This window comes from Budorcas taxicolor, chromosome 16 (assembly GCF_023091745.1).
Source record: "Budorcas taxicolor isolate Tak-1 chromosome 16, Takin1.1, whole genome shotgun sequence".
Lineage (NCBI taxonomy): Eukaryota > Metazoa > Chordata > Mammalia > Artiodactyla > Bovidae > Budorcas > Budorcas taxicolor.
In genome coordinates this window covers 45,137,006-45,281,184 of record NC_068925.1, presented here as the reverse complement: position 1 = coordinate 45,281,184, position 144,179 = coordinate 45,137,006, and the positions used below count along the sequence as shown (strand labels likewise).

At 48.7% G+C, this 144,179-nt stretch overlaps 1 protein-coding gene and 1 non-coding gene across 5 annotated transcripts; both read right to left on the bottom strand.

The window, feature by feature from the left end:
* Nucleotides 1-41,708: 41,708 nt before the first annotated feature.
* Nucleotides 41,709-115,379, bottom strand: LOC128061880 (solute carrier family 2, facilitated glucose transporter member 5-like). 4 transcript variants are annotated; one of them, XM_052654275.1, is made up of 16 exons: nt 114,942-115,073; nt 114,188-114,316; nt 105,226-105,257; nt 101,805-101,941; nt 97,521-97,734; nt 60,167-60,265; nt 59,375-59,535; nt 52,504-52,628; nt 48,026-48,178; nt 44,427-44,552; nt 44,123-44,310; nt 43,896-44,006; nt 43,164-43,265; nt 42,794-42,869; nt 42,201-42,328; nt 41,709-42,109 (listed from the first exon to the last, which is right to left on the bottom strand). In XM_052654275.1, the coding sequence occupies exons 1-16, from the start codon at nt 114,949-114,951 to the stop codon at nt 41,906-41,908; spliced, it is 1,995 nt and encodes a 664-aa protein (XP_052510235.1). In that variant the 5' UTR covers nt 114,952-115,073; the 3' UTR covers nt 41,709-41,905. The 4 variants fall into 4 exon arrangements, with proteins under 4 accessions (XP_052510235.1, XP_052510238.1, XP_052510234.1 ...); XM_052654278.1 differs by lacking the exons at nt 105,226-105,257; nt 114,188-114,316 and having other exon boundaries at nt 114,942-115,379; XM_052654274.1 differs by lacking the exons at nt 101,805-101,941; nt 105,226-105,257; nt 114,188-114,316 and having other exon boundaries at nt 114,942-115,379.
* Nucleotides 115,380-123,019: 7,640 nt separating this feature from the next.
* On the bottom strand, nt 123,020-123,182 carry LOC128061907 (U1 spliceosomal RNA). The gene has a single exon (XR_008200760.1). It is a non-coding gene; the product is annotated as a U1 spliceosomal RNA (small nuclear RNA).
* Nucleotides 123,183-144,179: the final 20,997 nt, after the last annotated feature.

The following is a 144,179-nucleotide window of genomic DNA, read 5'->3' as shown; positions in this document are numbered from 1 at the left end:
TGGGGTCAGAGAATCGCTTGTTGGAGTTGGGAAAAACTGCACGCATCACTAGCATGAAAGGGTGTGCTGTCGCTGGGGTGAGAAGGATGGAGGGTGACCTGAAGAGGCGGCAGGTGCAGGTTGGAGGAGACCTGAGACTCTGGACTGTTCCCAGCCGCTGGAGTTCTTCGGGCCGGGCTGCCTGGCCAGACTGTGCCTCGGGTGGTGCTCAGAGCCTCCCTGAGCCAGATGAGGGGGCTGGTGGGAAGATCAGAGAAGGGTGATGAAGGGTCACCAAGAGGAGGCGGGATGGACAGAGAGAGGCACACAGCACCCAATAAAGAGCAGAGGGTCTCTGAAAGGTTTCTCAGCACCAGTTGCTTTTTCCATTTTCTCGCAGGTAAGCACATAGTGTCTGGTTCAAGATGTGGGGACCAAGGCAAGAGAGAGTAGCTAAAAAACTCTCCCAAGTGGTTGCCTGGAAGAAGCAGGACACTGCTAATTTTGTACTGTTGAAGTTTGTGTGTGTTGCACCTTTTTTTGATCACTTTATTTTTTTTGATTAAAATTTTTTATTTTATATTGGAGCATAGCTGATGAACAATGTTGTTAGTTTCAAGTCTACAGTAAAATGACTCAGTTATACATACACATGGATCTTTCTTTTTCAAATTCTTTCCCATTTAGGTTATTACAGAATATTCACCAGAGTCCCTGTGCTATACCGTAGGTCCTTGTTACCTTCCCAAACTCCCAGTCTATCCTTCCCTCCATGTTGCATCTTAATAACAAAATTAATATTAAAAAGATGCAAGCCATTTCTAGGGGCTAGTCTATGTATTTTTCAATTACTTAATTATATTAAGACTATATTTTTAGAGTAGTTTTAGGTTTATAGCAAAATCAAAGGGAAGATACAGATTTTCAATGTGACCCTTGCTGCCACTCTTGCACAACCCTCTCCATCATCAACACCTCCCACCAATGGCTCACTTGTTACTTGGGATGAAGATGCACTAACATGTCAGTATCACCCAGAGTGCACAGTTTACATCAGGGCTCACTCTTGGTGTTGGACATCCTGCGTGTTTAGATAAATCCATCATCATAGGGCCCATGTGGTGGCAAGTCGCTTCAGTCGTGACTGACTCTTTGCAACCCTTATAGGCTGTAGTCTGCCAGGCTCCTCTGTCCATGGGATGCTCCAGGCAAGACTGCTGGAATGGGTCACTGTGCCCTCCTCCTCCAGGGGATCTTCCCAAACCAGGGTCATACAGAGTGGTTTCACTGCCCTCAAAACTCCCTGTGTTCCACCTCTCTTCCTCAGTCCCTGGCAACCACTAATCTTTACTGTATCCGTAGTTCTTGCCCTTGCCAGGATGTCTTATGTTGGAATATACAGGATATAGCCTTTGCAGACTGGCTTCTTTCACTTAGCAATGCATTTAAGTTTCCTATGTCTTTTTATGACTTGATAGCTCTTTTCCATTTAGTGCTGAGTAATGTTCCACTGTCTGGATTGTTGTTTAGTTGCTAAGTCGTGTCTGACACTTTTGTGACCCCATGGACTGTACCCTGCCAGGTTCTTCTGTCCATGAGATTTCCCAGGCAAGAACTCTGGAGTGGGTTGCCATTTCCTGGTAAAGGTAATCTTCCTGACCCAGGGATCGAACCCTCGTCTCCTGCGTTGGCAGTCAGATTCTTTACCACTGAGCCACCAGGAAAGCCCCACTGTCTGGGTGCACCACAGGTTATTTATCCATTCACCTACTGAAGTGTATCTTGATTGCTTCCAAGTGTTGGGCAGTTATGGATAAAGCTGCTACAAACATTCATATGGAGGTTTTTGTGAGGACATAAGCTTTCCCCTTGTTTGGGGAACTAGCAAGGAGCACAGTGGCTGGACTGTATGGTCACAGCATGTTTAGTTTCGTAAGAAACCACACAACTCTCTTCCAGTGTGGCTGCACCATGTTGCATTCCCACGAGCGGTGAATGAGAGCTCCTGCTGCTCCACACACTTGCCAGCGTCTGGGGGTGTCGGTATTCTGGACCTGGGCCGTTCTCCTGGATCTGGGCCGTTCTCCTGGATGTGTAGTAGAGTCTCCTTGTTCTAATTTGTGTTCCCCGATGACACGGGATGTGGGGCATCTTCCCAAGTGCAGATTTGCCACCCATGCATCTTATTAATATGTGGCCAGCATCTGTCAAGGCCTTTGGCCCATTTCTTAATCAGGGTGTTTTCTTCTTCCTGAGTGTTAGACAGCCCAGTGTATATGTTGGGAAGATACAGAAGTGTCTCCCCCTCCTCCCAGGTTCACTGAGAAATAGCTGACACACATCCCTAAGTTGTATCAAAGTGTATAGTGTGATGGTGATTCATCAATATTGGGAAATGATGACAGTAAGCTAACATCCATCATGTCTTTTGCATACATTTTCCTTCAGTCTGTGGCTTGTCCTTTCATCCTCTTGATAGTTAATGTATTTTTAGCCTGACAAAATCCAGGAAATCAAACAAATAAACAAGCAGCACCTTGGGAAGCAAAGTTCCCCAAGATATAGCAGTTAAAAAAAAAAAAAGACTGAAGGCAGGGCTGCATGGGCTGTGAGGGTCTGCCCAGAGTGAAACAGTGGGCTCTGATGGCTGGTTTTGGAAGGCTGAGAGCCCTCGTGCTCCAGCAGTCCCCAGCCACCAGGGAACCTTAGCAGCCACTGCAGTGGGTCACTGAGTGTCATGATAAAATCATGCAGGGAGACAGGGGTGGTGGCTCAGTGTCTGCAGTAGCTCAGGAGAGTTTAGCCTCAAGCTGTGAGCCACTGATCCTCAGATGGGATTGGGCCTGGGAATCTGTGTTCTAAACACCACTACCCCTGTCCCCCAACCACCACTGACATCGCTGTCTCTCTCTATCAGGCAAACTCAGGAGCAGCTGGCTATGCCAACCGAGTGGCCTCCCACTTGACTGCTTTTGCCCACAGATGGGACCCAGATGTTGTTTCCAGGGCCCAACAATGTGGAAGGTGCTGAACATGCCCTCACAGCACAGATCAGTCTGAGCCACCCTGCCCAGCTCCACCCACATCAACGGCAATCAGTTTACCAAACACACAAAAGAAAACTGTTTTATTTAAAATAGCCGCTTTGGCCTTGACCCAGTCAGGGTTTTCATGAGAGGTTTTCAAAAAACCTCTCTCAGTGTCATTATGCCACTACAGGAAGTCTGCAAAAATGTTCTTTCTCTTTCCATGGACGCATGCAGAGCTCTGTCTGCACCCTCAACCGAGACTAGAGTCATAATCTTTATTAACTAACAAACACATACACACACACAGAACAAAAACAGACACGATTCAGAAGCTCGGAAGTACAGAGAGGCAGAAAGTGCTTAGTAAACCTGAGAAAAGAACAAGGTTCAAAAAGTGCCTGAGAAGAGAGGGGCTCGGGGCTGAGCCCATAGCCCCTGTGCAGACTGAGGTCATACAGCACTGCCCAGGGAATGCGGGTGTATAATCTTTAAGTACACTGGCACACAGAGAGAACCCACAGGAGGAACGCACTTCTGTCTTGCTCTGATACGAGGCAGGAACCCCTCCTAGAGTTCGGAAAGGGGCTTTATTCCACTCGTTCTACTGCTCTGAACTCCACCCGCCCAGCTAGACTGACCTGAGTGAGTGAGAAAGAGGAGATGCTGCTGTTTGCCAGCACAGGGACGAGTGCCTCCCCTGCCCACACCTGTTCCCCTCACAGGAACACTTTCACAGAGATGGGGTGGGGAGCAGAGGGAGGGAATGGAAATAGGTGCATCTTTGGGGTGGTTTTCACAAGAGCAGACAGCACAGCAGAGGTGCTCTTCTCTGTGCCCCGACTCCCTCTGCAGGTGTTTCCTGGCTGCGTCTGGTCTGGGAAACCCAGGTCAGGCAGCGGTGTTGCACCATCCGATCCAAGGCCTCTGGGGCCCCCTTGAGAACAAGATGTAGTCTAGCATCATTCTCCCCGGGAGCTCATACTCTAACTCAGCCGTGACTGATTTTCTCCTTTGCAGCAGCAACTTCTGAATTTCTGCTCTATTCTGGAAGCTAATGTGAGGCTCATTACCATCTGGGCACCCAAGATGTGCTGTAACGTTCTTAGGGGAACCCCGACTCCCCGGACATGGCCCATTTCTATAAAGCAGACTGCCCTCCTGCCAAGCAGCCCAGAACTTTCTCTGAATCCTAAAGGGATGTTCACCCCTTGCTGATTTTCATAAAATCTGTTTTAAAAAGGAAACCCAACAAGAGTGTTTTCGACCTAGTTCTGTAGAGGACTCTTCCTTTCAGTCTCTTCCTGTTACAGATTTTGCTTTTGAGAGTAAAAGAGGGATCAACAGTAGGCTGTGGCTTTGATTTTAATCCAGAACCATTTTACGGGTTCAGAACATCACTGCAGTTGCAGAGTGCTTGTGGGACCCATGGGAGGGGCAGCACCTGTTAAGTTCAACTCTTCCTCCTCAAGCCCCGCCCTCCCATCCCAGGGACAGGTACACCACCCTTCTTAGCCAGTGGCTTCTGTGACTTAACAGAGAAACCATTTTCTGACCTATAGAGGAAAGGGTTGGTGGAATAGTCACAGACGATAGAAATACGGATGCTTCTCTTAAATCCTTTTTCTTTCAAATCACCCCAGGATGCATGTGTCATGCCCCCCAGTCAATTCCCCGAACTTTCCCCTTCAGGGGGGAATCAGTATTTGGGTGATTCCCTAACTCTTTGGTTGCTTTTCCTGTAAAAAATTAACCTAGGAAGTGAATAAATCAGCAATCTCCAGGCAAGAATTACTGGAGTGGGTAGCCATTCCATTCTCCAGGGCTCCATCCCTGGGTCTCCTGCATTGCAGGCAGATTCTTTACCATCTGAGCCACCAGGGAAGTCCAATCCTTCCCCAGCGTTAAGTGTCTCTTAGAGGCAGGAGTCTGGATCCTGGCCACACCATCTCCATCAAGGGCAGGGAGCCCATGGACACAGTTCAGGAGGCCCTGAAGACCACCGGCCATCCTGAGCAGCTGTGGGCAGCTGTGCCCATGCTGGTCACTAGGGAGCCCCCTGGTTCAGGTAACTGACCCTTGTGTTGACCAGCAAAGCCATCTAGAAAAGCCAGGCTCTCAGGGGAATCCCGACGCCCTGACAAACCGGAATCTGTTGTGAGTTGTCTCGGTGGGGGCCCCATCTTTGGCACCCCGGCAGTTTATTGAGGATGGGTGCACAGTTGTACATGTATCTCTTGGTGCCTTTCCCACCCGTGTGGGCCCTTCCGACTGTAAACAGTGCCGTGTGGTCAGGGGCCCCAGACTCCTGGGGTCACTTCCAAGGTGACCTGGCAGTGCTCACGAACCACTGGTTTCCCTGAATCTCAGTGCAGCCCTCGTGCTGACACAATCCCCCAGTGCAGAAGGACGCGGCGTGAGGGGGCTGTGCCCGAGGGTTGAGGAGGTAGACGAGCTGAGTTTGCACTACTCCCCACGGGGACAGAATCCCCCAGTGCAGAGGGACGCGGCGTGAGGGGGCTGTGCCTGAGGGTCGAGGAGGTAGACAGCCGAGTTTGCATTGCTCCCCACGGGGGGTCAGGAGCTGCAAAGGCAGGAGGCTGACAGGGCACCTGACGTCCCCGCTGGGGACTCGGAGCCGCCTGCCCCAGGTCGGCCGGCAGCACCACGCCTGGAGCCGGAGGGGAGCAGCTCAGCTGCTGGGAAGTTTGTCTGGGGTCCGCCTGGGCCTCTGAGACTCGCCCGTCTTGGAGGGCGCGGGGGCCTTGGGAGGGCCGGCCGGGCTCTGGGACGCGGGAGGCTGAGGGGCGCAGCCGCGGCAGAGGGAGAGGAGCCGGGTCCTGACGGCGCGCGTGCAGAAGACGAACATGACGCAGTTGGCGCCTCCCTGGAAGGTGTTCCCGATGCCCTGGCGGGGAGAAAGGAAGCGGCGTGAGTGCCAGGGCTGCGCGGGCCTGAGCAACACACGCAGGGAGGAGCAGGGGACCCGGGACCTTGTCCTCCACCCCTGGGGGGTGGTCCGTGGGGACCCTGGCCACCAGGACCTCTGACAGAGCACCGGGCAGGCCTGAACTTGAAGGCGTGCCTCGAGTCTTCTGGGTTGGGAAGGGCTAACGGTCAGTCCACTTTCCTGGGGCTACTCCTAGGCCATGGGACAGCAACTCAATACCCACGGGCTGCCCTGGAGCCACGCTGACCTTCCACCTTCTCTCGTCAAGCCTCCCTGTTGGGCAGGGCACGGAGAAGGACGCAGGGGAGCAGAGCCCCCCCACCTGCCCACGCTGGCTGGAGCGTTGGGGCCTGCCTGCCCCACTGACCCTGTGGCCAGCCAGGCAGGGGAGGGCAGACCTACGTGCAAAACCACCAGCACTGGCATCCGCACCGCCGGGGAGCCACAGAGGGTCAGGACGAAGCGCACGGTGCTCCAGACCCGCAGGCAGATGAAGATGAGCGGGATGAGCACCAGCTTCTTATCCGCCACGGAGGTGCGGTGCTGGAGCTGGTGCGCCTCGGAGACGATGGGCCGGTACTCCGAGAGCTCCGCGTGCTGTGCGGGGAAGACAGAGAGCAGACGTGAGAGGAGCACCTCCTGGGGACAGACTGGCTGGAGTGGGAGGGCGTGAGGCGTACAGTGCCTGATGCTGGCAGCCCAGGTTCCATCTCTGGCCTGTCTTATCCATCCACTGGCCATTCCACCTCCTCATGTGGATGTCTAAAGCATGTCAGAAGCTTCTCGCGTTCAAAACAGATGCCTGACCTCACCCCCAAGCCTACTGCCTGCTTCCCCATCTCAGCCCTGTCCTTCCAGCTGCCCGGGCCATGAGCTTGGGAGTGGTCTTTGGTTCCTGTCTCTGTGCGACAGCTCACATCTGCCCCATAGGCAAGCCCCACAGGTTCTGCCTTCAAAAACGGACCCAGACCTGGAAGTTCTGTCCACCTGCCACCAGCCAGGTCCAAGCACCACCACCACTTCGCTGGACGGTTGCCACTGCCTCTTCACTGGTCTCCCTCCATCACCACCCCAACCCCCTCTCCACTGCAATGTCACTCTCAACACAAATGCAGTATGGTTCCTTGAAAACCAATGTTTGTTACAGCACTATTTACAACACCAGGACACGGAAGCAACCTAGATGCCCATTGAAAGATGAATGGATAAAGAAGACGGGGTACATATACACAGTGGAATATTACTCAGCCGCAAAACACATCTGAGTCAGTTCTAGTGAGGTGGATGAACCTAGAGCCTGATACACGACTGAAGTAAGTCAGAAAGAGAAAAACAAATGTCCTATATTAGCACATATATATGGAATCTAGAAAAATGGTACTGATGAGCCTATTTGCAGGGCAGCAGTGGAGACGAAGATACAGAGAACAGGCTTGTGGACACAGTGAGGGAAGGAGAAAGTGGGACAAACGGAGAAAGTAGCATCAACATATATACACTATCACACATAAGACAGATAAAAGCGCTAGTCACTCAGTCATATCTGACTCTTTGTGACCCCATGGACTGTAGCCCACCAGGCTCCTCTGTCCATGGGATTTCCCAAGGCAAAAATACTGGAGTGGGTAGCCATTCCCTTCTCCAGGGGATCTTCCTGACCCAGGGGTCCAGGTCTCCTGCATGGCAGGCAGATTCTTTACCATCTGAGCCTCCAGGGGAAGCCCCCATAAGATGGATGGCTGGTGAGCAGTTGCTGTATAACTCAGGGAGCCCAGCGTGGTGCTCTGAGATGACCTGGAGGGATGGGCAGGGAGGGGGACGGGAGGGCAGGGAGGGAAGCTATGGAGGGAGGGGATGCATGTACAATTATGTCCAACTCACATTGTTGTATGGCAGAAACCAACACAACATTGTACAAATTGTCAGATCAAGCCAGTCTTCCACTCCAACCTTTGGCGACTCCTCGTTTCGTCCGTTCCTTAAAAAGTCCCCAACTCTAGCTCTCTCTGACTTCATTCCTGCCACGTTCCTCATGTTTATTCTGCTCCAGCCACACAGACCTCCTAATCCTCCAAACATGCCAGGCACACCCCACCCCTGGGTCTCTGCACAAGCTCCATCCCGCATACATGCCCCATCAGTTCAGTTCAGTTCAGTCGCTCAGTCAGGTCCGACTCTTTGTGACCCCATGAACTGCAGCATGCCAGGCCTCCCTGTCCATCACCAACTCCCAGAGTTTACCCAAACTCATGTCCATTGAGTCGGTAATGCCATCTAACCATCTCATCTTCTGTTGTCCCCTTCTCCTCCTGCCTTCAATCTTTCCCAACATCAGGGTCTTTTCAAATGAGTCAGCTCTTTGCATCAAGTGGCCAAACAGCCAAAAAAAAAAAAAAAAAAAAGACATAGGCAAGACCTGCAGCTGGGGGGCGGGGGGTGGGGGGTGGGGGAGACGGGGGTAGTCCTGGGCAGAGCCTGGTGGGGCTCCTGGGAACTTCCATCTGGGAGCCCTGGAATCCTCCTAGGGCAGGAGGAAAGAGGAGGTGAGAAGGGCACCCCCAGCCCAGACAGAAGACCAACTAAAAAGCCCTTCAAAGACAGAGAGGATCTCAGACCTATTGGTACACCTGCCAGCATCTCTGTCAGTGACTCCAAGTTAAGCCACAAGAGGGCGGCAGGGAGGAGTGAGAATCAGGTAGATTTCCAAGTAAAAGGAAAACCCAAAGTGTGTGTTTCAGGAGACAGACAGGAGTACAGGGTGGGGATCAGGTCTCAGACAGCTGCGAGGAGCACTTTACACACTTGGAAGTGGCCGCTGAGCCTGCAGCACACTCGAAAGATGGGGACACTCTCTCCTACAATTTCAGCCTTGAAAACGTAGGGCAAAACAGAAGGACAGGCACCACATCAGCAGGATGAGCTGGAACCCTGTCCCCAGAGCTTCCACCCTGTTACCACTCCAGCCAGGTGCCATATTTTATCTTCCATCAGAACTGCACCTCTGCCTCCTCCTAGGAGTGCAGGAACCATGCTTGAATTCTCATTAGAAACTCCCATTGCCACACAGAACTTTCATGCATAGTAGATGCTCAATAAAAATACACTGAATGAATGCTTGAGCAGATCAATGGATGGGCTACTCAGAACATTTCTGGGATAGCAGTTTGCACATGGCTGGCTTCCCTGGTGGGTCAGCAGTAAAGAATCCATCTGCCAATGCAGATGTGGTTTTGATCCCTGTGTTGGGAAGATCGCCCGGAGAAAGGAATGGCAACCCACTCCAGGATTCTTACCTGGGAAATCCCATGGACAGAAGAGCCTGGCAAGCTACAGTTGCAAAAGAGTCAGACACAACTTAGTGACTAAACAGTCACAACAACGACTTGTACGTGGCCAGGAGAAAGCCTGTACTTTACATCTGCAGAAACGAACTGGTAGTCCAGCACAAGGAACAATTTGGTCAGATTATCAGAGGGAAAGCATTCTTTCTGAGAATTTCTGGCCAGAAGTCTAGTAGACTTCTCATCAGCCCAGACTATTGAATTCCCGAGAGCCCGAAAAACCTACCACTTAGGATATTTTACTCACCAAAAATAAGAAGTGAATTGCTTGTATCACTGATTAGGGAAGTCTGTGATCCTGCCAGGTCAATTCTTACTTGGCTAGTGCACGCAAGCATCTTTCATCCAGGTTCCTTTCACGGTTAAACAACTGCATGGGTCTGTCCAGGAGGGGGCAGTAGAGAGCCATGGCCCAGACCGCAGGCTGAGCTCTTAAGCCTCCTTAATTCCAGACACTCACTGGGAGTCTGGGGAGCCCCTTAACCTTGGTGAGCCTTGTTTCCTCATCCAGAAACGAAGGAATAAAAGCACCCGCCCCGACGGGGCTGTGTAATTATCAAACCAGACAAGCAACAGTGCTTATGAAATTCGGCATGCGTCACGGTGAGTGATGCAGAACAAGCCCTCCCTCACTCTCGCCGGTCACTCGTCCTTCGCCTGAGACGGCCGACTCCGTCGCGGGGACACACTGGCCACACAGAGCTCTGGGCGGGCCCCCCGGGGGCACCTACCGCCCGGCGGATGTGCTTCCGGATGAGGAGGTAGAGCACGGGCAGAGTGACGTAGGCCAGCAGCTCCCACAGCTTCCCGGTCAGCAGCATCCACAGCACCCGGTCCTCCGCCTCCAGGTTGATCCAGCACCAGCCCACCGACACGTCCGAGGCGTCGTAGCCGATCTTCTTCAGAGCCACAGCTGCCACGGTGATGGCCAGCGGAACCCCCCAGCTGAGGAGTAAGGAGCAAACAGGCCGCGGTGAGGTCAGACCCAGCTCCCAGCAAAGCCAACAAGGGTGAAGCGACCAGGATGCTGTGCACACAAGGCCAGTGCTCTCCCAAGCCCGCAGCAGACAGGGTCCCTGGAGAACAGGGGGGCTGGAGTCCTCAAAGCCCCCATCCCAGCTCTGCTCTGCCCAAGCCCAGGAAAGGGGACATAGGAGCTGTCCTGGTCTCCCACCTGGACACACACATCCTCCCAAGCGCTGGGAGGCTGGGTTCTAACTCAGAATTGCCAGGCTTCTCGGAGACTAGGACGCTATAGCACTCTCACTTCCCTGGTGGCTCAGACGGTAAAGCATCTGCCTACAATGTGGGAGACCCGGGTTCAGTCCCTGGGTTGGGAAGATCCTCTGGAGAAGGAAAAGGCAACCCACTCCAGTACTCTTGCCTGGAAAATCCGGTGGATGGAGGAGCCTGGTAGTCTACAGTCCATGGGGTCGCAAAGAGTCAGACACGACTGAGTGACTAAAATCACACACCATAGCACCGGAACAGCCAGCTCCTTCCTGCAGCAGGAGGCCTGGGCACCAACCTGCAAACATCGGCCCACGTGGCCAAATATCACCCAGACACCCCACTGGCAGACAGGGCCCCCGTGACCAGCCTGGGTCCAGGAGTGCATACATACACTGGTGGCTGTCAGGGCCCCGTGACCAGCCTGGGTCTGAGAGTGCATACATACACTGGTGGCTGTCAGGGTCCTGTGCAGCTGCAGCAGGAACTAGAAGAGGGGCTGGGCTCTAGGCAGACACTCTTCTTGGGCCCTGGCAAGGATCCAAGTATGTTAGTCCCTCAGTCCTGTCTGAGTTTTTGCGACCCCATGCTGCTCTGTCCTTGGAATTCTCCAGGTAAGAATACTGGAGTGGGTAGCCATTCCCTTCTCCAGGGGATCTTCCCAACCTGGGGATTGAACCCAAGTCTCCTGCATTGCAAGCAGATTCTTTACCATCTAAGCCACCAAAGAAGCCCAAGGGGACCCTCTAAAGCATGGGGCCGGGGCAGGCAGTGCTGGATGGACTTTTCTCGAGTTTAGCACAGTGGCAACACAGCCCAGGTTAGAGCCGAGCCCCAAGGCCCCTCCCCGGTAGTCCCCACACCAGTCTCCCCCTAAAACCTTTCAAGTTGGTGAGGACACAAACAAGCTAATGTGGAGGTCCGCAGGGTGGTTAGAAGCTTGGACAGCGATGCAACAGGCTGGGTCCAAGTCTCGGGCCTTCCTCGGGCGGCTGCAACACATCAGTGTTTTTCTGCACAAAGTGGGGATGATCACGGTGCCTGGAGCAGAGCATTGAAGTCAGTCATACCAGAATAAACTGATCAGCGTGAGGTGCGCACACGGGACAGGGTGTGTCCATGTTTATGTCAGGCAGGCTCATCCCTAGGTCCTAGAGGATCCAGGCCTGTGGTGCAGGCGCCAGGGAGGTGTGAGTCCTGTGACCCCAGGAGGACACACGGGCCTATGTCCCAGGTCAGCTGCCCAGAGAACAAGCAGTAAGTGACCAGGACAGTGTCATTAGGAAAACACTTAGTGTGGAAAGCGGGGAAGCGGTTCTACCTCAAGGGCTCTGTGTAAGGGATGCTGGCTCTTTCTGAAAGTCATAGAACAATGAGGTGATCCTAGTTGCACTTGGTCTGTGATTTTAGTCACCAAAAGGAGGCTAGAAGAGCAGTGTTTCTATCAAGGTCTTCAAAGGCTGCAGGATGGGGGAGGAGGCAGGGCGGGGATGGTGATGTAAAGGAGAAAGTCAGCTCCCTGGGCCTGGGGAAGGCTTGGTGTCCATCCTCCACTGACCTCTGCAGGAGGGCCCCATAGCCCTGCAGCTCCGGCTGTCCAGAGGCGGAAGTGACATGTTCCCCCTTGAAGGCACAGAGGCACAGGAGGGGCCAAAACCACCCAAATCAAAGGATTATGGGATTATTATGTTCCACTTACAATGGAATGTGCTATTTTTTTTTCAACTTTATTTGTGGCTGCACTGGGTCTTGGTTGCTGGGAGAGGGATTTCTCAGTTGTGATTAGCGGGGGCTACTCTCTAGTTGTGGTGCCCAGGCTTCTCATTGCAGTGGCTTCTCTTGTGGTGGAGAAGGGCTCCAGAGTGCAGACTCCAGAGCACAGACTCAGTAGTGGTGGCGCACGGGCTTAGTTGCTCCGTGGCATGTGGGATCTTCCTGGACCAGGGATCAAACCGTGTCTCCTGCATTGGCAGGAGGATTCTTAACCACTGGACCACCAGGGAAGCCAAATGCTTGTCCTGTGAAGAATTATTGATCTATTAAGTTAATATATATTATTGTCAAACTATTTTGTCTTTATAAAAGTTTCCCATTTTAAAACTCAAGCCATTGTAAATAGTGCTGCAATGAACACTGGTGCATGGCAGAAACCAACACAACATTGTAAAGCAATTATCCTCCAATTTAAAAAAAAACAACCTCACGCCATCCTAGTAAAGGACAACATGTGTCCACTATGAGTTCCAGAAGGCGATGGCCATGTGGGCTCACTGCTCCATCTCAGCATCCACATCAGTGCCTGGCGTGTGGCGGGACAAAACTAGGACCTGCTGAATGAATGAAGTATGAGCCCAGTGGCCAAGACAGCTTTTCCCAATTAAATGTTCACTGCAAGGACATTACTGAAAGGAGGTGAAAGGCTTTTAAAGCAGCAGTCTCCAACCTTTTTGACACCAGGCACTGGTTTCACGGAAGACAATTTTTCCACAGGCTGAGGGGTGGGGGAGGATGGTTTGGGGATGTGGTATTGGAGAAGACTGTTAAGTGTCCCTTGAACAGCACGGAGATTAAACCAGTCAATCCCATCTGGTTTCTCGATTCTCCCACTGACTGAATTTGGAGGAATTCCCTAAATTCTGACTGAATTCTCTAAATTTTTAAAATTTTGATCAGGATTTAGACATCCATATCAAACACTGAAGTTGAAAAGTTATACGTTAAAAAAGTGCGTCCAGGACTTTCCTTGTTGGCTCAGTGGATGGGAATCTGCCTGCCAGTGAGGACATGAGTTCAATCCCTGGTCCAGCAGGATTCCACATGTTGCAGGAACGACTGAAACCATGCACCACAACTACGGAGCCTGAGCTCTAGAGCCTGTGCTCTGAAACAGGAGAGGCCACCACTCACAGTAACAAAGAGCAGCCCCCACTCACCACCACCACCACCACAACAAAAAAAACCACACAAAGTGATGAAGACCCAGCCCAGCCAAAAAGAAAAAAAAAAAAGAATTCATCCATCTATCACTTTAAAAAAAAGTTTATTTGTTAATATTTATTTATTTGGCTGCACTCGATCTTAGTTTCAACATTCGGGATCTTTAGGTGAGGCATGCGAACTCTTAGCTGCGGTATGTGGGATCTAGTTCCCTGTCCAGGGTTTGAACCCGGGCCTCCATCATTTGAGTTTTGATGCTGATGTAGAATCAGTGAGTCTGTTCTTGCTAATTAATACTCACATACCTGCCTGTCCTTCCAGGTCATTCCTCCCCAGGTGAGCATTGGAAGCTAAGTGCTTCTCCACTAAATCAGGGACCAAACTTTCCAAAATCTTCTAGCCACCACTAGGGGCTCAGAAATTCCTCAGTGGTTCCCCTCTCTTGAGGCCTGGGGCAGGGAGTCCCTTCCTCAAAGAAGGAAGTCTTGAATTTAGCACCTGGGGATGTGCACAGCCACAAAAGGAAGTCTCCATGGCCGCCAGAAGTGGTACATGAGGCTCAGCATCTGCAATTTCTTCTTCCTCCTCTGGAACCTCCGCTCTGTTTCTCTTGGCAAAAATTCTGTTTATCTCCACAAATATTCGGCCCTTGGTCTCAGGAATGACCACGTAGATGTAAACAGCAGTGAGGAGGCAGATTTCGGCAGAGATAATGAGGCTGTAGGCACCAGCAACTTCCTGGGCCAAGAGACAAGAAAACAGGCGGGGCTGGAGGAAGAAAGACATTCCAGGGCCAGCGCCAGGTGAGGCCTATGTGAGTCGCACAGGAGTCTCTCGGTGGCCCGTTTTACTTTACTCCCTGGGAGTGAAATAGCTAGAAAATTAGATCCTGCCTCATGTCAGAAAGGACTCGGCCTTGTGACAACGGGGACAGTATGAACAGTATGACCTCTGGATCGGACTGCACACTCTCAGAATCGGGGGTGGGGGTGGGGAGGTGGGGGATGCCCCCTGGCTCTAGCTTGCTTGAACTTGGCAGACCAGAGCCCCTACATCCTTAACCCTTCATGGTCTGAGTGCCTAAGCTCCCTTCAGTAGGTGGGAAACGAGTAGGTTTGACTGAGATGGCGCCACCTTTGTTTTATGGACCTTGGAAAGCTGCCCCCTCTCTTGTCAAATTAACAGATGTTTTTAGTAGAAGGGGGACCCCCTGCCTATTTCCTGGAGTCCCATCTGCCTAGAGGCAGGGGCCAGGTGGAGCAGGGAGTCGGGGCAAGGGGCTGTGCCCCACACCCCCGTGCTCCCCGCAAGATGCTTCTACTCACCTGGACGGATTGGAACACGAAGCCCACAATGAAGGTGGTGAGCCCCTGCAGCCCCCCTCCACTATGAAGGTAGGAGGCTGGCGAGGGCTACAGGAAGAGCTCGGAGGGGGCGGCACCTCAGGGAGCTGGACCAGTGGAGCAGAGGGGTGCGGAGGGCCCTCGAGGGGTGCACAATGTTCTGGATGGCCAAGGGAGGGAGCTCCCGTCTCTCAGCCCCCTGCTTCTATCCGCCCTCCCCTCCCCACTCCCTGCCACCGCCCCCTCAACCCCCGCCCCGCCCAGCTTCTGGGTACACTCACCACTGAGCTCCAAACTGAGCCTCTGAGGGCATCAAGGTCACACCAATGCCATTCTCTCCCGTGTTGGAATCATTTTGAAATTCGCCAACATAGGAGGGGGAATGTGAAAGTCAAAGTCACACAGTCGTGTCCAACTCTTTGCGAACCCATGGACTATACAGTCCATGAAACTCTCCAGGCCAGAACACTGTAGTGGGTTGCCATTCCCTTCTTCAGGGGATCTTCCCAACCCAGAGATTGAACCCAGATCTCCTGCATTGCAGGCAGATTCTTTACCTTCTGAACCACTAGGGAAACTCAAAATCCCACTTGGATATCCTTGAACTCGACTCTGTCTGTCTGGGTCACAGCTGCCTGGCGCAGTGCAGACTAAGCAGGCGTTTTGTGGATCAGTACCTTGATTTTGGTTTATGGACAGCTCTTTCGGAACCAAGATTCTGCAGGGAATATTTTAGTCTTAGGAATCAGAGGGGACTTTCCCCAGGCAGCGAGAACTGTATCTGATTCTCAGGAGGACACACAGAGAGGAGGGGGTTTCTAGAGTCTGCCCACAAGGTAGGTGGAGGTGAAGGCCCAAGGCTGCCAGCTTATGGACCCAGGGCTGAATCAACGAGGAACTGTAACTGGAGGCCACAAAGACACCTGAGCCTTGTGTGGGCAGAGGCGAATATGAACGTGTAGAGTGTTTGGATGTGAACCGAGGGTCCCCCAGTGGCATCTGGCTGGCACGAGCTCCCTCTTTGCAGAGGTTCACCTCCTTGTTGGGCACTGGACCTGAAGCTCGGCACCGTGGGAGTCACAGGAGATGGGGCAGCTCCAGTCTGGTCATGGTACTGGCTGACACTTAGGAAATGTTTGTTGAATGAGTGAATGTGAGCTGGAATGTCCTTTCAAGAAAAAGGTAAACAGAACTGAGAATTCCAGTGAGGGGGGGGCTCGTATAGGAACAGGGGAGAAGGTGGAGAGGATATGATAGTATCGCCAGTCGTGAGCATTCATTCACTCAGCAAATACCAGACACCTCCTCTGTGCTGGGCCCTGGAGGGCTGCGGGGCAGCAGGTCCTCACTGGGCCTGATGCCCCGATGCAGTGCCCAGATGTAGGTGAAGATGCAGATGACACCGAGATAAGACAGCTTTGCGGGGAGAGGAAGGGCTGTCTGTGCCTGAGAGGCCCAGGCCTGGGACCTCTGAGAGCTTGAGGCTAAGAGCCCCATGTTCAGAAGACACTTGCGCACTTGCGGGCCCCACCTTCCTGCCTGCCGCAGGAAGGAGCCACGCGTGGATTTCTGCGCACCTGCGTGGGCCTCCAGGGCTCTGAGAGCAACAGTGTGAGTGATACCTAGCATTCTAGTCAACAGGGACCTCCAGGAGCCATACCTGTTTGAGAGAACAGGAGGAATGCCGACCATTTTTTTCTCTGCCCTTCACAAACATCGGGGCTGCCTAGGTGGCACTCGTAGTAAAGAATCTGCCTGCACATGAAGGAGATGCAAGAGACGTGGGTTCGATGCCTGGGTGGGGAAGATGCCCTGGAGCAGGAAGTAGCACCTGCTCCAGTATTCTTGCCGGGGGAATCCCATGGACAGAAGACCTGCAGGGCTACAGTCAGGTCTACCTCCTTACAGGGTCGCAAAGAGTCAGACGTGACTGAGCGACTAAGCACACAGACATCAACGTGTTCTCGACCCCCTCTGAGTGAGGGTATTATTGTTTCAATCCTGCAGTCGGGAAATCAGAGCACAGAGAGCCTGAAAACAGACCAAGAGGACACTGGGTCCCTCAGGGGGTCAAGCAATGGTTCAAGTCAGACGATCAGCAGGCACGGAGCTGGGACCGGGACTCTGCCCTATCTGACAGAATCCTTCTAGAAGCCATTGGGCCAGGAGAGAGACCCCCATCTCTTCCAACCCCCCACTACTAGGGCAACAGATGGCACTAACTCAGGGTGAATAGACTGCAACCCAACTAACCAAGCAGGTAACTCTTTCACTACAAGTATGAAAAAGGCTGCAAGGGTGGGGTTGGCACAGAGCTGGCAATGGAGGTGGACTGGGAACAGCTCCTTCCATGAAGCTGTCTCTGAGCTGCAACATGGGGGATGAGCTGAGGGAGGGGCAGCTTCCTGGAATGGATGACCTGGGGATGAAGAGCCAGCAGGACTGCTGAGCAGAGGCTCTGATTCAGGCAGAAGAGGGAGAAAGCAGGCGGGCAGGATGTCATCCATTTCAAGACCTGAAGCAAAAGAGGAGTTGGCTGAGACTGGAGGGGCCATCCTGGGTCTGGTGCCATTTGGACAGCTGCTGGATATGTTTTCAGGCCAACAGGACTGGATGATGAGCTGGAGAGAGTGAGAGAAAAGAAGACTCAGGGGACGCCACTGAGGGTTCCAAAAGCAGCTGGCAATTATCTCTGTAGATAATGTCCCATTTTATTTACTTCTTTTCACTTGTCTAAAGTCCCTAAATGTTTTACTAGGAACTTAGACTGGTTTTAAAATGAGAAAAAAAAGTCTTTAAAAAGGATGCTTTGGGACTTTCCTGCTGGTCCAGTGGTGAGGACTCCAAACTTCCAGGGCAGGGGACACAGCTTCAGTCCCTGGCAGGGGAATATCCCACAGGCCGTAAGATGTGCCCCACCCCCCACAAGAGGGAAACACTGATTAAACCGAAGCAGGACTGTAACTAGTATATTCCTTGCCAGCTTCATCATCACCTTCCACCTCACCTGTTCCTCCACAGGCCCTGCTGTTCAGTGAACACAACCAGGCTTCGTCCACCTGAAGGTCTTTGCGCGCACCCAGGAATCAGGGAGGAAATCATGATGGAGAGGACGGCTTGGAAAAGAGGCAAAGCATGTAGCGTTGTCTCTGAATTACGGGAATAATCCCTTGACACATTCTCATCCTCACACGTTCATAGTTTAGGGTGAACGGAGTCAGATTCATGATCTCCAAAGAGAAAGATTTAGCTTTGGGACCAGGGACCAGGCTTGATCGCTCAAGAGCTTTTGCATAGCAGAGCTTTATTAAAGTATAAAAAGGATCCGACACATGCGGTCGCTGGTACAGCCGCTATGGAGAGCAGTGCGGAGACGCCTAAAAAACTGGAAATAGAACTGCCACACGACCCAGCAGTCCCACTGCTGGGCACACACACTGAGGAAACCAGAATTGAAAGAGACACGTGTACCCCAGTGTTCATGGCAGCACTGTTTACAATAGCCAGGACATGGAAGCAACCTAGATGTCCATCAGCAGATGGATAAGAAAGCTGCGGTACATAGACACAATGGAGTATTGCTGCTAAGTCGCTTCAGTCGTGTTCGACTCTGTGCGACCCCATGGACTGTAGCCCACCAGGCTCCTCCATCCATGGGATTTTCCAGGCAAGAGTACTGGAGTGGGGTGCCATTGCCTTCTCCGAATGGAATATGACTCAGCCATTAAAAAGAATACATTTGAATCAGTTCTAATGAGGTGGGTGATACTGGAGACTATTATACAAGTCAGAAAGAAAAACACCAATACAGTATACTAATGCATATATAAGTCAGAAAGAAAAACACCAATACAGTATACTAATGCATATATATGGAATTTGGAAAGATGGTAATGATGACCCTATATGCGAGACAGCAAAAGAGACACAGATGTATAGAACAGAGTTTTGGACTCTGTGGGAGAAGGCGAGTGTGGGATGATTTGAGAGAATAGCATTGAAACATGTATATTATCACATGTGAAACAGATCACCAGTCCAGGTTCGATGCGTGAGACAGGGTGCTCAGGGCTGGTGCACTGGGATGACCCACGGGATGGGATGAGGAGGGAGGGTCAGGATGGGGAACATGTGTACACCCATGGCTGATTCATGTTAATGTATGGCAAAAACCACTACAATATTGTAAGGTAATTAGCCTCCAATTAAATTTTTTTTAAAAAGAGAATAAAATATGGTGGAAAGGCAAAAAAAAAAAAAAAAATAAAGTATGAAAAGGGACAGAGAAAGCTTCTGACGTAGACATCAGAAAGGGGACAGAGAGTGCTCCCACTCACTAGTCTTAGCAAGGGAGTTATGTACTTTTTCAACTGATTATTACAGTAAATCAAAAGAAAGTCTCAAGGTTGTAAAAGTCTTACCAGACCCCCTCCCTCGACACATACTTTAAGATGACCAGATTAGTCAGAAGATTCTTAAGAAGGAGAAACATGTCTTCAGGCAGGATACGTTTTTGTTATATAGTCATTGGTACAGAGCTTAAGGAAAAACATATCCTTGAGCAAGAGGAGTTGTTTAGCTCTGGGCTTAAAGAAAAGAAACATTTTATGTGACTAAAATGAAGGAATGTAGAAAAAAAAGTTTGTCCTTTTCTCCTCCTGAAGATCTCCATACCCCTTTCTCCTCCTGGGGGACCCCAGACTTTTTATCAACCTACCTAAGAATTGACTCTCTCAATATGATTGTGTTTTCAAATACAGTTCCCTAACTTGAGCAGGTTCGACTTACAATTTTTCGACTTTACAATGGTATGAAATGATACACATTCACTAGAAACTGTACTTTGAATTTTGATCTTTTCCCCGGTCTATTGACAAGCAGTACAATCCTCTCTTGTGATATAGGCAGCTCCTGGCAGCCACGTGCTCACCAGGGTCAGTGACAATCACTCTATTTTTCACTTCACAGACAATATTCAACACCTTACATGGGATAATCAACACTCCATTATAAAATAGGCTTTATGTTAAGTGATTTTGCCCAACTGTAGATGAATGTGTTTTCTGACCACATTAAAAGTAGGTTGGGCTAAGCGATGATGTTTAGTAAGTCGGGGTGTTAAATGTATTTTTGATTTACAATATTATCAACTTATGATGGGTTTCTCCAATACTTTGGCCACCTGATGTGAAGAGCCAACTCACTGGAAAAGACCCTGATGCTGGGAAAGATTAAAGGCAGGAGAAGGGGGTGGCAGAGGATGAGATGGTTGGATGGCATCACTGAGTCAATGGACATGAATTTGAGCAAACTCTAGGAGATAGTGAAGGACAGGGGAGCCTGGTGAGCTGCAGTCCATGGGATCCCAAAGAGTCAGATATGACTTAGCAACTGAACAACAAATGATGGGTTTATTGGGATGTAACCCTATTGTAAGTCAAGGAGGAACTGTATATAGTTTTTAAAAACAAAAAACAAACTCACTCCATCTGTGCACAGTTTTCAAGAAGGTTTTTAGGTTTTTATTTATCTATTTTTGTATTTTTGGCAGCGCTGGGTCTTCATTGCTTTGCTTGGGCTTGTCTCTAGTTGTGGTGAGCAGGGGCTACTCTCTGCCGTGGGTGGGTTTCTTCTTGCAATGGCTTCTCTTGTTGTGGGGCATGGGCTCTAGGGTGTAAGCTTCGGTGGTTGTGGCATGTGGGCTCAATAGTTGTGGCTCCCAGGCTCTAGGGCACAGGTTCAATAGTTGTGCTGCACAGGCTTCATTGCTCCACGGCATGTGGGATCTTCCCAGACCAGGCATCAAACCCATGTCTCCTCCATTGGCAGTGGACCTCCACTTACCCCTGGACCACGAGGGAAGCCCTGTGTGTAGTTTTCCTTGTAAAGGCTCAATTACTGTAAAAGCAATGACAGGGAGAAGCAGCCAAGGATCTATAAGATGCCGTTTTCAGAATATTTCATACAACGGCCATCCTGTGTATCTTCAAAACTTTTGTAGAACACGGGTAATAAACATATGCTAAGAAAATGATAAAGTGATATATTGCCTGCTTGGAAGCCCTTCTCCAGGGGATCTTCCTGACCCAGGGATTGAACCGGCATCTCTTACATTTCCCGAGTTGGCAGGTGGGTTCTTTAGATAGTGTCACCTGAGAAGCTCCATTTTATTCTGACTCTGATACTATTCCCAGTTACCCCATAGTGTCTCACTGTTTCTTTTCCCACTTCTTTCTGATCTGGGCTCCAAGATATTTATATATTAGAGACTGACATACATCTTGACACGTGGTAGAATTTCAAATAAGAGCTCTGCCCCGTTTATAACTGGGGTTTATTTGTTTATTATATTTATTGACTGCACTGCTTGCAGGATCTTAGTTCCCTGACCAGGGATCAAACCCAGGCTCTGGTGGTGAGAGTGCCGAGCTCTAATCACTGGACCGCCCGGGAATTTCCCCTCAAATCCTTTTTAAAATTTTAATTTATTTTTTAACCTGGGGGGTTATGTTATTTTTTAATCTTTGGCTGTGTCGAGTCTTAGGTTGTGGTGTGGGCTCTTGGTTGCGCCACGCTGCACATGCCGTGGCCGACCAGCAGGAGGCGCCGCCGCTCTGGTCGCTCGCCAGTGCCTGTTGCAAGGGAAGAGAGGGCGGTGATGGCGCGGGGTAGGGGCGGAGGGCGCCCTGAATTATTGGGCCTGGCCCCCTCATTCCATCCTCAGCCCCTCCTTAAGTGCCCTCTCTCCCCTGCTGCTTGCTCGGTGGGACAGAGGCCTTTATCCCAACATGAACTTGACGTTGGTGGCATAGACTCGGCACCTTCCCTGTCTCTGGCATCCGCAGACCCCGGATCTCAGCTCCGTGCCCCGCACCACCGTAATTACTAAGTTTTCTAGTTTCCGCGTCGGAAGCTTTGGCGTCTGAGGGCCTTGCTGACGCTGGAGGGACTGCCCTCCTACCGTTAGCCAGTTTCTAGAGACAGCAAACAACTCAACCTGTATGTGCCCCTTTCACGTGACACCAACCCGGAGCACCCCCCTCCACTCCATCAGGCTCTCGCCGCCACTCCCAGCCCCAGCCCGTGCCCGCTGCCTGATCACCCAGGGCAGGTACCAGACAACCAGGAACAGCCCAGCACTGATGCCTTGGGAATCTCTGAAGTACTAGCCAGTCCTAAACTTGCTTATCCTACCTTGCCTGTTCCTTCCCACGGAAACCACCATAAAGGCTTTTGCCCAGGTGCCAACCCACTACCTCCTGACCCCCGACCCCAGGTACTTCTCCATGGGGCCCTATGTGCCCCTCTCTCCCTCAGGAGCAGTGAGCAACAAACTGTCTTTTCAGTGGCAACCATCTCACAACCCCCCCAAATAATAAAACCTACATTTTAAACTAGCCCCCTCCTATAATCTGCAGCTTCAGTTCACACCAAAACCACCCAGAACCTGGCCTTCCAGCATAAGGGTCTTATTCACTCCATACACTTCCTTTGGCACTGACATGTACCTCCTGCTCAGCCTATACCTTCTCGAATATTCTGAGCTTGCACCAAGCTCCAGCCTGGCAGCCTGCCTCACTTCCTTCTTGCTCTAATGCTGTTATCATCCTACTCCATGCCCACCAGCAGCAGCCACGTCAGCGCCGTCATCCAGGCATCACCATCTCCATCGTCATCATCATGCCAGGCACTGTACTGTCACTTTGCACGTGTCCCTTCCATCCTCCCCAGAACCCTGCATGCAGGGATTATCACTGCCATTCACCGAGGGCCCAACAAGAGCGAAACAGCAATCCTGGAGGAAAACTGCATAAACGAGTTACAGGTAAGACCAACCTCACCTATGCCTAGTACCCAGTACCTACTCCTAGTACCTAGTACCTAGTACCTACTCCTCAGGGAGAGAGAGGGAGGTGCCCTTTCTTTCTTTCGAATCTCTTTTATTTTGTTAACATACTTACTTTGGCCTTGCCTGAGGCACGTGGGATCCTGGTTCACCTGACAGGGATTGAATCGGCACCCCTTGCACTGGAAGCTGGGAGTCTGAAACACTGGACCACCAGGTAAGTACCATGAGCCCTGTCCTTCTGGCTTGGGTCTCTCCAGATAGGATGATGGGAAAGAGCGTCCTAGTCATGATGTACCCTGGAGGAAGGGGGCTGTGAGGGCAGAGGGTGGACCCTGCCCTAAAGGCAGGAGGAGGAAGGGGTGGACAGACTCCAGGAAGGGTGGAGAACTGGGCCTGCAGGTCTCCCACCTCCTCCAGTAATCCTCCCATTTCCTGCTCTTTTCCTTCACTTGGTCCTCCCCATCATGCTAAATACTCTGAAAGTTGATTGGGGCTTAAAAACTGCCTCTGGGGAAACCATAGATAAGTATCGAATAATTTGCTAAAACACCTCCAAGGTAGCTCAAGAAACAGGAACCAAAATCATAGTGAGATAACATGGAAAAGTTCTAGAGAAAGGGCCATGATGGTCACTTGACCTTGTAAATGAGCACACCTCTGTCAATTCACTTTTTTAATACCGGCGAAAGTAGTTCAGATTTTAAATATACAAGTCTGAAATAGTAGTTTATACCAACAATAAATAACAGCTACATCAGTATGCTAGGTATTATAATCACCATAACCATTGCACAAAGGAAGAAACATGAATTTCAAGGTATTTAAGTGGGCTTGTTGGGCTTCCCCTGTGGCTCAGATGGTAATGAATCTGGCTGCAATGTGGGAGACCAAGGTTCAATCCCTGGATCAGGATGATCCCCTGGAGAAGATAATGGCAACCTACTCCAGTATTCCATGGACAGAGAAGCCTGGCGGGCTACAGTCCATGGGGTCGCAGAGAGTCGGACACAACTGAGCGACTGTCACTTCACTTCAAGTGGCCTGGTCAAGGTCAGACAAGCGCTAAGTATGTGCACATCTGAAAGTCTATCTCCCCCCAGTAACCCCAGGACCAGCAGCTCTCAGTGGACTCCGGGGGGCTCTTGTCTGCCTGGGGGTGACTGGCTCAGAGATGCCCGTTGGGAAGGACACTTTGGGGTTTCTCACCGAGATGCTGGTAATCACTGTGATGGCCACACCAGCACCCACTGTTACACACTGGGAGTGAGCGACCTCGACACCAGTGGATGAACAGAACACGTCCCTGTAGTAGTTGACCTAAAACAAAAGCACGAGGGCTGTAAAGAGGCTCAAAGGCCCAGGCCATTTCCTGACTGAAATACACAGTCCTAAAAGCCCAGGGGGCCCCTTGAGCAGGAAGGAGGCAGCAGGTGGGAGCCCAGAGCTGGGACCTGAGGTCAGGAGACCAGGGTGGAGCCTGGCTCTGCTGGAGCGCAGGTTACAGCCCCTCCCCTCCTGGGCATCGGGTTCTGCGTCTGTGAAATGGAGCTGGACTAGCCGACCCCGAGAGGTTTCCCTCTGTCGCTCTGTTAGTCTATCATCTCAGGCCCCATCCTTGATTCTGGGCCTCGCCAACCCCAAGTTCAGCTTCTCTTCTGGCCCAGCCCCAAGGATGTGGGCAGGGCAGCACTTCCGAAAGCAACACAAGCCGTGGTTCCTGCCTGTGCTGGGCGTCACTCAGTGTCTCCTGCTTTGCGTCCCTGAGTCCCCGAGGGCTGGATGCCACCTCTCTCTGACACCTTCCTTGAGCACCATCTGGGTTACCTATCCAGCCTTGGATGTTTCTGGAAGCTGCCCCTTATCTCTGTTTTGGGAGATCTCCACTCATCCTCCCACACCATTGACAGATGCAGTCATAGCAAAAGAACCACATTCACTGAGAGTGATGCCATCAATGGTCAAGCCTGAGTGAGCCTGGCAGGCTCCTGACCTGAGCTGTGTCCATCAGCTGCCTTCCCTGGGAACTGGAAATTTGTCCAGAGATCTTCAGCTCATCTCAGAGGAGAAAGGACTAGTGGTACCTTCTTCCATGGATGATCCTGAGAATGGGCCTTTAGCCATCACTGGAGGTACCTTCACAGACTCCCAGCACTGCTCGAGAAAGATGATCAGCTTGAAAGCTCTGGCCACTTTGCTGACTCCCATCAGGATGGCAGGGATGATGGTGAAGACACTGTTGATCTGCAGGGTCCCTGTCTGCAAGGACAGCAGAGCCCAGAGGGGAGGGGGCTGGGGTGGCAGAAGCTCTTCCGACACCAACTCCTGTTCTCCAGGGCAGCTATTACACAATAGACGTGTCGAGAATGTGCCGGAGAAGGGCTGACGTCTGGGAAGGACAGAAAGCAAAGACGGTGGGCAGAGGTCCTAGAGAGAGATTGGGGTCAGCAGGAGTTGGGTGAGGAGTGGGAGCATGCTAACAGTTGGAGCTGATTGAAAATTGTAGGGAAGGAAAGAGAATGGGCTGTCTGTACAGGCAGGGAGTTTCCTGTCACTGGTGGTAATCAAGCAGAGATAAGACTAAACAAGGAAGATTGTCAAGAATGTTGAACAGGGGAGCCCCACGACAGGTAGGAGACAGAGTTGGATTAGATGATGTCTATGATTCCTCCCAAGCCTGAAGACTCGGGAGTCTATGAAGGAAAGGAGGGAATGTCTGAAAAATAGAACGAGGCTGGATGTCCCCTGCTGGCCCCCCAGGATCCACCCCAATCTTCCCCACTGTGTTCTGTGCCCTCTGCTGACTTGGGTCAGTGGCTCCCTTGCCCCTCACACCCACATTTGGCTTTGGTTTTGCCAAGGGAGAAAACAGCAGTGGATCAAGAGGGAAGATGGTGCCCCCACTATAGGGGTGGCCTACTGGCTGCACCACCCTTGGCGATGTCTGCACACACTGCCCACCTCTGAGGACCATCAGGACCCTGACACAGGTGCATCAGCCAGGGGGGTGGGGCTCTGATGCCAGGAGTAAGGGAGCAGGGATCTCTAAACAGAGCCCCAGACACCCCTTCTGGGGTGGTGGTGGGGTTAGCCCTAAGAGTTCCACCAAAGTCCCCTGTCAGGCAATACTGATGACTCATCAGATACACAGACTGGTTTTCTCAGGCCCCTTTTCTCCTTTTGGGGCGGCTGTACCCCTGAGACAGCTGCCACTAGAGCTCTAATTCAGAGCAGAGCATCAGATGGCCCAGAGACCTGACCCCAGAGAGACAAAAAGAGCCCACACAAGCCCCTTCCTGATGACAGGAGGCTTAGCTTAGCTTGGGGCTTGTCCACACCCCACTAGGACGAGGCCAGCTCCATCACACCAGCTGGTCTCAGGGTTGTCATCTGCAGAACAAGCGCAATGGTAAAGCCATCTCTGAAGTCCCAAGTTCTGGGACACTGGGTTCAGACGAGGAGGAGGGGACCAAGCTTCTTGAATAATCCGGTCACTCCTGGTATAGCTGAGAACAGCACATTCTGAATTCCAAAAAGTCTGGATCATGGCATAATTGCAATATAGTGAATGTTTCCTGCATTCAAGTATACAACAAATGGCAAATTAGTCAGGTCTTGTTTTGTTTTGTTGCTGTTCTGTTTGTTGTTTTGGCTGTATCACGTGGCATGTGGGATCTTCATTCCCCCACCATGGATTGAACCCATATCCCCTGTAATGGAAGTGAGGAGTCTTAACCACTGGACTGTTAGGGAAGTCCCGAAGTTTAATTGTTAATCAAGTAACTCTAAGAAGAGGTGATATGAGTTCTCTTTCAGTAAATGACTTTCGATTGCTAATATTTTCTCTTTTTTGTTTTTGGCCACGCCTTCCTCGCTTGTGGGATCTTACTTCCCCAACCAGGGATTGAACCCTGGTCACCCGGCAGTGAGAGGAAGGAGTCCAAACCACTGGACTGCGAGGGAATTCCCCAATATTTTCTTTCATGCGTGAATACTGAATTGGTATGGTTCTTTAAAATCTAGTTTCCTTTAGAGGACTTCCAACCCTTCCCTTCAAGATGCCAACATGTCAACTCCAAGTGTAACTGTGAATTCCAAAGAGTGAGACCTGGTCAAATGGAATCCATGGGACCTAACCCTGAGACCTTGGCTCACTTCCGTCCTGGGAACCTTGACCCAGGCATCCCTCCTTATCTGCAGAGTCATGTCTTTGCAGCAACTGGGCTTAGGTGTAAAGATCAGTGAGTCCCTGTAAACCAAGCCAAGTATAAGAACTATGCTTCATCCTCAAACAAGACATGAGTCAGGGGCATGCAGAGTGACCCAATCTGAACCCCTCACCTCAGAGAACATGATTGAGGCTGCACAGGAAGAGCTGTAGCTATTACAACTTGGAGCCATGGGTCACCTGACCTCAAATTAAACCCCATCAACAAGCATTTATTGAACACCTGCTAGAAGCGCTAATGAGGCCCCTCTGCTGAGTACTGTCCAGACTTTGCTCTCAAAGGCTGAACCACCTCCACGAAGTGGACGACAGAGGGGCTGCTGTTCCTGTGCAGCTGACAAGGGGGAGAAATCCCAGGAAATTCAAGGACTTCCTTTAAGGTTATGATATCTATGGCAAAGTGGGGGCTGGACTTCAGGCCTCCTGATTTTTAAGGTCGCACAGCTCCCCACCACAAGCATGATCACCAGAACATCATGGTTTACTGATGTGAATTTTGAATGAGAGCAGCCCCTCCCCCCCAAACTACGACATGTGTCAACCAGCAGTGCTGACCCCACCAAGCCTCCCACAGGAAACATAGACACAGTGCAGGACCCCTGCAGTAGCGTGACTTTCCTGTCCAGGAAGGCTCCATGTTGCTTGAACTAGGTTTCATTATAAAAGGACTTGAAGACCTGGAAGACATTGCCCCATCCACAGCCCAGAATACTGGGCAACTCATGAGAGACCAAGAGGTAATATTCTTAATTGCCTCCAGTCACTGTACTACAGAATGTTTCGGCCAGTATTTTGGGGACACAGTTGATTCTCTGTTGTTTGCTGGAGATTAAAAAACCCTACTGTCCAATGGGGTGAGACGAGGAACCCGACTGCACAAAACGCTGTGAAAAATGCACTATCGCAACTTCCCTGGTGGTCCCGTGGTTTGGACTCCACTCTTCCACTGCAGGGGACCTGGACTCAACCCCTGCTTGGGGAACTAAGATCCTGCAAGCTGTACAGTACGGTCAAAAAAAAAAAAATGCAATGATATGTCTTGGTGTAGAGTTTTTTTTTTTTAAACAAATTTACTGTTAAACTTCACTTCATAGAGCCTTACTGTACAAGAGGCAACATAAGAAATATTGTTACTAATAGTATGACCGTGTGAGCTCTATCTTCATAAGCCTTAGTTTCCTCATCAATTATAGAAATAAAATGTATTTAATAGAGAATTTAGTTCACTGATTCCTAAAATGTCGACGTTCACCCTTGCCATCTTTTGTTTGACCACTTCCAATTTGCCTTGATTCATGGACCTGACATTCCAGGTTCCTATGCAATATTGCTCTTTACAGCATCAGATCTTGCTTCTATCACCAGTCACATCCACAGCTGGGTATAGTTTTTGCTTTGGCTCCATCCCTTCATTCTTTCTAGAGTTATTTCTCCACTGATCTCCAGTAGCATATTGGGCACCTAATGACCTGGGGAGTTCCTCTTTTGGTATCCTATCATTTTGCCTTTTCATACTGTTCATGGGGTTCTCAAGGCAAGAATACTGAAGTGGCTTACCATTCCCTTCTCCAGTGGACCACATTCTGTCAGGCCTCTCTACCATGACCCGCCCGTCTTGTGTTGCCCCGTAGCCATGGCTTGGTTTCATTGAGTTAGACAAGGCTGTGGTCCTACTGTGATTAGATTGACTAGTTTTCTGTGAGTATGGTTTCAGTGTGTCTGCCCTCTGATGCCCTCTTGCAACATCTACCATCTTACTTGGGTTTCTCTTACCTTGGCGTGGGGTATCTCTTCACAGCTGCTCCAGCAAAGCACAGCTGCTGCTCCTTACCTTGGATGAGGGGTATCTCCTTACCGCCACCGTTTCTGACCTTCAACATGGGATAGCTCCTCTAGGCCCTCCTGTGCTGCGCAGCCACCACTCCTCGGGTTGCTCCTCCCGGCCGCCGGCCCTGACCATTACATCTACTACTGCAGGCAGGAATCTCTCAGAAGAAATGGAGTAGCCATCATGGTCAACAAAAGAGTCCAAAATGCAGTACTTGGATGCAATCTCAAAAATGACAGAATGATCTCTGTTCGTCTCCAAGGCAAACCATTCAATATCACAGTTATCCTAGTCTATGCCCCAAGCAGTAACACTGAAGAAACTGAAGTTGAACGGTTTTATGAAGACCTACAAGACCTTTTAGAACTAACCCCCAAAAAAGATGTCCTTTTCGTTATAGGGGACTGGAATGCAAAAGTAGGAAGTCAAGAAACACCTGGAGTAACAGGCAAATTTGGCCTTGGAATGCAGAATAAAGCAGGGCAAAGACTAATAGAGTTTTGCCAAGAAAACGCACTGGTCATAGCAAACACCCTCTTCCAACAACATAAGAGAAGACTCTACACATGGACATCACCAGATGGTCAACACTGAAATTAGATTGATTATATTCTTTGCAGCCAAAGATGGAGAAGCTCTATACAGTCAACAAAAACAAGACCAGGAGCTGACTGTGGCTCAGATCATGAACTCCTTATTACCAAATTCAGACTTAAATTGAAGAAAGTAGGGAAAACCGCTAGACCATTCAGGTATGACCTAAATCAAATCCCTTATGATTATACAGTGGAAGTGAGAAATAGATTTAAGGGCCTAGATCTGATAGAGTGACTGATGAACTATGGAATGAGGTTCATGACATTTTATAGGAGACAGGGATCAAGACCATCCCCATGGAAAAGAAATGCAAAAAAAGCAAAATGGCTGTCTGGGGAGGCCTTACAAATAGCTGTGAAAAGAAGAGAGGCAAAAAGCAAAGGAGAAAAGGAACGATATAAGCATCTGAATGCAGAGTTCCAAAGAATAGCAAGAAGAGATAAGAAAGCCTTCTTCAGTGATCAATGCAAAGAAATAGAGGAAAAGAACAGAATGGGAAAGACTAGAGATCTCTTCAAGAAAATCAGAGATACCAAGGGAACATTTCATGCAAAGATGCACTCGATCAAGGACAGAAATGGTATGGACCTAATACAAGCAGAAGATATTAAGAGGTGGCAAGAATACACAGAAGAACTGTACAAAAAAGATCTTCACGACCCAGATAATCATGATGATGTGATCACTAATCTAGAGCCAGACATCTTGTCAAGTGAAGTCAGGCGGGCCTTAGAAAGCATCACTATGAACAAAGCTAGTGGAGGTGATGGAATTCCAGTTGAGCTATTTCAAATCCTGAAAGATGATGCTTTGAAAGTACTGCACTCAATATGCCAGCAAATTTGGAAAACTCAGCAGTGGCCACAGGACTGGAAAAGGTCAGTTTTCATTCCAATCCCAAAGAAAGGGAATGCCAAAGAATGCCCAAACTATCGCACAATTGCACTCATCTCACATGCTAGGAAAGTAATGCTCAAAATTCTCCAAGCCAGACTTCAGCAATACGTGAACCGTGAACTCCCTGATGTTCAAGTTGGTTTTACAAAAGGCAGAGGAACCAGAGATCAAATGGCCAACATCCGCTGGATCATGGAAAAAGCAAGAGGGTTCCAGAAAAACATCTATTTCTGCTTTATTGACTATGCCAAAGCCTTTGACTGTGTGGATCACAATAAACTGTGGAAAATTCTGAAAGCAATGGGAATACCAGACCACCTAACCTGCCTCTTGAGAAATCTGTATGCAGGTCAGGAAGCAACAGTTAGAACTGGACATGGAACAACAGACTGGTTCCAAATAGGAAAAGGAGTCCGTCAAGGCTGTATATTGTCACCCTGCTTATTTAACTTATATGCAGGGTACATCATGAGAAACGCTGGACTGGAAGAAACACAAGCTGGCATCAAGATTGCTGGGAGAAATAGCAATAACCTCAGATATGCAGATGACACCGCCCTTATGGCAGAAAGTGAAGAGGAGCTAAAAAGCCTCTTGATGCAAGTGAAAGAGGAGAGCGAAAAAGTTGGCTTAAAGCTGAACATTAAGAAAGCTAAGATCATGGCATCTGGTCCCATCACTTCATGGGAAATAGATGGGGAAACAGTGTCAACAGTGTCAGACTTTATTTTTCGGGCTCCAAAATCACTGCAGATGGTGACTGCAGCCACGAAATTAAAAGACGCTTACTCCTTGGAAGAAAAGTTATGACCCACCTAAACAGCATATTCAAAAGCAGAGACATTACTTTGCCAACAAAGGTCTGTCTAGTCAAGGCTATGGTTTTTCCAGTGGTCATGTATGGATGTGAGAGCTGGACTGTGAAGAAAGCTGAGCGCCGAAGAATTGATGCTTTTGAACTGTGGTGTTGGAGAAGCCTCTTGAGAGTCCCTTGGACTGCAAGGAGATCCAACCAGTCCATTCTGAAGGAGATTAGCCCTGGGATTTCTTTGGAAGGAATGATGCTGAAGCTGAAACTGCAGTACTTTGGCCACCTCATGCGAAGCGTTGACTCATTGGAAATTACTCTGATGCTAGGAGGGATTGGGGGCAGGAGGAAAAGGGGACGACCGAAGATGAGATAGCTGGATGGCATCATGGACTTGATGGACGTGAGTCTGAGTGAACTCGGGGAGTTGGTGATGGACAAGGAGGCCTGGCGTGCTTCGATTCATGGGGTTGCAAAGAGGTGGACACGACTGAGTGACTGAACTGAACTGAACTGAATAGAGAATTTGTGAGCAGTCACTCTGATATATATAGTGGTGGTACATTGCTTGACTGAGAAAAAGTGTTCCTTCAATGGTAATAATTATATTAATATAATATATATAATCCATGAGCAACTATTGCAGTAGCTCCTATAAAGCAGAATAAAGTGTAGCTAAAAATGAATAACAGTGAATATTTTTTTTTCCCATACTGAGTGGCTTATGAGATCCTAGTTCCCCAACAAGGGATAGAACTCATGCCCCCTGTAGTGGAAGGACAGGGTCCTAACCACTGGACCACCAAGGAATTCCTGTAATGACAGTGATGTTTAAAGTGCTGCAGGACTCAGATACCCACATGAATGGGGACAGACACTGGTCCCTGTTCTTGCCCTTTCAGGGACACGTTCCCTATTTGTCCTGCATCTCTGGGCCATCTTTACTGCATCCTCATCACAATAAGGGCGTCCCAGGTGGCTCAGTGGTAAAGAATCTGCCTGCCAGTGCAAGACACTCAGGAAATGTGGATTTGATCCCTGGATTGGGAAGCTCCCCTGGAGGAGGAAATGGCAACCCAATCCAGGATTCTGGCCTGGAAAATTCCAAGGACAGGGAAGCCTGGCGGTCTACAGTCCAAAGAGTTGGCCATGACTTAGCAACTGAGCATGTGCACGAGCAAACACACACACACACACACACACACACACACACACACACACACCACAATACATACATGGCTCTTGCCCTATAAAAAGCCAACATAACCCACTCCTCTCTTCACTAAGCTTCATTTTTTGCTCCCTTGTACAGCAAAACACTTTCAAAAAGCTGTCTATCCTTCACCCTGCTCATTCTTCCTGAATCCACTCCAGTCAAGCTTGTCTCCAGGTCTCCCCTTAGCTGCTCTTGTCCAAGTCAGCCATGCCCTCCATGAGGTCAAAGCCAGTGGTCAACTCTCAGTCCTTCTCTTGACTCCTCATCAGGCCCTGTCCCTCTCTCCTGACTCACATGCTTTACCAGGCCATGGAGACACTTTTCTTTGCTTCTTCTCACCACAGTCCCAAGCCCTAAGGGTTTCGTCTTGTACTCCATTCTCTTTGCTATCTGCAAGTGGCCTTCGCAGGAGGAAGAGCAGTGGGACTAAGGTCCAAAGCGCCTAGGCGGGGAATCCATGCCCGTCCCCTCCCACCCCCTTCCTAATGTGTCTATAAAGGATGACATTCCTGTGGTGGGGGGTCGGAGGGCAGAGTAGAGGTGGGACAACTCTAGTCATCCCCTGGTCTTCAGAGGCCAGCCTCCAGGGAGTATCAGAGGAAGACAGCAGCTTCTGGAAAGAAGAGGGTGACTTCTGGAAGGAAGAGGGCAGCTTCCACAGAGCAAGATAGCAGTTTTCTCCTGCCCACCTTGTGTGGCCTGTTGACCACCCAACGTTGTAGCTGTACTGCAAGGCGGAACCAAAGCCTGCACCCAGTGTGTCCAGCACCAGCATGGTTTGCAGCGCTGCCAGAGAGGTTTATGGTCAGGGCCTCTGGGGTTAGTCCTGGGAACTTCTGGAAGGGAAGAGGGGGAAGCTTCAGGAAAAAGGTCCACCGTGCTCTGCCCATGGGGAGCTTACATTCTAGAGGGGGCTCGGGGAGGGGGGGCAAAAACAAACAAAAGACTAAGCTTCACCCCAACCTCCACCTCCCCCCGGCCCTCAAACCACAAACAAATAGGAGACTTCCAAATAACCATAATGCTGTGAAGACATGAAAACAGGGGACAGGGCTGAGGGCAGGGGGACAGCTCTCTGAGGAGGTGCCGTTGAACTGAGACCTGAATGAATGATGTGGGCCTGTGAGCATCTGGGGAAAGGGTATTCAGCAAACAGAGCCCCTGAAGGAGGCACAAGGCTTGTCGGGAAAGCCAAGGCAGTCACATTTCCATGGCTTCCCCAACACCCAGGGCAGCTCCGGGGACCTGGCCCCAGGGCCAAAGTCCCAGCAGGTGGTGGCGGAACTGGGGCGGGGTCTGTGGCTCCCTGAATCCAGGCAGCCCAGGGCTCTGAGCAGCCAGCTGGCACAAGTCACCTCCCCAGATCATCCCCCCATGCCGCTGCGCCTCTGCTTGCCTGTTGCCTCTGAACCCCCACCCCCACCATCAGCTGCCTGACTGCGACAGTCCTCAACCCTGGCAGCCAGCAAACAGAATTCGGGCAACTTCAGAGGCTGGGGGGACAGGATTGGGACACACTTCCCAACAGCTGGACTCACCCTCCACCCCACGTCATCTTGTTTCTGAGTCAGGAAGCTGCATCTCCCCACCGCTCCCCCAGGGCTGATGGCTCCCCAGGAAAGGCACGGCCGGTGCTGTCCTCATCCTCCCTCCACAGTCCCCTCACCTGGTGGCAAAGGGACAGTGAGTGACAGTTTCCTAGACTTGGCACTAACCCCTTCCCTGGGTGGGGTGGGCAGAGGAGTCCCTGCCTCTTTTTTTCTCCATGCTTGTTCAGCAGAAAAACAGGTGCACTCTGCCTCCTTAGCGACACCTGGGTCCTGCTCTGTGCAGACCGCCTGGGGCCTGTGAGGTTTTATTACTCCTTTGGTCTCTGAACTCTGCTGACTTCCCCCAGGAGAACATTTTCCTGGGACTTGTTGATAAGATAAAGGGTCACAGTGTGAATTCTGTCTTTGCCTCCACCAAGCCTCAAATTAGAAACTCTCCCTTGCACCAAGGAGAAGAAAAACACCACCTGCCCTGGGTCCCTTGAAACGAGGCATCTTGGAAACCAAGTCAGGCCTGATTGTCTGGGTCTTTTATGTGTCTCTTGTGTTCTCTCTCCATATGTGCTTCCTCTTAGGAATTTGGACGACTTGTTCCTTTTGGGGAAAGAGGACGCTAAATATCTTTAGATTATTTCTACTTAAACTTATTAGGGCTTCCCAGATGGGGCTTCCCAGGTGGCACTAGTGGTAAAGAACCCGCCTGCCAGTGCAGGAGATGTAAGAGACTCAAGTTCAATCCCTGGGTCAGGAAGATCCCCTGGAGGAGGCCATGGCAACCCACTCTAGTATTCTTGCCTGGAGAATCCCATGGACAGAGGAACCTGGAGGACTATAGTCCCTACGGTCGCAAAGAGTTGGACAGGACAGAAGCGACTTAGCATGCATACTTATCAGTACTAAATAAGTCACTAAAATATTGAACAAAGTTGCTCAATTCAGAAATATCTCTATTAGCAAAATAATTAGGGAATAACTGAATAACATGACAGACTGGAATGTCAGGCTGCCGTTTCAAGGGATAATTATGAAAATTACCTAGGGACATGGAGACATGTTATGAAAGTCATATTAGGTGACTAAAGCAAAATACACTCGTATGCCTGGGTAAAAACATGTTGGCACGTGGACAGTAGCGTGATGGCCATAGGGAGAGGAGAAAAGGGGTCCTTATTTCTCCTAAAGGTCTGCTCATGACAGTTTAGGTATTCTCCCAAGGGTTATTAAATCTAAATGTATTGTCTGCTGTGCCCTTCATCCATTCTCAGGCCTCCCTAGCAGAGTGTTAACTCTTGGGACAGGCCTAGGCCTGGGCCTGGGACACTTCCTGCCAAGACGTGAAGGGCCTGCACAGTCTGTGCTGGGCTTTTCAGCTTAAGCTCAGAGTGTGCTCCTGGGTTCTGCTTCAAGCACATGCGGCAGTGACCCACAGGCAGGCCCCCAGCTTCTGTATTTGAGACCCCACGGGGGAGGAGGTAGGACCCTCCCACACAGCATAGAGTGGGGTCTGTGCAGCCACACCGCCCTCCAGTGGGGTGGACACTTTGCCAGGGGGTACATCTGGCATACCCCCTCTCTCCTTTCTTGCAGTAAGTCGATGCTGTACCATTTGTGTTTAGTGTGAGAGGTTTGTTCTCAGAGACCTTGAATCTTACATTCATCTCCCCCCTGGGGGAGGGCACTTCCCTGTCTTAAAAAAAAATTATTTATTTATATATCTGTCTGTACTGGTCTTCACTGCTGCATGCACGCAGGCTTTCTCTAGTTGTGGTGAGTGGGAGCTGCTCTAGTCGTGGTGGGTGGGCTTCTTATTGCGGTGGCTTCTCTTGTTGCAGCTCGTGGCTCAGTAGTTGTGGCGCTCAGACTTAGTTGCCCCATGGCACATGGAATCTTTCTAGACCAGGGATCGAACCCAAGTCTCCTGCATTGGCAGGTGGATTCTTAACCACTGAGCCACCAGGAGACCCCTTACCTGCCTTTTAACATTGGTGGCACAGCCTGGTCACTCAATGAGCAGTGAAATCTTAACATTTCTATTTCTACAAGGTCTGTCCAAGGCAATCTGGGCTTTTTCTGTCACGGTCCTGAGAGCACTTCCAGCTTCTTTTCATTGCCCAAGGCCAAAGCCATGTCCATGTTTTTAGGTATTTGTTAAAGTTTCCCCCACTTCTCAGTACTGTATCAAGATCTATTGAAGGCAAAAGAAGGGGATGACAGAGGATGAGATGGTTGGGTGGCATCACTGACTCGATGGACATGAGTTTGAGCAAGCTCCGGGAGTTGGTGACGGACAGGGAAGCCTGGCGTGCTGGAGTCCATGGGGTCACAAAGAGTTGGACACGACTGAACTGAACTGATTAATTTCTTGAGGCTCCTGTAACAAATTACCACAAATTTATTGGATTAAAGCCACACAAATGTATTAACTTACAATTCTGGAGGTCATGAGTCTGACAAGGGTCTCAGTGGGCTAAAATCAGGTGTCACCAGAGCTGTGTTCCTCTCTGGAGCCTGTAAGGGAGAATCCATTTCTCTGCCTTTTCCAGCTTCTAGAAACCTTCCTCCATCCTCAAGGCCAACAGCATCAGACTGAGTGTTTCTCATGCTGCTGTCAACTAAAAAAGATGTTCAACTTGAGAGTTGCTTGAAGTTTTATCTGGGGCAAAATGAGGACTGCAGCCCAGGAGATAGCATCTCAAATATCTGAGAGACTGCTCCAAAGCGGCAGTGGGGGAAGGTCAACACATAAGGTTTTGGTGAAGGGGGAGTTCAATGTCATAAAGCACTCATTTTACAAAAAGTTTTTTGTTAGTCGTGAGGGTCTGATGGCACCGTGAAGGGATTTAGTGCTTCTCTATCTATACGTGAGGAGATGCAAGCATCATCACTGAATCTTTTCCTAAAAACATCCAACTATCTAAAGACCTGTCCCACTAGATTCCCTGGAGCACAGAGTGCCTCGCTCCACCCTGAACTCCCTCTGGGGTTGTTGAAGGTCAGCAGCTATGGTAGCGGGGGGTTCCATCTCCATAGAGGGAGATGGCAAAGGCCTTTGTTGTTCACTCGTTGGCGATGCCCTTGGTTAGTGCCAATTTGTAGTTGACACTGCCATCTTTCTGGTTCTTCCTGTCCCTTGTGTTACATTAACTGCACTTGAATAATCCACAACAATCTCCCATCTCGGGGTTAGTTGACCACAGTTCTGTCTCCATTTGTTCCTCAAAATGCTAGTTTTGTTTTGTTTTCTTTGCTTTGCTTTATCACCTGAATTCTGTATTCTTTTGGCAGAAATCACAATGTCTAGTCACAATGCCCCTAGTCTACTAACACTGATTAAACACTGTATGGTTCTCCTTTTCTCTGAGTCAACTGCGACAACAAGGTCAAGCTGATGGCAAAACCAAGCTTCTTCCTCCTATTCCTTCTGCTTGAAACATACCTCTCGCAGGTCTCAAGTCAAATGTCACCTCCCTGGAGAGGTCCTCACTAGGCCCACCCTTTCGAAAGTAAGTGCTACCCCTTGCCCTGCACTCTCCACCACTTTATCCTGAACACTATATAAAATGACCCTAAGTGTTTACTGGTACTTTTTACCATTATACCCATTACATCCACTGCTCATAGTAGGTGCTCAACAAATGTGTTGAATGAATGAATGTCCTAGATGTATGATGCTCCCTCCTCCATGACCCTCCAAACATCTTATGCTCCCTTCCTGTACAAATCTTACCCATTCTTTTTTTTTTAATTGGAGGATAACTGCTTTACAATAGGCTGTTGGTTTCTGCCATATATCAACATGAATCAATCATAGGTATACATATGTCCCCTGCTTCTTGAACCTCCCTCCCACTTCCCACCCTATACCACCGCTCTAGGTTGTCACAGAGCACTGGACTGCGTCATACAGCAAATTTCCATTGGCTACCTAGTTTTACATATGATACTGTATACGTTTCAATGCTACTCTCTCGATTCATCCCTCCCCTTCCCCGTGTCCACAAGTCTGTGCTCTACATCCGTGTTTCTGTTGTTGCCCTGTAGACGGGTTCATCAGTACCATCTTTCTAGAGTCCCTGTGTATGTGCTAAGTTGCTTCAGTCATATCTGGCTTTGTGTGATCCCATATACTGTGTGTAGCATGCCAGGCTTCTCTGTCCATGGGATTCTCCAGGCAAGAACACTGGAGGGGTTTCCATGCCCTCCTCCAGGGGATCTTCCCAACTTAGGGACTGAACCTGCATCTCTTACATCTCCTGCATTGGCAGGCATGTTCTTTACTACTAGCACCACCTGGGGAGCCCTCCAGATTCCATATACATGTGTTCAGTTCAGTTCAGTTCAGTTCAGTCACTCAGTCGTGTCCAACTCTGCAACCCCATGAATCAGAGCATGCCAGGTCTCCCTGTTCATCACCATCTCCTGGAGTTCGCTCAGACTCCTGTCCATCAAGTCCATGATACCATCCAGCCATCTCATCTTCAGTCGTCCCTTTCTCCTCCTGCCCCCAATCCCTCTCAGCATCAGTCTTTTCCAATGAGTCAACTCTTCACATGAGGTGGCCAAAGTACTGCAGTTTCACCTTATCATCATTCCTTCCAAAGAAATCCCAGGGCTGATCTCCTTCAGAATGGACTGGTTGGATCTCCTTGCAGTCCAAGGGACTCTCAAGAGGCTTCTCCAATACCACAGTTCAAAAGCATCAATTCTTCGGTGCTCAGCCTTCTTCATAGTCCAACTCTCACATCCATACATGACCACTGGAAAAACCATAGCCTTGACTAGACAGACCTTAGTCAGCAAAGTAATGTCTCTGCTTTTGAATATGCTATCTAGGTTGGTCATAACTTTTCTTAAAGGAGTAAGCGTCTTTTAATTTCATGGCTGCAGTCACCATCTGCAGTGATTTTGGAGCCCAAAAAAATAAAGTCCTACACTGTTGACACTGTTCCCCCATCTATTTCCCGTGGAGTGATGGGACCAGATGCCATGATCTTCGTGATGGAGGTGGCTATCCATGAGAGAGCCTGTACAAGCACCAGCCTGATGCAAACATCCTGAAGCGAGAGAGGGCTGACCATGGTATGGGGAGTAACGAGAGGTCGGTGGAGTTGGAGCAGAAAGGGAGAGGAAGGAGGTAGCAGGCACATAGATACTGAGCAGGCTGAGAGGACTGGGGGTTTTATTCTGAACATAATGGGACGTCATTGGCTGACTTGAGTCAGACTGTCCTGGACTAATTTGCAATTTAGAGTCATTTTACATTAGAAAATATCAGGAGAAGGGAGGTCTTCCTTCTAGGCATCTTTCCTGCGAGATGAGCTCCCCATCTCAACAGGGCCAAGAATGTTAACTGTCTTCTCCCCAAAGCTGCCACTCAGTTCCCCAAGCCACTCCCTATCAGCGCCAGTTAGAAACCTGGCAGGGACGCCAGACCTGTGGTGGCTCCGGAATCCCACCGAGTCTCGCTGAGTTCTTGCTCTCATCTGCCCCACCCCTACCCCCCTGCACTGCTGGCTTTTCAGAGCCCTCATTATTCTTCTCCAGTAGGCCTCCCTCCCCAAGTCCCACCCAGTCTTGTTACTGCCGTGGACCTCCCTGAAACTCAACAGCCATCTAAAGCCAGACTCATCTTGACGACAAGGTTCAGGGTCAGTGTGGCTCACAGGGACCCACAGAATCTCGTTCAGGCTTTCTGCCTTCACTTTCACAGCAAGCAATCCGGCCTTCCCCTCAACCCCTCTGCATGTCTCTGTGCCCTTCCTCACCTGGCACAACCATCCTCTCCCTTATGGCATCTTCTCCACCTGGAGAAATCCTTTTTGTCTTTCCTAAGTCCCCATCTTCCTTCTGTGCAGCCATAGCATCAGGCCCATACCTTTCTTCTGTTGTATTTGACTAACCCATAGAAATCCACGAATCTGTAAATATTCCTATGTGTAGCCATCTGTGTCTATATTCGGCTAAACCACATCTCCAACTCTAGTCTATTACCATGTGGACCATCCTAAACCCTCTCTCTTGGCTTATCTGTAATTTCCACTGCAACAGTGAGCTAGTTCCCAGCACCTGCCATCCACTTACTTGTTAAATCCATTTACATGTATAGTGATCTCTCACTGTATTTTATCAGTGGGTTTATTTGTCTTCCAGATCAATGCTTATTCCCAAGCACTGAAAAATAACTAAGTGCTTAACACAAGTCAGGCACTGGCTTCCCTAGTGGCTCAGCAGTAAAGAATATGTCTGCAAGGTAGGAGACATGTAGTCAATCCCTGAGTTGGGAAGATTCCCTGGAAAAGGAAAGGGCAACCCACTCCAGTAATAAACCCACTTCCAGTGCCTGGAAAATCCCATGGAAGAGGAACCTGGTGGGCTATGATCCATGAGGTTGCAAAAGAGTTGGACATTATTTAGTGACTAAACTACAACTGATTTAAACACTACAAGCATATTATTTACTTCTCACAACCAACCATATGAGACATTTATGATTAGCTCATCAGAAGAAAGTGTTAGTTGCTCAATCGTGTCCTACTCTTTGAGACCCCATGGATTGTAGCTCACCAGGCTCCTCTGTCCATGGGATTCTCCAGAAAGAATACTGCAATAGGTAACCATTTCCTTCTCCAGTGGATCTTCCAGACCCAGGGATCAAACCCAGGTCTCCTGCATTAGACAGATTCCTTACCGTCTGAGCCACCAGGATTTCGCAGGTGGCACTATTGGTAATGAACCCATCTGCCAATGCAGGAGACACAAGAGACTCCAGTCCAATCCCTGGGTTGGGAAACTCCCTGGAGAAGGAAATGGCAACTCACTCCAGTATTCTTGCCTAGAACATCCCATGGACAGAGGAGACTGGCAGTTTACAGTCCACAGGGTCACAGAGTGTTGGACACAACCGAAGTGACCTAGCATGCAACAGAAGAGAAAAATCGAGGTACAGAAAAACCAAGGTGGTCGCCCAAGCTGCACAAGAACTAAATGGCAGAACCAAGGTTGACTCCAGAGAATAGATCCACAGAATCATGAACTCCAGAGCCTCTCCTGGGTCAGGGGTCCTCCAGGTAGCATGAGCTGAGTTAATAATGGCATAGCTCCTTCGCTTCTGGCAGTCCAGCCTTGCTGCTCCTCAGTGTTGTGAGCCACTATCTACAGTTGTTTTCTCTGCCCCCTCACACTGTAGGTCCCTGCAGCAGAAGGTAAGGCTGGTTCAATCACAGCATTGTGCTTTTTAATTCATTTGGGCCCTCACTACTTTTGTAAGTCATGGAACACACCACCTGGGGAATCCCCATTTCACCCCCAAGAAAGTTGCTCCCAACTCCACCTCTGTCCCACCCTGCCCCTGGTCTCTACCTCCCAACTCCCGGGAGATTTCACATCCTGCCAGAGGCCTTTCAGTAGGTGGTCCCTGCACTTTTCTTTCCCATGCCTTGGTTTTATCCACCATTTTGTATACGCCCTGTTCACACACGCACACCTCTAAGAAAAGCCTCCAGCTCTGCCGTGTGTTTGGGGGCACTCCCTCCTTCTCCCTACTCTCTTCTCATCTCATCTTCAGGACCCCTCAGTGCTCACTATGCACCTGAAGACATGCAGAGTTTTCCTCAATCTTAAATTTTAAAAATCACAACGTTGTAACCACCTCATCTCTCACTTCTCCCCTTCTTTCAGCAAGTATTGTTCGAGGGCCTCTTCCATACCAGGCTCTTCAAGGCAGTGGGGATTCCAGGATAAACAAAACTGGTCAAACCCCTGCCCTCAAGGGGCTGACACTTTAGTGCAACCAAGCTACTTGGAGGAGCAGGGAATGCCCCCACCTTCTACCTGCTCACAGAAACACAGAACATCGTGGTGAAAAGTGATTATATTTGTTTTATTGAGTATACAGAAGCAATGCCATGGTCCTGTAATATCAGGATGGTTGAGGGACAGCTGCCCACCATGTGTCAGGGTTGGTGATAGGTCAATCTAGAAAGAGACAGCCTGGCTTTAAGAACTGCACAGAAGCCCTTTGGACAGTCCCAGCAGTGCCTGCATTCCATGCTGGACTTGTCCTTATTCTGGATTCATAGAGTAGGAGAGAAGGTCTGCACAGATCCTACTGATGGGCTCCTCCTCTCAAGTTACTGCCTTGCAGTCGAGGGTGGAAACTCCTTTAGCTCCTCCTTTTCTGGGTGCACCCCTGGCACTTTGTTCATCTTGATGAAGATCTGATTGATTTCTATGAAGGTCTTGGACTTGGTTTCAGGGATGATCAGGAAGATGTAGACGGTGGTGAGAAAACATATCACAGCAAAAATGACGAAACTGTAAGCTCCAAGGCCCACCTGTGGGAGGAGAGAGGGTCCACATGTTTGGAAAGGTTATCAATTTACTGCTTGAGTATCTTGTGCCTCTGGGGCCCTGGGTCACACTTACTTGGATGAATGGGAAGACCAAGCCCACAGTGAAGTTGGAGAGCCAGTGAACAGTACCCGCCACCATGTAGGCAGCTGGCCGGGAGGACTGCAGGAAGATCTCAGTGACGAGCAGTGCGGGGATGGGACCTGAGGAGGAACAGGGATAGCTGACTTCTCTGTTGGCCAAGCAAGCCCACCACGGGTCCTGGAGCCCTACCCATGTAAGGTTCCAGAGGCCTCCAGCTCAAGGCAGAGCAAGTGTGTCTCCAGGACTCCTGATCTTGCGGAGAAGCAGTGTGAGAAGGCATCTACCAAGACTCGGGCACAATAGGTGACATCCTGTGATGCCCCCAAAAGGGGTCCATGACCATCCATAAAGATCTCTGCCCACTACATGGGCACTGTGTTCCAGCCTACACAGGCTGCTCTACTGTCCTCCCTCTTGTCATGCTCTGCCCAAACCCCTCAGCAGCAAGAATGTAGCACAGAAGCCATTCAGGGCCGAATCTAGCCCTCCCTGGAGCCTCTCTAAGGAGCTCAGACCAGAAGTTTCTAAGCTGGTGGTACAGAAGAGGGGCAGTGAAACCATTGAATCAGCTCTGGGGTACATACTGGGCCCAAGGGCATGCCCTATGACGTAGGAGATGACACAGGCGATGCTGACGTAGGGCATCCAGGATATCACGTCCTGTGGAAAGGAAAGAGCTGAATCATACCCAAAGCAGAGACAACCTGGGTTGGGACCATCAGGACTCTTGTCTCCCAGAGGGCCAGTCGCTCTGCCTGAGTTGGGAAGGAGGCCCCCTGGCACCTTCTTCAACAGGCAGCGCCACATGCATGCCTCTGGAATATCCACTGTAAATGAACAGTGGGTTGCTGGGGCAGGTGGAGGGCTGACCCCAAGCAGCTGACTCATCGTGATGATAAGCATGCACAGAAGGGCCCAGGTGGATGGCTGCACCCCAGGCCCCGCCTTCCTCACCTGCATAGCCAAGGCACCCGTCAGCACGCAGCAGGCAGTGAAACAGACAGAGAAGCCCAGCAGGAGCAGGAATCTCCTTCCCATAAGTTCCACCACGAAAATCTGGAGGGAAAGGGTGAGGAAAAGTGGGAGGCTCAGCAGGCTGTGGCGCCACCCCAAGCCCCGCCACTTCCCTGCCCCGACCGGCCTTTCTGGGCAGCCCCACTTCCATGTTCCACACAACACCTTTCTAAAGGGGCAGCTACACTCCAGTATTCTTGCCTGGAGAATCGCATGGACAGAGGAGCCTGGTGGGCTACAGTCCATGGGGTCGCAAAGAGCCAGACACGACTGAGTGAGTGAGCACGGCACAATGAGAGCTGGGTGGGCTGTGCACCCACCTTCTCCTGTGTGTGTGTGTGTGTGTCCTTGCATGGCCAGTCCAGGGGCCCTGTTTATCACACGGCGGCCCTGGCACAGGTAGTGACCCCCAATGTATAAGACTGGAGAAGAGCCGCCTCTCACAGGGTAGCTTCCAGCGTAGTGGGTGGGGTGTCCATCTTTGGGAGTCATAGGCTGCCCATCAGGAGAGACAGGCTGTCATCTGAGGACAGCCCAGAAGTTAGAGATGAAGGGACCAAGGGGCACATTGCCACCCAGATCTCGGCTCCTTCCTGGGCTGAGACCACCTGCCCCCTCAAGGTGCCCTCCATCCCTGGTGGCAGACGGGGACTTGGCTTCTGGGATACTCACGGCACAGACGGTTATCAGCACGTTGACAGCACCAGTGCCTGCCGTCACATACTGGACATCGTCCTCTTTCACCCCGGCGCTCAGGTAAATCTGGTCTGCGTAGTAGTAGATCTAGAAGGAAACCGAGGTGAGGCCTGCCAGGCCACCACCTGGACCTCTCGGGGTGTCCCCCGCACCCGCCGTTGTCCAGGCCGAGCTCCACCCCCACCCCAACACCTGCTCCCTACCGCATTCACTCCGGAGAGCTGCTGGCCCGCCATCAGGACGATGATGGAGATGACCTGCCACCGCAGGGACCTCATCTTGAACAGCTTCAGCACGGAGATGAAGCCCGCAGCCTTCTCAGCCCTGTCCTCCTCCAGGATCTCCTCTATCTCCGCATCCACATCGTGCCAGCCACGCAGCCTCCTCAGAGCTGGGGGGAGCGAGCAGAGGGCGAGTCATGGGCTGGACCACGGTGCCCACCCCCATCCCTCCTGAAAAGATGCTGGAACCTCAGTCCCTTGTCCTCGACTCAAGGGAAAGCCTCACCGCTTTTGGCAGCTTCTTCATCTTTCTTCTGAATCAGCAGGTACCTGGGGCTCTCAGGGAAGAAGGGCAGGAAGAGGAGCTGCAGCACGGCGGGGATCCCAGTCAATCCGAGGAGGATGGGCCAGCCTGCAAGGAAACCAGTGTGACCAGAGAGCTGATCCCAGCGCCCCAGACCCGGCCTCGCTCCAGCTTGCCTCTGCCTCCAGCCAGGTGGAGCCCTGTTGGCTGCTCTGGCCTTTTATCCTGATTGGTTATCTTTGGGTCTGGAACACAGGGGATGGGGACAAGATCTTGTCTTTTTCATCCCTGTGTCTGCCAACCCCTAGGATGGTACCTAATGAAGAGTGGCCACTCTAAACAGTTAGAGAACGGATAATGATGAATAACTACTGCCCACCTACCCTGGGGTTGCAATGAGTCAGACATGACCTGAGCAAGCGAGCTCAGGTGTGCTCTGTAGTACACCTACCAGCTGAACAAAGTGAAAAATTCAGATGAAACCAAGTGCTGGTGAGAATGTGGGCAGGTGGGAGTCTCCACATGCTGTGTGGACATGTGGCATCTTTAGGAGATGGTCTAGCAGGAGCTAGTGATGCTGGACACCACACAGGCTCTAACCCAGCAGTCGTGCTCAGCAGTGTGCCTGGGCCACCAGGATACCAGAAGGAGAATGGGCCAAGCAGCACTGATTATAGAAGGGAAACCCAGAAGCAAGGCAAACCATCGTCCATAAACGATGGTTCACTCATCAGGTGGAATTTTATACTGTGCTGAAAATGAAGCAAGTCAGGACAGGAGCCTGTCACACCAATGTGGTGTTTGGTGCAGCGTGGTTCCACACCATGTGGTCCCACTGTATTAAATCCAGCGACAGACATTAGCTCTATCTTCTAGAAAAGTGGTGACACTACAGGGAAGAACAGGGGCACAATGATAAGTGTTGGCACAACGGCTCCCTTTGGGGGTGAGAAGGCCGTGATTGAGGGGCACACAGGGGGCCAGTCAGTTCTAGTTCTGGATCCACAAATGAACCATTGTTTATGGACAATGGTTTGCCTTGTTTCTGGGTTTTCCTTCTATAATCAGTGCTGCTTGGCCCATTCTCCTTCCAGTATCCTGGTGGCCCCGGCACACTCCTGAGCACGACTGCTGGGTTAGAGCCTGTGTGGTGTCCAGCATCACTAGCTCCTGCTAGACCACCAATAAAAATGGTTAAATAGGGCATCCCTGGTAGCTCAAGATGGTAAAATGTCTGCCTGCAATGCGGGAGACACGGGTTCGATCCCTGGGTCGGGAAGATCCCCTGGAGAAGTAAATGGCACCGCACTCCAGTATTCTTGCCTGGAGAATCCCATGGACTGAGGAGCCTGGTGGGCTACAGTCCACGGGGTCGCAAAGAGTTGGACATGACTGAGCAACTTCACTTTCAGGGCTTCCCTGATGGCTTAGTGGAGGAGAGTCTGCCTGCCAATGCAGGAGACACGGGTTCCCTCCCCGGATGGGAGGATTCCACATGCGGTGCAGCAACTAAGACCGTGGGTCACAATTGCTGAGCCTGTGCCCTAGAGCCCAGGAGCTGCAACTACTGAAGCCTATAGCCCGTGCTCCGCAATGAGAAGCCAGTACATCGCAACAAGAGAGGAATCTCTGCTCACTGCAACTAGAGAAAAGCCCGGGCTGCAACGAAGACCCAGCACAGCTAAAAATAAATATATAAATAAAACTATTTAAAGTAACTGAACGAATGGTTCAGGCTCCTTCTAGGAGCTGTGAATGCCTGACTCACTCCCTCTTCTCCTAGGATTTGCAGAAAGTGATAACCTTGGACATCTGTGTGCCAGGCACTATTATGATTACTTTTCACCTGTAGCCCACTCCCTGTCACAGGAACCTCAGATGGCAGGTACCAGAGTCAACCCCATTTTACACCTGCAAACACTGAGGCAATGGAGGGTGCAGCTCCCTCACCCCAAGATGAGTTATTTGGGAGAAAAGCTGAGATAGGAACTCAGGCATGTTGAAACCTGAATCACCATCCTCCCAAGCTCCTCCAACCTCTTGGCTCCAAATCCAGGGCCTAGCTGATCTGAGTTCCGCTTCCATCACCCTTGCATAGATTACAGCAAGCATGGAACTGCCTGCCATTCGGGCTGCTGTCTGCCCTCTGGGGCCCCTCCCACCCACTACGTGAAATTCTTCTCACCAGGTCTCAGTGTCCCTGCCACATCCAGACACCCGGTTCTGATCTTGACCTACCCAGGACTTCTTTGCAGCCTTTGTGCTATGGCTGCTCACCTCCTATACCCCTCGCCTCCATAAACTCTGACACTCTTCTCTTCTGGCCTTCCCGCCTTCCTTCCTTCTTCATTGAGCACCTATTATGTGCCATGAATTGTGCTGGAGATTCTAAGATGGGTCAGGCCAAGCCCTGCCCTCCATGCTCTGCCTGGGGGAGGTTGCAATGGCTGAATAGTCACAGTGAAGGATGGAGGGACAAAGTGAGAGGTCACCAGGATATCTGCAGCTCCCTGGTGGCACAAAGAACTTCACACTCCTGGCCTCTCTGCTCACACTGGAATGCTGGTCCTACTTCTCCCAGCCCAGGCCCTCTCTGAGCCCCTCTCCCTGGGAGGACCTATGGCTCTTTCCCCACATACCACAGAGTACTTGAAAGGTGCCAGGGGTTTTCTGGGCCCTGCTGGCTGGTTATGTGCCATCACTGGGAGACAGGAACCTAGCTGCTTCACTCCTGGTCCCAGATCCTTACAAGGGTGATTGTAAGGTGGAAGAGAGGATAGTTAAAACTCCGACCCAGGCCTGCACTGTCTGCATTTGTGCCCTAACAACACCTTGGACATGTGATACAATCTTTCCTGGCCTCAGGGTCTACAGCTGTAAAATGGGTACAGTAACAGTACATGCTCATAGGTTGTTTGGAAGATTAAATGAATTAATATAAAAGGCTTTGTGTCTGGCCCATGACAAGTACTTTATATGTTTTGATTGGTGCTTTATTAGTGGTGATTTCCCTTCAGAGTCTTGAGACCTAGGACAAAGAAAGGGGAAGTCATGCAAACACAGTGACAGTTATGAGTTACTGTGCACCTACTATGTGCCAGGCGCCAGGCTCGTGGGGCAGGGGGTGTGGCTCTGGAGTCCAGGTCTGGGGTGGATGCTGGCCCTGAGACTCACCACCACCTCCACGGGGGCTGGGTCTTGTGACCCTCTTTCCTGGTCTGCAGTGGGATGACCACAAGTCCCTGGGCAGCCGAGTTGCTGGGAGGCCCCAGTGCAGGGGTGCTGGAAGCCTTAGACATAGAGTCTGGCACCCTGGCTGCCTTCATTACCGGGCCCCGGGTCTAGCAGCCACTCAGACAGCAGCTCAGCCTGCTCCCTCGAAGCCCTCTCCTACGTGTCCCAAGGGGGGCCAGAGAACATCGTTCTATGTGTCCCCACCAACCTGTTCAGGCCTGCTCAGCACAACCACCACCTCCGCACTGTGGGCTCAGGGCTCTGCAGTGCTGAGCCCTGCCTCATGGTTTACAGAAAAGACCAGCTCATAGGAGCGGGCTAATGGTCTGGAGGCATCCCGAACTCACCTTCTTCGTTTGCCAGGAGACTCCGAAGACCAAAGATCTGGGCCACAAGGATTCCAATGGTGATAAAAAGCTGGGGCACCACCCCCAGGGCGCCCCTCCAGTTCTTAGGGGCCAGCTCCCCTAAGTACATGGGGACGACATTGGAAGACAGACCTGGGAGAGGGGGTGGAAGTAAAGACACGATCTGGAAACAGTGGTCTGGCAGAGACAAGCTGTGTCTTCAAATACATTTATTTTCCTTGGCAATCACGTCGTCGTCGTGCTCAGTCGCTAAGTCACGTCCGACTCTTTGCAACCCCAAGGACTGTAGCCGGCCAAGCATCTCTGTCCATGGGATTCTGAAGAATACTGGAGTGGGTTGCCATTTCCTCCTCCAGGGGACCTTCCCCACCCAGGGATCAAACCCATGTCTCCTACATTGCAGGTGGATTCTTTACCACTGTGCCACCTGGGAAGCCCTTAGCAATCATAATAGTTGGGCTGAAACTTTCTCAAAACTACAAGAGTAAGCAAACGTCACCTTTTGCAATTCTTAGTCCTTTAGACATTAAGAGAAAATGGCCTGATAGAAGTTCAGTGTTGTTGCTTCCAGACTGGTGTCACCTGGCGACACAGGCCAGCAGGGCCTCAGGAATTCCCTCCCTACTGGTGCAGTTTCGGAGAGGAAAAGCCCAGGTGTGTTCTGGACAATCTCTCCTCTCTTGCTCCTTGTGAGGGAAAACCTGTTAACAGAAGGCCTGCCCGCCAGCTTGACTTTCTTTTTTATACAACAAGCTGATGCACAGACATCGAAGCACAAGCTTTACTTTTTAATAAGGGCTGATAGTGGTAAAGACTTTTCCTGTCAATGCAGGAGATCTAGGTTTGATCCCTGGGTTGGGAAGATCCCCTGGAGAAGGGACTAGCAAACCACTCCATGGGGTCGCAAAGAGTCAGACACAACTGAGCATAATACGCCATTAAGCATTACCAAAAAAAAAACACCTTCAATATTTATTGCGGACCAGTATTTATTGCGGCTTTCTTGGTGGTTCAACGTAAAGAATCCTGAGCCTGGTGGGCTACAGTCCATGGGGTTGCAAAGAGTCGGACCCGAGAGTGACTAATACTCAATACCAACTGTATTCTGGGATTTGTGTAACGTCTGAACTGTTTCTGAATCCTCAGTATTTGAACTTGTCAGTTTTCCTGTCTTACTACAGTCTGACCCCCTTATGAATAGGTGGAATTTAACTTCATAGACTCCAAAGTATTTTCACATGTATTATCTCATTTAATTCTCAGAGAAGCCCAATGAGAGGCTGAGGATCTGGGAAGGTCAGAAGGGTTGTTGTTCAGTCACTAAGTCATGTCTGACTCCTGCAGCACTCCAGGCTTCCTTGTCCTTCACTATCTCCCAGAGTCTACTCAAGCTCATGTCCATTGAGTCGGTGATGCCATCCAACCATCTCATCCTCTGCTGCCCTCTTCTCCTCCTGCCCTCAATCCCTACCAGCACCTGGGTCTTTTCCAGAGTCAGCTCTTCACATCAGGAGGCCAAAGTATTGGAGCTTCAGCTTGAGCATCAGTCCTTCCAATGATTATTCAAGGTTGATTTCCTTTAGGATTGACTGGTTTGATCTCCTTGATGGGTTGTCACTGTTCCAAACACCGCACACAGAGCCAGAGGCAAGCTGATGCTCAGCAAGACGTGGGGTCTGAGAGGGAGGCTCTGACCACAGGGAGACCAAGGGAAAACGTGTGGGGCGACGGGAGGCTGGAGCTGCTGGTGACAGGAGGGTGTCTGACAGCCCTGAGATAGGACACTGATGGACAAGTTTTCAAGCTCTGCATTCTGCCCAAGGACATCTCTGCTCAGTATTTTAAAAAGGACATCATCTTTCATTAATTAATATCAATTCTTTCTGATTTTCAGAGCAAAGAGGGACAGTCTTTAGAGCAGCTCGTAGATCTGTCTTGTGGGTGGGTGGGGAGGGACTCTGCAGGCCCAGTGCCCAAAGGGCTGTGGAGGAAGTGAGGCCCTGGAAGTGCCCACTCATCATTCAGGCCCTAGTGACCGCATCTCGAGGCCAAGTGCTTTGCAACTTTATTAAGAGCAACACTGGAGAGACAAACACTGGAGGCTGTGAAGAGATCGGGTTCCCCAAATGTTGGTAGAGAAGTGACTTTTAAAGTTTAAATTCCATTAGTGAAAGTCTGCAGTGTTTTTATCAAAGACCTTGACTAACAGCAAACCAGCTAACTGAGCATCTGGGGGTCTGAGCTGCACTCACCCTGTACCCCTTGGTCAGAGTGGCCACTTACTTCATTTATAGGGGTGTCAAAGTACCACAGAGTTTGATGACACCCTTTCTGGACTTTTCAGGAAAAACATGAAGAAATGAATGGCAAATGGATTAGGCTTCCACTAGCGTTCTCCAAGTATGACCTAAGGACACAGGGGTTCCTGACACCTGGGGTTCTGTGACATCAAAACTATCTTCAGAACCATCCTAAGATATTATTTGTCCTTTGCATTCTCCTTCTCTGATGAGTTTTTCAGCAATCACACACCTGCTGACATCACACCAAGAGAACACAGAAGTAGGTTTGAGACTGGCTATCTTCTATTTAGCCAGACATTTAAGAGATTTGCAAAAATGTAAAGCAATACCACTAAATTTTTTTGGTCTTAGAATTATTTTCATAAAGACATGTAATGGGCTTATTATTGCTATTTTAAAATGAATTAATTTAAATTCTTAGTCACAATTTCTAATGTGGTAAATATTGATCAAAATAACACATGTGAGCAAAAACTCCTTAGAACCCTCAATAATTTTATGAGTGTAGAGAGATGCTGAGGCCAAAACATTTCAGAACTGCCAACTTGAAGTCACACTCATTTAAAAGCAAAGGTTGGTTGGGAACTCCCCGGTGGTCCAGTGGCTAGGACTCTGGGCTTTCACCACCAAGGGCCAGGGTTCAATCACTGTTTTGGGAAACTAGCTCTCATATGTCATGCAGTGGCAGCCAAAAAAAAAAAAAAAAAAAGCAAAGGTTGAAATATCAAACTGTGATTTGTAGAGCCTAATTTTTTTTTTTTTGGAATCAACTCTGAATTGTTGGCTGTAAATAGTAATGTTAACAGCACCTACCCATTGCCAACGACTTCTAGGAATCGTCTGTGTTTCATAAAGCTGAGCCCGGCTGCAGGAAAAACCCACAGGAGCGGGGCTGGGTGCCTTGCGGCTCCCGCCCAGACGGCAGATAAATGTCCAGGCACTCTCAGGCATAGCCAGAATGAGGGCAGTTTGCCAGGGGACCCATTACCCCTTCTTTGAAGTGACTTCTTCTCTTTTGGGAACCTTGTTTTCCTCTTTATTCTCCCAGGTCTGCAATCCCTTGCCACTTCCTTCAATACTAGGCTCCTCCTCATTTTCTCTATTGTCAGTAAACTCCAGGGAAGGGGTTTCCTAATGTCCAGGCAATTTATCCCTTCATCCCAATCCCCGTGTTTGGAAGGAGAATGAGTCACTTGATGATGCCAGAACCTGGGGTCGGGGGGAAAGGGCAGTGAGTGAGTGCCCAGAGTGCAGCATTTCCAGGGGTACCCACCTGTTGAGAGTCCTTTGGACAGCACGGAGATCAGAAAAGGAAATCAACCCTGAATATTCATTGCAAGGACTGACACTGAAGCTCCAATACTCAAAGTATTGGCCAAGCCACCTGATGTGAAGAGCCAACTCACTGGAAAAGACCATGATGCTGGGAAAGATTGAGGGCAGGAGAAGGTGGGGCATACAGGATGAGATGATTGGATGGTATCACTGACTCAACGGACACGAGTTTGAGCAAGCTCCTGGAGTTGGTGATGGACAGGGAAGCCTGGAGTGCTGCAGTCCATGGGGTCTCAAAAAGTTGCACATGACTTAACAACTGAACAACCACCACCACCCTTGGGTCTCCATCCTGCAATGTATGGCTCTGAGAGTGGGCAGCTCTCTCCCTTTGACGACCCTGGCCCTTCTGCTTACAGAAGACGACAATGTGAAGGGAGGCCACGGCACGGCCAAAACCATGTGTCTTCAGTCTGAGGCATCATGGATGAGGGACTTTCCTATAACCAGGGCAGCCTGGCCTGGGCAGAATGACTCTGAAGCACTTACAGTCATCAACTCTTTTCTGATAGGGGGATTCTACATTAGATTGTTTCTCAAGTTTTTTGACCAGAACCCATAGGGCACAATATAGAAATACATGTTATGTCCAACTTGGTTCTCACATATGTATAAAGAATTGAAACAAAGTTTCAAAAGACAGTCCTTACCTTTCCTGCATGTAACACACATCCCCATAACACAGGGGCTTATGAGTCTATCCACAGCAGAGGTGCAGGAATAGCTTGAACCTACATGCTTTGGAGACCCCAGATAGGTTCAGGTCCCAGAGGTCTGTTCTCCCTCCCCTTGACTATCCCAAGTCACAGAATGGTTTACCTGCACATATTCCCACCAAGACCCTGGCCACAATTATCATCTCAAATGACTTGGCGAGGTCACTGAATCCCATTAAGAGCGCAGGCACGATGGAGAAGATGTTGTTGAACAGCAAGGTTCCTTTTCTGCAGAGGACAAAATACCAATTAGTTTGGTTTTAGGTTTCACTCACTCCTTTGACAAGTGTTTGCTGGGCCTCTACTCCATTACAGCAGTTGCTGTTGTGTTACACACTTTGTTGTTGACCTAAGACAGATACAGGTCAAGTGGATGGCCTGATTCTCAGTGGGAGGAAATGTAAATGACTCCCAGGGGGAGGACATCAGTGGCGCACACAGGGAAAGACTTAAATATTACAATACAGTAAAGGGGGAAAGGGGGAAGTACCGACATATTTCCTCCTCTTGGGCTCTAAAATCATTGCAGATGCCGACTGCAGCTGTGAAATCAGAAGACAATTGCTTCTCGGCAGGAAAGCTATGACAAACCTAGACAATGTGTTGAAAAACAGACGTTACTCTGCTGACAAAGGTCCATATAGCCAAGGCTATGGTCTTCTCAGCAGTCATGTTTGGTTGTGACAGCTGGACCATAAAGAAGGCAGAACACCAAAGAATTGATGCCTTCAAACTGTGGTGTTGGAGAAGATTCCTGAAAGCCCCTTGGACAGCAAGGAGAGCAAACCAGTCAATCTTAAGAGAAATCAACCCCAAATACTTGTTGGAAGGACTGATGCTGAAGCTGAAGTCCGGTATCTTTGTCATCTGATGAGAATAGCTGACTCATTGGAAAAGTCGCTGATGCTGCTAAAGATTGAGGGCAGAAGGAAAAGAGGGCATCAGAGGATGAGATGGCTGGACGGCATCACTGATGCAATGAACATGAACTTGGGCAAACTCTGGGAGATGGTAAGGGACAGGGAGGCCTGGTGTGCTGCAGTCCATGGGGTCACAAAGGGTCAGACACGACCGGGTGACTGAACAACAACAACAAAGGGGTTTGAAACCATAAACTACTGAGCTTTTAGTGTAATCTTGAAATCCAAACTGGATAAGGACTTGAGAGGAAAAGTTTAGGCCAACCTCACTTATCAACATAGATGTGAAAATCCTAAGTGAATTATTAGCTGATCGAATTCAACAGTACAGATGAGAATCTTTCAGGACTTCCTTGTTGGCGCAGTGGATAAGAGCCTGCCTGCTAATGCAGGGGACTTGATCCTTGGTCCAGACACACTCCAATGCTGAGGCGCAGCTAAGCCCATGTGCCACAACTACTGAGCCTGCATGCTGCAGCTACTGAAGCCCAAGTGCCTAGAGCCCATGCTCTGCAACGAGAGAAACCACCACAATGAGAAACTCTCACACCACAGTGAAGAATAGTGCCTGCTCACCGCAACTAGAGAAAGCCTAGGCAAAAACAGCAAATAAAAGGAATATTTTCCCTGGTGGCTCAGCTGGTAAAGAATCTGCCTGCAATGCAGGAGGCCTGGGTTCAATCCCTGGGTTGGGAAGATCCCCTGGAGAAGGGAATGGTTACCCACTCCAGTATTCTGGCCTGGAGAATTCCATGGACTGTATAGTCCATGGACTGTATAGTCCATGGGGTCGCAAAGAGTCAGACACAACAGAGCGACTTTCATTTCCCCTTTTCAAGGTTAAAAACACCATATCTGGGTGGGGAAGATCCCCTGGAGAAGGCAGTGGCACCCCACTCCAGTATTCTTGCCTGGAGAATTCCATGAACAGAAGAGCCTCGTGGGCTACAGTCCATGGGGTCTTATAGAGCTGGACAGGACTGAGTGATTAACACTTTCACTTACATAAAAATGAGGGAACTTATGTGTGCTGATAAAGGGTATCCCCTAAAAGAGTGAGTAAGTGAAAGGTGCTCTCTCGTGTCCGACTCTTTTCGACGCCATGGACTTTACAGTCCATGGAATCTCCAGGCCAGAATATTGGAGTGGGTAGCCTATCTCTTCTCCAGCAGATCTTCCTGACCCAGGAATCAAACCAGGGTCTCCTGCATTACAGGCGGATTCTTTATCAACTGAGCTATGAGGGAAGCCCATCCCTTAAAAAGAAGAAGAAAACAAACACAACTTAGTGAAACTTACAAAGCATTCCCATTTAAGTCAAGATTGGACATGGACTTGGGCCCTGGAGAGCCAACAGCAAAGTGAAAGCTTCTCTTGGGCATCCCCTTGCATCAGGCCTCCGGGAGTCCCCCAGCCACTACTCCCATTACCCCCCGGGAAGGAGCAGTACTGTTACCGGACACACAAAACGATCCACCACATCCCACACAGACAGTACAGCTTCAGACAACAGGATTAGATAGAAGCTACAAAATATGTATTAAGTGAGTTGTGTCATAGGGCATACATGTACACCTATGGCTGATTCTTGTTGAGGTTTGACAGAAAACAACAAGATTCTCTAAAGCAATTATCCTTCAATTAAACATAAATTAATTGAAAAAATAAGGAGTCAAAGCATAATATATAAAGAACAAGAAAGTATATAAAACAAAACTATCCAAAAGAATAGCAAAAAAAAAGACATCTTAAAAACAAACGAATAAAAATTATAGAAATGAAAGGCAAATCTGGGGAATTACATAGAAAGCAAGAGAGAGAGAGAGAGGAGGAGGAGGAAGAGGAGGGAAGTATGACAGATTAAGGTAGGGAGGATTATAATATCGTTGGGCTTCCCTGGTGGCTCAAACAGTAAAGAATTCACCTGCAATGCAGGAGACCTAGGTTTGATCCATGGTTTGGGAAGATACCCTGCAGAAGGGAATGGCTATCCACTCCGGTCTTCTCGCCTGGAGATTTCCACAGACAGAGGAGTCTGGCAGGCTACCGTCCATGGGGTCACAAACAGTTGGACATGACTGAGCAACTAACACTTTCACTTTCATAATAGCATTAGTCACAGTAGCCAGAGAGTGGAAGCAACCCAGACATCCATCAATGAATGAAAGAATAAACTAAATGTGGTATGTTCATACAATAGAGTATTATTCCGCCTTAAAATGAAAGAAATCCCAACATGTGCTACAGTAATATTGTACTCTGAGGGCATCAGGCTAAAGTGAGATGACCCAGTCACACAAGGACAAGTCTTACATGATTCCATTCATATGAGGTCCCTAGAGTAGTCAAATGCACAAAGATAGAAAATCCATTGGTGACTTAGGGGAAGAGAGAAAGGGGAGTTATTGTTTAATGGGTACATGGTGTCCATTTTTGCAAGATGAGAAGTTATAGCGATGGATGGTGGTGATGGTTACGCAACGATGTGAATACACTTAATGCTGATAACCTACACAATTAAAATTTGATTAAAATGTTATACATACATTTTACCACATTTTTTTCGCCTGCAGGATCTTAGTTTCCTGACCAACGATCAAACCCAGACCCCAACAGTGAAAATGCCCACTCCTAACCACTGAACCACTGAGAGTACCCACCATAACTTTTTTAATTTTTTAAAGAAGTCAAAAAGGCAACAACAACAACAAAGACACTGAGGAGTTTCCTGAAGAAATAATATATAGAAAATGGAGGAGAAAAAATATTCACAGAAATGATGGCTGAAAACTTTCCAGAGCAGAAGACATGAAACCTCAGACAAGAAACTACAGTAACTTCTGGGATAAATAAATTAGCCATAGATTGCTCGTGAAAGAGAAGATTCAATAGTGTAAGGATGTCAGTTTTTCTCCAATTAAATGATAAATCCAAAGTAATTCCAAGTAGAATCCTTTTTCAGGGATTTTGATCAACTGATGTTAAAATTAATACAGAAGAGGAAAGGAATATGAATAACATATTTTTGAAAGCAATTGATGTTTTTACATGAAAAAAACAAAACTGGCTTTCCCTCACCACTCACCCGTTAAATACAAAACAAAATTCCAGATCTATATGGGAAAGACAAAGTTGTAAAATTATTTTTTAAATTATAGAAGACTATCTGTATGACATCTGGTGCCTGCATGTGTGCTAAGTTGCTTCAGTGTGTCCAACTCTTTCCAACCCTATGGACAGTAGCCCACCAGGCGCCTCTGTCCATGGAAGTTGCCATGCCCTCCTAGATATCTGGTAGGAAAGACTATTTAAGACACAAAAAGCAAAAATCATGAATGAGTTAAATGTGACCACTTGAACATTTAAAGATTTTGAATTTTCACTATATGGGGACTTCCCTGGTGGTCCAGCGGCTAAGGCTCCAAGCTCGCGATGCAGGGGCCCAGGTTCGATCCCTGGTCAGGGAACTAGATCCCATATGCTGCAACTAAAGATCCTGCATGCCACAATGGAGACCGAAGATCCCCCAAGCTGCAACCAAGACCCAGAACAGGCAAACGAATAAGTTAATTCATTAAACACATAACAAAAGTAAGCTTAAAAAATACTATGTACAATTAAAAATAGAGCAACAGATTGAGAAGATATCTGTGCCTGAAATAACAGAGTCCAGTGTGGGCATTACTTGCACATGCTTAGAGGTGCAATTTCCTCCCAGCTGTGTAATTCTGGGTAAGTTACAGCACCCTTCTTTGTCTGTTTTTTCCAAGTGTGAAAAGAGGAAGGGGCTTTTCTAAGGATTGGTGGATTTAATATCCCCTAAGCCAAAGAACTGATACTCTTGAGAGTATTTGGAGAAGACTCTTTGAGAGTCCCTTGGACTGCAAGGAGATCAAACCAGTCAATTCTAAAGGAAATCAGTCCTGAATATTCATTGGAAGGACTGATGCTGAAGCTGAAGCTCCAATACTTGGACCAACTGATGTGAAGAGCTGACTCATTGGAAAAGACCCTGCTGCTGGGAAGGCAGGAGAAGGGGAAGACAGAGGATGAGATGGTTGGATGGCATCACCGACTCTATGGACATGAGTTTGGGTAAAGTCTTGGAGTTGGTTATGGACAGGGAAGCCTGGCATGCAGCAGCCCATGGGATTGCAGAGTTGGATACGACTGAGCGACTGAACTGAAGTGAATTGAATATCCCCTAAAAGCACTTAGGATAGAGCCTGGCACAAACAAACAAATCAATAAATTGTTAGCTTGCTACTGATGTTTAAGGAACGCTGACAAATCTTTAAGAAAACCACAAACAACTGAACAGTATTTATCACCTCTTCAGTTGGGCTTGTAACTGTCAGCTCCATCTGCACACCAGACCGCTAGTCCTTCACTCAGGAGAAGCACCCTGCAGACCTGTGGCCTGATTGATGTCCTGCCCCCTGGTGGTCCACAGGGAGAACTGTGCATCCAACACCAGACTGAAAAAGACTTCAGATCTTAGATCCCGATTCACAGCTTGTATGTGTCTATTCTCAGATTCTACTATTCATGTGTGTGTTTTTAATATTTATATTCATATATAACTTGACTTATTTGTTTATTTTTGGCTGTGCTGAGTCTTCCTTGCTGCGAGCATTTTTCTCTAGTTGCAGTGAGGGGACTACTCTCTAGTTGTGGCTTCTCATTGCAGAGGCTCCTTTTGTTGGGGAGCACAGGCTCTAGGGCGCGCAGATTCAGTAGTTGTGGCTCCCAAGCTATAGGGCACAGGCTCAATAGTTGTGTCACATGGGCTTAGCTGTTCCTCAGCCTATGGGATCTTCTCAGATCAGGGGTTGAAACAGTGTCTCCTGAGTTGGCAGGCAGATTCTTTACCTCTGAGCCACCAGGGAAGTCCTTCGATTCTTTTTGAAAAAGGCTGGGGAAGGAATCAAGCTGTAAAGTCGGGCCTTGACTCTTGAGCTCACTAGATCTGTGGCTGAGAACGGAGCCCTGAACTCAACCTGCCTCTGTGTGCCCATCCTCAGAGGGAGGAGGCTGGAGGGGAGGAACTCTTAAAAATATTATTCATAACAAGGCTGCTATCTCATGCCTGTGGATTTTTACCCAGGGAGTGGGGGAATCAAATACAGAATCTCTCATGTGTTTAGAGTTAGAGGCAAGATTTAAGCTCTGCTCTTAGCATTCATGACCCTCACAATGAGGGTCACCCTGGGACCACATGGTTTCACCCGGAAGGGCTCGACATTGATCTCAGCCATTGCAGAGTTTTGCAGGAATTTAACTTGGGCTACATTTTGCATATTACTGGACCCCCATGTAAAAGAACAGAGCAGGTTAGCTTATGTTCACTTAGGAGGCAGAGTTTAGGAGCATTAGGCCCCATGTCTTGGCCATGCTGTCCTACCCTTGACTCTTCCAAAGGCCAGAAAGAAGCTGTGGTAAGATTTCAAGACAAGAGAGGGCAAGAGTGGGAGTGAGTCCTGATCTCTGAAGCACACTCTGTTCTGTCCAAGCCCACCCCAGAGCCCAGAGAACTGTCACCCTCACCCACCTCCACCCTTGAGACCTTCATCGCCTAAGTCCCCAGACACTTGGTCAAGGTCTTCTTCTTAACTCCATTAAGAAACAAAAATCATCACAGTTGTCATTACTTAATTTTACAATAATGATTTCTGCTTTAAGCTTGGCTTTAAAAAAATTTTTTTCTTTTTTTGAAACCTTTTCTTTTATATTGGAGTACAGCCGATCAACAATGTTGTGACAGTTTCAGGTGGACAGCAAAGAGACTGAGCCGTACATATCCATGTGTCCATTCTCTCCCAAACTCCCCTCCTATCCAGGCTGCCATGCTACGTGGCAGAGCAAAGCTCACTGTGCCACACAGTGTGCCCAGTTTAAATACCGCAGTGTGTACATATCCATCCCAGACTCCCTAACTATCCCTGGCCTGGATCCTTTCCCCCTGGGAATCATAAGTTTATTAGTCTGTGAGACTTTTTTTTTTAGCCTGGGTTTTAAACTCTGATGGAGTCTGTGAGTCTCACTGCCTCTTACCTGCCTAGGTTATTCACCAAGCGGCCGACCATGAGAGAGCCGAGGAAGCCTCCGAAGGGAAACATGGACACAGTAACCGACCACAGCAAGGTCAAGTAGAACTCGTTCATGTATTCACCGACTCTGTCATAGTAGGTATAGTTGTAGAAGTCTTTCATGAACTGGAGAGCAGAGCAAAGCAGAACACCAGAATCATTCGAGCTGGTTTGCAGAAAGAACAATGGAAGCTGTCGGGCCACCCGATGGGATGAGCTGGGCATGCGGACATCAACACGATGAAGTGGAGGAGAGGGAGTGAGGATTAAAAGCAATTAGCAGGGGGCACCCACGGGCAGGGGGCAGGAGGCTGCGAGGCCTCTGATAGCCAAAGCACTCAGGATGTTTCTAACCCCAGAAAGGAATGACTTCAGCATTCCAATCACAGAATCAATGTCGGATGATTCCTTCCCCATCCAGACCCTGCTGTGGATTACCTGTCTGTAGAAGATCAGAGCCCTCTCAAACCTCCCCCCGCCCACCCCTGAGGCCGGCCCGCCTTGTGTCCAGCCAGGCCTGGCTCTCCACAAGAATCTGAGGCCAGGGGACCTGGTGCAGCCCCACGGCCCCCTGCCTGCAGGTTCCTTGAGTCTGTGCTGCTGTCTCCTGTGTGTGACCCCTCCCTTCAGTCGAGGCCCCACCGTGTGCCCTCAGCATGTGTGCAGCCCTACCCAAGCAGCCACCCAGACACCAGCTGCTCCAAACCCGCCTCTCTGCTCCCTGGGGGGCTGCACCTTGCCCACCACAGCGACCTACCTCAGAAGGAGAGTTAATAGTAGCCACGTTGTACCCATACTGGAAGGACGACCCAAAGGCAGCTATCAGTGTCGCCAGAACAATCACGGGTGTCAGCCTCTGCAGGAGACGAGATCACAGCTTCAGGTCAGGAAGCAGCCCCGGGCTTCCAGGGAACTCAGGACTTACTCAGAGTCTTGTAGAAAGATGGACGTAATGGGACTTGAAGACCCATGGTCTGTCAACCACTCCATGTCTGGAAACCTACCCTCCACTCACCTGGGTAGAGCAGGGTTCCTTAACAGTAGCGCTTAGGCTTGGACAATCCTGTGTTGCCCTGGGCTGTCCTATGTGCACGGTAGGGACAGCCCTCCCCCATCTGTGACAACCTAAATGTCTCCAGACGTAGCTAAATGTCCCCAGAGCAGGTGGGGACTCACCGCTGGTTGAGAGTCACTGGGTCAGAACAAAACTGAAGGGTCACCTGTTCCAGCACTCCATCCAATGTCTGAGTTGCTTCTGTGACATTTCTGCTGTGGAGCTGCCTTGGCCTCCTGCAGCAAATGCACTCAAGTACTGCCTCCAACAGCGCTTGTGTGTTTAGTAGCTCAGGCGTGTATTTGTGTTTAGTCGCTTGGTCGTGTCCGACTCTTTGCCATCCCAAGGACTGCAGCCTGCCAGTCTCCTCTGTCCATGAGATTCTCCAAGCAAGAATACTGAAAGGGGTTGCCATTTCCTCTTCTAGGAGATCCTCCTGACTCCAGGACTGAGCCCACATCTCTTATGTCTCCTGCACTGGCAGGTGGTTTCTTTACCACTACGACACCTGGACTTCCCTGATGGCTCAGGGAGTTAAGAATTCACTTAACTCAGGAGATGCAAGAGATGTGGGTTTGATCCTTGGCTCAGGAAGATTCCCTGGAGGAGGAAATGACAACCCGCTCCAGTATTCTTGTCTGAAAAATCCCAAGGACAGAGGAGCCTGGTGGGTTGTAGTCTAAAGTGTTGCCTCCGACACAAACTCCCTTAAAAGTCAGAGAGAAAAAATGTGACAATTTTTAATTATTTAGGGTCACTGATTCATTTCCTTTAACCTTTAGACTTTGCTATAAGAAGCAGAAGGCACAGTGAAAAAAATTTAAATATAGATTTCGGGGGACTCTTTAAACACACACATTCCGTGATATCCCCTTTAACCCTTGGGAAACTGAACACTCATTAAGTGGAAGGACCTTTGCTATTAGAATCTATGGATCTCGGTTTGAATTTGCTCACTGCTACTTTGTGGCTTAATTTCTTTGATCTTCAATTTCCTCATCTTTAGCATTAGGATAATGACAACCCTTGGAGTTATTGCGAGGATTAATTTTATGGAAGCGTCTAGTCCTGAAGGTGAATCCACTGACTGGGGGTGAGTCTGGGCGTGGCTCTCAGAACCCACTGTTGATGCACTTCATCCTGCGTTCCTACTGAGATCCCTGGCACATGGGACTCAGTACCTCCTGTGCTGAGCTGAGGTCCTCACATCTCCTTGAACAATATCCCTGCTGATCTAAGGAGGACCTCTTGAGAGAGGCAAGTAGGAACAGGACAGGCCGAGAAAAAGTGGTCACCCGGGCCTTGCCTAGTGCCCGGAAGGGGACATGCAAGCTAGTGACACCCCTCCCCCACCCCACAGAGCAAGTGGGGCCCGCAAGGGCCCTGGTTAAGAGCCGAACCCTCCCTCCACCGAATGAATTAACAAACACTGTGTTCACAGGAAGTTTCTGCTGACGATGAGGAGAGCCACCGACAAGGAGCAGTGGGCTCAGGCCCCACCACTCCCTGGGGCCAGTAGAGCCAGTGGGTGATGGAAGTCGGGGAGCAGGCAATGGGGCCCAGGAGGGAAGAAGGGTTCCAGGGCAGTTGCTGCATGGTGTTTTCTAAAGACAGGGGTACACAGGTAGGCACACCCACCACCACCCCCAAAACCCCACTCAGTAGGTAGCATAGGGCCAACTGAGCTCATCTCCCGAAGTGCTCTGGGTAATCATTCACTCATTCATTTGACAGATTGAGCACCCACTGTGAGTCAGGCATGGTTCTGGTCCTATGTACTAGAGAATTAGTAGAGAACAAAGGAAAGATCCCTCCCCTGTAGCTGAAGAAGGGATAGGCTACCCACTCCAGTATTCTTGAGCTTCCCTGGTGGTTCAGCTGGTAAAGAATCCGCCTGCAATGTGGGAGACCTGGGTTCGATCCCTGGGTTGGGAAGATCCCCTGGAGAAGGGAATGGCTACCCACTCCAGTATTCTGGCCTGGAGAATTCCACAGACTGTGTCCATGGGGACACAACTGAGCGAATTTCACTTCACTTCATAGCTGTCCTATTGCTTGACTTGATGGAAGGGAGGGAGGAAGGAAGGACGAAAAAATGTTGATTAAAATGTCTCTTCTTCCAATTGTCTTCTCCGTAAGTGAAAAACTATAAATGCAGTCAGTTTCATTCATTCTGCAGGGGCAACTCCGACATTCTGCTTTGATGAGTCCTAAGATTTAAAGTCCTTAGCAAAGCTCAGCCAGGGAGCTGAGTGATACCTTGAGTTCATACCCTAAATTGGGAGGATCTTGCCAGGCACATGACTAGACAGCTCCCTGCCTGCTTTTACAGGATCCTAGCAAAACTCATCAGAAGGATCTCAGGCTGTCAATTCTCTAAGCCTGCAGCACATGATTCAACTTCTAGTTCCTGGCTTCTTCCTTGAATTCATGCCACAGTCACATTCTAGGGACCCTTGTGAATCAGAGCTCACCTTTTGTGGAAAAAGCAAGGACATTCTGGTAAGTCCTCACTGACTTTGCTGGTCCAAATTCCTTCCTTTGGATGAAACAGAATTATTCTTAAGGCAGGAAAAGAAAAATTTAAGGTAAAACTTTCTTCGTTGCTTGGGTCACTATCTCCTCCCCTTTAGGGTGAATTGTGCATCTGTGTTACACATTAACTAGGTCCCCTTAGAAAACACAGGAATGCCTACTCCTAAATAGATAAATAAGTAATTTTTAAAAAAAGCAATTTCCTCCTGGCCCCAGCAAGATAAAACCTTAGGAGATAACATTCCTTCTTCAATCCTATAAGAGGTTCACAATAGCTTTCTACTTGCCTTGCTAGACTATGTAAACCATCAATATGTGACTCTGATGTATATAACTCTCTGTCTTAGAAATTACATAATTGTGCTTTGACTTCTAACAGGAGGAAAAGTCCCCAGAGCTCTCTGAAAGGCTGTTTCCCAGGTTATAATCCTCAAGCTGGTGTGAATAAAAAGTTCCATGTTTTTCTTAGATTGACTGTTGATTAATTTTTCATGGACAATGCATTAAACAAATATTTATTGACAGCCAACTATAAGCCAGGCACCACCCTACAGAATGCTGAGCAAAATGCCTGCCCCCAAGAAGACTGTGGTCCAATGGGGAGACATTTGTTTTTAAGTACTTAATAGCTAAACTAGAACTGTAGCAAGTTTTATGAAGAAAATCCACGGAAGTGGTTAAAAAGGGAAGTCAGGAAAGTGACTGAGAGAGGGTGGGGCTTTGGGTAGGGGAGTGACTGAGACAGGGGCAAGAGGTGCCAGCTTTGAGGATTATTTTAGGAAGCAAAATCAAAGGATTTGGTACTCTGTGAGAAAAATGAAAATCAAACCCACAACGTGATACTGCTGCTCACCCATTAGGATGATTAAAGCCAACAAAACAGATAATACATGTTGACAAGGATGTTGAGAACATTAGAACCCTCTCACATTGCTGGGGGAATGTAAAATGGTGCAGCCACTTTGGAAAACAGTCCAACAGTTCTTCAAACAGTTAAATGTAGAGTTAAGTATACGATCCAGCAAATCCACTCCTAGGTTTACACCCAAGAGAAGGAAAACATATGTTCCCACAAACTTGATCACAAATGGTCATAGCAGCATTTTTACCATACTCAAAAAGTAGAAACAACCCAAATGTTCATGAACTGATGAACTGATAAGCAAAACGTGGAACAGTCATTCAATGAACTATTAAATGTCCTTGAAAAGGAATGAAGCACTGTTACTGCCTACAAAGTGAACAGACCTATAAAATGGGCTACGTGAAAGAAGCCAGTCACAGATCACCTGGTTCAATTCGTGTGAAATGTCCAGAATAGACAGACCCACGGAGACAGAGATCAATCAGTGATTGCCCAGGGTTGAGGAGAAGAGGAGGAGATGGGGGAAATGCAGCGTGACTGTCAATAAGTATGGAGTTTCTTTTAAAGGTAATGAAAATCTTGTAAAATTGATTGTGGTGGATTTCCCTGGTTGTCCAGTGGTTAAGAATCTGCCTGTCAATGCAGAGGACACGGGTTCGATCCCCGGCCCGGGAAGATTTCACATGCCTCAAGGAGACTGAACCTATGTGCCACAGCTACTGAAGCCTGCATGCCCTAGAGCTCGTGCTCTGCAACAAGAAAAGCCACCGCAATGAGAAGCCCTGGGTACCACAACTAGACTAGTTCCGGCTCACTACACCTAGAGAAAGCCTATGCACAGCAACAGAAACCCAGTGCAGCCAAAAATAAATTTAAAAAATAAGAAATATTAAAAAAATTTTTTACATTGATTATGGTGATAGTTATCCAATTCTGTGAATATATATTGAATTGTGTATAAGTTTAAAGGGATGAAATGGTCTGGGAGTTATATTCCCAATAAAGTTATTACACTATATAAAAGAGGGGTGTAAGAGAAATTCAGAGTTTAAGCTTTCCTTTTTGTCTCTCTTCTTTTTTTTTTTTAACTACTTGTGAGGAGGACAAAAGGAAGAATTTGGTACTGGGTTGGATTAGGGCATGAGAGAGAGAGAGGAAGGGGCCAGACAGGATGTGCAGGTCTCCCACAAGCTTGTTAAAAATGACAAGAGGGGCTTCCTTGGTGGCTCAGAGGTAAAGAATCTGCCTGCCAGTACAGGAGACACAGGTTTGATCCGTGGTCAGAAATATCCCACATGCTACGGAGCAGCTAAGCCCATGCACCACAGCTATTAAGCCTGTGCTCTAGAGCCTGGGAGCTCCAACTACTGAGCCCACGTGCCACAGCTACTGAAGCCCGTGTGCCCTAGAGACTGTGCTCTGCAACGAGAAGCCCCTACAAAGAGAAGCCTGTGCATTGCAGCAAAGAGTAGCCTCACTTGCTGCAACTAGAGAAAAGCTCCACACAGCAATGAAGACCCAGCACAGCCAAAAAAATTAAAAGTGGCTCAACGCCCTCGAGACATGAGACGGGGCTGTTGTCCGAGCCCAGGGAGAGCTGTGATTTGTGCTTTGGAGAAAAGCTAGGGGTCACTTCCCTCATGCCCACAGTAATCTGGCTTCCTGTTTTTCATGACGGTGAGAACATTTTGAGACTCTAGTAGAACAGCCATTCTCAGGGCAAGCCTTCTGAGAGGGTGTGATTCCAGGTCTCTGGGAAGAAGGCCCCACCCAAACCATCCCTCTTAGGAATCTGGCCCCAATTTCTTTTCTACCATCAGAGAGACACTCTTAAAGCCTAAGACTTTTGCTTGTCAGGCATCTCCAGTCAGAACAAAAATATCCCAGGAAAATAAGAGTTCCTATGAATTATTAACACAGTAAGTCACTTTATCACACTATGGAAGGAATCCAAAATTTCACAAACATTCCTTGAGGTCTGAGTGCTGAAGGGAGGAGAGACAGACAAACTGGAGGTGCCGTGTCTCTGTGGGACTTCACAACTGCCTTTCTTGCTGCTGGCTGTGTGGCCTTGGGCCAGCTCCTACACTTCTCTGTTCCTTCATCTGTAAAATGGAGATGATGATACTGCCATCCTCACAGGATGGATGTGGGGAATAAATGAGTTCATACATGTGAAACGCTCAGACCCACAGCTGACTTGTGGTACACACTACAAGCGTTACACATTACATCAGAGGTTTGCTATCAATATTAATTATTAACGATGCAAATCAGAGGGAAGTTACTTGCTCAATGACACTCAACTAGTTGGTGGTGGCGGCATGCCACAAAAACACTCTGCTTTCATCTTCCAAAGCATTCTGGCATTTTATTTTTATAATCCATTTTATTTTGTCTTTCAGCCCAAGAATCTCTTTTTCCCCGTGGGAAGTCTTGAGGCACACCAAATTTGTGTCTTTTCTCTTTACAGGTGAGGAACCCAAAGGCCAGTCAGGTTGTGGTCACATGCACAGCCACCAGGGAGAAAGAGAGCTGGGCCCTTCCCACCAGCCCAGCAGCGCCTGCACCCCCACCCCCGGTGGCAGCCCAGACTCTGTGGCCTCACTCACTGCCCCCCCACTTCTCCTCAGCTCCTAAATGCCCCCTCAGCTTTGCTTTGTGACTTGCAGGTTCTTTTTCACAGCCACCACCGGCATAGTTCTGTTTTGATGTCCCCCAGCACGTATTTACCAAAGGACTAGGTCTGCCCTCAGGAGCCTGGAAGGGGAGCAGCATGCATCCCCCGGGATGGACCTGGAGGAGGCCTCCTTCCTGGGGGGGATCGCAGGAGCAGGTGACTATGATCAGCCCTTATGTTTTTGTATGTAACCGTTTAATCACTTCCTTTCAAAATGCATCGTTCATTTTCAGGGACCACCACGTGGGGCATTTCTGTTATTTTGCAGCCGCACCTGGGGACACAGTTGGGTGGCGCAGTACTCTCTGAAGAGATGGCACAGAAAGGACCAGGGCTTCCCCTGATCCCCTAATCCCCAAGTTCTTGTTATCTCACAGTCTCTTCTCCGTAAAATAGAGGAGATAACATTTGACCTAACATGGTCTTGTTACCATGAGGTCCACAAGACAATCCCTGTGGAGTGACACACTGATTTCTAAAGCAGGAAATCTCATGGGCGAGGGTGAGACTGGCATCTGGTGAGTAGACACCAGAGATGATGCTAAACAACCTACAACACCCAGGTCAGCCACCACAAACCCCCTCCCCGGCCCCACAGCAAAGAACCACCTAGCTCCGAACGTCAGTAGCGCCCTGCTTTAAAGGATGATCAAAACATAATAACATGGGGACTTCCCTGGTGGGACAGTGGGTGGGAAACTGCCTATCAATGCAGAGGACACGGATTTGATCCCTGATCCGGGAAGATCCCCCATGCCGAGGAGCAACTAAGCCTATGTGATGCAACTACTGAGCCCACGCACCACAATTCCTGAAGCCTGTGTGCCTAGAACCCGTGCTTCACAAGAGAAGCCACTTCAAGGAGAAGCCTGTGCACCTCAACAAAGAGTAGCCCCTGCTCACTGCAACTAGAGAGGGCCTGTGTGTAGCAACAAAGACCCAGTACAGCCAAAAATAAATTAAAGAATAATATGTATGGGGGATCTACTCGGTGCCCGGTAATTTACATGCATTATCTCATTTAGTTGTTCCACTAGCCCTCTGTGAGTGGCAAGGCTATCATTCCCATTTTATAGATGAGAAAACAGAGGCACAAAGTAGTTAAATAACTTGCCCAAGTTCCCACAGCTAGAATAGGCTGGAGCAGAAATGAATCTCAGGCATTTCTACCTTCCAAACCCGCTTTAATCTATTAACTCCAGAACACGTGTCCAACCTGCCCATGGCAAGGGTCTCATATCTATGAAAAACAGTAATTTGCACAGATATGTATCTACTCCCATCAATATAAGCAGATGCTGCTGCAATGAATAAAAAGCAAACTTGTTAAAAGTGTCAGTAATTTTATGTTACCTTTCTGTCCCTATGCATTTTCTTCAATCAAAAGATAATCAAAAGTACAGAAAGAGACAATCAAAAATAACAATAGCAATTATACAGCAGCATACTTCAAGAGAAGTCCAGAAAAATCTTTTGTCTCTAAAAAAAAGGAGTCCCGTTATCCAAAAGGTAGGAAATCTCTGCTACCAAGCTGAGTTACATTCAAATCCTGCAACATCCTATCTTCTTTGCATACTGGCTTAGCTGATTTACCTGCTGAAAAGGTTAATGAAAATGTCCAGAAGACAAAATCAAATCAAAAAAATCTCTCAGGGGCCATGGGTAAGGATATTGTTGCTGATTTCAGAAGCCCTTCACCTAAACTTTTAAGGAAGTTGTGCTAAATTAATCCTTTTGAATCCCATCAATTCTGCTCTAACTACTTTGAAAAGCTGTTCCAGAAGAATGCTTCCCAAAGAACCTTTAAACCTAAAAGTCTCTAAATCTCTCCTCTCTCTAGTCCCTGTAAAGTCCAGCTGTTGGATGAACTCTGAGGGGGAGGTCCCCCAGTGCACACGGCTTTGAAGAGCATCCCCCAGCAATGCTGAACAGATCCTGTGATGGGGCTGCTCCTCACTGCCTCCCTGACAGCACACTTACCCCTTCCCTCTTGACTGGATCTTGCGGCTCCATCTTTGCCCTGGAAGTGCAGAGTTCTGCTTGTTTCCTTTCAGCCAAAATACCAAATGCACTGTATGGCGAGAGAAGACATACTGGATGTACTTTGGCCGAGCCAGGTAACAGCCAATAGCATTTTTATGGGCAGTCTAAGGCAGAATAATCCTTTCGGGAACCCAGACGTTTGCCTTGTTTTCACTTCTTGTTTTGAAAGGAGCTGTCTGGGGTCTAGCTCAGCAAGTGGGCACCCCTCAGGGACTGTAGGCACCGTGCCTTCCTGATTGGGACAGTCTGCGGTATTTTCTTACTGCGAAAGTCAGACTCATGATGAGTGACTGGAAGGGTTATTTCTGTCACAAACACATGGGAAGCAACAGGTGCCACTGACCCTACAATACTCCAGGTAACACAGGGGCAAGAGATGGGGTCATTAGTGGCTTCTCAGAAGAGATCCCTGCCAGAAATCCTGCAGCCAAGTCTCTCTGCTGGAGACTCGGCTTTTGCCCAAATTACCATGCAACACTTTTCTCGGAAAGTTTCTTATTTTTCTTTTTAAGGAACTCAGGGTGGCCAAGGGATGCGATTTTCTGTGTAATCGTCACTATTGCAAAAGCAGTAAATATTTCAAATCCCTTTATCTGCAGGGCAGGGAAAGTGAGTCACAGCTGCTCGTCTGGGTCCTCACTCATGGCCAGGCCATTGTTGGCCTCCTGCGCTCAGCATGTGTTCAGCCATCATGGGGGCACACCAGGTTAAGCAAAGCCTCATAAGGTTTTCACCCTTACAGGGCATATTCCCTGTTTTATTTGCTGTGGCACAAACCTCACAGTTAATATAAGCACATGACCTGGTTTACCTTCAAGTAACAGTTAACTGGGGGCCCACTGTGTGTCAGGCACTGTTCTTGGCATCAGTGGCAAGCTGGGGAATTGTGCTCACGTCCCTCTGTGTGGGAGGCTGCAGAGGAAAGTGACCATGTGTGTGTATGTGGTCCCTGCTTCCCCATTAACATCTGCATGGGGTGTACTGGGGGGAAGTGGGGAGGTGGGCATTGACCATTTTCTCTCTCTAACCTCACTTTTTGTGTTTTCCCTTCTGGGTCACAGCCCTAATACAATGATTTCCAACTCAGGTTTGGCAAGACCAGAGGTTTCCAATTATTTCAAAAGAGTTTTGAAAAATTCTCCCAAGAAAATGCACTTTAGTTGGGGGCAGATGGGGAGGGGAGAGTGAAGAAAGGGGACAGGTTGGGGAAAACAAAAGCAGTGTCAGAAGTTTGCCATCATGGGTCATTGCCAGCCCCAGAGGAAATCAAGAGAACCACTTCTTGGCCCAAAGCTTCCACTTGGCCCCCTGCGGGCCTGGCGGGGAGCTGACAACTGAGAGAGGGGACACAGACCTCTCCTCTTCCTGCGGCCCTGACCTCCCACCTGGAGTTGGGGTGGCGGCGGAGACAGCGGTACAGGCCCCGGATGGGGTGGGGTTGGGGGGCCTGTTCTGTAGGCCTCAGGCAGGCACCACCGCGGCGGCGTCACCAACGCCTCAGCGGCGGGAGCTCAGCTCACCAAGGCCTCAACGCCTCTCACCAAGGCCTCAACGCCTCTCACCAAGGCCTCAACGCCTCTCACCAAGGCCTCAACGCCTCTCACCAAGGCCTCAACGCCTCTCACCAACGCCTCAACGCCTCTCACCAACGCCTCAACGCCAACGTCTCAACGCCTCAACGGGCGGCGTCACCAACGCCTCAGCGGCGGGAGCCCAGCTCACCAAGGCCTCAACACCTCCCACCAGTGCCTCAACGCCTCTCACCACGGCCTCAGCGGCGGGAGCCCAGCGCGAGCCGGGAGAACGGAGAACGCGCTGGGTGGGGTGGGGGTGCCGCGGGTGCGCTGGGCGCAGAACGCGGTCCCCTCCTTACCCTTGCCCAGGGATTCCCCCACCCCTGTCTGGAGCCTCTTCAGCCCAGGACCCTCGAGGGCATCTGGGGACCCCGGAGGGCCTGGAACAGGATTGTCCCCGCTCAGGTCGTCTGTGTCTGTCCCCTGGCAGGTCCTTCCCGCCCCCCGCCCCGCCCCGGGCCCAGCAGCCTGGGATCCTCAGGACCCTTTAGGCCCGTGGGAGGAGGGCGGTCCTTTGGGCGTCCACGGATAATGGGGAATCAGAACGCGGACTGGCCCCCTGGTCCGAGGCGGGGACTGTCCCTGCTGTGTGGCCTGAGATGGCCCTCTGCAAGTGTCGGTGGTTTACTGAACTTTCCATGTTTATTACCCTCGAGAGCTGAAAACCGGGATTGGGAGAAGGAGACGGAGGCGTGGGGTGGGGGTTGGGGGGAAGGTGGAGGGGTGGTGTCGGGGAGCTGGGAGGAGGGGAGTGTCCTCTTTACATCACTGGCCCTTGCTCTCCCGCCCTGCTCTCCTCTCCTTATGAACTAGGAAGGGAAACTACGGATTGAAATCCGATTTTGTCTTGGGGTTTAAAATGACAATAATAAACAACACTGACTAACCCAAGGACATTTTGCCTAATAGCACATAGCAGACCAAGGCGTGTCCTGGGAACACGTACTAATGTTTCCAAGAAACTGACCTGTGCTTGAAACTACCTCTGATGAAGAAGCCTTCATTTTTAAAGCAAAAAGGAGATAACTAAAAGAACCTATCGTATAGCACAGGAAGCTTGCAGCACTCTGTAACGACCTATATGGGAAAAGAATCTAAAAAAGATGGATATATGTATATGTATAAGTGATTCACTTTGCTTTTCAGCAGAAACTAAGACAACATTGTAAATCAACCACACTCCAATAAACATTAATTTTAAAAAATAAATAAAGTAAAAGGGAAAAGTGGCCAGACTCAAGCTCTACCAGGACTTTCCGATTTTCTCTTCTCCACCTTCCATACAGTTTGATTCATTACAGGGAAATTATATTAGGATTTTATCCAGAAAAGGACCTCAAAACTAATTTTGGGGTCCTTTTCTCTAGATTAGGTACTCTCTAATCTCTCACAATGGAGAAAGTGTTTGCTAAGAATACTTGTTTGCCAAGAATTCTGACAAGAGAATTTGGGTCCCAGATCTCATTCCCACATCATTATTATTAACACATATTATTATTAAGCATCATTAATATAAAGTGTAAATATATCATGTGGCTAAGAATCTAGCGGGGAAGGCAGAATTTAGTCTGGTAAAACACTTGATGAATTTGTGACTATAAAAGAGCTCTCAAGAAGGGTTGGGGAGCTGGTCAGGGAAGTCTTCCCTAAAAAAGTGAGCTTGAGCTGAAATGGAAAGATGAATAGACCAGTGCTGAAGCTGAAGCACCAACATTTTGGCCACCTGATGTGAAGAGCTGTCATGTTGGAAAAGACCCTGATGCTGGGAAAGATTGAGGGGAGGAAAAGAAGGGGTGACAGAGGATGAGATGGTTGGATGGCATCACTGACTCAATGGATGTGAATTTGAGCAGGCTCTGGGAAGTAATGGAGGACAGGAAAGCCTGGTGTGCTGCAGTCCATGAGGTCCCAAAGAGTCGGACACAACTTAGCAGCTGAACAACAGCAAACCAAAGGGGGATGAGATGGCGATGGGGTGGTGGAGAGATCCTTCCAGATAAGGAACAGTAAATGCCAAGGCCCTGTGGTAGAAGAGAAATGGCAAGGTCAGTATAGCTGAAGAGCATCAGACAGGAAGAGTGAATGAAGAAGGAGGCTGGGGAAGTGGGTAGGGCCAGACTTATAGCCCGGCTGAGAGAGCTTGGGTTTTGTTCTAGGAGAAGACAAAAGGCATGAGAGGATGGAGGGTGATCAGAGCTGTGTTTTTAAAAGCTCACTGTGGCCGCCTAGAAGAGAAGTGATGCGGAGACAAGAGACCAGTGGATTTGGGGAAGAGAAGAGAGATTCATTCTTTGCTGTTGAACAGGCAAAAGATGGGCTTTCCCGGGTGGCACCAGTGATCAAGAATCCACCTGCCAATGCAGGAGACACAAGAGACTCAGTTTCAATCCCTGGGTCAGGTAGATCCCCTGGAGGAGGAAATGGCAACCCACTCTGGTATTCTTGCCTGGAGAATTCCATGGACAGAGAAGTCTGGCAGGCTACAGTCCATAGGTCTGCAAAGAGTCAGACATGACTGAAGTGACTGAGCACAAACACAGGCAGAGATGCCAGTTGCTTGAACTGTAGGGTGGCAGAGATTAGAGAAATACATGCATTTGAGAGAGATTTAGGATGGAAATTGACAAAACTTGATGACTGACACCAAAGGGAATTAAGAGGATCTTTGTATTACTGTTGTTATACAAACAAAAAATAAAAATGGTCTTTCTGAAAATGAAGCTTTTCAGAAATTAAAAAGAAAAAGTTTATATGGGAAAATGTAACCAAGATGTGAGATGTTGAACTAGCATCACGCAGCAGGGTGGCAAATCCCTGGGCTGTTCTTGAAACTGAACAGGACCCTGTGCAGCTCCTGGGCACAAAAGCCTTTCTGTGTACCCCATTTCTTGTTTGTAGGGAACAGACTCCAACCTCCATGACCTTCCCTGCGTCCCAAAGGGTAGAACTGAGCTGTTGCTAATCTGGGAAGGGAGGGAAAGCAGAGACAAGAGAAACAGCCAACAAATAACAATACAGCCTTGGGGTAGGGTCCTGGTTCTGCCTCAAGGGATACACATAATGATATCTTTAAACTCTTTGTAGAACCCAAACTCCACAACAAATGGAAGATGTCAGCATTCTTCATTCCAGAGAAGCTCTCTAGATTAAAGGAACCACAGAAACCCATCAGATTACCAGCGACTAAAGGATAGCTCCTCTAGGCCTTCCTGTCCCTGCGCACCCACCGCTCCCCAGGTTGCTCTTCCCAGCCGCCGGCCCTGGCCTCGGGCGTGGGTGGCTCCTCCCAGCTACCGCCCCTGGCTTCGGGCTCGGAGTGGCTCCTCAGGGTCACCGCCCCTGGCCTCGGGCGCGAGGTAGCTTCTCCCACCGCCCCTGACCTTGGACGCGAGGTGTATCCATCCGGCGGCCCCTGACCTTGGACGCGGGTGGTCTCCTCGTGGCCTCCACTGACCTCGGACGCAGGGTAGCTCCTCCGGGCCGCCACTGACCTTGGACGCGGGGTGTCACCTCCTGGCCACCGTCCCTGACCTCGGACGTGCGGTAGCTCCTCTCGGCCGCCACTGACCTCGGGTGCAGGGTAGCTCCTCTCGGCCGTTCCTGTGCCGTCCCAGTCTGGCACTCTAGGCCGCTGCTCCTGACCTCGGACGTGGGTAGCTCCTCTCGGCCGCACGCCGGCCGGCCCTCGCAGCGACCCCACTGAAGACCAACCCAGACTTGCCTGTGAGTGTCCAGGGGTCTTCAGTGAAGCCGTGGGTCAGCGGTGGCCTGCTGCAGGGTCGGGCACCGAGTGCAGCAGAGTGTGGGGAGGACCTTGTGACGGAGGTCACCGTTATCTTCATCATCTCCACCATAGTTGGGTCTCAGGTTAAACAACAGGGACGGAACACAGCCCCACCCACCAACAGAAAGTTGAATTAAAGATTTACTGAGCACAGCCTCGCCCATCAGAACAAGACCCAGTTTCCCCCACAGTCAAGTCTCTCCTGTCAGGAAGCTTCCATAAGCCTCTTATCCTTATCTGTCAGAGGGCAGAGAGAATGTAAACCACAATAAGAGAAAACTAATCAAACTGATCACATGGACCACAGCCTTGTTTAACTCACTGAAACTATGAGCCATGCCTTGTATGCCCACACAAGACTGATGGGTCATTGGAGAGTTCTGACAAAACTTGGCCCACTGGAGAAGGGAATGGCAAACCAATTTAATATTCTTGCCTTGAGAACCCCATGAACAGTATGAAAAGGCAAAAGATATGCACTGAAAAATGAACTTCCCAGGTCGGTAGGTACCCAACATGTTACTGGAGAAGAGTGGAGAAATAATTCCAGAAAGAATGAAGAAACAGAGCCAAAGCATAAACAACTCCCAGCTGTGTATGTGACTGGTGGTGGAAATGCAGTCCAATGGCATAAAGAACAATATTGCATCAGTTCAGGTCAGTCGCTCAGTCGTGTCCGACTCTTTGCGACCCCATGAATCGCAGCACACCAGGCCTCCTTGTCCATCACCAACTCCCTGAGTTCACTCAAAGTCATGTCCATCGAGTCAGTGATGCCATCCAGCCATCTCATCCTCTGTCGTCCCCTTTTCCTCCTGCCCCCAATCCCTCCCAGCATCAGAGTCTTTTCCAATGAGTCTTCTCCTTTTCGAATGAGGTGGCCAAAGTACTGGAGTTTCAGCTTTAGCATCACTCCTTCCATAGAACACCCAGGGCTGATCTCCTTTAGAACCTTGCATAGGAACCTGGAATGTTATGTTCATGAATCAAGGCAAATTGGAAGTGGGAAAACAGGAGATGGCAAGAGTGAACATCGACATTTTAGGAATCAGTGAACTAAAATGGACTGGAAAGGGCAAATTTGATTCACATGATCATTATATCTGAATTATAATTATTCATTATATCTGAATATACTGTGGGCAAGAATCCCTTAGAAGAAATGGAGTAGTCCACATAGTCAACAAGAGTCTGAAGTCCAATACTTGGGTGCAATCTCAAAAATGACAGAATGATCTCTGTTTTTTCCAAGGCAAACCACTCAATATCACAGTAATCCAAGTCTATGCCCCAACTAGTAACGCTGAAGAAGCTGAAGTTGAACAGTGCTATGCAGACCTACAAGACCTTCTAGAACTAACACCCAAAAAGATGTCCTTTTCATTATAAGGGGACTGGAATGCAAAAGTAGGAAGTCAAGAGACACCTGGAGTAACAGGCAAGTTTGGCCTTGGAATATAGAATGAAGCAGGGCAAAGGCTAACAGAGTTTTCAAAGAGACGCATTGGTCATAGCAAACATTCTCTTCCAACAACACAAGAGACTAATCTGCACATGGACATCACCAGTTGGTTAATACCAAAATCAGATTGAGTATATTCTTTGCAACTGAAGATGGAGAAGCTCTATACAGTCAGCAAAAATAAGACTGGGAGCGGACTGTGGCTCAGATCATGAACACCTTATTGCAAAATTCAGACTTAAATTGAAGAAACTAGGGAAAACTACTAGACCATTCAGGTATGACCTAAATCAAATCCCTCACGATTATACAGTGGAAGTGACAAATATATTCAAAGGATTAGATCTGATAGAGTACCTGAAGAACTATGGACAGAGGTTTGTGACATTGTACAGGAAGCAATGATCAAGACCATCCCCAAGAAAAAGAAATGCAAAAAGGAAAAATGGCTGTCTGTGGAGGAGAAAGAAGAGAAGCTAAAGGCAAAGGAGAAAAGGAGATATACCCATGTGAATGCAGAGTTCCAAAGAATAGCAAGGAGAGATAAGAAAGCCTTCCTCAGAGATCAATGCAAAGAAATAGAGGAAAACAGTAGAATGGGAAAGACTAGAGATCTCTTCAAGAAAATTAGAGATACCAAGGGAACATTTCATGCAAAGATGGGCACAAGAAAGGACAGAAATGGTATGGACCTAACAGCAGCAGAAGATATTAAGAAGAGGTGGCAAGAATACACAGAAGAACTATAGAAAAAATATCTTCATGACCCAGATAACCACGATGGTGTGATCACTGATCTAAAGCCAGACATCCTGAAGTCAAGTGGGCCTTAGGAAGCATCACGACGTACAAAGCTAGTGGAGGTGATGGAATTCCAGTTGAGCTATTTCAAACCCTAAAAGATGATGCTGTGAAAGTGCTGCACTCAATATGCCAGCAAATTTGAAAATTCAGCAGTGGCCACAGGACTGGAAAAGGTCAGTGTTCATTCCAATCCCAAAGAAAGGCAATGCCAAAGAATGTTCAAACTACCATACAATTGCACTCATCTCACACACTAGCAAAGTAATGCTCAAAATTCTCCAAGCCAGCCTTCAACAGTACATGAACTGTGAACTTCCATATGTTCATGCTGGATTTAGAACAGGCAGAGAGCAGAGATCAAATTGCCAACATCCATTGGATCGTAGAAAAAGAAAACATAAGAGATTTCCAGAAAAACATCTACTTCTTCTTCAGTGACTACACCAAAGCCTCTCACTGTGTGGATCACAACAAACTGGAAAATTCTTCAGAGATGGGAATACCAGACCACCTTACCTGCCTCTTGAGAAATCTGTATGCAGGTCAAGAAGCAACAGTTAGAATTGGACATGGTTCCAAACAACAGACTGGTTCCAAATTGGGAAAGAAGTACGTCAAGGCTGTATATTGTCACCCTGATTATTTAACTTATAGGCAGAGTACATCATGCAAAATGGATGTGCTGGCTGGATGAAGGCTGGATGAAGCACAGGCTGGAATCAAGATTGCTGGGAGAAATATCAGTAACTTCACATATGCAGATGACACTACCCTTATGGCAGAAAGTGAAGGGGAACTAAAAAGACTCTTGCTGAAAGTGAAAGAGGAGAGTGAAAAAGCTGGTTTAAAACTCAACATTCAAAAAATGAAAATCATGGTATCTGGTCCCATCACTTCATGGCAAATAGATGAGGAAACAGTGGAAACAGTGAGAGACTTTATTTTGGGGGGCTCCAAAATCCCTGAAGATGGTGACTGCAGGCATGAAACTAAAAGATGCTTACTCCTTGGAAGAAAAGCTATGACCAACCTAGACAGCATATTAAAAAGCAGAGACATTACTTTGCCAGCAAAGGTCCATATAGTCAAAGCTATGGTTTTTCCAGTACTCATGTATGGATGTGAGTTGGACTATAAGGAAAGCTGAGTGCCAAAGAATTGATGCTTTTGAACTGCGGTGTTGGAGAAGACTGTTGAGAGTCCTTGGGACTTCAAGGAGATCAAACCAGTCAATCCTAAAGGAAAGCAGTCCTAAACATTCATTGGAAGAACTGATGCTGAAGCTGAAACTCCAATACTTTGGCCACCTGATATGAAGAACTGACTCATTGGAAAAGACCCTAATGCTGGGAAAGATGGAAGGCAGGAGGAGAAGGGGATGACAGAGGATGAGATGGTTGCATGGCATCACCGATTTGATGGACATGAGTTTGAGCAAGCTCTGAGAGTTGGTGATGGACAGGGAAGCCTGGCATGCTGGAGTCCATGGGGTTGCAGAGTCGGACACCACTGAGTGACTGAACTGAACTGATATATTGGTTTGTTTGCTTTAATTGATTACAGTCAAAATCAGATGTTTGACTTTTTGCCTGAGCTGTGCAGCTTGTGGAATTTTCTTTCTCCAACTAGGGGGTTGGACACAGGTCCCAGATAGTGAAAGCATCGAGTCCTAACCACTGGACCACCATGGATTTTCAATCAGATTTTAAATTGTGATGAAACAGCTCTCTACTAGAAGCAAACCACCTAAGGACCCTCATTTTAAAGGAGCAAGCAAGCACCCTGTGGCCTGCTGGGTACAAACAACAGTAAAGATTTACTCAGGCCGTTGTCTTTTAGACTGCATTTTCTTTTGTTTGTGTTCAGAGGTTAAAATTGCTGGCGGTCTGCCTCAACCCTGTTTTCCTCTTAAGCTCTGTACTTTATTTGTATGCTATGTTATAGAATGGAGGTTTCCTTAGGAACATGTATATCGCATTAGAGTACCTGCACATGTCTCGGAGGACACAAAGCGAGGCTGCTACCAAGGTGTGTGTGCACTGTTTGATTGGGAGGAGGGGCAGGAAGGCAGGAAGCAGCTCTGGGTCATCCCCATTCCACGCCTAGATAAGGAAGGAGTAATTAACAGGTCCCGGCTTGCACCCAGCCCTCCACACAGGCAGCACTCCTGGTGCAGGGGTCTGAGAGGTTGACACAAGACTTCCCAAGCCTGGTGCGCAGTGGGGTCAACTACACCTTGCCCAGGCCTGCTGGGTTCTGGTCATTGGAAACCAGCTCTGCAACGTGGCTGGAAGGAAGAGGGAGAGAACATGCCAGATCCAAGCTTTCTCGCTCCGCAGGTCAGACTCTGCCGTCATTGAATCAGGCCCATGATACATTGAATCAGGCCCAAGATTTTATCAGATGCCCCCAAGGCAGAAAGACTGCCAATCATGCTGACACACCTGGTGAGTAAGCTTCAGAGACATTACAAGGTTACTAAGTTTTCTTTCCAAGAACAGAATTTGACCTCACCTATTAAGGTGCCCATGCACTAAAAGGCATGACCCTCGGGAATCACGGAGAAGATGGGTGAAAGACAGGGGATCACGAGGCTTCTCAGGGACATGAGTGGCTTCTGTTGGTTACACGTTACCCTGGGTAGACAACTCTTTTTTTCCACATCGTGTTAAAAATAAAAACAAAACAGCAAACATATAATAAAATTGACCACTTTTAGGTGTACGGTTCAGTTGCTGCTGTTGCTGCTGCTAAGTTGCTTCAGTTGTGTCGGACTCTGTGTGACCCCATAGACACCAGCGCACAAGGCGACCCCGCCCCTGGGATTCTCCAGGCAAGAACACTGGAGTGGGTAGTGCTAAGTATATTCACTGTTGTACAACCAACTTCCAGCACTTTCTCATCTTGCAAACTAAAGCTCTATATCCAACAAACACTAATATTCCCCAGCTCTGGCAACCTCCATTCTACTTTTTGTTTCTGTGAACCTGACTGCTTTAGCTGTTCCATATAAGTGGAATCTTGGAGGATTTGTCTTTTTGACTGTCTTATTTCACTTAGCATAATGTCTTCAAGGTTCATCTGCGTATGGGCAAGGATGCAGAGAAATTGGAACCGTTGTAGGCTGCCCGTGGGAATGTAAAATGGGGCAACTGCTGTTGGAAAACAGTTTGGTGGTTTCTTAAGAAGTTAAAAATAGAATTACCTTATGACTCAGCAATTCTACTCCTAAATATATTTTAATTCTAAAAGAATTTAAAGAAACCTGGCATTCAAGCAGAGATATGAATATGCATATTCATAATAACGCTATTTACTATAACCAGAAGGTGGAAACAGCCCACACTTCCACCAACGGATGAATGAATAAACAGATTGTGATATATACACACAATGGATTATGCAGCTATAAAAAGAAATGAAGTACTGACACAAGCTACATTAGCCTCGAAAACATTATGCTAGGTGAAAGAAGCCAGGCACAAAAATGTCACATGTTGTAGGATTCTACTTATACTGGAAATTCAGAAAAGGTAAATCCATAGAGACAGAGAGCAGATGGGTGGTTGCCAGGGGCTGGGGGGAGAGAAGAAGGGGGAATGACTGTTTAATAGGTGTGAGTTTTCCTTTGAGGGTGATGAAAATGCTTTGGAACTAGATAGAGTGGTGATTATACAACATTGTGAAGGTACTAAACGCAACTAAATTGTACACTTTAAAAAGGTTAATTTTATGTGAATTTCTCCTTAAAACAAAACAAAACAAGGGAATAGGGCTTCCCTGGTGGTTCAGTGGTAAAGAATCCACTTGCCAGTGCAGGAGACAAGGGTTCTCTCCCTGATCCGAGAAGATCCCACATGCTTCAGGGCAAACGAGCCCACATGCCACAGCTACTGAGCCTGTGCTCTAGAGCCCAGGAGCCACAACTGCTGAAGCCCAGACACCCTGCAGCCCATGCCCCACAACAAGAGAAGCCACCGCAATGAGGATCCTGCATGTCACAACTAGAGAGAAACCCCTGCTCATCACAGCTAGAGAAAAGCGCTCCAGGCGACAATGACCCGGCACAGCCAAAAGTGAGTAAATATACAAAATTTTAAAAAATAAAATGAAAAGCAAGGGAATAAATGCTGAAATTCTCTAGAATGGTATGCCACCGCCCATCTCTGACTCTGTAGTTTTCACCTCATATTAATAGTGTTACAGGATAATTTTCAGGGACTTCCCTGGCAGTACAGTGGTTAAGATTCTGCACTTTCACTGCAGGGGGCAAGGGTTTGATCCCAGGGTGGGGAACAAAGATCCTGCATGCTGTGCAGCCAAAAAAAAAAAAAAAAAAACGGAAACTTTTCAAAAAAGTGAAATTCTGACTTTTTTCCTTCCAGTTTTATTGAGATGTAGTTGACATACAGACAGCACTGCTTACGGTGTACAGCATAACGATTTGACTTACATACATCATGAAACAATTATCACAATAAGTTTAGTGAACATCCATCATCTCATACAGACGCCAAATGAAAGAAAAAAATTTTTTCCTTATGATAAGAATGCTTAGGATTTACTGAATTCCCAATCTTCATGTGTAACATACAGTGTTGTTAATTTTATTTACCTTGCTGTACTTTATACCCCTAGCACTTATTTCTTTTGAAACTGGAAGTTTGTACCTTTTGGTCACTTTCATCCAATTCCTCTTTTCCAGCCTCTGGCAGCCACTCATCTAATCTCTTTCCCCATGAGTTTGTTTTTGAAGTATAATTGAACTACAGAATTGTGTTTGTTCCTGGTGCATAACCCAGTGACTCTCTATTTCTATACTTTTCAAAATGATCTAGTTACAGTATGTCACCCTACAAAGACATTACATAGTTATGGACTCTACTCTCCACATTGCACCTTCCATGCCTGTGATTCATTCATTTTTTACCTCTTACTGTCCCTCACCTGTTCCTCTCTTCCTCTCACCTTTTACCCCCTCGGGCGACTGCCTGTTTGTTCTCTGTATCTATGACTCTGATTCTCTTTTCTTATGTTTCTTCATTTGTTTCATCTTCTAGATTCCACGTGTAAGTGAAAGCATAACAGGATTTGTCTTTCTCTGTCTGACTTGTTTCACTTAGGATTAAGTCAAATTTAATTTCACGGTATTATCGTCTAGTTCTATCGGCAAGATTCCATTCTCTCTTATGGCTAAGAAGTATTCCAGTGTGTGTGCGTGTGTGTGTCTGTGTGTGTTTGTGTGTGTACCACTTCTTCTTTTTGGCCATGCTGTACGGCTTGCAGGATCTTAGTTTCCTGGTCAAGAATTGAACCCAAACCCTTGGCGGTGAAAGTGCGGAGTCTTAGCCACTGCAACACCAGTGAATTCCTACCACTTCTTCATCTATTCCTTAATCAGTGGACACTTGGGGTGCTTCCGTATATTGGCTGTTGTAAATAATGCGGCAGTGAACATGTTGTTGTTGTTGTTTAGCTGCTAAGTTGTGTCTGACTTTTGTGACCCCGTGTACTGTAGCCTGCCAGGCTCCTCTCTGTCCATGGGATTTCCCAAGGCAAGAATACTGGAGTGGGTGGCCATTTCCATCTCCAGGGGATCTTCCTGGACCAGAGATTGAACACCCATCTCTTGTATTGGCAGGCAGATTCCTTACCACCAAGCCATCAGGAAATCCCACAGTGAACACAGGGATTCATATATCTTTTCAAATTAGTGTTTTCATTTTTGTTGGATAAATACCCAGGAGTAGAATTGCTGGATTATACAGTAGTGCTGTTTTTAATTTTTCAAGGCACTTCCATAGTGTTTTCCATAATGTTGCAGTGAAAAGGAAAAAGAGGAATGAGTTTTTTTCTTTCCCATCCCTGAGAACAAAGAAGATAAAGAGAACAGTGAGCAGGCCTGAACATTCCTAGTTTTTTTTACTTTAACTGCTCCAAGCTCTGCATGTCTGTAACTGAGTTTGCTTTTTCTGCCCCCGACTCTGTAGGAGCTACATTTCACAGCTATTATCTCCTCCCTTTGTAGTTCTTTTCTACATACCATAAAGAAGGCTCCAGAGCCACCAAACTGCCAGACTTAATTACTGGGTTACTGACAGCCCAAGACTGCTTTTTAAACAATGGAAGAGGAAGGAGACAAGATCTTAAAACCTTTGTTCCTCATCGCCGACCCCTGACTGTGAGCCCTCATCTTGTATAAGCCCCTAGACTCCTCATGGTGGGGGGCACAGTTCCTGAGGCATGGGCGCACTGGGTTCCCCTCTCTGCCAACTGAGAATGAAAGTCACCTTTTTATTTCCCCCACACTCTGTATTATTTTTATTCAGCTCGATTGGCAGAGAAAGCCAAGATTTCAGCCAGCAACAATTGTTGTACCAATTTACATTCCCACCAACAGAGCAAGGGTTCCCTTCTCCCTGCATCCACATCAACACTTCTTTGTTGTCTTTTTGCTAATAGCTGCTCGGAGAGGTATAAGGTGATATCTCATGGTGGCTTTGACTTGAATTTCCTTGATGATTAGCAACCTTGGGTATCTTTTCATGTGTCTGTTGGTCATCTGTATGTCTTGGAAATACAATGTCTATTCAGAGCCTCTGCCCATTTGAAAATTTGGTATTGGAATTTTTTTTTTTTTTGGACGTTGAACTGTGTGAGTTCCAGCATCAGGCACCTACAACTTGCAGAACTGTAAGCTCAAAGGTAGGACAGGGGTAGAGCCTTGTGCCAACAGGAAGTACACTGTGAGCAACGCACGACTTTACTCTGAAGCACATGCTTTTTCCTACAGTTGTTTGAAATCAACCTTGGTGGGAGCATCACAGACAACAGTGTGAAGTGAAGACATATCCTGCCATATCACTAAACAAGAAATGTCACAGCCATCAGCGATTTCTGGCCTCCAAACGTGAATGAGGGCTCCATGGATGCTGCCACCCCCCACGGTGATTGCTGAGGAGCTGGGGGAATGCAAGAAGCAGCCATCTGCCACATCCTCACTCCTTAAGGTGACCAAGGAAATAGGATTTGGCCCCAGATAGCTGAGGTGCATATGAAAGGAACGAATTCAGTGAGCCCAGAGGCTTGCAGCTTCCCATACCGAGAACGCCAAACTCCTTAACTTAACACCTGATCTTCCATGTTCAGATTGGCTGCTGCCTTTGCTACAAACAGCCTGACTCCCCCTCCTGCGTCCTTGGAGCAGTTTTCTCAGAGCTACTGAGATGCTGTCTCCCAGGCTCAGAGCCCTAAACCTTTTCACCAAATAAAATAACTCTCTACTTTCAGGTTGTGAGTGTAGTTTTTAGTCGACATCAGCAAAGTCTCTAAATCAGTGCCACGCTCGCCTCCAGTTGGTCTGTGACTGGGTAGTTTAGGGCATCCCGCAGAATCTGGTGCCACATGGTGTCCCAGGACCAGATAACACGTATTTACGTTTCCAACTGTTGCAGCGCAAAGGGAAAAAGAGGAATGAGTATTTTTCTTTCCCAATTCTGAGAACAAAGAAGGTCAAGACAATGGTAAGCAGGCCTGAACATTCCTAGTTTTTTCACTTTAACTGCTCCTAACTCTGCATGTCTGTAACGAAGTTTGCTTTTCTGCTCCCTAACTCGGCAGGAGTTACATTTCACACCTATTATCCTTTGATTTTATGCTGAATACATCCTGTATCTGATGTTTACCCTTAAAACACGCTTCCCCTGGTAGTTACACATCAGAAGGAAGGCTGCAGAGCCACCAAACTGCCAGACTCAGTCACTGGGTCACTGGCGCCAGCACAAGACTGTCTTGGAAACAATGCAAGAGAAAGCAATCAAGATCCTAACACCTTTGTTCCTCATCACTGACTCCTGACTGCAAGCCCTCATCTTATATAAACCTCTAGACTCCTCAAGCAGGGGGCACAGTTTTTTGGCATGAACGTACTGTGTTCCCCTCTCCGCTGGCTGAGAATTAAAGCCTTTCTATTTCCTCCAAACTCTGTCTCCATATTTTTTATTTGGCTTCAGGGGCAGAGAAAGCTAAGATTTTGTTCAGCAACACAACTAGGATCTTGAGGAGCATGTTATGGAAGCCAGCAGCCCAGTGGGTGCTGCCTAGCCACTTAAGTCCCCCTGGAAGCCAAACTCTGCAAGCATCTGACCACGCTCTTGAAGACCCTAGAACCAGAGTTCCTCTAGGTCTCCCAGTTCTGTGGACTGGCAGCAGCCATCTCACCTGGGAGCTTGTGAGAAGTTCCCAGACCTGCTCAAATCAGAACCTGCATTTTAACCAGAAGCCCAGGTGGTCCTGGCTCTCAGGAAAGTCAGAAGCACCCCTCCGTGCTTTGCCTGAAAGCGACTCTCCCCAGACACCCAGCCCCGAGTTCTCCCAGCTCTGTGCCCAGCCAGGGCAGGCTTACCCCCAGGGCTGACACAGTATCCCCAGTGCTCTCGTCGTCACTCATGTCTCTCATCTCAGCGATGGTTGGTTCACTTCAGATGGCACCTGCCCTCCGATCTCCACAATGCTTTCAGCCTGCTTTTCCTGCCGGGGTGGTGGGGCTGAAGACAGGGACAAGAGAAAGGCTGGCCGCTGGTATTTAAGGAGCTCTCTCGGGTGCAACAGGTCCAGGCAAATCCAGGGATTTGCTGTGTTCCAGGGAGAAGAAAAGCTGCAGAAGGATTAGAAGGGAAAGTCTGCTCTCATCTCAGTCATAATGGTCATGAGAAATTCCCCAAACACTTGTTAAACAGGGACTGCTCAGCAGGAGTGAGTGTGAGATTGTTGCATCTGGAGCTGGGCCTGGGGCACTGGAAGGAGGGGAGGATCCAGCTGTGGGGGTGGGGCAGGAAGTAGTAGGATCTTCTGTGGCATTTAGGTACTCAGGGAACACAGACAAGCTAACTGATCACAGTGATGGGAGGGAGGGGGCTTGCAGAGCATTCCTTGGGCTCAGTGATTGTACTAAGCACTGGGTCTCGCGTTAATTTCGTGATTCTCTCCTTTTTTGATGAAATTGAGATACAGAGAGGTCATGATTGTTTGCCTAGAGTCACAGGATTAGGAATGGCAGAGTCTTGTTTGACACAGTTTCTCTCCTTTCGGTGCTTCATTGTTCACACCTGTCTCTCTCCTGACCCCTTTCCTTGCACCAAGGCTTGCCTGCCAAGATGTGGCTGGGTGAAGACATGACTGGCCTCATCAGTATTGCTTTACTATGCCCAGGAGACTGGCCCAGAAAGATATAAGTTGCAGGAGTCAACTGGGAAAAAAACAAAACAAAACAAAAACCTCAACATAAGAGCTGTAAGTTGAATTTTACTCAGTCATCATACTGAGGACTATAGCCTGGGAGACAGTCTCTCAGCTAGCTCTGAGAAACTACCAGAGTTTAGAATAGGAGGAGAATGTATATGAAAATTTTTGACTGGGGAATACATGTAGTCAAGCCTTGCTGTTGTTGTTTAGTTGCTAAATCATGCCTGACTCTTTTGCAACCCCTTGAACTGTAGCCTGCCAGGCTCCTCTGTCGATGGGATTCCCCAGGCAAGAATACTTGAGTGGGTGGCTATTTCCTTCTCCAGGGGATCTTCCCAACCCAGGGACTGAACCCGCATCTCCCATACTGGCAGGAAAATTCTTTTACCACTGAGCCACCAGGGAAGCCTACATCTTGGTAAAAGACGACTGCCAATCCCAAGAACCAGATATCTCTGGTTAATGATTTTAGTACTTTGTTCTACATGGGAAGTGCAGAAAATCTGGGGTCATCAAAATTCTTCCCTAGATATGCATCTTAACTGTCTAGAGGCCCATGTACCCAGAACACAGGGTGCTTCATCCTGAATTCCTTTCAGGGTGTGCTGTTGGTCAGGGGCTAATGACGTAGAACTGGAAGAGTGGGCAACATTTTTTCATTTCCACAAGTAACATCTAGTTCCCTCCAAGAACTTTCAATAAATGCTGAACATTCTTTAACAGAAAGCATCATGACAGTTTACACCCAGAACTCTGAGAATTCCTTACCTTCAGAGCTTTGCAGTCACTAGGGACTCTGATGAGAAGGGCAACCTCATTTGGCCCTACTGTAATAAGATCTCAGTAAACACTAGCTATTAAATCCTATCAATGTCCTGACCCCATAACACCAGGAAAACTTTTTCTTCATGGAACCTGGAATCTGTTCTAATAAGTGATTATCAGTTTGAGAGTTTTTTTTTTTTGAGGGGGGGACCCACAGGCTTCATTCAGAAAGTCATTCATCTCTTCCCCCCAAACTTCTAACTTTTCAGATGTGAAAGGTTTAGGCCCAATGTACACGCTGGGCTGATGCCAGGGTCTCACTCTGTGCCTACCCACTGGTTTTGGGGGAACAGACCCAACAGAGTGGTCCATGGAACTTCTAGTCTCTATGGACACCATGGCATCTCGGAGGTCTGCTTAGAAGGCTATGGAGCAGAGGGAGGTGCTCTTCAGGGTGTCTGCTGCTTGAGGGCAAGAATACTTGCCAGAAGTAGGGGGTCAAGTAGGAAGGGAAAAACAGGGCTTTCCAGGGAGAGGGAATAGCATTAGGATATCATGATTTATAATCAGAAATCTGTATTTCATCTTCATCTGTTCCTGGAGATGCTAAGATACTTGGATTTTCCTCAGCATTGAGGGTGTCTTTGTTATGTCAATGAGATGACTTTTGAAAAAGTGCTGTGTAAACAAAGAATGGGGCTGGTTGCCAAGGGAACCAGCCCCCTGATTAGGGGGTTGGAACTTTCAGGCCCACCTCCTCAACCTCCTGGAGGAGGAAGGGGCCGGAGGTTGAATTGACCACCAGTAGTTAATGATTGAATCAATCATGCATGATGCCCCATGAAAAACACAAAAGGACAGGAGAACACAGAGGTTTGGGGAAAGTAGGACTAGAGGCAAGAAAGACCTGAGTCCTTTCCCCATACCTGGCCCTGTGCACACCTGCCCTTGGGCTGCTCTTGAATTGTATCCTTGGTAATAAGCAGTGATCTAGTAAGTAAAATGTTTCTCTGACTTTTGTGAGTTAATCGAGCAAATCGATTAGACCCAAAGAGGGGGTCTTAGAACCTCCCATCTATAGATGTTTGATCAGAAGCATAGCTGACAACCTGGACTTTGAGCTGGTGTTTGCAGTGGGGAGGCAGTCTTTGGGACTGAGCCCTTCACCTGTGGATGTGATGCTCTCCAGGTAGAGCTGAATGGTGGAACACCCAGCTGGGCCTACAGCTGGGGTCAGAGAATCGCTTGTTGGGGTTGGGAAAAACTGCACGCATCACTAGCATGAAAGGGTGTGCTGTCGCTGGGGTGAGAAGGATGGAGGGTGACCTGAAGAGGCGGCAGGTGCAGGTTGGAGGAGGCCTGAGACTCTGAACTGTTCCCAGCCACTGGAGTTCTTCGGGCCGGGCTGCCTGGCCAGACTGTGCCTCGGGTGGTGCTCAGAGCCTCCCTGAGCCAGATGAGGGGGCTGGTGGGAAGATCAGAGAAGGGTGATGAAGGGTCACCAAGAGGAGGCGGGATGGACAGAGAGAGGCACACAGCACCCAATAAGGAGCAGAGGGTCTCTGAAAGGTTTCTCAGCACCAGTTGCTTTTTCCATTTTCTCGCAGGTAAGCACATAGTGTCTGGTTCAAGATGTGGGGACCAAGGCAAGAGAGAGTAGCTCAGAAACTCTCCCAAGTGGTTGCCTGGAAGAAGCAGGACACTGCTAATTTTGTATTGTTGAAGTTTGTGTGTGTTGCATCTTTTTTTGATCACTTTATTTTTTTTAATTAAAATTTTTTTTAATTGGAGCATAATTTTTTTTATATTGGAGCATAGCTGATGAACAATGTTGTTAGTTTCAAGTCTACAGTAAAATGACTCAGTTATACATACACATGGATCTTTCTTTTTCAAATTCTTTCCCATTTAGGTTATTACAGAATATTCACCAGAGTCCCTGTGCTATACCATAGGTCCTTGTTACCTTCCCAAACTCCCAGTCTATCCTTCCCTCCATGTTGCATGTTGTTAATTTAATAACAAAATTAATATTAAAAAGATGCAAGCCATTTCTAGGGGCTAGTCTATGTATTTTTCAATTACTTAATTATATTAAGACTATATTTTTAGAGTAGTTTTAGGTTTATAGCAAAATCAAAGGGAAGATACAGATTTTCAATGTGACCCTTGCTGCCACTCTTGCACAACCCTCTCCATCATCAACACCTCCCACCAATGACTCACTTGTTACTTGGGATGAAGATGCACTAACATGTCATTATCACCCAGAGTGCACAGTTTACATCAGGGCTCACTCTTGGTGTTGGACATTCTGCGTGTTTAGATAAATCCATCATCATAGGGCTCATGTTGTGGCAAGTCGCTTTAGTTGTGTCTGACTCTTTGCAACCCTTATAGGCTGTAGTCCGCCAGGCTCCTCTGTCCATGGGATGCTCCAGGCAAGACTGCTGGAATGGGTCACTGTGCCCTCCTCCTCCAGGGGATCTTCCCAAACCAGGGTCATACAGAGTGGTTTCACTGCCCTCAAAACTCCCTGTGTTCCACCTCTCTTCCTCAGTCCCTGGCAACCACTAATCTTTACTTTATCTGTAGTTCTTGCCCTTGCCAGGATGTCTTATGTTGGAATCATACAGGATATAGCCTTTGCAGACTGGCTTCTTTCACTTAGCAATGCATTTAAGTTTCCTATGTCTTTTTATGACTTGATAGCTCTTTTCCATTTAGTGCTGAGTAATGTTCCACTGTCTGGATTGTTGTTTAGTTGCTAAGTCGTGTCTGACACTTCTGTGACCCCATGGACTGTAGCCTGCCAGGTTCCTCTGTCCATGAGATTTCCCAGGCAAGAACACTGGAGTGGGTTGCCATTTCCTGGTAAAGGTAATCTTCCTGACCCAGGGATCGAACCCTCGTCTCCTGCATTGGCAGTCAGATTCTTTACCACTGAGCCACCAGGTAAGCCCCACTGTCTGGGTGCACCACAGGTTATTTATCCATTCACCTACTGAAGTGTATCTTGATTGCTTCCAAGTGTTGGGCAGTTATGGATAAAGCTGCTACAAACATTCATATGTAGGCTTTTGTGAGGACATACGTTTTCCCCTTGTTTGCAACCCTTATAGGCTGTAGTCCGCCAGGCTACAGTTTAGCAAGGGGCACAGTGGCTGGACTGTATGGTCACAGCATGTTTAGTTTCGTAAGAAACCACACAACTCTCTTCCAGTGTGGCTGCACCATGTTGCATTCCCACGAGCGGTGAATGAGAGCTCCTGCTGCTCCACACACTTGCCAGCGTCTGGGGGTGTCGGTGTTCTGGATCTGGGCCGTTCTCCTGGGTGTGTAGTAGAGTCTCCTTGTTCTAATTTGTGTTCCCTGGTGACACGGGATGTGGGGCATCTTCCCAAGTGCAGATTTGCCACCCATGCATCTTATTAATATGTGGCTGGCATCTGTCAAGGCCTTTGGCCCATTTCTTAATCAGGGTGTTTTCTTCTTCCTGAGTGTTAGACAGCCCAGTGTATATGTTGGGAAGATACAGAAGTGTCTCCCCCTCCTCCCAGGTTCACTGAGAAATAGCTGACACACATCCCTAAGTTGTATCAAAGTGTATAGTGTGATCGTGATTCATCAATATAGGGAAATGATGACAGTAAGCTAACATCCATCATGTCTTTTGCATACATTTTCTTTCAGTCTGTGGCTTGTCCTTTCATCCTCTTGATAGTTAATGTATTTTTAGCCTGACAAAATCCAGGAAATCAAACAAATAAACAAGCAGCACTTTGGGAAGCAAAGTTCCCCAAGATATAGCAGTTAAAAAAAAAAAAGATTGAAGGCAGGGCTGCATGGGCTGTGAGGGTCTGCCCAGAGTGAGACAGTGGGCTCTGATGGCTGGTTTTGGAAGGCTGAGAGCCCTCGTGCTCCAGCAGTCCCCAGCCACCAGGGAACTTTAGCAGCCACTGCAGTGGGTCACTGAGTGTCATGATAAAATCATGCAGGGAGACAGGGGTGGTGGCTCAGTGTCTGCAGTAGCTCAGGAGAGTTTAGCCTCAAGCTGTGAGCCCTTGAAACTTGGATCTGTTGATCCTCAGATGGGATGGAGCCTGGGAATCTGTATTCTAAACACTACTACCCCTATCCCCCAACCACCACTGATATCGCTGTCTCTCTCTATCAGGCAAACTCAGGAGCAGCTGGCTATGCCAACCGAGTGGCCTCCCACTTGACTGCTTTTGCCCACAGATGGGACCCAGACATTATTTCCAGGGCTCAACAATGTGGAAGGTGCTGAACATGCCCTCACAGCACAGATCAGTCTGAGCCACCCTGCCCAGCTCCACCCACATCAACGGCAATCAGTTTACCAAACACACAAAAGAAAACTGTTTTATTTAAAATAGCCGCTTTGGCCTGGACTCAGTCAGGGTTTCCATGACAACTTTGCACATGCCAGAAAGCCTCTCTCAGTGTCATTATGCCACTACAGGAAGTCTGCAAAAATGCTCTTTCTCTTGCCATGGACGCATGCAGAGCTCTGTCTGCACCCTCAACCGAGACTAGAGTCATAATCTTTATTAACTAACAAACACATACACACACACAGAACAAAAACAGACACGATTCAGAAGCTCGGAAGTACAGAGAGGCAGAAAGTGCTTAGTAAACCTGAGAGAAAGACCAAGGTTCAAAAAGTGCCTGAGAAGAGAGGGGCTCGGGGCTGAGCCCATAGCCCCTGTGCAGACTGAGGTCATACAGCGGTGCCCAGGGAATGCGGGTGTATAATCTTTAAGTACACTGGCACACAGAGAGAACCCACAGGAGGAACGCACTTCTGTCTTGCTCTGATACGAGGCAGGAACCCCTCCTAGAGTTCGGAAAGGGGCTTTATTCCACTCGTTCTACTGCTCTGAACTCCACCCGCCCAGCTAGACTGACCTGAGTGAGAAAGAGGAGATGCTGCTGTTTGCCAGCACAGGGACGAGTGCCTCCCCTGCCCACACCTGTTCCCCTCACAGGAACACTTTCACAGAGATGGGGTGGGGAGCAGAGGGAGGGAATGGAAATAGGTGCATCTTTGGGGTGGTTTTCACAAGAGCAGACAGCACAGCAGAGGTGCTCTTCTCTGTGCCCCGACTCCCTCTGCAGGTGTTTCCTGGCTGCGTCTGGTCTGGGAAACCCAGGTCAGGCAGCGGTGTTGCACCATCTGATCCAAGGCCTCTGGGGCCCCCTTGAGAACAAGATGTAGTCTAGCATCATTCTCCCCGGGAGCTCATACTCTAACTCAGCCGTGACTGATTTTCTCCTTTGCAGCAGCAACTTCTGAATTTCTGCTCTATTCTGGAAGCTAATGTGAGGCTCATTACCATCTGGGCACCCAAGATGTGCTGTAACGTTCTTAGGGGAACCCCGACTCCCCGGACATGGCCCATTTCTATAAAGCAGACTGCCCTCCTGCCAAGCAGCCCAGAACTTTCTCTGAATCCTAAAGGGATGTTCACCCCTTGCTGATTTTCATAAAATCTGTTTTAAAAAGGAAACCCAGCAAGAGCATTTTCGACCTAGTTCTGTAGAGGACTCTTCCTTTCAGTCTCTTCCTGTTACCGATTTTGCTTTTGAGAGTAAAAGAGGGATCAACAGTAGGCTGTGGCTTTGATTTTAATCCAGAACCATTTTACGGGTTCAGAACATCACTGCAGTTGCAGAGTGCTTGTGGGACCCATGGGAGGGGCAGCACCTGTTGAGTTAAGTTCGACTCCTCCTCCTCAAGCCCCGCCCTCCCATCCCAGGGACAGGTACACCACCCTTCTTAGCCAGTGGCTTCTGTGACTTAACAGAGAAACCATTTTCTGACCTATAGAGGAAAGGGTTGGTGGAAGAGTCACAGACGATAGAAATACGGATGCTTCTCTTAAATCCTTTTTCTTTCAAATCACCCCAGGATGCATGTGTCATGCCCCCCAGTCAATTCCCCGAACTTTCCCCTTCAGGGGGGAATCAGTATTTGGGTGATTCCCTAACTCTTTGGTTGCTTTTCCTGTAAAAAACTAACCTAGGAAGTGAATAAATCAGCAATCTCCAGGCAAGAATTACTGGAGTGGGTAGCCATTCCATTCTCCAGGGCTCCATCCCTGGGTCTCCTGCATTGCAGGCAGATTCTTTACCATCTGAGCCACCAGGGAAGTCCAATCCTTCCCCAGCGTTAAGTGTCTCTTAGAGGCAGGAGTCTGGATCCTGGCCACACCATCTCCATCAAGGGCAGGGAGCCCATGGACACAGTTCAGGAGGCCCTGAAGACCACCGGCCATCCTGAGCAGCTGTGCCCATGCTGGTCACTAGGGAGCCCCCTGGTTCAAGGTAACTGACCCTTGTGTTGACCAGCAAAGCCATCTAGAAAAGCCAGGCTCTCAGGGGAATCCCGACGCCCTGACAAACCGGAATCTGTTGTGAGTTGTCTCGGTGGGGGCCCCATCTTTGGCACCCCGGCAGTTTATTGAGGATGGGTGCACAGTTGTACATGTATCTCTTGGTGCCTTTCCCACCCGTGTGGGCCCTTCCGACTGTAAACAGTGCCGTGTGGTCAGGGGCCCCAGACTCCTGGGGTCACTTCCAAGGTGACCTGGCAGTGCTCACGAACCACTGGTTTCCCTGAATCTCAGTGCAGCCCTCGTGCTGACACAATCCCCCAGTGCAGAAGGACGCGGCGTGAGGGGGCTGTGCCCGAGGGTTGAGGAGGTAGACGAGCTGAGTTTGCACTACTCCCCACGGGGACAGAATCCCCCAGTGCAGAGGGACGCGGCGTGAGGGGGCTGTGCCTGAGGGTCGAGGAGGTAGACAGCCGAGTTTGCATTGCTCCCCACGGGGGGTCAGGAGCTGCAAAGGCAGGAGGCTGACAGGGCACCTGACGTCCCCGCTGGGGACTCGGAGCCGCCTGCCCCAGGTCGGCCGGCAGCACCACGCCTGGAGCCGGAGGGGAGCAGCTCAGCTGCTGGGAAGTTTGTCTGGGGTCCGCCTGGGCCTCTGAGACTCGCCCGTCTTGGAGGGCGCGGGGGCCTTGGGAGGGCCGGCCGGGCTCTGGGACGCGGGAGGCTGAGGGGCGCAGCCGCGGCAGAGGGAGAGGAGCCGGGTCCTGACGGCGCGCGTGCAGAAGACGAACATGACGCAGTTGGCGCCTCCCTGGAAGGTGTTCCCGATGCCCTGGCGGGGAGAAAGGAAGCGGCGTGAGTGCCAGGGCTGCGCGGGCCTGAGCAACACACGCAGGGAGGAGCAGGGGACCCGGGACCTTGTCCTCCACCCCTGGGGGGTGGTCCGTGGGGACCCTGGCCACCAGGACCTCTGACAGAGCACCGGGCAGGCCTGAACTTGAAGGCGTGCCTCGAGTCTTCTGGGTTGGGAAGGGCTAACGGTCAGTCCACTTTCCTGGGGCTACTCCTAGGCCATGGGACAGCAACTCAATACCCACGGGCTGCCCTGGAGCCACGCTGACCTTCCACCTTCTCTCGTCAAGCCTCCCTGTTGGGCAGGGCACGGAGAAGGACGCAGGGGAGCAGGGCCCCCCAACCCGCCCCCGCTGGCTGGAGCGTTGGGGCCTGCCTGCCCCACTGACCCTGTGGCCAGCCAGGCAGGGGAGGGCAGACCTACGTGCAAAACCACCAGCACTGGCATCCGCACCGCCGGGGAGCCACAGAGGGTCAGGACGAAGCGCACGGTGCTCCAGACCCGCAGGCAGATGAAGATGAGCGGGATGAGCACCAGCTTCTTATCCGCCACGGAGGTGCGGTGCTGGAGCTGGTGCGCCTCGGAGACGATGGGCCGGTACTCCGAGAGCTCCGCGTGCTGTGCGGGGAAGACAGAGAGCAGACGTGAGAGGAGCACCTCCTGGGGACAGACTGGCTGGAGTGGGAGGGCGTGAGGCGTACAGTGCCTGATGCTGGCAGCCCAGGTTCCATCTCTGGCCTGTCTTATCCATCCACTGGCCATTCCACCTCCTCATGTGGATGTCTAAAGCATGTCAGAAGCTTCTCGCGTTCAAAACAGATGCCTGACCTCACCTCCAAGCCTACTGCCTGCTTCCCCATCTCAGCCCTGTCCTTTCAGCTGCCCGGGGCATAAGCTTGGGAGTGGTCTTTGGTTCCTGTCTCTGTGCGACAGCTCACATCTGCCCCATAGGCAAGCCCCACAGGTTCTGCCTTCAAAAACGGACCCAGACCTGGAAATTCTGTCCACGGTCACTGCCACCAGCCAGGTCCAAGCACCACCACCACTTCGCTGGACGGTTGCCACTGCCTCTTCACTGGTCTCCCTCCATCACCACCCCAACCCCCTCTCCACTGCAATGTCACTCTCAACACAAATGCAGTATGGTTCCTTGAAAACCAATGTTCGTTACAGCACTATTTACAACACCAGGACACGGAAGCAACCTAGATGCCCACTGAAAGATGAATGGATAAAGAAGACGGGGTACATATACACAGTGGAATATTACTCAGCCGCAAAACACATCTGAGTCAGTTCTAGTGAGGTGGATGAACCTAGAGCCTGATACACGACTGAAGTAAGTCAGAAAGAGAAAAACAAATGTCCTATATTAGCACATATATATGGAATCTAGAAAAATGGTACTGATGAGCCTATTTGCAGGGCAGCAGTGGAGACGAAGATACAGAGAACAGGCTTGTGGACACAGTGAGGGAAGGAGAAAGTGGGACAAACGGAGAAAGTAGCATCAACATATATACACTATCACACATAAGACAGATAAAAGCGCTAGTCACTCAGTCATATCTGACTCTTTGTGACCCCATGGACTGTAGCCCACCAGGCTCCTCTGTCCATGCGATTTCCCAAGGCAAAAATACTGGAGTGGGTAGCCATTCCCTTCTCCAGGGGATCTTCCTGACCCAGGGGTCCAGGTCTCCTGCATGGCAGGCAGATTCTTTACCATCTGAGCCTCCAGGGGAAGCCCCCATAAGATGGATGGCTGGTGAGCAGTTGCTGTATAACTCAGGGAGCCCAGCGTGGTGCTCTGAGATGACCTGGAGGGATGGGCAGGGAGGGGGACGGGAGGGCAGGGAGGGAAGCTATGGAGGGAGGGGATGCATGTACAATTATGTCCAACTCACATTGTTGTATGGCAGAAACCAACACAACATTGTACAAATTGTCAGATCAAGCCAGTCTTCCACTCCAACCTTTGGCGACTCCTCGTTTCATCTGTTCCTTAAAAAGTCCCCAACTCTAGCTCTCTCTGACTTCATTCCTGCCACGTTCCTCATGTTTATTCTGCTCCAGCCACACAGACCTCCTAATCCTCCAAACATGCCAGGCACACCCCACCCCTGGGTCTCTGCACAAGCTCCATCCCGCATACATGCCCCATCAGTTCAGTTCAGTTCAGTCGCTCAGTCAGGTCCGACTCTTTGTGACCCCATGAACCGCAGCATGCCAGGCCTCCCTGTCCATCACCAACTCCCAGAGTTTACCCAAACTCATGTCCATTGAGTCGGTAATGCCATCTAACCATCTCATCCTCTGTTGTCCCCTTCTCCTCCTGCCTTCAATCTTTCCCAACATCAGGGTCTTTTCAAATGAGTCAGCTCTTTGCATCAAGTGGCCAAACAGCCAAAAAAAAAAAAAGAAAAGACATAGGCAAGAGCTGCAGCTGGGGGTGGGGCGTGGGGGAGACGTGGGTAGTCCTGGGCAGAGCCTGGTGGGGCTCCTGGGAACTTCCATCTGGGAGCCCTGGAATCCTCCTAGGCCAGGAGGAAAGAGGAGGTGAGAAGGGCACCCCCAGCCCAGACAGAAGACCAACTAAAAAGCCCTTCAAAGACAGAGAGGATCTCAGACCCATTGGTACACCTGCCAGCATCTCTGTCAGTGACTCCAAGTTAAGCCACAAGAGGGCGGCAGGGAGGAGTGAGAATCAGGTAGATTTCCAAGTAAAAGGAAAACCCAAAGTGTGTGTTTCAGGAGACAGACAGGAGTACAGGGTGGGGATCAGGTCTCAGACAGCTGCGAGGAGCACTTTACACACTTGGAAATGGCCGCTGAGCCTGCAGCACACTCGAAAGACGGGACACTCTCTCCTACAATTTCAGCCTTGAAAACGTAGGGCAAAACAGAAGGACAGGCACCACATCAGCAGGATGAGCTGGAACCCTGTCCCCAGAGCTTCCACCCTGTTACCACTCCAGCCAGGTGCCATATTTTATCTTCCATCGGAACTGCACCTCTGCTTCCTCCTAGGAGTGCAGGAACCATGCTTGAATTCTCATTAGAAACTCCCATTGCCACACAGAACTTTTATGCATAGTAGATGCTCAATAAAAATACACTGAATGAATGCTTGAGCAGATCAATGGATGGGCTACTCAGAACATTTCTGGGATAGCAGTTTGCACATGGCTGGCTTCCCTGGTGGGTCAGCAGTAAAGAATCCATCTGCCAATACAGATGTGGTTTTGATCCCTGGGTTGGGAAGATCGCCCGGAGAAAGGAATGGCAACCCACTCCAGGATTCTTACCTGGGAAATCCCATGGACAGAAGAGCCTGGCAGGCTACAGTTGCAAAAGAGTCAGACACAACTTAGTGACTAAACAGTCACAACAACGACTTGTACGTGGCTAGGAGAAAGCCTGTACTTTACATCTGCAGAAACAAACTGGTAGTCCAGCACAAGGAACAATTTGGTCAGATTATCAGAGGGAAAGCATTCTTTCTGAGAATTTCTGGCCAGAAGTCTAGTAGTCTTCTGATCAGCCCAGTCTATTGAATTCCCGAGAGCCCGAAAAACCTACCACTTAGGATATTTTAATCACCAAGAATAAGAAGTGAATTGCTTGTATCACTGATTAGGGAAGTCTGTGATCCTGCCAGGTCAATTCTTACTTGGCTAGTGCACGCAAGCATCTTTCATCCAGGTTCCTTTCACGGTTAAACAACTGCATGGGTCTGTCCAGGAGGGGGCAGTAGAGAGCCATGGCCCAGACCGCAGGCTGAGCTCTTAAGCCTCCTTAATTCCAGACACTCACTGGGAGTCTGGGGAGCCCCTTAACCTTGGTGAGCCTTGTTTCCTCATCCAGAAACGAAGGAATAAAAGCACCCGCCCCGACGGGGCTGTGTAATTATCAAACCAGACAAGCAACAGTGCTTATGAAATTCGGCATGCGTCACGGTGAGTGATGCAGAACAAGCCCTCCCTCACTCTCGCCGGTCACTCGTCCTTCGCCTGAGACGGCCGACTCCGTCGCGGGGACACACTGGCCACACAGAGCTCTGGGCGGGCCCCCCGGGGGCACCTACCGCCCGGCGGATGTGCTTCCGGATGAGGAGGTAGAGCACGGGCAGAGTGACGTAGGCCAGCAGCTCCCACAGCTTCCCGGTCAGCAGCATCCACAGCACCCGGTCCTCCGCCTCCAGGTTGATCCAGCACCAGCCCACCGACACGTCCGAGGCGTCGTAGCCGATCTTCTTCAGAGCCACAGCTGCCACGGTGATGGCCAGCGGAACCCCCCAGCTGAGGAGTAAGGAGCAAACAGGCCGCGGTGAGGTCAGACCCAGCTCCCAGCAAAGCCAACAAGGGTGAAGCGACCAGGATGCTGTGCACACAAGGCCAGTGCTCTCCCAAGCCCGCAGCAGACAGGGTCCCTGGAGAACAGGGGGGCTGGAGTCCTCAAAGCCCCCATCCCAGCTCTGCTCTGCCCAAGCCCAGGAAAGGGGACATAGGAGCTGTCCTGGTCTCCCACCTGGACACACACATCCTCCCAAGCGCTGGGAGGCTGGGTTCTAACTCAGAATTGCCAGGCTTCTCGGAGACTAGGACGCTATAGCACTCTCACTTCCCTGGTGGCTCAGACGGTAAAGCATCTGCCTACAATGTGGGAGACCCGGGTTCAGTCCCTGGGTTGGGAAGATCCTCTGGAGAAGGAAAAGGCAACCCACTCCAGTACTCTTGCCTGGAAAATCCGGTGGATGGAGGAGCCTGGTAGTCTGCAGTCCATGGGGTCGCAAAGAGTCAGACACGACTGAGTGACTAAAATCACACACCATAGCACCGGAACAGCCAGCTCCTTCCTTCATCAGGAGGCCTGGGCACCAACCTGCAAACATCGGCCCACGTGGCCAAATATCACCCAGACACCCCACTGGCAGACAGGGCCCCCGTGACCAGCCTGGGTCCAGGAGTGCATACATACACTGGTGGCTGTCAGGGCCCCGTGACCAGCCTGGGTCCGGGAGTGTATACATACACTGGTGGCTGTCAGGGCCCCGTGACCAGCCTGGGTCCGCGAGTGCATACATACACTGGTGGCTGTCAGGGTCCTGTGCAGCTGCAGCAGGAACTAGAAGAGGGGCCGGGCTCTAGGCAGACACTCTTCTTGGGCCCTGGCAAGGATCCAAGTATGTTAGTCCCTCAGTCCTGTCTGAGTCTTTGCGACCCCATGCTGCTCTGTCCTTGGAATTCTCCAGGTAAGAATACTGGAGTGGGTAGCCATTCCCTTCTCCAGGGGATCTTCCCAACCTGCGGACTGAACCCAAGTCTCCTGCATTGCAAGCAGATTCTTTACCATCTAAGCCACCAGAGAAGCCCAAGGGGACCCTCTAAAGCATGGGGCCGGGGCAGGCAGTGCTGGATGGACTTTTCTCGAGTTTAGCACAGTGGCAACACAGCCCAGACTAGGGCCGAGCCCCAAGGCCCCTCCCCGGTAGTCCCCACACCAGTCTCCCCCCAAAACCTTTCAAGTCGGTGAGAAGGACACAAGCTAATGTGGAGGTCCGCAGGGTGGTTAGAAGCTTGGACAGCGATGCAACAGGCTGGGGGAATCCAAGTCTCAGGCCTGCCCCGCGTGGCTGCAACACATCAGTGTTTTTCTGCACAAAGTGGGGATGATCACGGTGCCTGGAGCAGAGCATTGCAGTCAGTCATACCAGAATAAACTGATCAGCGTGAGGTGCTGTTTATGTCAGGCAGGCTCATCCCTAGGTCCCAGGATCCAGGATCCAGGCCTGTGGTGCAGGCGCCAGGGAGGTGTGAGTCCTGTGACCCCAGGAGGACACACGGGCCTATGTCCCAGGTCAGCTGCCCAGAGAACAAGCAGTAAGTGACCAGGACAGTGTCATTAGGAAAACACTTAGTGCGGAAAGCGGGAAAGCGGTTCTACCTCAAGGGCTCTGTAAGGGATGCCGGCTCTTTCTGAAAGTTATAGAACAATGATGTGATCCCAGTTGCACTTGGTCTGCTACCAAAAGGAGACTAGAAAAGCAGTGTTTCTATCAAGGTCTTCAAAGGCTGCAGGATGGGGGAGGAGGCAGGGCGGGGATGGTGATGTAAAGAAGAAAGTCAGCTCCCTGGGCCTGGGGAAGGCTCGGTGTCCATCCTCCACTGACCTCTGCAGGAGGGCCCCATAGCCCTGCAGCTCCGGCTGTCCAGAGGCAGAAGTGACACATCCCCCTTGAAAGCACAGAGGCACAGGAGGGGCCAAAACCACCCAAATCAAAGGATTATGGGATTATTATGTTCCACTTACAATGGAATGTGCTATTTTTTTTTCAACTTTATTTGTGGCTGCACTGGGTCTTGGTTGCTGGGAGAGGGATTTCTCAGTTGTGATTAGCGGGGGCTACTCTCTAGTTGTGGTGCCCAGGCTTCTCATTGCAGTGGCTTCTCTTGTGGTGGAGAAGGGCTCCAGAGTGCAGACTCCAGAGCACAGACTCAGTAGTGGTGGCACACGGGCTTAGTTGCTCCGTGGCATGTGGGATCTTCCTGGACCAGGGATCAAACCGTGTCTCCTGCATTGGCAGGAGGATTCTTAACCACTGGACCACCAGGGAAGCCAAATGCTTGTCCTGTGAAGAATTATTGATCTATTAAGTTAATATATATTATTGTCAAACTATTTTGTCTTTATAAAAGTTTCCCATTTTAAAACTCAAGCCATTGTAAATAGTGCTGCAATGAACACTGGTGTATGGCAGAAACCAACACAACATTGTAAAGCAATTATCCTCCAATTTAAAAAAAAACAACCTCACGCCATCCTAGTAAAGGACAACGTGTGTCCACTATGAGTTCCAGAAGGCGATGGCCATGTGGGCTCACTGCTCCATCTCAGCATCCACATCAGTGCCTGGCGTGTGGCGGGACAAAACTAGGACCTGCTGAATGAATGAAGTATGAGCCCAGTGGCCAAGACAGCTTTTCCCAATTAAATGTTCACTGCAAGGACATTACTGAAAGGAGGTGAAAGGCTTTTAAAGCAGCAGTCTCCAGCCTTTTTGACACCAGGCACTGGTTTCATGGAAGACAATTTTTCCACAGACTGAGGGGTGGGGGAGGATGGTTTGGGGATGTGATATTGGAGAAGACTGTTGAGTGTCCCTTGGACAGCACGGAGATTAAACCAGTCAATCCTACAAGAAATCAACCCTGAATATTCATTGGAAGGACTGATGCTGAAGCTGAAGCTCCAATAGTTTGGCCACCTGATGTGAAGAACTGACTCATCGGAAAAGACCCTGATGCTGGGAAAGATTGAAGGCAGGAGGAGAAGGGGACGACAGAGGATGCAATGGTGGGATGGCAACATCGACTCAATGGACATGAGTTTGAGCAAGCTCTAGAAGATAGTGAAAGATGGAGAAGCCTGGAGTGCTGCAGTTCATGGGGTTGCAAAGAGTCAAGACACCACTTAGCGACTGAACAATAACAAAATGCATTAGATGCATTGCGCACTTTTATTTCTATTATGGTTACAGCAGCTCCACCTCAGATCAGTAGGCTAGAACCCAGAGGTTGGGGACCCCTGTTAAACGGCTGAACCAGAAATCCTGAAGTTAGAGGTGGGAGAGCAGTGAGCAGAAACCATCACCCAGCAGGACTGGAGCCAGGGATTCCCATCCTGGGGGGAAGGCAGAGCACAGGCTTGGCAGGAGGAAGCTGCCTCCTTCCCTCCTCAGCAGCCCCAGGGCCCCCAAAGGAAACCCAGGGACCACAGGCTGACAACTGTGGTCCAGCTTTTACAACTTTTGGTCTGATGGACAAAAGCTACAACCCGATGTCTCTGCTCTATGTGACTGGGGTGTGCCTGGAGCTGAGTCTGTGCTGGAAAACAGCCAGAGGGAAGACCAAATAGACAAAAGGTTTTGAAAGGGCTGAGACTGTGGGTTGATCAATCATAGTCGCTGTTTGAACTTGAGGACAGACAGCAGCTTTACTGGAGCCAGAAGCTGCCTGGGAGGTACCTGAGTGGAGGTGGGAAGAGGAGTAACCTCAGGAAGCGTGGGAACGGAATGGGCGGGATGGTCTAATAATCCCGCCAAGCAGGCTCCACCAGATGCGTAATTTATAGGTAAAGGCACTGGCGTGTTAGTGATGTTTTAACATCAGAAAGACGTCTGCATACGCACACACACACACATAAACTGATTATGAGTTTTACTAACATAAAGTAAAATGTATGGAAACCAAGGGGGGCAAGGGAGAGTGGAATGAATTGAGAGGCTGGGATTTACATATAGACACGGTTGATACTATGTATAAAATAGACGGGCTTTCCAGGTGGCCCAGCCAGTAAAGAATACACCTACCAATGCAAGAGACACAGAGACACGGGTTTGATCCCTGGGTCGAACCCCTGGAGAAAAATGGCAACCTGCTCCAGTAGTCTTGCTTGGGAAATCCCATGGACAGAGGGGCCTGGCAGGCTAACACACAGTCCATGGGGCTGCAAAAGAGTCAGACAGGACTTAGTGACTAAACAACAACACAGAAAATAGATAACTAATGAGAACCTACTGTATAGCCCAGGGAACTCTACTCAGTGCTCTGGGATGACCTATGGGAAGAAAATCCCAAAAAGAGGGAATGCATATATATTTAGAGCTGATTCATGTTGCTGTACAGCAGAAACTAACACATTGACCGCAATGTGAGAAACACACTCACTAGCCCAGTGGCACCCCACTCCAGTACTCTTGCCTGGAAAATCCCATGGATGGAGGAGCCTGGTAGGCTGCAGTCCATGGGGTCGCTAAGAGTCAGACACGACTGAGTGACTTCACTTTCACTTTTCACTTTCATACATTGAAGAAGGAAATGGCAACCCACTCCAGTGTTCTTGCCTGGAGAATCTCAGGGATGGGAGAGCCTGGTGGGCTGCCGTCTATGGGGTTGCCCAGAGTCGAACACGACTGAAGTGACTTAGCAGCAGCAGCCCAAACTCAAACGAATGGTCTTGGAGACACAAGGTGCAGTGGGAAGCGAGGCTTTAATGATGGTCTTGCAAGATTGGGTGACTGGTGGGCAGGCTCACCCAGGGTCGCTACCTGGATCAAGTTATCCGCAAGTTATCCCTAGCGTGCAATTCCCTCCTCCAGTTCCGCACTGGCTGAACACTGTGGGGCGAACAATCTTCCTGGGTATCACCTTGGTTTGCTTCCTCTCTCTTTATGGGCTGGCCCCTCACTGACATCTTGTTTCCTCCTTTCCTGCGCACCTATTTCCATTCTTATATTTTGAATTCAGCAATAGAATGAGCCAGCATGAAAATCCTAGGCATCCTGCCCTCCCTCTGTTTGCCTGGACTTTCTAGTTTTGTAACTATTGCATCAGCAACCTGTCACTCAAAACTAGCTATTCTTGAAAATGGACCACTTTAAGTTCTTTATTTCTTGCAGTAAAGCAACCATACTTCACTATTTTTTTTAGAAAACGATGTGAGGCAAGGCACACATCTGTAAATAATAATAAAATATACAGTACTCATTGTACACTCCATACAGCCAATTGATTCTCACAGGATGCTCTTGTTGACTTTTTCCAAACTCTGGTATCTGCAGCCAAACTGTGGTTGCAGTTAGCCAGTGAGAGTAGTTCCATGACGTGAAGGTGGATGCTATTTTCATTTTCCTTAATGAGTAAGATGGAAGTGAAATGAGGAAGACCTGGGGCACCAGACGAGTCCTGGGAACTTTACTGGCTTGATATGAGGTTGATATGACGTTTGACATGAGCAACCTCACTGTGACTCAGCTAACACTTTTTCAACACCAGAAGATATTTCTTCTTTTTTGCTGCTCTGGGACCTGGCCCATTCTCATCACCTCTCCCTGAATGTCCGGCTTCCCACCTGCCCTGATGTGGCTGCTACCTGGGCTTAGGTTCAGAGACAAGACACATTTTACATTTTATCTTTACTGCTAACATTTCCTGGGCTTCCCAGGTGGCACTAGTGGTAAAGAATCCACCTGTCATTGCTGGAGACATAAGGATATGGGTTTTATCCCTGGGTCGGGAAGATCCCCAGGAAGAGGGCATGGAAACCCACTCCAATATTCTTGCCTGGAGAATCCCTAGGACAGAGGAGCCTGGCGGGCTACAATCCATAGGATCTTAAAGAGTCAGACATGACATTTCCTAATCACTTTCTTAACTTTAGATCAGGGGTCCAACATACTAGGGTTCTCAGGCCAAATCCAGCCCAAAGTCTGTTTTAATTTATTTTTCCATTTATTTTACATTCAAGTACAGTTGATTAAAATGTGTTCATTCCTGCTGTACAGCAAAGTGAATCAGTTATACATATACATACATCCACTCTTTTTATTCTTATTTTATAGTCTTTTAATTGGAGAATAGGTAATTTACAATATTGTGATGGTTTCTGCCCTATAGCAACATGAATCAGCCATAGGTATGAATATGTCCCTCTCTCTTAAACCTCCCCCTGCTTCCCTCCTCAGCCCACCCATCTAGGCTGTCGCAGAGCACCGGCTTTGTGTTCCCTGCATCACACAGCAGATTCCCACTGCTTACCCACTTTACACAATGTGTATGTTTCAGTGCCACTATCTCAGGTCATCCACCTTCTCTCTCCCCCACTGTGTTCACAAGTCTGTTTATTTCTGCATCTCCACTGCTGCCCTGTAAATAGGTTCGTCAGTACCATCTTTCTAGATTCCATATATGTGTTAATATACAGTATTTTCCACTCTTTGTTTGTATTTTTTTCCCATGTAGATCATTACAGAGCACTGAGTAAAGTTCTCTGTGCTATACAGTAGGTCCTTATTAGCAATCTCCTCCCTGGTGGCTCAGTTGGTAAAGAATCTGCCTGCAGTGCAGGAGACCTGGGTTTGATCCCTGCGTCAGGAAGATCCCCTGGAGGAGGAAGTGGCAACCCACTCCAATTTTCTTGCCTGCGAAATCCCATGGACAGAGGAGCCTGGTGGGCTATAGTCCATGGGGTTGCAAGAATGAGACACGACTTAGCAACTAAAATATATATATATATAAATATATATATGTATATATAGTGGTATATATGTCAGTCCCAATTTCCCAATTTGTTGTATGTTCTTTAAAATAAAGTTTTATTGGCTCACAGCCACACTCACTGGTTACATGTCACCTATGACTGCTTGTGAGTTACCAGAGCTGAGCTGAGCAATTGCATGGGAGGTCACATGGCCTGCAGAGCAGAAAATAATCACTATCCGGTCCTCTGCAGGAAAAGTTTGCTGACATCTGCTTACAAATCAACAAAACTATAATTAGGACCAAAGGGGTTCTGAGTAGTACTCTTGTTTTTCATATAATTTATTTAATTGTACGTTTAAATAATTTTATTTTTAATGATAGTTCTAGCTAACAACCAGCCCAAAAAATACCCTGAAATTTAACAGTTGGGTCCCACAAACTGGCTCCAGGTCACCACTAGACAAGGGATGAAAGGGATGGGGGGCTGAAACTGCCCCGGGTTCTCACCTACAGAGCGAGGTGAAAGGCTGGCAACCTCAGATAAGCCAAGCTGCTCTCTCCCAAGTGATCACCCTGAGCTGTTGGTGGTATGCGACCCTGAAAGGGACTCTGCAAAGACATGTGTGACCTAATTGCCACTTTCCAGAAATGTCTACTGCTAATTTCTGACAAATATAGGGCTGGCCGAAAAGTTCAGCTGGGTTTTCTGTAAGATGGTACAGAAAAAGTTGAATGAAGTTTTTGGCCTACCCAATACCATGTAACAGGCTTCTTTTTTATTCCTGTAAAAAAAAAAAAAAAACCACCATCAATCAAAAAAATAAACAAAATCAGAAAAAGTAAGAAATGGCTTAACAACAGCACACATGAAACAGACCAAGGGTTGCAGTTGACTGTGACCCAGAAGGTCACGTGGTCGGAGAGGTCTCCCTGATGCTCAGATGTGGGTGATGGAGAGCGGCCAGCAAACTCTCCTGCCTCCCTGTGGACACCTGGGACCCATATTCTAAACCTGAGCCTGTGAAGCTGGCACCAGAGTGGGCATGTGAGGAGGTACTGGGCCTTGAGTGCTGAAAGACTTCTGAGGAGGTCTGGTGAGTGCAACAGCCATCAGGCGGACAGAGGAAAGAAAAGGCAGGCATGCTGCTTAAGTCCCAAAGCAGGGGGCTGAACTGGCAGCTTTCTCCCCTCCCCGCTCCCACCAGAGGAAGGAAGTCATGTGACCACATGCAGGGGATGCTGTGAAAAGGCCTGAGGAGGGACATGGTTAGCGCAGGTGACCCCTTCTCTCCAAACCTGTGATACAGGCTGAGGAGAAGCAGGGCTGGGGTCACTTAGATGGAAGGTGCCTGAAGACCACAAAAAAAAGGGTGGCAGAGGATGAGATGGTTGGATGCTCAATGGACATGAGTTTGAGCAAACTCCAGGAGATGGTGAAGGGCAGGGAAACCTGGGTGCTGCAGTCCATGGGGTTGCAAAGACAGGACTGAGCAACTGAACAACAACAGAAGCCCATCTGTGAGCAGAATCCCCTACTTGGAAGGGCACCAAGGGCTTCTCCCAGAGGCACCCAGCCCCAGCTCTCACCTGTGTTTGCCTGGAAACCAAGGCCAGACTCCAAGCTGGCTACCTCCCCCTTCAGAAGCAGTTATGGGGTGAGTATGTCTCCCTATCTCCCGCAGATTCCTGTGTTTAAGTTCAAACTGCTAGAACCTCAGGATGGGACTGTATCTGGGGATAAGGTCTTTAAAGAAGTGATGAGGTCAAAATGAGGTCATTGGGTGGGTCCTAATCCAATAGGACAGCTGTCCATGCAAGAAGACTTGAGAGTCCCTTGGACTGCAAGGAGATCAAACCAGTCAATCCTAAAGGAAATCAACCCTGAATATTCTTTGGAAGGACTGATGTTGAAGCTCCAATATTTTGGCCACCTGATGGGAAGGGCCAATTCATTGGAAAAGACCCTGATGCTGGGCAAGATTGAGGACAGGAGGAGATGGGGGCATCAGAGGATGAGATGGTTGGATGGCATTCCTGACACAATGGACATGAGTTTGAGGAAGCTCCGGGAGATGGTGATGGACAGGGAAGCCTGATATGCTGCACTCCTGGGGGTCACAAAGAGTCAGACACGATTAAGAGACTGAACAACGAGGAATGGCCTTGTAAGAAGAGATCTGGATGCAAACACTCACTGAGGGACAACCATGTGAGCACACAGGGTGCAGATGGCTCTCTGCAAGCCAGCAGGGGAGGCCCTGCCCACACCTGGATCGCAGACTTCCAGCCTCTGGAACCTGGAGGGAAGGACGTCTGTTGTTTAAGAGCCCCACCCAGTCTGTGGGCTTTGTTAGGGCAGCTGGAGCAGACTAAGGCAGAGGCTGTCTTACCAACTCTAGGGGAGAGACATGCAGGGGCAGGGGGCCGCAGCCCAGCCCTGGGGACCTCCCCTCTCATCACACCCAGACCAGCAGACCTGGGGGCCCTCAGTAAGCTTAGGGGAGGTGTAAACTGACAAAAGTTCTGCAGACTGGACATGAGCTTGGCTTGTGGAACTCGGCATTCACTTTGTTCTTCAGTTACCCAGTGAGAAGCTGAACCAATGTGGGATCAGCTGGGCAGTGAGCAGGCTACATCCCATACCTGAATTCCCTGGCATTTTTCAGAGTCCCACGAGAGGTGGCTGGTGCCTACAAGAGCAATGCTCTGGGTTTCCCTCAGAGTTCCCAGTTTGCCCAGCTGGGTATCTTCGGAAACCTGTCCCACCAGTCAGGGTGGGGAACACCTGGGGTGACTCAGGGATGGGAAGACCCTTCCCCCTCTGCCCCACTGGCTCCAGATCTCCTCAGTCCACCGTGGATTCCTGCACTCGCCCCTCACCAGACCTCACCCTTCCTACAGATCTCTGCTACATGGGTGGCCCTTGCTGGGAGGCCACAGGAGGGTCTTCTCCCCCAAACAGCAGAGCCTGGTCCCTGTGCCTGTGCCCTACGGAAAGCCGTGACTGTGAACGTGACCCCAAGATGCTCTAAGGATGAAACCACCAGGCAACAATGTGCCGATTTAGAAAGATCTTGGGAGAAGGACAGAGCTGGCCCAGAGGAAGGCAGCTGCAGGGAGCAGGGCCTGGGGAAAGGAATCCAGGCCTGAGGAGGCCTGGAGGTTTCTGCCCGGACAATGGGCTCTTAGTGTGAAGTGCTGGGCAAAGGGGCAGGACGTGGGAGTTCAGGGCGTCAGCCACTGGCCAGGCCACCATGAGGTCGCTCTGCGGCCCTGGCCAGTGCCAGGCTCTGCAGTCCTGGTTCTGGGGGGCCAAGGAGCACTCTGTAGCACACAGGGATACTTTCCTGCCCACCTGGGTCCAGGTAAGGCCTGCGGCATCTGCCTGTGCCCCAGCAAAGTCGAGGGGCAGCCCCTGGTGCCCCCACGAACATGCAAATGCAGTGCAGAGACCTCACTGTAGCAGGGCTCTCAGAAAACAAAGTCAGTTCAGCTCTTGTCACTTTGGGGAGCACCACCTGGCATAGGGCGCTGTTCAGGCATCCATCCCCATTCAGGTACGGCTGCCTGGGGCCTTATCACTGGGCCGTCGGTGAGCAAGCCCGTGTCTGCTTAGAGAGCTCACAGGCTCCCCCCTTCAGGGCCCACGGTTCCCCTTTTCTCTGCGTGGGAACTTCCCCCTCCCCACAGCAGGGGGTTTTATGGTGACCCTGGGGTGCCCTAGATTTCTCTCTTCCTCCAAAACTCCCAGCCACTGCCAGAGGGTGGGTGGGCATGTGGGCCAGGGGTCATGCCCACATCTATTCCCACTTCAGTGGAGCCCAAAGAAATCCTAAGGCTGCTGCAGGTGGCCAGCTTGGCCCGAGCCCGTGGCGAGATGTGGCACCCCTGGCCCAACCCCCCCGCCACAATCACAGGACACACCAGTGGATGCCTGGCACAGCAGTGGCCCTGGGGCATGCGTGTTGGGGACAGTTAAGGACCCTGCCATCTTGGTTCAGAAGGAGCCCACCACCTTAGGGGGGAAGAGGGGCTGTTTTGAAAGGCAGGTTGGCAACAGAGATGGTTTCAGGCTTATCTTATTAAAAGGGAAATGACCCCACACGTGGCCACTGAGCTGCCCAGCACTTTCCTAGGTGATAACTGCAAACCAATGGTCACAGATGCTTATCCACATGCATGTACAACATGACCACAAACAAACTTATGGTTACCAAAAGGGAGAGAGGGCGTGGATAATTTAGGATCCTACGTGTTTGGGATTAACATATGCACACAATTATATATAAAATAGATAAACAAGGACCTACTGCAAAGTACAGGAAACTCTACTCAGTATTTTCTAATAACCTATAAGGAAAGTGAATCTAGAAAAGAATGTAAATACATAACTGAATCTGTGTTATACACCTGAAGCTAACACAACATTGTAAGTCAACTATGTTTCAATCAATCGATCAGTCATGTGGTGTCGGTATCATGCTGCCGCCACTGCTAAGACACAGTACCAAGGGACCTGATGCAGGACTTGCCCTTGAACGTGGAATATTCTCACACCTTGGCTTCCCTGATAGTTCAGTTGGTAAAGAATCTACCTGCAATGCAGGAGACCCCAGTTCGATTCCTGGGTCGGGAAGATCCACTGGAGAAAGGATAGGTTACCCACTTCAGTATTCTGGCCTAGAGAATTCCATGGACTGTATAGTCCATGGAGTCACAAAGAGTTGGACACGACTGAACAACTTTCACTTCACTTAAAAATGAAGCAACAACCAGAAGATTCACCTTGGAACGCTATAGGAATCAATGGATATGAAACCCTTGAGGGAGACGTTGAGGCCTGCAGGAAGTTTATCTAGACAAAATCCTTATTAATTACAAAAGGAAAAAGAGTAACTGCAGTGGAGACTGATAGATAACACCTCGACCAAGTGATCAAAGTGAACACCACCAGGACACGTACAAGTCACAGTCGCCAGCCACCCCCAGGTAGCAAGCGAGAACCAGTTTCTGTGAGATTTCAGCCCAAAGTGCTGATTCTGAATCTGTTAGGGGACACACTGACTGAAACTGCCCACCCCAGTAACCATCTGCATGAGTCATTTTTCACCAGGCCGTTCTGGTAAGGGACACGGAAATAACAAGCCACCACCAACCAGAAGAATTCGGGAGAGGTCAAAAGGAGACAGGAGACTCCAGTCCATATGTCCTCCCGGAATCCTCCTCACCAGAATCCATCTTGGCCGAGCAATACTCACACCACCAGGAAGCCTTGAGTCACAGTGATTGGCCAGAGAGTACCTGGAAACGAATTCCCTCATCATAAAACCCCAGGCTGCGAGCCACGCGGCAGAGCAGTCCTCCTGGGCTCCTCTACCTACCGCTTTCCCTGCGGACACCCCTTCCCAACAAAGTCTCTTGCTTTGTCAGCACATGTGCCTCTTTGGACAATTCATTTCCAGATGTTAGACAAGCATCCACTCTTGGGCCCTAAAGCGGGTCCCCCTTTCTGCAACAATGCCACTCACAAGGAGGCATTGGGTAACCTGGGTGAGAGAGGTACCCTACGAAATAGGGTGCCTGTACCATCCCCCGGTGTCTCAGTGGTGAAGAGCCCGCCTGCCAATGCAGATGTGGATCCGACCCCTGGGTCGGGACGGGTCCCTGGAGAAGGAAATGGCAACCCGCTCCCTTATTCTTGCTTGGGAGACTCCGTGGACAGAGGAGCCTGGTGGGCTACCGTCCACGGGGTTGCAAAAAGTCGGACATGACTGAGCGACTGAGCAACACTGGCAACGTGGTCATGCAAGAGACTGCCCTTGCCTTTTGGAGGCGCACCGAAGGCTTGGGGGTGCGGGCGTCAGGTCCGCAGCCCAGTCTTAACTCCCAGGAAAAAGTGATGGGAAAGACAAATCCAGCTATTGTATTTAATTGCACATTAATAATGGGGGAAATTCGGCAAGTTAGAAATAAATGACTGCCGAATTACCTCTCAGTTTAAAAAAGTTATTGTCAAGGCCAAGAGACAAGACGGAATCCTAAAGGGGCACTGACCTTGAGGTTCTAACTCAGAGCCTCCTGCTCACAGCTCTGTGGCTCAGGCAAGTCTCATCAGCTGTGGCTGGGTGACGAACCCTGGGTGAGTCCCCTGGGTTACGGAGGATCAAGGCGCTAAGGAGTCAAGACAGCTCTTTCCAAGACCTCAGGGGCCTGACCTCTGAGGATAAAGTCTAAGCTGCCCTCCTTCCCCAATGAGATTTTTTTTTAAGTCTTTCAGTAAAGGAAAGTATGTCAGGCATTATGATAGAGCCCCGGGGGCATGCAGGGACTTCATGGGTACGACTTTCTCCAGCCTCCTGCGGTATATGGCTGCATTCAGCTCTATAGATGGCTTTTCCCACTTATCATGTCCTACCACTTAAAAAATACATACTACTGTAGAGTTCATGGCCAGTATCTAATGGCAGCATAACACTTCCAGGTGGGTTATAGTCTATAACTTACTGATCCCCTATTTGTTGGACATTAAGGTTGCTTTCAAACTGTCATCACTGGCTAACAGTGCCACACAAACTCCTTTTACATCCAGCTTTGCATGTCATTTGTTGATCTCCTTAGACTAGATCCCTATAATAGGATTTCTGGGATCAAGGGGTATGAACCAAATACTTTCTACACAGATTATTCCAATTTACATGGCCAAAAATAATTAGGAAAACACCAGTTTCATCTGCATATCACATTAATATCCTGCCTTACTACTTTTTTCCTTTCAATTTAAAGAGAAAACGGTACTTCTTTGTTATTGCTTGTATTGAGCTTTCATGCTTTTACTACTTTGTCAGAATGTCCTCTGTCCATTTCTGAAGATATTTGTCAGTTTTCTTTAAAAAAAAAATCAACTCATAAGAACTCTTTAGAGAATAGAGATTGACCTTTTGTGTATTTATATTTTAAAATATTTTTGGAGACAGACTGGGAGGTCTGAAGAAGAGTACTGATTTCCAGTCATTTGACATGGTTAACGACTGGGTCACTGTGTAGCCTGAGTCTGAAGATGAGACTTCCCACTGCCAAGAGGTCCTTGCTAGTGGAGGTAATGGAATTCCTGTTGAGCTATTTCAAATCCTAAAAGATGATGCTGTGAAAGTGCTGCACTCAATATGCCAGCAAATTTGGAAAACTCAGCAGTGGCCACAGGACTGGAAAAGGTCAGTGTTCATTCCAATCCCAAAGAAAGGCAATGCCAAAGACTCTTCAAACTATCACACAATTGTACTCATCTCACACACTAGCAAAGTAATGCTCAAAATTCTCCAATCGAGGCTTCAACAGTATGTGAACCAAGAACTTCCAGATGTTCAAGCTGGATTTAGAAAACATAGAAGAACCAGAAATCAAATTGCCAACATCCACTGGATCATAGAAAAAGCAAGAGAATTCCAGAAAAATATCCACTTCTGCTTCACTGACTACACTGAAGCCTTTGACTATGTGGATCACAACAAACTGTGCAAAATTCTTCAAGAGATCGGAACACCAGACCACCTTACCTGCCTCCTGAGAAATCTGTATGCAGGTCAACAAGCAACAGTCAGAACCGGACATGGAACAACAGACTGGTTTCAAATTGGGAGAGGAGTACATCAAGGCTGTATATTGTTACCCTGCTTATTTAACTTACATGCAGAGTACATCATACGAAATCCGACTGGATGAAGCACAAGCTGGAATCAAGATTGCAGGGAGAAATATCAATAACCTCATATATGCAGATGACACTACCCTTATGGCAGAAAGTGAAGAAGAACTGAAAAGCCTCTTGATGAAAGTGAAATAGGAGAGTGAAAAAGCTGGCTTAAAACTCAATATTCAAAAAAAATAAAGATCATGGCATCTGGTCCCATCACTTCATGGCAAATAGATGGAGAAACAATGGAAACAGTGACAGACTTTATTTTATTGGGTTCCAAAATCACTGCAGATGGTGACTGCAGCCATAAAATTAAAAGACATTTGCTCCTGGGAAGAAAAGCTATGACTAACCTAGGCAGCATATTAAAAAGCAGAGATATTACTTTGCCTACAAAAGTCCATATAATCAAAGATATGGTTTTTCCGGTAGTCATGTATGGATGGGAGAGATGGACTTTAAAGAAAGCTGAGCGCCAAAGAATTGATGCTTTCAAACTGTGGTGTTGGAGAAGACTCTTAAGTGTCCCTTGGACAGCAAAGAGATCAAACCATCAATCCTAAAGGAAATCAGTCCTGAATATTCACTGGAAGGACTGATGCTGAAGTTGAAATTCTAATACTTTGGCCACCTGAGGCTAAGAACTAACTCACTGGAAAAGACCCTGATGCTGGCAAAGATTGAGGGCAGGAGGAGAGGGGAAGACAGAGGATGAGATGGTTGGATGGCATCACCGACTCAATGGACATGAGTTTGAGCAAGCTCTGGGAATTGGTGATGGACAAAGAAGCCTGGCGTGCTACAGTCCATGGATTGCAAAGAGTCGGACATGACTGAGCGACTGAACTGAACTGAAGAGGTCCTTCAGCAGCCATAAACTAATCCTTCAAAGAAAGACAATGAAGAGTCCTTAGCAATATCGTCTGGGAGGATCCAGGTCAATACATGAACCTGCTGGACAGGTTTTTACCAAGTTTTAGACTAGCAAAGGGAGTGCTAACTTCTGGAAGAGAAAAAACTGTCAAGTCCCTTTGGCAGGAAAAATGTCTTTTTTCTTTTAAGAAGCAAGTGCATAGGGAGTTCTCTGGCGGTCCAGTAGTTAAGACTCCGTCTTCCAATGCAGGAGACTTGGGTTTGAGCCCTGGTGAGGTAACTAAACTACCGCAACTATTGAGCCTGTGCACTGCAACTATAGACCCAATGTAGCCATATATATATATAAAGTAGGTGGATCACATACAACAGACAAGAGGAACAATCTGGCTCCTTACAGCCAGAGAAGGACACACAGGCTTTCTTAGGAGGCTTTCCCTAAGCATCACAGAAAACGTCCCTAGAAGTGAAAAGAAATGTTCTTTAGGGGATGTGTCTTTTCTATAGAAGCTTCACAGGTCCTCTTTATCACTTAAAAAATACATCGCATTCAGTACTTTTCAAAAGAGTGGGGAAAAGAGAAGAGAACCTTACAAAGAAAGTCTTGGGCTCCTTCCCAGGTACACGTGAGCTCCACGCTGCCCACATCCAACCAGGCTCCCAAGAACAGGGTCCCAGAAATGGATGCAGAGATCCGGTGGGACAGAGAGAAAGGAAAGGCTGCCCCCTCTCTGTGGGTCTCTGCAGCAGCTGACCCTGTCTGAATGGCTCGCTGCAAACATTTTGAGTTGAACAGCTGAGAAGCAGGCCATTTAATTTCCCAGGGACCAGCTGGCCTCCCTCCAACAGCCGTGAGACCTGGAGGTCAAGTGACTCTTGCAGGCTTGTGACCTCACTGTTGTGACACCCAGGTGACTTGTCTCTACAAAAGTGCTGACCATCCTCTGTCCCTTGGAAAGAACTCAAGTATTTAACAGAGAGGACCTATAATTAGGGCAGCATTTGGTGCTCTTATTTGGAGGAGAGAAAAGAGGAAAGAAGCTCTATAAAATTCCTGCCTTGGGTTCAGCACAGGACCTCACCAGATGTTTGAATCCTGAGATTACACTGGGAAGGGGCCAACCTTGGTTCACAGGTGAGAGTTACCTGGATGAGACACTACAATGCCAGGGCAGGACAAGGCCTTGATTCTCTCTACCCAGAGACTCCAGGCAGCTGGCAGCTGTCTTCCAGACCAGCCTCTGCCTCTGACCTCAATTTCAGAGCTGCTGAACTCTGGAAAGAAAGATTATTTAGAACATAGATAACAAGAGACTGGTGTCTGAGGTTTAGAGATGAGTAAAGATAAAATAAACAAGACTGTCCTTCCTAAATTTTAGCGCTGAGGCAGAGGGTTGGGTGAAGGGCAGCCTGAGAGTGGCCAGATGAACTACATGTACTTTTCCATCCTGGGGCACCTAACTCATCTCTCAGGTGCCTGCCCCCATGACCACGGGCAGCAGAGATGGCCAGAAAGCAGTGCAACAGGCAGCCAAAGGTCCAGAGTGGCCTCACCAGCTCTCCAGGTGCTTCCAAGTTACTAGGGTCTGGCTCTGAGGGTGAGCTCTAGTCCCCCACGCTCCAGGGCCTTCGCTGAGGCGCCCACCTCCCTGGGAGGCTTGAGCTGGGGCCTCCTCAAAGAGACGCCCCCTGCGGCGATATACAGAACTAGTTCATCAAGACCGTCATTCCGCTGGCGCAGGGCTGTCCCGGGACACGAGCAGACACTGCCGGCTGGGTGGCCGGCCAGAGGTCCCACCAAGACACGTGGCCCTGAGAGTGGCGAGGGCCACAGGGACAGCACACAGGATCCGGGCAGGGTTCAGGGAACCTGAAGGAAAGCAGCGTCACCGTCACCCACCTGACGACATGGAAAGTCCAGAGCAGGCGGCCAGTCTCGGGCGCGCGCGCCGTGCGCACGATGCTGAGATACAGGTAGAGGGCGATGGCCACGGTCCAGAAGAAGGAGCTGGTGTTGGCGAAAGTGGAGAGCGCGCCCTGCAGCACGCAGTCCCACGAGGAGTCCTTGAAGTCCTGCAGGACCCCGTAGAAGTAAGAGGCGGCCGAGAGCAGGTCGGCCAGTGACAGGAAGAGCAGCAGGCGCCGCGCCTGGCTGCGCAGCTCGGGCCACAGGGCGTGCGTGGCCATCAGCAGGCCCGAGCCCAGCGCGGAGAGCACGCACGACAGAAGCACCACGGCGCGCTCCGACGGCACCAGCTCGGTGGGCGGCACGGGAAGTGGCATGGCCTGGCGCGGAGGGGGTTGGGATCGGGGCTCCGCGTGTGGCTGTCGCCGCCGCCGCCGCCGCCGCAGCTGTCTGGGCACCGACCCGCGAGCTGCTAGAGTCCCAGAGCCCGCCCCGCCCGCGTCCAGCCCCTCCCGAGGCCTCGGGGCCCCAGCCCCTAGGCCCCGCCCCTACCCTACCTCGCCCCCGCGCCCTCCACGCTCCGCCCCGTAGGCCTGACGCCACACCCCTTCGCCCTGAAGCCCCGCCCCGTGGCCCCCAAATTGTCCCACGAGCCCGACCCTGGCCCCGGCGCGCGCGCCCCTAAGGCTGCCCGACAGCTCCGCGGCACGCTCCCCAAGTCCCCGCCGCTCTGCTCACACCACACCCGTGATACCCTGCATTATCCGTCCTGCAGGCCGCAGGTCTGCCGGACTCCCTCCCCACTCAGGGCTCGGAGTCCTGGGGAGGGATGTATCGGCAATTTTTTAGGGCTAATATTTCCTTCCTTTTTTCACTGCCAGCCTGTGTACGGGGGAGGGGGTCTGGTGAGGGGGCAGTGGTATGCTGGAGGGAGGGGTGGAGGCGTTCTTTCCACTGGTAACAAAAGCAACACTCGAAGTGATTCTCGTTCTTTAAGCAATGATAGCAGAGGTGGGAGTTGTTTGGAAGAGGGTGGTGGTTCCCGAAGGGGATGCTTCCAATTTTTCTTAAAATGAGCACGATCTCTGAATTGGTTTTTTCTTTTTTAAAATTAAGTTTAGTGGGTGAAATTTTAAAGAAAGGAAACAATTTCTAATTGATTAGTTTTTTTTCCTGAAAATTCCATTAAAAAATTGGGGTACCATTCGTGTATCATAAAATTGGCCCTTGTAAGCGTGCAGTTGGCTTCCCCGGTGGCTCAGTGGTAAAAGAACCCACTTGCCAATGCAGGAGAGGCAGGTTCAATCTGTGGGCTGGAAGGATCCCCTGGAGAAGGAAATGGCAACCACTCCAGTATTCTTGCCTGGAGAATACCATGGACAGAGCAGCCTGGCGGACTACAGTCCACGAAGTCCGGAAGGAGTCGGACACAACTTAACAACTAAACACATGTACAGTGATTTATAGTGTATACACAAGTTTGTGCAAGCATCCTTCCTGTCAAATTCCACATTTTCATCACCTCAAAAAGAAACACTGATGGTTCAGCAGATAAAGAATCCGCCTGCAGTGCCGGAGACAGGAGACGCAGGTTTGATCCCTGGGTAGGGAAGATCCCTGGAGAAGGAAATGGCAACCCACTCCAGTACTTCTGCCTGAGAAATTCGATGGACAGGGGAGCCTGGCCGGCTGCAGTCCATAGTGCTGCAGAGAGTCAGACGCGACTGAGCATATCCCACAGGGTCAAAAGAGAGGTAAGAAGTCCCAAATGGGATCACATGCTAAGCTCAAGGGACAAAACCAGGACTTCATACCTAACCTAACCGTGGTTTCAACCTCTTCTAGGAATGCAATCTTAATCAGTCAGTCTGGAATTTCCTGCTCTGCAGTAGTGAAGTAATTCATTGATAGACCCCTGCAATCCCCGAAAGGAAGGCCACCTCAGCTGACATAATCAGCTCTTTGCTGAGTAATTTCCTTGTCCCACCTCTTTCTGCCTGTAAAAGTCTTCTATTTTGTCCGGTTCTTCAGAGCTCCTTTCTGTTTGCTAGATGGGCTGCTGCATGATTCATGGTGAATGAATAAAGCCAGGAAGATCTTTACCACTTACTCAGTTGAACTGTGTTTTGTAACAGTAGTCTCCTCCCTGATTTCTCACTCTCCCCAGCTCATGGCAACTATTAATCCACCTCCTGTGTCTATGGGTTTGCCTATTCTGGACATTTCACAGAAATGGAACCAAATAATAGGTGTTTTTTTGTGACTGGCTTCTTTCACTTAGCTTATTTTCTAAGTTCATCCACATTGTGGCATATATCAGTACTTTATTTATGGCTGAATAATATTCCATTGTATGGATGTCCCATATTTGTTTTTCCATTGTATCAATCGGCTGTTATAAATAATGCTGCTGTCAACATTTATATACAAGTTTGTGTGTGAACATTTATTTTCAGTTCTTTTGGGTATATACCCAAGAGTGGAATTCCTGGGTCATTTCAGTTCAATTCAGTACAGATCAGTTGCATCCGACTCTTTCTGACTCTATGGACTTCAGCACGCCAGGCTTCCCTGTCCATCACCAACTCCTGGAGCTTGCTCAAACTTATTTCCATCGAGTCGGTGATGCCATCCAACCATCTCATCCTCTGTCATTCCCTTCTCTAGCCTTCAATCTTTCCCAGCATCAGGGTCTTTTCCAATGAGTCAGTTCTTCGCATCAGGTGGCCAAGGTATTGAAGCTTCAGCTTCAGCATCAGTCCTTCCAATGCATATTCAGGGTTGATTTCCTTTAGGATTGACTGGTTTGATCTCCTTGCAGTCCAAGGAAATTTCAAGAGTCCAACACCACAGTTTAAAAGCATCCTAGTCCAACTCTTCCATTCATACATGACTACTGGAAAAACCATAGCTTTGACTAGATAGACCTTTGTTGATACAGTAATGTCTCTTCTTTTTAATATGCTGCCTAGGTTGGTCATAGCTTTTCTTCCCAGGAGCAAGTGTATTTTAATTTCATGGCTGCAGTCACCATATGCCGTGATTTTGGAACCCAAGAGAATAAGTCTCTCATTGTTTCCATTGTTTCTCCATCTATTTGCCATGAAGTGATGGGACCAGATGCCATGATCTTGGTTTTTTGAATGTTGAATTTTAAGCCAGCTTTTTCACTCTCCTATTTCACTTTCATCAAGAGGCTCTTCAGTTCCTCTTCACTTTCTGCCATAAGGGTAGTGTCATCTGCATATCTGAGGTTATTGATATTTCTCCCTGCAATCTTGATTCCAGCTTGTGCTTCATCCAGTCGGATTTCGTATGATGTACTCTGCATATAAGTTAAATAAGCAGGCATAATAATATACAGCCTTGATGTACTCCTCTCCCAATTTGAAACCAGTCTGTTGTTCCATGTCCAGTTCTAACTGTTGCTTCTTGATCTGCATACAGATTTCTCAGGAGGCAGGTAAGCTGGTCTTTCCTAAGGTAAATTCCCATCTCTTGAAGAATTTTGCACAGTTTGTGATCCACATAGTCAAAGGCTTCAGTGAAGTCAATGAAGCAGAAGTAGATATTTTTCTGGAATTCTCTTGCTTTTTCTATGATCCAACAGATGTTGACAATTTTATCTCTGGTTCCTCTGTCTTCTCTGGATCATATGGTTACTACATTTTTAACTTTTTGAGGAACTGTTAGACTTTTCCCCAGAGTGGCACCATTTTATATTCCTGCAGCAATGTGTGAGGAGAAGGCAATGGCAACCCACTCCAGTACTCTTGCCTGGAAAATCCCATGGACGGAGGAGCCTGGTGGGCTGCAGTCCATGGGGTGTTGAAGAGTTGGACATGACTGAATGACTTCACTTTCACTTTTCACTTTCACGCATCGGAGAAGGAAATGGCAACCCACTCCAGTGTTCTTGCCTGGAGAATCCCAGGGATGGAGGAGCCTGGTGGGCTTCCATCTATGGGGTCACACAGAGTTGGACACGACTGAAGTGACTTAGCAGCAGCAGTAGCAATGTATGAAGGCTCTAATTTCTCCACAGTCTCCTAACTGATTATAGCCATCCTAGAATGGCTGGTGTTTCACTGTGGTTTTGATTTGTTGTTGCTCAGTGTTCAACCCTTTGTGACCCCATGGACTGCAGCGTGCCAGGCCTCCCCGTCCCTCACCATCTCCCGGAGTTTTGATCTACATTTCTCTAATTAATAATTGTATGGAGCATCTTTTTCTATGCTTATTGAACACCTGCATTTCCTCTTTGGGGAAATGTCTGTTCAAATCCCTTGCCTATTTTTTAAATAAGTTGTAAGAGTTCTTTATATATTCTGGATATTAGACCTATCAGATATATGATTTACAAAAATTTTCTCCCATTCTGTGGGTTGTCTTTTCAATCTCTTGATAGTACACAAGGAAGTACAAAAGTTTTTATTTTGACAATGTCCAGTTTACCTATTTTTTCTCCCTCTGGCTGTTATGCCTTTGGTTTACTATCTTTGGTGTCATATCTAAGAAACCAGCGCCTAATCCAAGTTCAGAAAGATTTACACCTATGCTCTCTTCTTCCCAGTGTAACACAGCATTGGTTACTGTAGCTTTGCAGTAAGTTTTGAAATGAGGAAGTGTGAGTCCTGCCCCGGTGTTTTCCTTTTCAGTATTATTTTAGCTGTTTAGTGTCCCTTGCAATTCAGTATCAATTTGAGAATTAGCTTTTCCATTTCTGGAAAAAAAAATTAGGGATTACATTGAATCTATATGGAAATTTGGGGGAAATAATGCCGTCTTAATAATATTAAATGTTGTTATCTATGACCAGGGGATGTCTTTCCTTTTATTTAGGTCATCTTTAATTTCAGTCAATGATGTTTTACAGTTTTCAGTTTACATTAGATTTGATTTTGCAAGTGACTCATAAAAGGAGATTATCATCTGTATAGATTATCTTTTTTGCATCTAAATTTTAAAAACATTGTGTTATGAACTATGCATACTGACAAGTAGTTACAACACAGATATACAATCTGGTAAATAATTATAAAGCAAATACCCACCAAGAAATATATTATCAGCACACCAGAAACTTCCTCCCAGGCCTATTTCTTCCTCCTTGGTCATTTTCTTGCTTTTTAAAAAGTGTTCATGTATACATCCCTAAACAAAGTAGTATAGTTTTCCTGTCTTTTTTTTTTTTTTGCCACACCATGTGGCTTGTGGAGTCTCAGTTCTCTGTCCAGGGGTTGAACACAGGCCCTCAGCAGTGAAAGTATGGACCTTCAGGGACCTCCCTGAACTTTATAAAAGTGAAATCACACCCTATGTTCCTTTTTGTGTCTTCTAATGTGTTTTTAAAATTTTCATTGAAATAGAGTTGATTTACAATGTTGTGTTAGTTTAAGGTGTACAGCAAAGTGATTCATACACACATATATATTCTTTACTTACATTCTCTTTCATTACAGGTTATTGTAAGATATCAAGAATAGACTCAGATGGTAAAGAATCTGCCTACAGTACAGGAGACTCAGGTTTGATCCCTGGGTCAGGAAGATCCCCTGGAGAAGGGAAGGGCAACCCACTTCAATATTCTTGCCTGGAAAATCCCATGGACAGAGGAGCCTGGTGGGATACAGTCCATGAGGTCTCAGAGTCGGACATGACTGAGCGACTGACTTTCACTTTCACTTTCTGTGCTATACAGTAGGTCCTTGTTAGTTATCTATTTTATATATCAGTTCAGTTTAGTTCAATGCTCAGTCGTGTCCGACTCCTTGCGACCCCATGAATCACAGCACGCCAGGCCTCCCTGTCCATCACCAACTCCCAGAGTTCACTCAAACTCATGTCCATCAAGTTGGTGATGCCATCCAGCCATCTTATCCTTTGTCGTCCCCTTCTCCTCCTGCCCCCAATACCTCCCAGCATCAGGGTCTTTTCCAATGAGTCAACTCTTCGCATGAGGTGACCAAAGTATTGGACTTTCAGCTTCAGCATTAGTCCTTCCAATGAACACCCAGGACTGATCTCCTTTAGGACGGACTGGTTGTATCTCCTTGCAATCCAAGGGACTCTCAAGGGTCTTCTCCAACACCACAGTTCAAAAGCATCAATTCTTTGGTGCTCAGCCTTCTTCACAGTCCAACTCTCACATCCATACATGACCACTGGAAAAACCACAGCCTTGACTAGATGGACCTTTGTTGGCAAAGTAATATCTCTGCTTTTCAATATGCTATCTAGGTTGGTCATAACTTTTCTTCCAAGGAGTAAGCATCGTTTAATTTCACGGCTGCAGTCACCATCTGCAGTGATTTTGGAGCCCCAAAATATAAAGTCTGACACTGTTTCCACTGTTTCCCCATCTATTTCCCATGAAGTGATGGGACCAGATGCCATGATCTTAGCTTTCTTAATGTTCAGCTTTAAGCCAACTTTTTCACTCTATTTCACTTTCATCAAGAGGCTTTTTAGTTCCTCTTCACTTTCTGCCATAAAGGTGGTGTCATCTGCATATCTGAGGTTATTGATATTTCTCCCTGCAATCTTGATTCCAGCTTGTGCTTCTTCCAGCCCAGCGTTTCTCATGATGTACTCTGCATAGAAGTTAAATAAGCAGGGTGACAATATACAGCCTTGATGTACTCCTTTTCCTATTTGGAACCAGTCTGTTGTTCCATGTCCAGTTCTAACTGTTGCTTCCTGACCTGCATATAGGTTTCTCAAGAGGCAGGTCAGGTGGTCTGGTATTTCCGTCTCTTGAAGAATTTTCCACAGTTTGTTGTGATCCACACAGTCAAAGGCTTTGGCATAGTCAATAAAGCAGAAATAGATGTTTTTCTGGAACTCTCTTGCTTTTTCAATGATCCAGCAGATGCTGGCAATTTGACCTCTGGTTCCTCTGCCTTTTCTAAAACCAGCTTGAACATCAGGGAGTTCACAGTTCACGTATTGCTGAAGCCTGGCTTGGAGAATTTTGAGCATTACTTTACTAGCGTGTGAGATGAGTGTAATTGTGCGGTAGCTTGAACATTCTTTGGCATTGCTTTTCTTTGGGATTGGAATGAAAACGGACCTTTTGCAGTCCTATGGCCACTGCTGAGTCTTCCAAATTTGCTGGCATATCGAGTGCAGCACTTTCACAGCATCATCTTTTAGGATTTGAAATAGCTCAGCTGGAATTCCATCACCCCCACTAGCTTTGTTCATAGTGATGCTTCCTAAGGCCCACTTGACTTTGCATTCCAGGATGTCTGGCTCAAGGTGAGTGATCACACCATTGTGATTATTTTATATATAGGAGTGTATATATATTTTAATCCCAAATACCTATCTTATCCCTCCCACCCCGATCCCCTTTGGTAACCATAAATTTGTTTTCTATGTCTGTAAGTCTATTTCTGTTTTGTAAATAAGTTCATTTGTGTCATTTTGTCTCGTTTTTTTTTTTTTTTTGCTCTATTTATTTTTGTGAGATTCATCTATGTTCTCACTGAAGCCACAATTCTTTCAATTTCATTGCCTGCCATACAGTATTCCATCATATAAATAAAATATCTATCCCATCTACTGTTTTGGGACATGTTGGATTGTTGGATAAGCAATGCTGGAATAAGCATACATTCTTTTTTTAATCAGGAAAAAAGTTACTCAGAACAATTCTCAGCAGCTGGAACAGCATATTCATGAACTTTGCTCTACAGAGGCCAAAGAGCAGCTGCTTTCCTTCTGAGTCACTTAGGAAGTCCTTGACCTCCTCCTGAGAGGACCCAAGATCGTGAACAGCCCCAGGCTGTCAGTGAAGCTGCTCAGCTTTTTACTGGTGTGAATAGCTCTAAGCTTGGGTTGTGCAACCAGCCTTGGCTTTGGCGCATGGCCACGCAAGAGCCTGGAATGGACTCTCCCTGGATCATAGTCATTTAATCCTTCAGAAGGTCTTTGAAGGACAAGGGAGGACAGGAGATATCTTCTGGCGAGCATCTCTGTCACAGATCAAGTCGACTAGATCTTTCCCGATTTATTGACACAAAAACCCTTCACCCATCTCCCCAGGCTTTTATTATATTTCATGTTTTTAGGGAAAAGCACAAATGCCCCTCCCCTACTACTACAATTTGCAGTAAAATTTCCTACATTTGGGGAAATTGCGGGGGTCAGCACATCTGAAGTGCAATGGATAAACCTCATCCTGGGAAAACCATTTTTGAGATCATGGTATTTCTCCAGCCAGGTAAGCATGTGCTCAGTCTGTCCAAGTCTTTGCAACGCCATGGACTATAGCCTGCCGGGTTCCTCTGTCCATGGGATTTTCCAGGCAAGAAGACTGGAGTGGGTTGCCATTCCCTTCTCCACAGGATCTTCTCAGGCCAGATCGAACCCAGGTCTCCTGTGTCTCCTGCATTGCAGGCAGATTCTTTACCACTGCGCCACCTGGAAAGCCCTTCAGGTAAGTATGCTGCTGCTGCTGCTGCTAAGTTGCTTCAGTCGTGTCCGACTCTGTGCGACCCCATAGACGGCAGCCCATCAGGCTCCCCCATCCCTGGGATTCTCCAGGCAAGAATACTGGTGTGGGTTGCCATTTCCTTCTCCAGTGCATGAAAGTGAAAAGTGAAAGTGAAGTACCTCGGTCATGTCCATCTCTTAACAACCCCATGGACTGCAGCCTACCCGGCTCCTCCATCCATGGGATTTTCCAGGCAAGAGTACTGGAGTGGGGTGCCATTGCCTTCTCCGTCAGGTAAGTATAGCGGTTGGTTATTTTACATGCAAGTTTGAGCAAGAGAACCTTTGGCATTCTCTGCACTGGAAAACATTCAAACAACATTCATACTTCTCATTATAGAGGGAAAAAATGGGAAAGACATGTAATGAAATAGCTTCAAATCACTTAGAAATATATTTAAGCTTGAGGCCAATTTTCCAGTCTGATGGCATTGATATTGCCCAGATGAGTCTGGGGACTAAGCAGAAGGGTGGGAATCATGACTCCCAAGTTGCTGGGTGATCTTAAACTAGCTAATGTGGTCTCTGTGAAAAGTAGCCAAGGACTCTGGACACCTTGCCTCTCAACACAGGTTCTGCTTCTCCCATCTCCATCCCAGGAAATGACGGTCCTCCAAGGAGGCATGACCCAGACAGCAAACCCAGAGAAACTCCTGGCTCCAAGCTTCCACTGACAGTTCCTACCCACATGGAATGCAGGGTCCCATCAGCCATGTTTTAAGAGGCCTGTCCTCTCAGTCCTCCCCCTCCCTCTCCCTCCTTAGAGGAACTGGTAAAAATCCAGATGGAATCTTCATTTGACCCTGCGTCATCTCTCTAGCGTCTGCGCCAAGCCAGCTGGCAGTTGTCGGCTGCGCCCATGTCCAAAGGGGTCATGTCTAAAGGTCCTGGCACATCATGACAGCCCTCTTTGCCCTGCAGTTGTCTGGCTGCAGAACGAGGGGCCCAGACCCCAAAAGGCCCCATGGCCATGGCCAGCAGCCCAGGAACAGACTGGCTTGGGCTTCCTTCTCCCCTGTCCTCCCACCCCAGAAATGGCACAAGGTTCCTCTCCCCTGTCAACCGCAAAGGGGATGGCAATCTGAAGTCTCTCAAATGAAGGAGCCCTAAATGATTTTCTGAGCTCAACTCCAGCCTAAGCAGTAAGCTATGTAATTGATTTTTAACACTAGAACAGAAGAGAGACTTTTCCTCATGCTGTTGGTAGAAATGTGGGCCGGCTAGCTTTCTCATTTCCCTCTTTGAAGGTGAATATGGCTCCTCTTGCCCTTTTCTATGTAGGTACCATGGTGAGCAACAGTTGTGGAAGAGGAACCTGGTTCACATGGGTCCCTCTCCCTACTCCCCACTCCCAGCACCCTCAAAGGAGGTAGTGCAAACCCTAACACGCTCACGTGACCATTGAGCCACACAGATGGAAACCCAGGGCAAGCTGACCAGCCACAGTTGTGCAGTTGTAACTGACCAGGGTTCTTGGCCTCCTTATCAGTAGAAGTTGTTAAGAGGCCAGACAAGAAATTCAGGCAAGACTTTATTGGAGTGTCTGGTGTAGCAGGAGCGATGGAGAACAAGCAACAGTTTCCCTTGCTTGCTCGCTCTCTGTGGGGGGTACAGGGGAAGGGGCAAGCTGGTTCCTTATATGGGGTGAGGGGAGGGTTCCTTATATGGGGTGAGGGGAAGGTGTGTTCCTTATATGGGGTGAGGGAGGCCAAAGGGGTGGCTTAGCTGGTTTGCCCACCCCTTTGGTGGTGTTACATGCAGGGGGCATGTAAGTGAAGTGAAAGTGAAGTCACTCAGTCGTGTCCGACTCTTGGTGACCCCATGGACTGCAGCCTACCAGGCTCCTCCATCCTCCTCCATCCATGGGATTTTCCAGGCAAGAGTACTGGAGTGGGGTGCAAATCAGCCTGCTTTTGCTCCCTGGCTCTTCAGACTTGGCCATTGGGTTTTTGTATCTTCTTGTTTATAACTACATGCACAGTTATTTTTAATCCCTTATAGTTTCTTTGTATTTTGTTGTTGGAGGAAAAGTTTGTCCAGGTGTAAACACTGCAGCTAAGGCTCCCAGGTCCCAGCCTGTCTCACAGTCAGGGGCCTCTTCTTCAAGGGGCATGGCTGGTGGGTATATTTTCCTACCAAAGAGACCCTCAGGGCTCAGGAAGATGTGTTTAAACCGGCACCCCTCTGTCCTCATTACCTTGAACCTTCCCCTCCTTACCCCAAAGTCTAAAAGCTGTTGCCGCCAGCTTGCTGTGCGCCAGGCCCTCCTGCCTGTGGAAGCCCTGATGACCCTGACTCTGCCAAGCTCTTATACCACAGAAGCTCCCAGGGTGACCACTACTGTGGTTCCCAGCTGCCTGGGCCAAATTAAAGAATAGTGGGGGCACTTCCCTGGCGGCCCAGTGGTTAAGACTTCACCTTCCATTGCAGGGGCTGCAGGTTCAATCCCTGGTCAGGAAGCTAAGATCCCACATGCCTTGTAGTCAAAAAACCAGAACATAAAGCAGAAACCATAGTGTAATAAATCCAGTAAAGACTTTCAAAATGGTCTACCAAAAAAAAAAAAAAAACTTAAAAAAAATTGATGAATCACTAAAGGGAATGTTTACTTTCCTTTATACCTCTGCCTGGGGACTCACTTTGCAGGTGGGAGTGGCTGAAAGTACATTGCTGGCACCAGGAGTGAGGTCTGTCTCTCCTAGTGGAAGACCCAGGTTCTAGTCCTGCAGCTCAGTTCTGGCCATGTTTGTGGGCAGAATTCTAAAAATGCTACCACTTGATTCCTGAGCCCTGGTCATTTCATCAAACACCAATCTAGGTATTCCTCTGAGGGGATTTTGAAGATGGAATTAAAGGTTTGTTATGATCTGAGTGTTCACACTCCCTTGCACTGCCACACCTCACCAAATTCATATACTGAAACCCTAACCCTGAATGTGATGATATTAGAAGGCGGGGCCTTTAGGAGGTGATTAGTTTTAGATGTGATGTGAGGAGAGTCCCTACGATGGGACTGGTGCCTCTGGAAGAAGAGGAAGAAACACCAGAGCTTCCTCTGTCCGCTGTGTGAGGATATAGCAAGAAGGCAGTTGTCTACAAGCCAAGAAGCAGGTTTTCCCCAGGAACCAAATCTGTTGGCAGCTTGATCTTGGACTCCTAGCCTCAAGAACCCTGAAAAACAAATGTCTACTGTTTAAGCCACTCAGTCTGCAGTATCTTGTTACAGCTGCCCGAGCTAAGTCAGGTGGCCCCTTAAGATACAAAGATGATACGGGTTGGCCTGAACTCTTTACAAGCAGAAAGTTTTCTTTGGCCAAGAGTAGAGAGGAAGTCAGAGAGCACTGAAGAGTGAGGGAGATTCCATCAGAGGGAGATTTGGCATGAGGACCCAGCTGCCAGCAGTGATGGCGTGAGTTGCTGTTCACTCACTCAGTCATGTCCAACTCTTTGTGATCCCATGGACTGCAGCACACCAGGCTCTGTCCTTCACTATCTCCCTGTGCTTGCTCAAACTCATGTCCATTGAGTGGATGATGCTATCCAACCATCTCATTCTCTGTCACCCCCTTTTCCTCCTGCCTTCAATCTTTCCCAGCATCATAGTCTTTTCCAATGAGTCAGCACTTCCCATCAGGTGGCCAAAGTATTGGAGCTTAAACATCAGTCCTTCCAATGCATATTCAGGGTTGATTTCCTTTAGGATTGACTAGTTGGATCTCCTTGCTGTCCAAGGGACTCTCCAGAGTCTTCTCTTATGAGAGGGCCTGTGAAATGCTACTAGGGATGAAAAAGACCTGAACTCAGCCAACCCTTGAACAAGCTGAGAACACAGCCATTAATGCTGGAGTGTGGGACCCTGAATGGAAGACCCAGTTGAGCCATGACAGACTTCTGACCTGAAAAGTCTATAAGATAATAACTTGCTGTTTTATAAGCCACCAAATTGATGCTGGAGAAGACTCTGAGAGTCCCCTGGACTGCAAAGAGATCAAACCACTCAATCATAAAGGAAATCAACCTTGAATATTTACTGGAAGGACTGATGCTGAAGCTGCAGCTCCAATACTTTGGCCACCTGATGCAAAGAGCTGATTCATTGGAGAAGGCCCTGATGCTGGGAAAGATTGAGGGCAGGAGGAAAAGAGGGTGACAAGAGGATGAGATGGTTAGATAGCATTACCAACTCAACAGACATGAATTTGAGCAAACTCTGGGCAATAGTGGAGGACAGAGAAGCCTCTTGGCTGCAGTCCTTGGGGTTGCAAAGAGTTGGGGACACAAATTAGGGACTGAACAACAACAACAAATTTGGTGTAATCGGTTACAAAGAAATAGAAACAAATATTCCACATGACCCAAGGGGGCTACTTAATCTTTCTAAGTCCCAGTGTCTCATTCAGAAAATAAGGACAGAAAATCCAAAGGGTTGTTGTGAATAAGGGACGTTGGGGCTTGTAGACAGATCCTTGAGCTTGGGGCCAGAAGGCCAAAAGTCGCTATGTGTCACTTTTAGCAAATTATTTAACTTCTCCTAGTTTCAGTTTCCACTCTTCTAAAATGGAGCCAACGGCAGCTATTTTCTTAATAACTGACCAGCAGTTGGGCTCATGGCCACCCAGCCAAAGACTACATTTCCCATAATCCCTTGCAAAGAGGTATGGTCACCAGCCCAAGGCCTCACCAATGAAATGAGAATGAGGCTTGTGGGCTGCTTCTAGGGTGGACTTTAAAACATGGCACATGCCCTCCAGCTCCTGCCCCCTCCTATGACTGGAACACTGAGGTGCCCCCCACACAGCTTCAACAAGCAGACAAGGAACATGTCTTCCAAGACGGTGGAGAAGAAAGATGGTATGAACCCAGGTCCCTGAATGAGGGGGTTGCTGAGTCACCCACTGGCTTGGCATGTGAGAGAGAAATAAACATGTTTCCTTGGAGCCCTTGGCTATTGGGAAGGGCGGGTGGGTTGCTCTTGTTACAGCAGCCTGGTCTCTGCCTTGACTAATTCAAGCAACTAGTACAGGGAAAACAGGTTCAAGGATGGCAAAGAAGAATTGGGGATGTCATGTAAGCATTAATTAGCCCAGAGCCTCCCTTTCACCTAGGATTTTGTTTTGTAAAATGGAGCAATTATGAAAATATCAAGTGATTTTTTTAATCTTCCTCAATAAGTATTACTTCAAGAATACGCTAAAAGTTCAGTGAATCAAGAGATTGTGGTGATTTATTCATTCCACAGATTATCTATTGAGCTCCTATTAATTGCCTGAAGATATAACACTGAACAAAACAAAATACCCACTTTCAAGGAGTTTTCCTGTTAGGCAAGAGGGAGGTGATAAACAACCAACAAATACATAATGTTCAATGGTGATTAGTATGGGAGAGAAGAGTAAATAAAAGGGTGGAGGCATGCCAGTGAGGGTGATGGGAATGTATTATACAGGTATCCAGAGAAGATCTCCCTGATGCCATAGCATTTGAACAAGATCTGGAAGTGAGGGAGTGTCCTGGGACAGCCAGGGGAAGAACATTCTAGGCAGGGGAAACAGTCCATGCAAATGCCCTGAGGAGGAGCACAGCCTATGTGTTCAGCGAACAGCAAGGAGCCTCTGGAGGGAGGATCAGAGGGCATATAGATCATGAGGGCCCCACAGTCAATACGAGGAATTCAGCTTTTGGATGCTGAGAATCCCTTGGACTGCAAGGAGATCAAACCACTCAATCATAAAGGAAATCAACCTTGAATATTTCCTGGAAGGACTGATGCTGAAACTGAAGCTCCAATACTTCGGCCACCTGATGAAAAGAGCCAACTCATTGGAAAGACCCTGATGCTGGGAAAGACTAAGACTAGTTCTAGACTAAGAACAGGAGGAGCAATTGGAGAGCTGAGCAGAGGGTGCTCTGAGCTCCATGTACAGAGTAAAGCCTGGCTTAGGGGCTACTGTGTCATTGAGATGAGGGGTGATGGAAGCAGAAATCAAGGATGTGTAGTTCCAGATGCAGAGATGATAGGATATGTGGAGGGGTCGGGTGTGAGTGTGAGCAAATGGAGTCAAGGAAGATTCTAGAGTTCCAAGATGAAAGGGCAGAGTTGCTCTTGCCTAGACGGGGCAGGTATGGGGAGGCAACAGAAGGAGCTCAGTTCTGGATGCCTTTGATTCCTATTGGACAAGCCAAGCACTCCTACTTGTGGAAGGTCCTACTTGGAGATAGAAATTTGGAGGCAGTCAGGGTAAAGATGGTGGTTAAGCCATGAGACCTGAGAGCTCCCAGGGACCAACATCTGCAGAGGGAGCCCTGGGCATTACAAACTAGAAGTGCGAGGATGAGTCAGTGGAACCAGAAAGATGTCTTTCAGCAGTGATTGTTTTTTCTATTGTGGAAAAATTAAAATTTTTAATTAAATTGTCATAAAAATTATAATTTTAACTACGTTGAAGTATGTGATTCAGTGGCATTGATGACCTTCATAGGATTCTGTAACCATCACCACAATTTCCAAAACTTTTTCATCACCCCAAACAGAAACTTTGTACCCCTTAAGCAATAACTCCCCATTGTCTCTTCCCTCCAACCCTGGCAATATCTACTTTCTGTCTCTAAGGAGTTCCCATTTCTGGACCTTTCACATCAATGGGCTCAGACAACAGGTGGTCATTTCTATGTTTCTTTCATTTACTATAATGTCTTCAAGGTTTACTCATGTTGTATCATGTAATGGCACTTTATTTCCTTTTATGTCAAGTAGTATCCCATCTTGGAGAAGGCAATGGCAACACACTCCAGTGTGTCTTGCCTGGCAAATCCCATGGATGGAGGAGCCTGGTAGGCTGCAGTCCATTAGGTCACTAGGAGTTGGACATGACTGAGCGACTTCACTTTCACTTTCATGCATTGGAGAAGGAAATGGCAACCCACGTCAGTGTTCTTGCCTGGAGAATCCCAGGGACGGAGGAACCTGGTGGGCTGCCGTCTATGGGGTCGCACAGAGTCGGACACGACTGAAGCAACTTAGCAGCAGCAGCAGTATCCCATTGGATGAATATTCTGCTTATCCATTCACTTGTTGATGAACACCTGGGTTGTTTCTGCCTCTTGGCTATTGTGAATAATGCTGCTGTGAATAAGCAGTGACTCTTAATGTGGGCTTGGGGAGGAAATAAAAGCTATAAGCATGTCTCCTTCCCAGAAGCCCTTCACAGTCTTCCAGGGGTTTTCTTTGGCTCTATAAAAGAGGACTATGGGCTAAACTGATTGAAAACAGCTTTAAAACAAATGGGATTAAATGAAAATTATCAATACATATTAAATCTCAATTAGACAGGAAATATATTACACATATATTCAATAGGAACATGGGACCTAAATGTTGAACATGTACAAGCTATGCTATGTCTTGCTCAACACCTGTTTCTCCACAGAACACACACTCGATAAAGAGAGACCTGGCTGGCCTTGTGCGTGGTGTCTATCAAACAACAGGTCCTCAGTCAATGTCTGTGGGACAAACGGAGCAGCCAGATGACAGTCGCTGGAGTCCTGGCAAGGGACACACAGTGGTCCCTTGGCAAGGGGCAAGGATCTGACCCCACAGGACCTGTGGGGCAGTAACTTGGAAGGGGACCAGGTGAGTCTGTTTTCATCAACTTCCCACAGAAATTGAGCAAGTCCTTTACTTACCAACGTGGAAGACAAGGCCCAGGAGTTCGGTGTTTTGTATATTTGAGCAGTGCCAACAACAGAAACCACAGATGCTGTCCTATCAAGTTGCAGTTTTCTCAAAATACCACTCGTGCTCATCACTACTTTTAAATTATGGTCATTACTTGGCCAGCTGCTGCTGGATCATATTTAATGTGCTAACAGAGGCACATACATGTGTGTCTTAGCCACTCAGTCATATCCAACTTTTGGGGACCCCATGGGCTGTAGCCTTTCAGGCTCCTCTGTCCATGGAGTTCTCCAGGCAAGAATACCTGTGTGGGTAACCATTCCCTTCTCTAGGGGATTTTCCAGACCCAGGGATCAAACCCGGGTCCCCTACATTTCAGGCAGATTCTTTACTGTCTCAGCCACAAGGGAAGTCCAGGGGCACATGCATCACTCTAACAAATTTGGTTTTACCAACTATTTTGATAATGATGTTACACTATGCGCTGTGCGTAGTCGCTCAGTCGTGTCTCTTTGCGACCCTATAGACTGTCGCCCGCCAGGCTCCGCTGCCCATGAGGATTCTCCAGGCAAGAATACTGTAGTGGGTTGCCATGCCCTCCCCCAGGGGATCTTCCCAACCCAGGGTCGAACCAGGTCTCCCACATTGCAGACGGATTCTTTATCATCTGAGCCACCTGGGAAGCCCAAGAATACTGGCGTGGGTAACCTATCCCTTCTCCAGGGCAACTTCCTGACCCAGGAATCGAACCGGGGTCTCCTGCATTGCAGGCGGTTTCCTTACCAGCTGAGCTACCAGGGAAGACCATGTTACATTATAGTTGCTATATAATCCATGTATTTTTTCCATCTTTGGGTCTACAGGCACTGGTAGATGGGCAAAGGGGTCACGATATAACCACAGTCAAAAGGCTGCTCCCAGGGCTTGTCTCCATTCCCCCTCTGCCTTCATCCCTGGGATACACTTGGATCCTGGATCCAGGCTCCTCGTCCTGACCCGGCTGTGATGGCACCTCTTGCCACCAGGAGGCGCTGCTTCCTCCGTGTCAGAGGAAGCCAGGGGCAGATACAGGGCTTCCTCCCTCCATCTTTGTCCTAACTAGGGCAGGTTAACGGCTTAAAGCTCAACATTCAGAAAACTAAGATCATGGCATTTGGTCCCATCACTTCATGGGAAATAGATGGGGAAACAGTGGAAACAGTGTCAGACTTTATTTTGGGGGGCTCCAAAATCACTGGAGATGGTGATTGCAGCCATGAAGTTAAACGATGCTTACTCCTTGGAAGGAAAGTTAAGACCAACCTAGATAGCATATTCAAAAGCAGAGACATTACTTTGCCAACAAAGGTCCGTCTAGTCAAGGCTATGGTTTTTCCAGTGGTCATGTATGGATGTGAGAGTTGGACTGTGAAGAAGGCTGAGCGCCGAAGAATTGATGCTTTTGAACTGTGGTGTTGGAGAAGACTCTTGAGAGTCTCTTGGACTGAAAGGAGATCCAACCAGTCCATTCTAAAGGAGATCAGTCCTGGGTGTTCTTTGGAAGGAATGATGCTAAAGCTGAAACTCCAATACTTTGGCCACCTCATGCGAAGAGTTGACTCACTGGAAAAGACCCTAATGCTGGGAGGTATTGGGGGCAGGAGGAGAAGGGGACGACAGAGGATGAGATGGCTGGATGGCATCACCGACTCTATGGACGTGAGTTTGAGTGAACTCCGGGAGTTGGTGATGGACAGGGAGGCCTGGCGTGCTGCAATTCATGGGGTTGCAGAGTCAGACACGACTGAGCGACTGAACTGAAATGAACGGAACCTCCTGGCAACTTTTTTCCTGTTCTCATTCTCTGATCCCCCACGCCCTTCTCTTTCTCTCCCCCATCCACTCTTTCTTAAAAAAAAAAAAAAAAACTTTCTATAACGGAAAATTTCAAATGTACAAAAGTATATGCGAACCCCCCGGATGCCATGAGCCAACTTAAACAATTAACGCCTCACGACCAATCTTGTTTCACCTACATCCTACCTGGGAAACTTTCTAAGTATGTAGATACCAAGGTCCTACCCAAGATGGGGGAGTCAGAGTCTTAGGGCTTAGGAAGCTCCCAGGCCGCCCTTTGGGAACCACTTTTACAAACTTGGCCCCGCCTCTGGGATGCCCGCTCCGCCCCCCATCCCCCATCCCCCACCCAGTGCTGTTCACACAACTCGGCCTCCGACCCCTACCCCACAGCCCCCACCCTGAGCTTGCCGGCCTTCTCCCATCTCTGACCCTAGTCCTGTGGTTCCCATCACCCCTCTCGCTCAGGCCCCACAGGACTCCGGCACAGATGGTCCCTGCCCTCTGCATGATCACTCTCGTGCGTCTTTCTGAGAGCCAGTACTAAGTGACCACGCCCCATGCCCTTGAGCAATCTCCGACGGCTACGTTCTGTTGGCTCCTGGGTCTTTCGCTGCCTCTTCCTATGGGCAGAGAACAGGCCCCAGAGTGCATCTCTAGACGGGAAAGATACTGCTAAGCTATTAATACTTGGCTTTGAAGTGTTCAGAAAAATCTCAATGATGAGCTGAACTGTGTCACCACCACCCCGACCCCACTCTGCAAACCCACAGTTGAAGTCCTGACCCTTAGGATTTCAGAATGTGACTGAATTTGGAGACACTGGGTTTTTTCTCCCCCCTAGTATTTATTTATCTGTGACTGCACGGGGTCTTAGCTGTGGCACCGGCATCTTCGATCTTAGTTGTGACATGTGGAATCTAGTTTCCTGACCAGGGACTGAACTTGGGACCCCACTGGACCACCAGGTAAGTCCCTGGAGATAGGTTCTTTAATGAGGTAATCAGGTTAGATGTCATCAGGGTGGGTTCTAATCCAGTATGACTGGCATTCTCATAAAAAGGGGAGGTGTGGTCACAGGCAGGCACAGATTATGTGAGGACACAGTGAGAGGAGGGCCATCCATGAACCAAGGAGACAGGCCTCAGATGGGACCAGCTCTGCTGACACCTTGATCTTGGACTTCCAGCCTCTGCAACTGTGAGAAGACAGATTTTCTGCGGTTCTTTGTTAGTGCAGCCCTAGCAGAGTAACACAGTCCCCAAGCAGAAACAAGTCACAAAACAAGAAACATTCCTGAGTTCTGATGAACTAGTTTCTTATGACTGTCAGAGGCAGCCCCAAGCACTGGACCCAGGTTCTGTATTTGTGTGTGTCCCCTGAGAGGCCCTGGGTTCAGCCAGAATAATTCTGGTCCCACCCAGCCTCCCTCGCCCCAACTCTCTGGGTAGGTCGGTCACCATCTTTTGCTGCAGCACCTGTTCTGTGCCAGGCTGTCTCAGGAAGTGGTCACCAAGTCCTGATCCCAAACTGGGTCATGAGTTTGACATGGGACAACAGAGTCCTCATTACCTCCAGCCTGAAGGCTTGTGGCAGGTATTAGGCAAAAGTGGCTACACAATTCATGGGCCAGGTGCACAGTGAAATTGCAAGTCCTTGTTCCAAAGTCATTACCAAGTTCCACTGGTGACACCCCAGACGCAGGCCCTGCTAAGCACAGGGTCCTGTGATGACTGTACAGACTGCATATCCTGAAGCTGCCTTGGCTCTCAAGGAACAGCAAAGGGAGGAGCGAGGCCAGTGTCCAGGGCACAGCAACCTCACCAGAAGCTACTGACTTGTCACCAGCACCAAGAAACAGATAACTTGCCCCTTCAGATCTGAGCCTCGTGGAAGATGGCTTCTATATTAAAAGTTAATAGTTTCACCTCTTCTCTCCTATCTGGATTCCATGTTTTAGCAGTGACTTCAAATAGAAAAAGACAATCCTTAAAGTCTGTCATTTAGAGACAGGATAATCTGTCATTTCTGTGCATTACGGAAATTAGACTAAGGCCTGATGCTCTGTTCTGGAACGATGCCTCAGGATCCTGGGGATGGAGTGAGGAGGTACCAGCCTGAACAATTACTACAGAAACACCAAAGGGGCACAAGGTACCTCTTAGTTAAAGAGTTCAAGGGCCTATGTATTTGGCTGTTTATTTTGGCAATTCCAGTTCCAGCAAAGGATGGATCTGTCCAAAGTGGCTCCAGGTAATGTCCAGAGAGAGATGCAGGGGATGAAGAGCGAAGGAACCCCTCCTTCCTCTGTGTAGGCATATCATTTAGTTTGTGAGTTTCAAACAATAAATGGGACACTGGTGAACTCATGTCTAGTGAAAACAAGGCAGCTCCTCGGATGGCAGGAATACTTAGGCAGGATGGGACCAAGGACCTTGGGGGATCCAGGGCGCCAGAGTGACAGGATCCCCCTTTGAATGTGTGCACTGGGACCAGCAAACTCCAAGTACGTCTCATCTGCACCCTGAGCTCACAACTCACACTGACCAGGGGAGCCCCTGACTGCATCTAGTTGGGTGAGTGGTTTTCCCAAGGATCCAGCAGCTGCTGCTAGAAGAGGCCGCTGGGGAGCAAAACTCCCCCAATGCCCTCTAGTCCTTGGGCATCCCTACTAGCACCCTGTCTGGTGTAGGGCATGGACTAGGTGCTGAATTAAAGCTTTCATTTTGACCAGATTCCTCACCACACCCACCAATTTTAACCACTGATCCTGGGGAGAGAGAGCCCCAGAAAAGAGTGGCAAAGATTATTTCCTTCCCACCTGCCCCTCCTCCCTTAAACGTACAAAGGCTACAGTTATAGATTATTTTGTATGTGTCCAAGTGCAGGCTGGTCAAACAGAAAAAGTAAGAAATTCGGTTTTAAATATTCCAGGAAATCTCAATTTAAATTACATCAGTTCTTATCTGGGCCTCAGTTTCTGATCTGGAAAATGAGATTGTACTACAATGAACTTTCCCTAATGTATGATTCAGAGAGGGGAGAATTCAGGTTCCTATTGGGTTTTAAGAGCTGTGTAGGGTCCCTGTGGGAATACAGACAAATTAGGGAACTAAATGACCTTGCAGTTCATTTGTTGAAAGGGCTCTTAATTATTGCCTCACCTCAGAGGCACCATCTGATGCTTCACCTAAAGAAAGTGTATTTTTAAGGACACTGGTTTTGTGGATGTGTTTAAATATAAATGTAATACATATGTGTGCATGCATACATACATATATATATATATACATGTTTTTGTTTTTAATAAACTTTAAATTTTGGAATAATTTTAGATTTACAGAAAAGCTGCAAAGAGAATTCCCTCATCTCCTTCACTCAGTTTCCTCTAAATGTTAACATTTTACATAACCATTATCAAAACTTAGAAATTAACATTGGTAAATGTTAAAAGATCTTTCTTGGGTTTCACCAGTTTCTGTACTCATGTCTTTCTTCTGTTCCAGGATCCAATCGAGGACACCACACAGCATTTAGTCAAATATATGTTGTAACTTTTTATTTTGAAATAACCATAGATTTATAGAAAATTGCAAAAAAAAAAAAAAATACAGGGAGATCCTATATACTTTTGAGTCAGTTTCTCTCAGTAACTGTAGGACAATACTGAAACTAGGAAATGGCTATTACTGATCCACAGAGCTTATTAAATATATAGGCTGACATATATATATATATATATATATTTTTTTTTTTTTAAGTGATTTTTTTGGTTTTTTGTTTTTTTGGCCTCACCTCATGTCACACGGGAGCCCAGTTCCCTGACCATGATCAAACCTGCACCTCCAGCCTTAGAAGCACGGAGTCTTAGCCACTAGACCACCAGAGAAACACCTGCATATACATTTTAACCAAATGTATGTTTTAACCTACACTTTGCCTCAGTCAAGAAAAACACATACTTTCCCCCAAAAACACAAAACTTGCATTTAACTCTACCTGCCTCCAAACTTAAGTCCAGTCATGAAGTTCTTGGTCCCTCTCTCCAACCCACCAGCTACAAACTAGGATTTGCCCCTTCATTCCCAAAGAAGAAGTGCACTCTGCCCCAGGGCCGAACATACTCAACTTAAGGACCCCGAACTCCCCAAATTCAAGGCCAATGTGCATGAGTGCATGTGTGTGTACGTGCATGCAGGTGTGTTTGTATGGGTGAGAGAGACAGATAGAGACAGGGAAGTAGCCCTCTTTACCAGTCTATTCTAAACTCACTCCTGTGGAGCCAACACTACCTCCTCACGCCTCCACAGGAGAGGAGATAAAGAGCTAGATGAATATCCAAGTACGTGTCTTCTGTTACCATCAGATATAAAGATGACAGAAATATTCTATCCATCCGCTCTAAAGACTGCAGGAGTAAATTCAACTGCCATGAAGACATCAGTTTTATCTGAGACCCAAACAGAAGCAGGGACAAACAGAAGCGGGGACAACCTGACGTTTGTTTCCTGAATGATCATCCAGGGATGTCTACAGGTGACCTCCATCTGAGACAGGTCACAGATAAGTGACCTTTATGTGAGAAGCAGATCATGTTTCTGTGCTGACATAACTGCATGTGTTAGTCGCTAAGTTGTGTCCGACTCTTTGTGACCCCATGGACTGTAGCCTGCCAGGCTCCCCTGTCCGTGGAATTCTTCAGGAAATACTGGAGTAGTTTGCCTGATCCCCTTCTCCAGGGGATCTTCCCGACCCAGGGATCAAACTCAGGTGTCCTATTCTGCAGGCGGATTCATTACCACTGGGCCACCAAGGATGCTCCTTGCTGGCATAACTAAAAGCAAAGCTAGACAGGAAAAGGCTACTTTGCAAATGATGTTACCTGAACTCAAATTAACAGTCTAGTTAAATCATAATTCAAACCTGTATTCCCTTTGGGATTCCTTGGTGGCTCAGACAGTAAAGAATCCATCTGCAATGCGGGAGACCTTGGTTCGATCCTTAGGTCGGGAAGATCCTCTGGAGAAGGGAATGCAACCCACTCCAGTACTCTTGCCTGGAGAATTCCATGGACAGAGGAGTCTGGTACCTTTATTTGAGAAGTTCAAGCTCCCAGATCAGTTGGTGGTTGGAGAAGGCAGGCATTCTTTACTTCAGCCTAAAACTGGGGGAAAAAATGTAAAGACTTTGGCTTATAATCGATCCCAAATGCTGTCTTGGTCAGAGCTCCCGTGAGGGCTCTGGGCTAGCTCTATCACTGCAGCCGGCATCCCAGGCATGCGATGGCTCTGCTGCAGCCCACACAGGCTCTGGGGAGCAGAGAGGAGCTGCGGCCAGGCGGCCGCAGGCGTGGCCAGTGCAGTGTGCATGACAAAGGGATCCTCTCTGAAGCCAGCCCGCTGAGCAGCTGAGCAGAGGAGGACCGGACCATTCCCACGGGAACAGATCTGGCTGCCTGCTTTGCTCTCCAGCAATAAGAGAGAGAGGACTGGCTTAGTCTGGAGGAGGGGCTATCAGGCAGAGTGTGTCAAGGCCAAGGTTCAGTTTCAAATCCCAGAAATCCATTCTAAGGCCCTTCTGACTCTTACAAAGTGGTCAGAATGGAAATAGTCTCCTCTCCCTTCGAGCGTTTAGAAGCACAAAGAAAGACAAGACAGAGCTAGGAGATGGGGTCCAGTTGGGTGGGCACGAGCAGGGCACGTGCCCTGGGCAGTGGCTGGAAGTGGAGTGGCAGACGACATGCAGAGGCTGTGGGAGGGCCGGTCACAGTAGGTGCTGTCCTCAGACTGCATCAACAGTACCCATCGCTTCATAGACCCTGGAGGCTTGTCTTACTTTAGTCATTGGGGTCAGAGGAGTCAGCCACTGGCACGTGGCTTTGCCTCTGGGATTCGGGTGAATTCCTATAAGCACTATATTGGAGAACAATGGGGAAAATCAGCTGGACAGTGAACTGGGGAACTCACCACTCAGTGTCAGCAAGTAGATACCAACGGCAGGAAGGCAAGGACCCCAAGCTGGTTTGGCAGGATCTGGGGACACATAGGGCCTGTATTGCTGTTGGGTTATCCCGGGCTTGCTGGAGGCCATGGGGTGTGCCTGGTGATCCAAGACTTGAAAAAGCCACTGCTGTCTTGGCTCTCCATCCTTTGGTGGCTTGGATCCAGTTCCTGTTGCCATGGTAATCTGGCAGGCCTCACAGCTCGCTGGACCCAAAGCTGGCATCGGTAGGTGGAACTGGTGGGACCCGGAGAACCAAACTCTCGTCTCAGCTGAGCTCCCTTGGAGCAACCCTTCTTATCAGCCACTAGCGCAGAAAACACCACCAGCTTCTCCTCCCCATCAACTTCCTGGGCCTGGCTTCAGATGAAGAGAAAAACTCTCCCCAAGGAAGACACATCTCCTAATGCCCACACAGGTACCTTTTCCAAAGCATATGATTGCATTTGAAATTTGCTTCATGCAGGGAGAGAGCGAGTACAGGGTGTTCACATTCAAATCACTCGGCAAAGGGGGTCCCCACAGGTCAGTGACACCATCACAGGCCCATCTCTAAGGACACGAGCCTGCAGTTAGGAGTACAGAGTTCAGAGCCAGATTGCTTGGCTCCCCTTTCTATCAACTGCATCTTTTGTTACTTTTAAAATTTATTATTATATTATTGTTTTGGGCTACACTATGTGGCTTGTGGGATCCTAGTTGCCCAGCCAGGGATTAAACCTGTGCCCCCTGCAGTGGAATCACAGAGCCCTAACTATTGTACCACCAGGGAAGTCCCATCCTGTGTTACTTTTGCTCTTGGTACTTCCGCTTCTTCTCTGAAAGGCAGGGTAACAACAGATTCTTGCTCCTGAGATAATACATAAGCCCTAGGATGCAGGGCTTCATACATAGTAAGTGCTCCATAAACACTGGCAATTATCATTCCTACGCGCAAATTCCTCCCAGCCAGAAACCATCTATGGCCCAGCCTGTGCACCTTTTTCCTCCAACAGTTATAAGCAGGCAGCTCCAGGGGCCCAAGAGCTTGCTTCCCCAGCAGCCCTTACCAGCTGCCATGGCAGGGCAAAGCCTCCGACATCCTGTCCCAGCATCCCATGATGGTTCGAGCGTCTTGCCCCTTTCTTCCCTCCTGGGCCCACAACGTGCAGCACTTCTAGGGCAGTATACTTGCTGATTGCTTCCTGCATTATTACTCACAACAACCAGCTAAGACACTGCCAAAGAAACACTCACAGCTGGCCCTGCCGATGACAGGGGGCAGGCCTGTCCTGCCTCTGCTTGAAACCTGCAGAGAAAGAAATGGGGAGGGGAGGAAAGAGGATGGAGGAGAAAGCTGAGATCGCAAAGATTCCAGCAGGGGTGGCCCACGACCCACACTGATCAGGAGGAAAAACAAGCCAGCACTTCCCTGGATGAGAAGTTAGAAAATGATAATAGTTTAAAATTCATGGGGACTTCCCTGGTGGCCCAGTGGTTGAGAATCCACCTTGCAATGCAGGGGATGTGGGTTTGATCCGCAGGGGCAGGGAACTAAGATCCCACATGACTTGGGGGGCAGCTAAGCCCAAACGCTGCAATGAGAGAAGCCCTTGCCCTGCAACAAAGACCCAGCGCAGCCAAAAAAAAAAAAAAGCAAGCAACAAAATAAAGCAGCAGTGACTGCTCCCAGATCCCAGGCACGGTGTAGAGTGGATCCATCAGAGTTCTGACAGAGGAGATATGGATGAAGATTTATGTCAAGGAGTGGGCTCATGTGCTCACAGGGGCTGCTAGGCCAGGCTGAAGTCTGCAGGGCAGCCTAGCAAGCTGGAGACTCCTGGGCCAGAGCAGGTACTGCCATCCAACCACACAATTTCTTCCTCTTGGGTCCCAGCTGGGCTCTTAAGGCCTTCAATTCACTAGATGAGGCCCACCAACTCTCCTGGATGATCTTTACTCAGAGTAAACTGATGGTGGATGATGACCCACCTGCAAAACGTCACAGCAGCACCTAGACTTAGTGTCTGGCTCAGTTTCTGGGTCCCACAGCCTGCTCACACAGACGCCTCAAACTGACCATCACAGAGAGGCGGCCTGAAGACTACGTGACTCACGGCTTTGGATGCAGACCACCCAAGGTGTGGGAGGGGGGACACATGCAGCGGGTGTTCTCTACCCCAGCAAGGGAAGTCCCAGAAACCTGTGTTCCAGGCAAGGGGGTACAGAGGAAGGCAGCTCCCCAGCCAGAGGAATCTCTCTGCCGGAGAGGAGAAAGCCCCTGAGAGGGCGTCCTACACACACGCTGCAGGAGGAGGGTACACAGGCTTATCCTTTCTTGGCTATAAAATGTCCAGTGGGGCTGATGGAATGACTGCTTACCTCAATCTTCTGCCCCCAAACAGGTGAACATGTCTGTATTCTAACAAAGCAAGGCAGGAGACTTCCCTGGTGGTCCACTGGCTAAGACTCTTTACTCCCAACGCAGGGGGCCCAGGTTTGACCCCTGGTCAAGGAATTAGACCCCACATGCCACAGCCAAAGGTGCCACGTGCTACAGTGAAGATCAAAGATCCCGCGAGCTGCAACTAAGACCCAGTGCAGCCAAAGAAATAAATATTTAAAAAATAAAAGCAAGCCAGGCATTATCTTTTTAGTGTGGGAAAAATGCCCCAAATACGTCCAATTCTACCCCAAAGGTAAGTCCTGGCAGAACGCATTCATCAGGTCAGAGCACGGGCTTTCCTGTGTATAAGAGTTGCCTGGGAGCTTGGAAAGGGGCAGATCCCCAGCCCCACAGTGGAGCTTCTGATCCAGCAGGTCTGGGAAGGGGCCAAAGGCACTTCCTGCAGTGACCATGCCCTCCCGTGAGCACAGGGACAAGAGGGGTCTGAGTCTCCCCCTCCCTGGACTCCCAGCCTAGGCCGGCCCAGGCAGAGGACCCTGGGAACTGGAAGCAGAGGCAGGCTTCCCACTGTGAAGATGACTACGTGTAGACCAAGGGGCAGCGGCACGCCTGGCCAGTGTGGGCGCTCTCCGGCTGCAGTCCGAGTGTGGCTCTGCCACTATTGAGGGTGGCAGGGCTGTGCATTACACAGGAACAGGGCATGTCTTCATCCCTGGCACAGGTCTAGAGCAGGTGTCACAGAGTGTGGGAAGGATGGAGACGAGGGGCCTGTCAGATCCGGGTCCAGCCCACCCTCAGCTCAGAAACAGTCTGGGAAGAAAAGATGCCTCAATGACTTCCGTGGTGGTCCTGCAGTTGGGAGTTAGAGCTTTCAGTGTCCAGGCCTGGGTTCGATTCCTTGTGGGGGGGAACTAAGACCCTACAAGCTGCTCAGAGCAGCAAACCTCCAAAAAAAAGATGGCTCCAAAAAGCAAGATGGGGGGCTGGGGGTATCCAAGCCAAACTAGATGCACCAGCCTCTGCTAAGCAGCCTCCGCCCCCTGATTTCCATGCAGAACCCCATTTTCTGAATCTAGGCAGCAACCTTGATGAAGGGGTCTACCTAGGGAGGCTGCCTCACTCCCCTCCCCCCACCCCCACCCCAGACACCACACCTGATCAGTCAGGGCTTTCAGATGGAGAGGACAATCTTCCAGAGAGAGGAGGCCGGGACCTGAGGAACAATCTTTTCCAAAAGAGACAGGAGGCTAGCGTGAATAATCAGTCAGTGCCTCAAATCTGACTGCATTCCATGAAATTTACAAAATACACCAAGTTAGCAGTCTTTCATGGAATCAGACTTTACTGGAAAGTCACAACCCATGTGAACATACTTTTTCAATGTACTTTCCTTTCTATTGAAACGCCTTTGGTCCACTTGCCAGGAGAGCTTCTGCTGCATTAACACAAGATGTTTAAAAGGCCCGGAGTTCCGTTCAGAGCTGTGATGATGCTTCACTTCTCTTCTCCTTGCATGTGTGCTAAGTCGCTTCAGTCATATCCTGCTCTTTGTGACCCCTATGGACTGTAGCCCACCAGGCTCCTCTGTCCATGGGGATTCTCCAGGCAAGAATACTGGAGTGGGTTGCCCTGCCCTCCTCCAGGGGATCCTCCCCACCCAGGGATCGAATCCGCATCTCCTGCATTGGCAGGCGGGTTCTTTGCCACCAGTGCCACCTGGGAAGCCCTTCTCTTCTTACAGGGGCCCTTTTGAGCCCCGAGCCCAGTACATCTTGCTATAGAGCTAGAGCTGCTGGCCCAGGGAACCAGGAATACAAGAAAATACAGAGAACCAGAATACAAGAAAACCAGAAGTCATCTTCACCAGGGGCATTTTAAGTTCCTGGCACTTAAAGTTTAAGCATTACAGAAAAAGTGGATTCTGAGAACAAGGCTCTTGAATGTTACCATTCCTGGGAAAGCAGAACCCGTTCTCCATCCATGGAGATGTGGAAATTCACTCAGGAAACCTTCGTAATTCCACAGCACATCTTTCAGAAAGCACGAATGTCCCCTTCATGAACCCACCCATAACATATTACTTGCACTGGGTGCTGAAGACTCAATGGGGAGGATGTCCTGGGTCTTGGGAGACTCCTGGTGAGAGAGAGAGATACAGGGAGGAAATCACAGATGTGCAAAATCATAACTGTGAGCGGTTCTGAACCACAGGAACAAGTGCTTTGTAAGAGCCCGGCCTGGTGGCACAAGCAAGGTACTCAAAGAGTCACGGCTTTGCATCACACGCTCCTCTGCAAAGCTTTGCAAGGAATCCAAGACATTTCATACCAGCCCTAAGTGTCCTCTTGCATTTCAAAGTGATGTCAAAAGTGGGAGGAAGGATTTCCCTGGTGGTCCAGTGGTTAAGAATCACCCTGCCAATGCAGGAGACAGGTTTGATCCCTGGTCAGAGAAGATTCCACATGCCTTGGAGCAACTAGGCCTGCACACCACAACTACTGAGCCTGTGCCCCAGAGCCTGTGCTCCACAACAAAAGAAGCTACCACAGTGAGAAGTCCACACATCGCAGCTAGAGAGTAGCCCCTGCTCACAGCTATAGGAAAGCCCAAGCAGCCATGGAGACCTAGCACAGTCAAAAATAAATAAATAAATAAATATATATATATATATATATATTTTTTTTTAAAGGAGAAAAGCTCAAACTCTTAAAAACCACTGGCCCAGATGTTTAAGGAAGAGGGCCTCCTAGGAGGTGAAAGGCTAAGCGTGGATATCATGATTACCTAAACTGCTCTTGCATCAAGAACTGCGTATTGAAAAAAATACATGTGT

Coding starts and splice junctions, on each gene's coding strand:
- LOC128061880 (XM_052654274.1), bottom strand. CDS start 115,324: ATGCCACTTCCCGTGCCGCCCACCGAGCTGGTGCCGTCGGAGCGCGCC. Junction 52,629..59,374: donor TTGGTGAATAACCTAGGCAG/GTAAGAGGCAGT, acceptor TGTCCTCTGCAG/AAAAGGAACCTTGCTGTTCA. Junction 42,870..43,163: donor CGGGTGCCTTGGCTATGCAG/GTGAGGAAGGCG, acceptor TCCTTTCCACAG/GACGTGATATCCTGGATGCC.